The 144,179-nt window shown below is 40.7% G+C and overlaps 1 protein-coding gene across 2 annotated transcripts; it reads right to left on the reverse strand.

Annotated features, from left to right (window-relative positions):
• Window positions 1-7,473: 7,473 nt before the first annotated feature.
• LOC308233430 (cytosolic beta-glucosidase) lies at window positions 7,474-117,055 on the reverse strand (the record flags this gene model as incomplete). 2 transcript variants are annotated; one of them, XM_080640367.1, is made up of 5 exons in its annotated part: window positions 116,938-117,055; window positions 83,552-83,779; window positions 72,917-73,713; window positions 72,061-72,184; window positions 7,474-8,168 (listed from the first exon to the last, which is right to left on the reverse strand). In XM_080640367.1, the coding sequence occupies exons 1-5, from the start codon at window positions 117,017-117,019 to the stop codon at window positions 7,966-7,968; spliced, it is 1,434 nt and encodes a 477-aa protein (XP_080496493.1). In that variant the 5' UTR covers window positions 117,020-117,055. The 2 variants fall into 2 exon arrangements, with proteins under 2 accessions (XP_080496493.1, XP_080496494.1); XM_080640368.1 differs by lacking the exons at window positions 72,061-72,184; window positions 72,917-73,713 and having other exon boundaries at window positions 7,966-8,168.
• Window positions 117,056-144,179: the final 27,124 nt, after the last annotated feature.

Consider the following 144,179-nt stretch of genomic DNA (forward strand, 5'->3'; position numbering starts at 1 on the left):
TTAGCCAAAATGGGGCTTTTGGCAGACATCAATCTTATAAGGTGTCACATAGCAATGGTATGCAGACCTTATATTCTGCTTTTTCTTGATGAGAACACACATAGGCTTTGGCACAGCATACAAAATTATCCAATCAGCACCCCATGTGCAAGAACAGAGTTACTGCACAGGCTAAAGTTGAGTAAAGAAGCCCCATATGCTGTGTAAAAGCGCTTCTATATCTTTAGGTCTCCAGATCCTAATGTGACAAGGATATTATTATCCACCAGCGTCATAAAGCCTTTTATAGAGATATTTTCCCCTTAGCCCTGTTATTTTAATTTGTGCACCAATTTTAGCACAGGCAATTTCCCTCGGCAAGGGCTTTGCACTAATAGAATTATACTGTCATAGCTCAAAATGTCCTTTGGTTCTTAGTCCACTGGGCTCAAAAGATAATTTTCTTATGGTGGAAAGCTCTCCACACCGCCCGGGAGCCCACCGTTATCTGCACTCAACACCCTGGTCCTCTGCATCCTTCAAGAGGCTACACAGCTGGGCCCAGCAGGAAAATGACAAGCATTAGAAGGCTCCAAGAGCTGATTTTCCTTTGGCTGGGCATCTCGGCTTCTGGACTCCTGTCAATGCCATCACAACACATGCCTTTCAATAAAAAGAGATCCTAACAGGATTAAATGTAATTTAGAGTCAATAAGGAGAAATTTGCCATTGGGCGGAATTACAATAGACAGTATGATCAGAAAATAGGCAATCTGGAAGGTTTTGGGGGATGCATTCTACTGTAAAAATGAAACGCAGAAAAGAGGAAAAATGTTCTTCTTAGCCAGCCCCCCTTTGACTAGTTCCATCTTGCAAGCAAATCAATATGTGGTCTATTAAAGTAATAAGAAACACACATTGTCATTTATGGGGAGTAAAAAAGAGGAATGGAGACTTATGGGAGAATGGAAAACTGTCCTTTCACTGTCTTCTTTGTTTATGTGAGTAGTAAATAAAATGTTTTCGGTTCTGCATGACATGGAACATGAACCCACAAAAGACCCATGGAGCCCACCACAGACTTATATGTGATGAAGGGCAGTTTCTAAGTCAGCATTGGGCAGGCAGCAGCATTGGGAAGGCAGTCAGTGGTCCAGAAGGCAGATGGAAGGAATAGGAAGCAATGTAGGCATGTAGCAAGAGTCAATTGCCTGAAATAATTCCCGTAAACTTAGAGTCTTTGTACTAATGTTAACAGAGAAAAGTAATAATAGCTAACTACCACTTAATGGACATTGTAGCTACTACTCAGTGGGCAGTGTTCTAAGTTATCTTGTATGTATCATCTCATTGAATTCTCATGACAGTGCTATAAAGTGGACAGTTTTATTTGAATACTCACTTTACAGTTAAGGGAAATAAAAATCAGAGAGATGTGCACGTTGCTTGAGGTTGCAGATTCCATAAATGCCAGCGCTACACTCAGGCCCTGGGTGACTGACACTGTTCATGGGCTTACTCTCCACATCTGCTCAGCTGGTGACTGAAAATGCGGCACTTTTATCCTGGGAACTATTCCATTTTGGTCAATGCGATTGCTGGGAAGAGTAATACCTTATTAGAAGATTGGCCTCGGTAAGTGCAGAAGCGAAGAAAATCATGTTTGATGTGGACAATAGTAATCACAGGAAAGAATTTCACTACTATTTTTTGAAATGACTAGCTGGGTCATGTGGAAAATCAGCTGTGGTTTTGGAATCACAGAGGACCTTATACTGAAATGTTGCAATATGGCTAAGTCATGTGTCAGGGCAGCCCAGTGAAAATAACCTGAGTAAGAAAAAAAAAACACGACAAAAAAGCCTTCATAGATACAGATAATAGTATGGTGATTACCAGAAGGAAGGCGGCTTGGAGAGATAGAAGAGGATAACGGGGGAGTAAATGGAGATGGAAGGAGACTTGTCTTGGGGTTGTGAACAGACAGTACAATATATGGCTGATGTATTATAGAATTATACACTGAAACCTGTATAATTTTATTAACCAATGTATCCCCAATAAATTCAATAAAAAGAAAAAAGAAAAGAACCAGGAGCCAGAAGCCCTGCTGAGGCCTTTTGTACTACAACCTCATCAGGAAAGAGTATGAAGTATTATTTTGGTGACTGGAAACAGGCTGTATGGGTTGCAATGGTGGCTCCACCACTTCCTAGCTCTATGGTTTAGACAAGATACCTTCTCCCTGCCTCAGTTTACTATTTTGTAAAACAGGGATAATAACTGTAGAATTATTATCTTGTAAAGGTTAAATGAGTGAATCTATGTCTTAAGTTTCTATTGTAAATAAGAATTTGACTACCTAATGTCCACTGAATCAATGACTTCATACACATTTAGAAGTTGCTTAGATATGCCAGATATCATGTTAGATACTGGAAATATTAAGATGAGTAAGACCTTGAATTGTTCACAATCTAGATGAGCAAACAAATAAAAAGCATGAGTTGTAACAGAGATATAATAAATTGGTGATTATAGGCTAGAGATAGCAATTAATTTTTAAGTAACATGTATTGCCATGACGTGTTTAAAGTATAACCTAGATGAAGTAATGTGTATACTTGCAATTTCTATCAGTTGTACCATTGTTCCCACATACAAAGCCATTGTTGACCTATCTACTTCCATTTCTCCAACAGAAAAGGAATCACAGGGACTGCTGAAGTTTGTCTTTGAAAATATCTACCTAATAAAAGAGTAACATGTTAATTGTCCATACCTTTGTGATGCCCACCAGCCAATCAGGAGTGAGTATGCAAATTAACCCAACAAAGACAGCAGGTTAATTTGCATACACAGGTGCCCAGTGGCCAGGGGTGGGGCGGAATGCTTGTGTCGTCACCATGGTGACGATGCAGGTGTTCCATACCACCCCAGACACTCCAGGCCTCTAGTCAGCATGGGAAGGCAGAAAGGCAGCTCCAGGCTGGAGTGGAAAAGCGGCCCCGGCCAGAGCGAAGGCAGTGCTGGCAGCCAGGGGAAGGAAGGCCCATTCTTGCATGAATCTTTGTGCATCGGGCCTCTAGTATTCTAATAAGAAAAGAAAACAGAAGGATAACTTGGGAGCAAATTATAAAATAAAAATAGTAAATTAGCTATAATACCACTACAGGAAATAACAGGATATTAATAGTGGTTATGTCTTTCCTATCTCTTGTCTCTGTATATGTATATTATAATATATGTATTGATCTAATACATTCTCTGAATAGAGTATTAACTCTTCCCATGTACATTTTTAAAACTTTGGGTAGGGGATAATTTTAGATTTACAAAAGAGTTGCAAATTAAAAATGAAGCATTTCATATACTCTTCACCCAACTTCCCCTAAAACATCTTACACAGCCATTGTATATTTATTTATCAAAGCAAAGAAGTTAACATTTATAAAGCACTATTAATTAAACTAAAGAGTATTTGTAGTTCCCACTCATGTCCTTTTTGTTGTTGATCCAGGATCTCACCCAATAGACCAGGTTGCATTTAGGTTCCTGTGTACTTCGGTGTGTGTGTGCTTCTGATACATTAATTACACATGAACTTTTCATTCATACAATTCCCACCTTAAATAGGGAATTATCACATCAACTATATGTATTCTGTTACAAGCAGCTTTCGATCTGGTTCCTACACGCTACTTCTTTGCCATCTTTCAACATGTTGCATTTAAACATTGCCATGCTGCTCAGAAATCTTCAACTTTGTGTGAAGATGGAACCAAAACATCTTTGAAGAACATCAGAGAATCTCCATATTCCAGTCCCACTCTCTTCTCTAAGGTGAAGTGGCCTGGGTACTGCCCCTCACCTCCAGCAGGTCTTTTGCTTTCCACCTCCATAATTTTACTTGTATTATTTATATTATCAGGGTATTCTTTGTATTATGTTTATAGTATATGGTTTTCGCTTGCCCATGAAGCCTTACCTGCTCACCCCTGCTAGCAGAGAGCTCTCCCTCCTCTAATTGTCTGGAAAATTCGCATGACAGTGCTTATCTCGTGTCTCTATCCTAGTTCCCCAACCGGACCTGAACTTCTTTGGAGAAGAGCTATCTTGTCTGCAGGATTGCATCTGTACAATGTATTGTGCAGTTTGGTTTAATAAATATGTACTGAAAATGTTCAGTTCCAAAGATGATGAAAATAATGGTGACTTCCCATTTCCAGTCCAATATGTGAGGAACTTGGAAGTCATTGCTCCCTTCCTAACACCAAAGAGCTAAACAAATTGAAAATTAACAATTCTTCTTAGATTAGTCAGAGAATTGAGGTCACAGGGAAGATGGCTGCCACAAAAATTAGAGAGACAGGAAATTAGAAAGACAATGAATTACAACTTAGCAAACACCTCAGCAAAAATGGAGGTGGTACCAGAGGAGGAAAAACCTGAGCTGTAATTGATGAATTGCTGGAGAATCCACGTGGACAATTTTGAGAATTACAACTAATGGCTCACACTCATCATGCCCTTGTCATGTTCCAGGAACTGTTCTAAGCATGTTACAATAATCAGCACACAAGAGCCTTACGAGGAGCCCGTTTTACAGTCAGGAAAACAGAGGCACAGGGAAGTTCAATAAATTGCTTAAATGGCATTTGACTATTAAAATGCCAGGACCAAGATTTAACTCCAGGTGAACTCCAGAGCCTATCGTCATAATGATTACACTATATTTGCCTTATACTGGCTACCAGTAACCACTCAGGCAAGGTCACATTACCCAGCCAGGGTCAGGTGACACTGTAGACACTAAGAAAACCTGAGACAATAGGCCCTGTCTACTCTCTACAAGCAATACTCATTAACTGTCACCATTGGGGATTGTTCCACCCAGTCACCCTAACCCAGAGCTTCTATACATCTTCCTGTCTTCCCTACTGCCACAATTAAGAAGGTTGATTCTCCTTCATGCTGTGTAATTCTAAAGGCCACCATAAAGTGTCTTTATGTTCAAATGTCTTTTTAATTTCATTCTTTAAGGCACATCATGCTTTGTGCTCAGTGCTATATCCCTCCCAGGACAACTGTAGCCTAAAATACTGTGATCGGTGGTGAATATGCGTTCTCTGGATAAAGTGTATTGCTAGTAATTAAACAGTATTAATTCTATCAGCTTTTATTTATTCTGCTCTCTCAGTAATGAAGCTCAGTGCTTTATTTTCTTACTGCTCAGCACTGAGCAATAGAATTGGTGTTTAAGGATTATCATGTAAATCTACTTTTTGGTCAGTCAGTGTTGGGGAATTTTTTCAATATATTACAAATGTACTCATTATTCCCTCGTTCATAAAAATAATTAAAAGCTACACACTGAACACAAATTCCCTGAGCACAAAAGCCTGACTGGCACTCCACTGCCAAATACCAAGGTTGCCAGCTTCTTAGTTTATGGGTTTCTTAATGAGAACTCATGCCTTCTCACTCAATAAAGAGCTTAGGTAGACATTTTTCCAGTGCTGTTTGTAGGAATTATAAAACTAAAGCCCTATACATCTAAATGAAAATGGGCTACTGTTATCTTCTGCATATATTTAGCAATTTAGAAATAACTTTCCCCCAAATAAAAACTATTACAAATTATTTAAAAGTGACCCCCAGGATGTTAATGACCCATGTTCATGTTCCCTTAGAAAAAAACAACAACAAACAAATAGAAAACAAGGAAGGAAGGTGAGAAAAGGAAATACAAGGAGCTCCAATCCATCACGGTGATACCCAAGTTTCTCCTTAGATAAAACAGACCTAAAACATGTGTTTTACAAGCCTCAGATGACCTTCAATACATCTAAGTGCAGTATCTATGGATTTTTAAGTATAATTAACAACTGTTTTTACATTTAAAGAATCCAAGTTCTGTTACCCTGACAGGCAAAAGCCAATCAATCTCATTTTCTAATGTTAATACAAGCAATTAAAAGTAACATTAATTAAAATACTATAAGGGCCCTTAGGTTTGAGGCTGGATTTTTTTTTTTTCCCTTCAGTTTAACCTTGTGGCAATTCTAATTTACGGGACTAATTAGGGAAGTTTGATCCACCTCTGGGTGAAACGCTGGCCTTGAACACCCAGCCCAGGGCTGCAGAAGGCCCTGCCCTGTGAGGAAGCCTGGGAACTACAGCTGTGGTGTTTATTTCACCTGGTGGACCCAATGTGACAGGTCCTGTATTTACAGCGTGGATATGACGTTATTGGTTTCGGTAACCAAAATACAGTCTTCATTTATATTGTTGTAAAACTTGTAAATGTGCCCTGTAGGATGAGTAATATTCAAAGCAATATCCTAATTAAAAGGAAAACTTGGTTGTCTTGCGAGATAATATAAGAAGGCACATAAATTGTAAATAAGATGCATGTTGAAAATGAACAAGACAGGCTAGATAGGAAAAGAATGAAATAAGATTTGGAAATGTGCTTTTTAAATGAACACAAATTGTAAGATAATGTCTCATGGAACAATAAAAATAACAAACCAGTGGCAAAGATATAATAGAATTTCCTATGGACACCATTTTAATCTTCATATAATTTTCCCCGGTGCACCCACGTTTATTGAACTACTACGACCATTTCTTTCTTACTCTGTCCAAAGCTACTGAGAGAGTGTTCTTTGCTGTAAATAATACCCCAGTTATGAACATGAAAACGATCCAGAAATTGACCACAGTTTTTTAAAAAATGACATAGTGTCTGCTGAGGCCAAAAGCCTTACGAGAACCAAGCAAGCAAGCAGACTGAGGATACTGAAAACTGTCTTACCCACCTCCTCCAGTAAAAGACATCTCCACACTTCTGCTTCTTTTTCCTCTGTTCAAAAAATGCACAGAAGACTTCCAAGACACTGCAATTCATGGTGTGCTGGAAAGAGCATAGCGCTGAAGCCAAAGAAGTGCTGGGTCCAGTAAACATGCACTTATTTGACTTCAGGACGATGCACATCAGTGTGGTCTCAGTTCTCATTCTGCAAAATGGGGTAGTAATACTTACCTCTTAGTTTTGAGCCTGATATCCAAATGAATGTTTGGTAATTACTACTTAAACAAGGATGTGAGAGTCCAAATTCCAGCTAGGTGAGGAGTCCGCTGGACTGGAAACATGGAGTCCTGAGGGAGCCCAAATCTATTACCAAAGAAGCTCAGTAAAGGGCCCAACTCCACTCAAGCCCATACGTATATGACATTTCAACTACCAATGTGGTGACTCATTCCCTCCTCCGCTTATACTCGAGGTCAATCAGCTCATGTATGTGTTCACAGATGTCATCAATTGGTGTCACCTTGGAGTAGGAATCCAGTTTCTGCTAAACATCAGCACTTAAATACTGTTTCTGGCATTCATAGTCTAATTTGTTTGATTGATTTATTATTTTTCAAAAGTTCATCAGGCAAGAGAAAGATGTACTTGTTTCTACATAGAAAAAATACATGCCAAATATATCAACACAACCATTTTATTAAATAGGTTATCAATTAATCCCTTTGGTGAGTAGAATGCATAACTATATTATGTGACTACCTTTTAATTTTGATTTTCTTACACTAGATTAAACAGTAGGAAAAATATAGACCTAATAGAAAACCATAGCTTATGTAACCAGAAAAAAATAGACTCATGAACAAGTATTTTTATAATAAATGGTCAGCTATTAGAGTTGCAAATCAATAATAAATATTGCATTATTTTTTTCTAGAAAAATGTTAAAGAATTTACATAGAAGTTTCTAAGTCTCTCTGATTTCTTAATATAAAAATTTCAGTATTTTTCTATTCTCTTTTTCTAAAAGCCCCATTGATCCAAATGCACAGAGAGGAAAGAGGACCTGTGGGTTACAAAGGCAATGTGAAATTGTCTGAGGGATCCCCAAAGCAGATTCCTTTGCAAATACAGAGGCCTCTTCTCCGGGTGATACCACCCAGACATCTTTTCTATAGATGTCCCTCTAAGCCATTGTTTCTAATGACCTTGGCATACTCCTTGGCTGACATGTAAGGGACTCTAGGTCTAGCTGGGTCTTCAAAATCAACGTGGAAGAAACCAAACCGTATGCTGTAACCCTGGTTCCATTCAAAGTTGTCCAGAAGAGACCATGCGCAATACAATTGAAGGTTGACTTTATCAAGCTGGATAGCTGAAATTCAAAAGAAAAGGAGGGAACTATTACTAGGAAACATTTCTAGGAAGGTTTGATGAGAATGCAGACAAAAATCACTGATGACCAGTGTGGGCATCTTCCTAGCGCAGGATGTCACAAAGGGAAGAGAACCAGCCTCTCAATCCCCTTTTCTGATTTACTGGTTTAATGGAGCAGGGACTTCATTGAAGAAGTGAAGTTACATCTACCCAATAAAAGAGTAACATGCTAATTGACCATACCTTCATGACATCCACCAGCCAAGCAGGAGTGAGTATGCAAATTAACCCAACAAAGATGGCGGGCTAATTTGCATACACAGGCACCGAGCAGCTGGGGACAGGGCAGAACACAGGTGTTCCGCACCACCCCAGCCACTCCAGGCCTCTGGGCAGCATGGAAAGGCAGAAAGGAGGCTCTAGGCCAGAGCAGAAAGGTGGCTCGGGCCAGAGTAAAGGCGCTGCTGGCAGCCAGGGGAAGGGAAGCCCATTCTTGCATGAATCTTCATGCATTGGGCCTCTAGTATTGTTATAATTAGTGGATTATTTATTCATTTAGACAGTTGTTCTATTTATTCACTAAAGGACTGGAGCACGAAAATTCGTGCACTCAAGGGGTCCTTCAGCCTGACCTCTGCCCTCTCGCAGTCCAGGACCCCTCAGGGGATATCCAACTGATGGCGTAGGCCCGCTCCATGGGGAATTGGGCCTAAGCTAGCAGTCAGACACCCCTCTGGCAACCCAGGAGCCCTTGAGGGATGTCCGACTAACGGCTTAGGCCTGCTCCCAGGGCCTGTTAGTCGGACATCCTTAGCGCTGCTGCAAAGGTGGGAGAGGCTCCCACCACTGCAACTGTGCTGGTCATCCATGAGCTGGCTTCTGGCTAAGCAGCACTCCCCCTGTGGATGTGCACTGATTACCAGGGGGCAGTACCTGCATTGAGCATCTTCCCCCTGGTGGTCAGTGCATGTCATAATGATGGGTCGTTTCTGATCGTTCTGCTGTTAGGGTCAATTTGCATATTACCCTTTTATTATATAGGACTAGAGGCCCGGTGCACAAAATTTATGCACAGGGAGGGGTCCCCTCAGCCCAACCTGTACCCTCTCCAATCTGGGACCCCTTGGGGGATGTCTGACTGCCTCTTTAGGCCTGATCCCAGCCTAAACCAGCAGTCGGGCATCCCTCTCACAATCCTTGACCACTGGCTCCTAATCACTCACCTGCCTGCCTGCCTGGTCACCCCTAACTGTTCCCCCCACTGGCCTGATTGCCCCCCACTGCCTCTGCGTGCTGACCTGATTGCCCCTAATTGCCCCCCCCCCCCCGCCGACCTGGTCACCCCTAACTGCCCCCTGCTGCTGGCCTGGTTGCCCCACGCAGCCTGCTGGTTCAGTCATTTGGTCATCCCTCACTAACCCCCCTGTTGGCCTGATCATAGGCAGCCATCTTGTGAGGGCGTGAGGGTTAATTTGCATATTACCTCTTTGTTATATAGGATTACTTTACTCAATACACATCTCGTCAATGACTACTACTTTTCAGACACAAGGAAACACACACACAACTGAGTTTCTTCCTGGTACCTAGAATTATATTCAGTAAAGGCCCTGCCCAGCATCTAAGTATAGCTTCCAGATAATCCAGAAAGCCCACAGGTAAATGAAAGAGGTCATAATAACATGAGCAAGGAAGCCAACACTTACCTTGTGATCAAATGGAGACATGTCTTATAATTCTGGAAATAGAACCTCCAAAAATGAAAGAGGCCAGCACACAACGCTGGCTGTGCCTGTTGCCTAGACTATGTAGGCACAAAAATGCTATGCCATCTCCTTTGCTCCACATCTAAACTCAGAGTGGTGCTTAAACCCTCTAAGAGCCAAAGCAATGAAACCCCCACCCCGCCAATATACATGTGCACAAACACAGCATTCTATGTAATTTCATTCGTGGATGCCCCAAAGCCCACCTATGGACTCCATAGGAAGATACCAACATGTAGAGAATTCTCTAAGCAGTTTTACACTGAGTCCATCACTTTAGTCACAGAACTTAGCTCATTTTTATTAGTATTTTTAGATTGATAAACTCGGAGGTGGTATAGATCTTTCCTTTGAGCATTTTTGTAAATGAAAATAATGAACCATATCTATAGGGTACACTCTTATCCAATTCTCAATGTAAAAACTAAACTTAAAAGGGAAGTTTACTTTCTAAGATAGACATATCCTACAATAAGTTGGGTGAAAATGGACTTTCATGTAACAAGTCAAATTTTCATTGTATTGGGGACTGCTTTCAACCAAAGAGACTCCTCCAGCTTCGGAAAAGCAAGACCCACCCTCCAATTTTTCCTTTGGTGTAAATCTGTATTTTCCAGGTCTCTTATAAGCACATACAACTACATCTGTGATGGTTTCCAAATCTACTCAGAATTTTATTGTTTTACTGTGGATATTCCATAGACAAAAAGCTGCTGACAGGTTCATCGATGCATAACCCCTGTACCTTTTTCGCATGGAGGCATGAGAAGTGCTTTACTTATGAATGGCCTCGGGGCAGACATGAAGCCAAGCTCGACTGGCTCTTATGAAGTATTGTTGGAAGAAGAAACATATAACATTCAGCACATCCAGCTTTGCAGGAATATGCATTGACTCGATATTCCCTCTCCTCCTCCTTGTCCATACTGCCATGTGAGTCTCCTCCCCTCTCTGTCACCACAACCTGCAAAATACCTCTTCTTAAAAATAATTAAAAAAAAAACAAAACAAAACAAAAACTAACAAGTTCTGGATGGTATATCCCTAAGAATTCAAACAACCAAAGGCAAATATCAGGACAGAAAACAACCACCTCTTTTCACTGCCTTGTAATCCCATCGGCGACATGTGAGGATCTGCATATTTCCTTTCTCTCCTTTGCAGAACTACTGCCCAGCAAGCACGCCTGCTGGCTACCAAGCCAGACAGTTTCTGAAAACATGCGCAGTCCCACTGATCAAATACAAAAGGACTGATTCATGTGCTAAACAGGGGCCTAAAAAATGGTGCCCTGCCTGCTTGGAAGGGAACAAAAAGGAAATCTGGACAATTTCATTGTTAACTGCCAGGAGTTCCGCAGCAGGTACTAAACGGGCTGAGTGACACTGGTGGATGGCTCTGCGTTTTCGCTGCAGGAACATTCAAGTAGAGAATTACTTAGTTAGGGCCGAGGAGCTGGCCTGCTGCGGATTCCTTTGCGCTGCACCACCACTGGGACAAATTACAAAAGCGTGCTGGAACCTGCGCGCCTCTCCTGGTCCAATCTCAAGAACAGAAAGAGACCGTCATCGCCTTTCTTGTCACTATGATTTATGAGGGTCCACATCTTAGCGGGGGAAAAAAACACTTATGTGGGTTCCCTTTTTTTCTTTTTCTTTTTTTTTTAAATGTATTTTATTGATTTTTTACAGAGAGGAAGGGAGAGGGATAGAGAGTTAGAAACATCGATGAGAGAGAAACATTGATCAGCTGCCTCCTGTACACCCCCTACTGGGGATGTGCCTGCAACCAAGGTACGTGCCCTTGACCGGAATCGAACCTGGGACCTTCCAGTCCACAGGCTGGCACTCTATCCACTGAGCCAAACCGGTTAGGGCTCCCTTTCTTTCTTTAACCAGAGTTTGAGGCAAAGTAAACAGGGACTTACAGGAACTGTGGGTGGGTGCAAAGCACACTGGGATGAAAGTGACACTCCCCATGGAGTCAGAGTTGGTTTGGGACTAATAGGCCAGTGGAAAGGTCTCATAGCAGGTTGACTATAAAGACACAAAGAGAAAAGTATCTAATCTTGCTCATATGTTATAGCCTGAGTCAGTATTGCATCTCACACACATACACACACACACGCACGCACACACACACACATCTATAATAAATAAAAGCGTAATATGCTAATTAGACCAGATGTCCTTCTGGAGGACCTTCCAGACTAGGGCTGCATCCCGGATGCATGCTGGAGGCCGGAGGGAAGCCTGGGTCCCAGGTGCCAGAGGGAAGCCAGTGCCGACAGCTGGGGGAAGGAAGGCCTACTCTTGCATAAATTTCATGCATCAGGCCTCTAGCATATATATAATACCCAGTGTCTGCCAAATTGAAAAGGTTGAGGGCAGAGTCCCTCACTAGACTGCCCAAACTTTTCACACCAAATGCAAGTTCAAAGGTTTCCCCAAACCACTCTCAGTTTCAATAATTTGCTACAAGGACCCACTGAAACTTAGTATTCTCACAGTTATGGTTTATTATAGAGAGGGATACAGGTTAACATCAACCAAAGAAAGAGGCACTCAGGGCAGTGTCTGAGGGGTTCCAAACATGAATGTCCCTTGTCTTCCGCCCTGGGAGAGAGGACCAGTTACCCTCCTGCTGTGGGCCTGTGACAATGCACACAGGGTGGCGCTAACCAGGGAAGCCCACCTGAGCTTCAGTCTCCAGACCGTTTATTTGGGATTCATTGCATTGTCATGCTTGGTTGACTGATGGCCAATGTAGATGAACTTGGTTCCCAGATTAAGGGGCACTGAGGGACTCAAAGTTCCCACCCTCCATCACATGATGGGTCTTTCTGGGGTGACCAGCTCCACCCTAACAAGGACTTTCTGTCAGGTAAGACATAGATTTCTTCCCAGAAGCTGAGGTCAAAGGCTAATTTGCTCTCTGGGCAAAACTGCATTCTTTACTACACACACACACACACACACACACACACACACACACACAACCTGATTTAGAAGCGCATTGTTTCATGGTACTGGGCAGAATCTTCTCAGCTTACTGGTTTATGAAGTGCTGTGATCATGTCTGTGTTTGTCACATTACAGGCTAAAAATTGGGCATTTGGTCTCAGGGATTTATATCCCCCCTGGTTACAAACAGATGTAGCCTTGTTTTTGAGATCGCCTGGGACTTACAGAAGATATCCATGAATGTGGCAGAACTATGAAGCTATCAAACAAACTGCTAAGCCACAGACCCAAGCTGCCGTGACAAGAACCAGTGGAGAGGTTCAGGACCATGTAAAAGGCAGCAGACCTCCCAGGAGAAAAATGAGCGAGATAAAACCCCGGAAGAAGCAAGAAGAAAAAATACAGCGTCTATGTTTCTGTTTCAGGCTGCATTATTTGAGCAAACTCTTCCAATGAAAACAAGTAAACATGGACTAGAAAAATTTAAAGACAAATCTTCAAAACAATGGAAAGCTGCCAGTTTAGTAGGGAATTACCAAGCCAAAGCAGAAAGTGGGCATTGAGGTTGGTAGACCTGGCAGCTATGTTTGCCTGATGGAATTTTCCAGTCTTAGGAAATCAGAACCTTTTCTATTTTCTAGGGCGAGCATAGGTGTCAAAGCACAGAGCCACACCATGTCAAAAATCTAGTATGCAACCCCACAACCAGAAAACTCAGATCCTCAAGGACTAAACTAGTAGGAGAAGGGTGAGCCAGAAGCAATCCAGTCATTGGAAAGACTCGAGTCAGCTGATGATTCAGAGACCATCAAGTTTGGATGTTGAATTGAGGTGATTCCAGACTGGTAGCACCCCAAGTGCCTGGAAGATATTTATTTAATTTTTTTTCTGAAGGGATATACCTAAATCCTAAACCTCCAATTGTTATAAATATTTTAAGAGTAATTATCACCCATTATCAAATATAACCAGACAGACATGGAAAAAATGATGGCATTAAAAAATTACCAGAATTAACAGACAACAGAAACAAACCCACAAAGATCTCAGTTATTAGTTTAAATCATAGAGACCAACTTGAAACATCACCAAGGTTCAGGAGCCATAAAAAAGTGATGTGTCGGCCCTGGCTGGTTTTGTTCAGTAGTTAGAGCATTGACCCCATGACCAATGGGTCATGGGTTCGATTCCTGGTCAAGGGTATGTACCTCAGTTGCCAGTTCCATCCCTGCCCCTGTTCCAGGGCGCATGCAGAAGGCAATCAATGGATGTGTCTCTCTTCCATCAATGTTTCTCTCTTTCTCTCTCTTTTTTCCTTCCTTCCTCCCTTCCTCCCTTCCTCCCTCTCTTCCACTCTCTCTATTAATCAATGGAAAAAATATCCTTGGGTGAAGATTAGCCAAAAAACAAAGTGATGTGGAAGATTTGGGATCTGCATGCTTGGGTTTGAATCCCAGTGGTTGCAGTTATACAGGTGAAAGAGACCTGTCATTTCTCATGCTGTAAGGATTGAGTGTGATAGCATGGACCCAGCACAATAACTTGCCCATGGTGGGCTTCTGCGACTTTCCTCTCTGGCAACCCCTTAGGAGAATGCAGAATCCAGAAGAAAAACATACTCTGATGTGTTCTCTCCCCCAACCCAAACATTTTGATAAAGTAGAAATTGGTTTTACATAAAAATATGGGACTGTGTAAAAGGGGAAAAGGAGTCACAAAGTCAACATTCAGTCTGAGAAATGTGACTTTAAGGGTGAAGGGACAGATATAAACAGACTATATACATCTGAAAGCAAGGGTCTTTATGTCAGTTGACAGATACCTTTTTTTCTCCAGAGTGACATATTCAAGTCATGGCCTGACTTCCCAGATGTGATCCTGAGGTGAGATCGTGAGACCTTCCCCAAAGCACTGAGTTTTAGGAGTTCAAGTTCTCAAACCTGTATGATGTTAGCTGAGCTGGTGCATTCTGGGGATTAGCTCTTGAGCAGCAAATCCTATCTCAGATGTGGACAAACTAATAGAGTGGGAGTGAGTCAAGATAACATATATATTATTGATTTTAGAGAGGAAGAGAGAGGGAAAGAGAGATAGAAACATCAACAATTAGATAGAATAATTGATTGGCTGGCCTCCTGCCCCTACTGGGGACTGGGCTACTGGCAACCTGGGCATGTGCCCTGATCAGGAATCAAACTGTGACTTCTTGGTCAATGCAAGATCTTACCCACACCGGCTGGGCAAGATCCTTAAGTAGTATGTAACTAAGTCAATGGCATAATAAATCCAAAAGACAGGATCAAAACAACTTCAGATTAAAAGTCAATGAAATAGAAAGGAAACATTTGAGACAAAGACAGAGTTAGGAGAGGTCTTGGGAGTAACTGCAAAGGGTCATGGAGTATCTTCCATTTGCATTAATTTATTGCTATATATGTGATGTGGAAGAATCAGGATGGAATAAAGACACAGAGTCAAAGCAAATGTCAAAACATCTCAAAGTGTAGACTCTGACCACTTGAACCGCTTGCAATTACCTGGGACATAGCTTAAAAAGTTCACTAGCCCAACCTTGTAAATGAGAATCTCTTGGGTTGTGTTATGGGCTAAATTCATATATTGAAGCACCAACCTTCAGTACCTCAGCATATGACCTTATTTGAACAGAAAGTCTTTAAAGAGGGGATTAAGCTAAAATGAGGGTGAGCCCCAATCCAATATGACTAGTGTCCTTATAACAGGAGAGAGAGATACCAGGTGTGATGTGCACAGAGGGAAGATAGTGAGGACACAACCAAAAGATGAGTATCCCAAAGGCAAAAGAGGAGATCTCAGAAGAAATCAAACTGCTAATACCTTGATCTTGGACTTCCAGCCTCCAGAACTGTAAGAAAATAAATTTATGTTGTTTAAGCACCTATTCTCTGGAACTTTGCTATGGCAGCCCTACCAAACTAATAGTATAGATTTTGACCTGAGAATTTCTGTTTATCCTTAATAAACTCCCTGAGTGATTTTTATACTTAATCAAGTTTGAGACTCTTAAATCTAGAATAAACTCTGATAGTCCACTACAATTTTTTGAACACCATTTGCAACCCCAGTGGCATAAATATTCAGGCTTATAAATGTGGAAGAATATCCCTTAGCTCCTCTCCCTCATAGCCAGAGGATCTCTGGGCAAAGAGACACACCACCTTTCAGAAATGGATGGTTCCTGAGAGCCTAAGGTGGAGATGCTGAATACTCAGAGTTGGGGGAGGGGAGTGTCAAAATGCCTTTCATCCCACTGCTTAGTCAAAGCCTAACCCTATCCCAGTAGATTATGAGAAATCCTCTCATCTCATCATATGTCATGGGTTGGTTGACTGATCACACAAAGATTTGTCCTCTTGAAGCCTGTGAATGTAACCTTATTTGGGAAAAGGGCCTTTACAAATGTAATTAAGGTGAGGATTTCAAGATGAGATTACCCTTGTTAATGGTGAGTCCTCAATCCAATGACAAGTGTCCTTATTAAAGAAGAGAAGGAAGGAACACAGGGAAAAAAGCAATGCAAAGGCAGAGGCAGAGACTGGAGTGATAAGTCTACTAGCCTAGAGACACCAAGGCAGCCCCCAGAAGCTAGGAGAGAGGCAAGGAACACAATCCCCCTGAATGTCCAGAAGGAAGTGATCCTACAGATGCTTGAATTTCAGACTTCTGGCTTCCAGAACTGTGAGAGAATATGTTTCATACACTTATGTTGTGCTAAACCACCACGTTGGTAGTCATTTGTTAAGGCAGCCCTAGGAAATAAATGCACCAGCAGTTGCCAACTAGACTTCGAGTCCCAAACCAGCCGCCTGATTTTGCTGATGGCTTATGAGAATCTCTCTCAAGGCCTGTCAAAGCTGGAGAAAGCCTTCCCAGGACAGAGTTTGAAGCAGGTTTCCTGGCAATTGCTCTGCATAGTAACTTTAAAATATGTTTCCCTGAGTTTGGTTATAATGCACAAGAGCACTACACTACAAATTGGAGGGCAGCTTTAACTGAATAACAGTTCCTGTAAGATAATTCTTTTTTGTTTGTTTGTTTGGAGGAAAAAATAATTTTCGCCCTTTCTTTGGAGAAAAATTAAGTAAAACAACCTCAGGAAGATCTAAACATAGAAAATGCAGAATAAGCTCCCCCCGCCCCCAACTCCAGGTGAATGCTAGTGGCTGGACAGCATCTGTGAAAATGCCAAAATCATCCCCACTGGCACATGGGAACTACAAATAGCAAAAACTATGACTTTCTGAAAAGAGTGTCTTTGAAAACCAAAGGCTAAAATTAAATATTTTATATGAAAATGCCAATTAACCAAAAACAAGCTGTACAGATTTCTTAATTATCTGTACTGCTCCTTTTACTTACATTAGACTTTGGGGGAAAGAAGCTGCAAATAGCAAGCAGTTGAAAGGGATCATATAAAACTATCTGAATTATAAAGCTGATCAGTGCCGTATCATAATTACTCCATCATTTTCACTTTTACAATTACTTCTGTTGCAGGAGAGAAGTTCTTATGGAAATCTAAGTTCTCAGCGAGTGAAGCTCCCTTCCACCAGGAAGGATTCCATCGTTTCCCTTTCTCTCTCCTCCCTCCCTTCACCCTCTCTCCATCTCTTCCTTCCTTCTTTCTTTCCTCTCTCCCTCCCTCCCTTTCTTTATTTTCCTCTGGGACTTACTTTCCCCTTCTATAAAATGCAGGTCTTAGTATCTTCTCTCTCGGATTGTGCTGGTATTAAATAAATTAATATGTATAAAGCTCACTATGAACTAGGTGAGCACTCCATATACACCACTTGTGTTACTGTTGTTGTTATTTCTCTCAAAGTCTGGAAGGGCAATGGATGAGACCTATTTTATCTCTTCCTCCCATCTGGCTTCCAACAGCTTTCAGAGGATGCAGAGTCAGCATAAAATGCTCAGTGCTGAGAACCAGAGAAATCAAGGCATCAAGGGAAAGTGTAGCATCTGGGGCAGGGTTTTGCTCTGTGGGAATGGGTCAGCTGTGGGTCATGAGAAATAAATCATTAAAGAAAAGGAATTGAGGGTGAAGCTGCTAGTGCTGCTGAAGCTCCTATGCCCCAGAGTGGTCAGAAGTGGGGACGACATCACTCAAGATGTCTAGGACCCTATGTAATAGCCACTCTATATTTATCAAATACATACATATTGGGAATATAATGGTAGGAAAACTACACAACCCCTGTTCTTAAGAACTTAATGACCAATGCATATCATAATCCAATTACCATCTGTGAGCCTTTAATGACATGTGCAAGGTATTATGAAAGGAAAAAGTGAGAACTGTGAGAAAGAACATATTCACTAATATTTATTGAGCATTCAGGTACCACTTGAAGGGTTTCATTGTATGCATGCATTCATTCATTTGATCTTGATAGTTACCCCATGAGTTAGACAGATTGGATCATTGTCCCCATGTTACAGAAAAGGGAATTGATTCATAGAGAGGTTGGATAACAACAGAGTCTGCAGGCCAAGTCATGCCACTACTGAGTCTTGACAACATGTTACAGTGGAAGATGCATCTTAGTCAGCAAGGATGGGAGGATGGGGTGAATGGAAGAGTTTCCTGGATAAACTAGAGCTGAGAGCTCAAAAATTAGCTGGAATTCTCTATTGCAATCAGCCAGAGTTCTTTCTTAGTTGTAACAGAAGCTGACCTTGGCTGATGAAGCATAGAAGGAAAGGGTCAAGCTGAAGAACGAAGCTCAAACACACCTTTCAGGAACCACGCTCAAAAGCACGCCACAGAACTGGTGGGTGGAAGAAACTGCTTTAACTGCCAATAACCCACTGATCACTAAGTCCTTCAGAGCAAGTTGTTGCCATCTGGAGAACTTCTGCACCAGAAACTGGACATTACAACCACTGTCATTCTCAAAAGCTGGATGCTCTGCTGCCATCCTCACCAGCACAAAGGGTTCTACCTTCCTCAAGCTGTTCACTTTCCAATAAAATTCTCACAAGGATAAGTCTGACTGGTAGAGACTAGCTCACATATCTGTATTCTTGCTCCAAAGAAACCTAGGGAATGTCATCCTTTGCTGGTGGGCAAACTTTTTGACTCGAGGGCCACAATGGGTTCTTAAACTGGACCGGAGGGCATGGATGGAGTGTTTGTGTGAACTAATATAAATTCAAAGTAAAGGAGTGGAGAGCAAGAGAACCGGATAGAACAGCCGGATCCGGCCCACAGGCCGTAGTTTGCCCATGGCTGGCCTAGACAAAACTCATAAATTTGGATATTCTTCAAATGTAGCAAGTATATTCAACAAGTGCTAGACAGACAAAAAATATGACAGATTTTTTTTTTTTACTAGATGAAGAAGGACAACAGGATTCCAAGAAAAAGAAAAGCATGAATGAAAGATCAGACATGGGAAAGTTCACAGCACATGTAAGGAACTTAAAGAACACAGTTCAGTGGATCATAAAGAATATAAGAAATGCTCTGGCTAGTGTGACTCAGTCGGTTGAGCATCATCCCATGCACCAAGAGGTTGCTGATTAGATTCCCAGCCAGAGCACATGCCCAGGTTGCTGGCTCAATCCCCAGTAGGCGGTGTGCAGGAGGCAGCCAATAGATGTTTCTTGCTCTTTGATGTTTCTCTCTCTCCCTCTCTCTTCCTCTCTCTCTCTCTAAAAATCAATAAAAACATCTTTAAAAAAACAATATTAGAAACTTTTGGAAACAGAGTAGAATGTTTACCAAGGTCTGGTGGTGGAGGGAATGGGGAGATGTTGCTCAAAGGGTGCAAACTTTCAGTTTGAAGATGAATAAGTTTGGGGGAACTATGGTGATTATAGTTAACAATTTTGTATTATAGACTTGAGAGTTGCTAAAAGACTAGATCTTAAATGTTTTCATAACAAGAAATAAAAGGTAATTATGCAAGGGATGGAGGGTGTTAGCTAACACTATAGTGGGAATCATTTCTCAATATGTAAGTATATCAAATCAACACATTGTACACCTTAAACTTATACAATGCCATCTGTCAATTATATCTCTAAAAAGCTGGAAGAGGAGAAAAAGGAATTATCAGGAGAAAGCCACAAAGCAAGGGCTGAGACTGTAGGTCCTTCTAAAAATTTTAAAGATTTTGATCTTTATCTTAACAGCAATGTCATTGAAGGAGTTTAAGCAAGAGAGTCACTTTGGCTAATTTGCATTTTTAGAAGATTACTGTGACCTCTGTGAAGAATAGATTTGAGTATAGCAAGAATGGAATCTGAGAGAACTTTTAGGAATGATTGTAATAAATCACAAGGGAGATGATGGGGGGTTCATCTGGGGTGGCATAAGTGAAGACAGAGAGAATCAAATGGATTCAACAGATAGATAAAATTAACAGGACTTTCACTGGAGATCAGTGGTGAATGGGATAAGGTAGCAAATTTAGCACAATTTAATGGATAATATTGTCAGCTTCTGAGGTAGAAAACTTGATCATAGAGAAGTTTTGGAAAAAAGGCAGGGAAGATAATAAGTCAAGCTTTGGTTGTGATGACTTTTAGGTACTATTTTTGACCTCCAAATGAAGAGCTTAATAGATAGTTGAATAAATAAATAAAGATTTCAAACTAGAGTCTGTGGTGGAAATGTGAAATTTGGAATTGTCATGTAGATATGGTAATTGAGACAATACTGTTGAATAGAATTTATAGAATAAGAAAACAAAACTTTTGTGCAAGAGGTATGGTATTCCATCATTAAAAGATAGGCTGAAAAGAGATATTGAGAAGGAGGGTCAGAAGTGTCCTATGTCCTTGACCTGATACAACCATAGGTGATACATCCTGTGGATGGAATTTGATCAAAGTCACACACTAAAAGAGGGAAATTTAGAAATGACTTCAAAGTTCACAATCCTTATATCAGAATAATATGGCAAGATTGCAAATCTAGAAAGATTGCAAATATAGGACTGAGGGTGACACCTAAGGGTCAAAGTCACTGTGAGAAGTACATAGCCAGTCCTATGGAGAGCATAAAGTGGGTGGAGGGAAGGCCAGCACCTATAACATCAATCCCCTAAGAGCAATATCTGGGTATTGTAGTGGAGGGAAAATTCTCAAGGCTTCTCCATGTCTTCTATAATCCCCTTATATATCCCCAGGAAAAATTCAGGATCAAAACCAGAAACCTTCTCCCAGTGAGAAATTTAGAGGACAGTAATCACACCACGTTTTTCTGGGGTGGCAGTTTTAAAGGGAATCAGATTATATTGAGCCATGTCCCTCCCCTCTCCTGAACACAGTACTAAGCTTGAATGGTGGTTCCTTGGTCCCAGAGATCCCTTAGGTACCATAATAGAACTCCAGAGGAAAACAACCTATCACATAACCTTATCCCCAGGCCTGAGGTACACACTTTGGAATAGCTATCATTTTTAGGCTGCAAAAAAATTGATCCACTTGTATCTAGAAATAGCCTATCTGTAATAATTATACTCACCAAAGTCTAGCCCTCAAAGAAAGTAGCTGGTGCCCCAGATAGAAATATCAGAGTCCTGTATTTCCATACACAGGTGAATCGGTTCTAGGTTCTATGGCTCTAGCAGTGGAGATATAGGCACCATGGGTGAATAAAAATTGACATACCTCCATTTAAGGGCAAAGAAACGTGTGTAGTTTTGCTCTAAAACTTAAGTAAAGCTTTAGAACTGTAATTTGTCAAACTGTATCCTAAATAAATGGACTAATATTAATACCTCCTTCTTCTTTCATTCCTCCTTATAGCCACAAAATGCTTTATTAAGTATCTACTATACACCAGTTATTGTTTTTAGGCAGAGTGATTCTCATATGGGGAGATAAATTCCAAGTAGACCTTGCCTCAAGGTCAAGTAGTCAAGTAGAAGAGCAAAGATGCCACATACTAATAGGTTCCCTGCTATGTGCATTCACTCAACACCTTTAACTTCCCTTCTGTAAGATGAATAAGACATGAAATTAACTGTTTGTTCAGTGTCTGGCTTGTACTCCATACTCTAAGCTCCATGGGGGCAAGAAGCACATGGATCTTATATTCAAGAAAGCCTAGCACAGTGGCCGATGAAGGACAGGTGTTTAATGTATATTGCTTAAATAAACAAGTGACTACAAATAGATACAGAATACTGAATCTACTGTTAGCAATATAAGAATAGGCACCTTGGATGAATAAAGAGAGAAAAAGTAGTTCTCAAGAAAGCAATTCTGTCAACTTGGCCAAGATTATTTTCTCGGCCAAGTTGACAAAATTCAATTCCCCAAATTCACCTTGCCCCAATAAAGTGAAAGGAATGTCTTCTTCCAATCTGTTCAACTCACTGCTCATTTTGTATGCTAGAATATCTTTCCGGGATCACTTGACTCCAAGATCATGTCCCTTGTCAGTTACTGATATTCCTATACATATACAATAAATGCTGAATAAATTATATTAAATGCTCCTTAAAAAGCCATTCTCAGAGGAGTCAATGACACCTTTTGTTAATGACAAAGGGAGAAGAAGCAAGCATTAGCATTATCCTCACCACAAAAGCACTTGTACTTGTATACAGCAGCCACTGTAATTGCATAGAGTTGAAAGATAGGAAAAAAAAGTGAGTAATGGAGAGGTGAGAAGAAAGAACAATGATATCTCTTTAAAATGCTACTGTGTACCTTTTCATATTGCTGGCACTAAGTTCAAGCCCAGGTGGGTACACTTCCCCCAGACTGCCTATCCTGGCCTACTGTACAAGTCTCACTAGTCTGCTTTTTAAGGACAAGGAAGGACACTGCTTGGTGATGTGGCCACAAGCTGTTCAGGGAAGAGACTTTGCTCAGCACATTTCAGCTACTGAGCAGGGCTGGGTTCGCTTCAGAGAGCCACAGAAAATAAATAATCATGCAAAAGCAGATTTGTTCTGATCGGGCTCTGACAGCTGCTCCGAGAGGTGGGTCCTTGCAAGCCCATCTTTCAACGGTGAACTGACCCAAAGATCCAGGCAAGCTCCAGACAGGACCATATGGCCTGGAATAAAAACATATTTCAAACTCTGTTTATTATGCATATCTTTCAAAGGTTCACTACTCTGTGATGAAACATTGCACCTGCAAGGCTTTAATAAGCTTCCCAAGCAGGGCAATTATAAAATTGCAGGCACCTAAAGAATTTGTCTTCCCTTACACTTAGCCATGCACTGCCCACCAATGACTGGTCTCATTCTTTTTAATTATATAGGTTTGCAGTCTTTTGTAATCTGGATCAATACTTATTCAGATAATAAAATTCCTTATAGACTTCAGAGTGAAGGCCATGAAATATCTGTCCTCTTAAACTTTGGGGACTCCAACATTATGGCACATAGAACCTTCCAGTCTTCCTGAAAAGAAAGCAGCCAATTCAATCATGCAGCCCTGCAAAGACAGGAGAGCATTTGACATGAACTTACACTGAGCTTTATCCATCAGCAATGGCAGCGGGAGGAAGGGACATGAATAGTTTCCCTTTACAAGTGAGCTCTGTGACTCCACATCTGGTCCAAATATCTGAGAGGCACAGTTTGTTCATTATTCACTCAACAAATATCCACTGAGCAGCTATTATGCATTAGACTCCAGACTAGTTATGGTGGTTCAGAGATGAAGAGCATGCAGTTTCTACCCTCAGGAGTTGAGTGTCTCACTGATAAGACAGACCCCAAAAGCACTTGTTTAGGAATACAAAAGGACCCCAGGGGGTGAGTTAGCTCTCCTGGAAAGTTCAAGGACAGTTTTCCAGAGGAACAGACATTTGAATCAAAACATGAAAGAAACGTAAGAGTTCACTAGCTAGTTAAGTAATAGAAGATATGAACCATACTAGGGTTAGAACTTTGTGCATGTGTCAGTTTTAAAGGCCTCTCCCAAGGCCACGAGCAGGGTGATTCAGCTTGAGGCTCTGAGTCCTATTTCTATCGCTACATCTAATGAGCTCATGCATGAACAAGACAGGTGTGTCTGAGATTGTTCACATGAGCCAATGATGGTTATAGAATGGGAGCTCTTGTTGGTCTATTGGCACTAGAATGTCTTCAGTGTTCTTCCCAAACTAAGAGTCTACATAAAATTCAGAACTCTTTTAATTCTCCACCCCAAAACAGTACACAGAGGTATATCTCAGGATTTGAGAAATTGATTTTATGAAAGATGGATTAGCTTACTCATTATACAGAGTGATGAAGTGGCTGGGTTTCACCTGCTAAGATCCCATCTTATTCCTCTTGAGCCCATGGTCCCACATCAAAAGAGCCTTTACCCAAACGATTGGTATCATGGTAGGATTATATCATATTCAACCTTCAAAGTTAAAAATACAGGACCAATAATGGTAGATGAATTAAAGGTTTTGACCATGAAATTATATGGTGGTCCTGGAGACATGTAAAAGAAGCAACTGTGGCTTCCTACAGGTACGATGACACCATCAATAATAAGAAAGAAGATGAGCTTCTTTGACTAGGAGTTTTTATTTGATAAGTTCATGGGGGCATCAAAAGAAGAAAGGGTTGAAGGGAGGGAGGAAGGAAGAAGAAAGGAAATAAAGAAGAGAGGAGGCAAAGAGGGAGATAGGAGGAAGGTAAGGATAGAAGATGGAAGAACGGAAGACAGGGAGAAACATCAATAGTATCTATAAACTGTGTTTATCTTTAGGCTCTCAACAATGGCTCACAAGTATGTTGCCACGGCATTATCTTTTAATTCTTTTCTGACTCAAGGAGAATAGCAGAGTTATTACCAAAAGATGGCACGTGCTACTGCCCAGGTACAAAGAAAAAGGAACAGCTTAAAAATTATGTTCCTCACAACAGCCCTTAAAGATCGATGGTGTTATGTCCATTATATGGACACAGAAAATGAAGTTCAGAGAAAGTAAAGGTGTCCAAAGTGATCAAGGAAACAGGTAACAGAGAAAGGATTGAAACAGAGCTGTCTGTCCCAAAGTCCATACTCTTCCCAAGACCCTATCATGCCCTTTTCCTGATTCACTTTTATGAGAGTTCACATCTCTGCTTAGGAGGTGAAGAACAGCCATTGTTTTCTCCACTGTATTTATTCTTTGAAAGACTGTTGATCACAGCTGTGTAGGTGGCCACAGCAGATGAGTGTCAGCAGAATCTGGACGAGTGCCGGACGCTGAGCATGTGACTGACAGCAGCATGCCCAACCAGTGCCTCTTTTCATTTGACCTCGCTGTCTCTCATTCATCATTTAATCTTTCCTCATTTGGGGAATTAAGAAGACAATACTATTTCAAAGAGGCATCAACAGAAAGGGAGATAGAGTAGAGAATGTATGTGGGAGTTGAAAACCTTATATTTTACTGTGAACTGCAGGCAGAGAAAAACATCAGACAAAGACAGATTTTTATTTTCTTTGGCTTATGCCAGAACTCTGTAAGTTTCTTTTTAATTCTATTTTTTCTTGATAAATGTTGGCTTGTTTGGATTTTAATAAATCCACTATTTTATGAGCTACTTCACTAAAGTTAAAAAAACTTACAGACCCCTCTCCCACTCAATCTTTTATTGACCACCTCTAAGAGCAACGTTCCTGACAAAGGAAATGGTGAATTTACTCCCATTTTGGAGCTAATAAGAGAGTAGTAATTCACATTCACTGAAAGTAGTAATTCACATTCACTGTTTTAAGAGTTTTATATGCATATTTCTTTTGCTCTTTCCAACAATCCTGTAAGTAAACCTCTTATTATTCCCATTTTACAAGATCAGAAAAATGAGCCATGGAGAGACTATGTCACATGCCTAAGGTTACACATTGGATAGTATACCTCAAACATGAACCCTCTGTAGGCCTCTTATAGAGTAGAATGGATTAGCAAGTTAGAGATGATACTTTAAGGATGACAATATTATCTTATTTTCTTTGAGAATGATATTTATTCTTTCATTCAGACAACATTTATTGTTTTTAAGATACTAGGAATACAGACACAAGGAGAATATGATTCTAATCCTTAAGGGTTCCTCTATCTATAAGGAAGTAAGACATATAAAAGAGTAGCTATGATACAATGTGATCAGGGTAAACACTAGGTGTCATAGGCCATAGAGGAAGACTCCACCTCAATGAATGCTTTAGGGAAAGATGTCAGAAAAGGCTTCTTTACAGTAGGGGATGCTAAAATAATCTTGAAGGGCAGCTAGGAGATAATAAGGAGTAAAATGCCAGAAAGCACATGAAAAAAAAAAAGACAAGGACATGTTCTGGGAACTACATTTAATTTGGTGTGACACAAGGCATCCATAAAGGTAAAAGGGCAAGCATGACCCTGGGGAAGTGCGTAAAATGTGTGTAAAAAGCCACGTCATGTGAGACCTTGCTTGTCATGCTAAGAAATTGGAATTTTATGCTGAAGGCAATGAGAAACCTCTAGGGAGGTTTAAGTAGGGGGATGGGAAGATTGAATTTGCACATTAGAACCATCATTCTGCCAGCAAACTTGGAGACTAGAGGCGAGGAGGCCAGTTAGGAGGCTGCTGAAGCCTGGTATTTAAGGAAATTCCAATGGGATAAGAGAGAGGGGCCAGGCACTAAAAATATTAAGAAGAATCCAACCTTACAGACCAGAAATTGGGAGGAAGAGTTTATGATGACCTCATTTTTATAACTATGTCAACTGGCTTAATAAAAAAGATAATTTTATAGAAGGATCAGGTTTGTGCAACTCATAGCAATAAGAACATGATGATGCTTTAAAGTTTACCAATGTAATGGAGAGATTTTGTTTTATTTCTTTAAACAACCCTATGAGGTAGGTGTTCTCTTCATCTCACATGAGAGATTTGACTAGAGAGATGCAGTGACTGGTTTACGCCCCCAAAAGTAGAAGAGGGAAGAACTAGAAGTTGAACCTTTTCTAAATCTCACTTTATTTCCACTACATGACCTGATACATATAATAATAGTAGCCAACTAATAATGATGAGAGTTAATATGTGTTGAATGTCCATGCCCTCTTTTAAGAATTTCATGTTTATCAACTCAATCCTCACAACTACAGTACACAGTAGGTATTATTATCTCCATTTTATAATGAAAGCAATAAGCTGTATCAGTTTGGACAAAAAATCAGCCTGAAGGCATTTCTCCCTTGGGGTGGGTTTGGTGCCATGGCAAACATCTTTGTATTTCTTACCAGAGACCACAATTCCTTCAGAGCCTGTGGGTTAGGGGAAAATGCAGACACAGGCCCTGACTGTTTTATTTTTATTAAATATATTTTTATTGATTTCAGAAATGAATGGATAAGGAAAGAGAGATAGAAACATCAATTATGAGAGAGAACCATTGATTAGCTGCCTTCTGCATGCCCAGGCATGTGCCCTGACCAAGAATTGAACCATAATCTCCTGGTTCATAGGTTGATGCTCAATCACTGAGACATGCCGGCCAGGTGGCCCTGACTGTTTTAATCCATATGTGAAAGATGGGGATAATTTTCCCCCACCTCACCCCCATTTCCTTCAGTGCACAGACGAGGATACCTAGGCCCTTCTTGCAGGGCTGCTGGTGTCGCCTTCTGAGAGGCAGTGCTAGGCTCCGCTGATCCAGGGGGAGTTTTCAATAAGGAAGCCTTTTCTAGCAGCATTCGTGTGCTGTGCTGTGCTGTGCTATCCAAGAGCAGGATCAACAACCCTGGGCATCACTGCTCAAGGCATCAGGCTATGGAGACAGCCTTCCGAAGGACATTACTCACCAAAAGCCCATTAGCCAATTACTCAGAGCCCATTCAGGAAATGAGCCTTTCCTGGGTACTAATGGAGCCCTGTGAAAGTAAACTTGCAGTGAGAAGCTGGCTTTCTGGCCAGACTCCTTTCTCTGCAACACTCAGAATCAGGCATGCTGGAAAAGGCAGGATGGGTAGTGGTACAGCCACCAGCTCTGAGCCTGGGCCGCTTGGATTCAGATCCCAGCTCTGGTATTTATCAGCCACGTGGCCTTCAGCAAGTTATTCTGTCCTTAGTTTCCTCATCGGTGAAAGGAGGATCATAGGACCTATTTCCTGAGGTTTGAGGGGTTGAAAATCAGGTAATACACCTGTGTCCAGCACATAGGAGCTATTTAATAATGTTAGCTGGTGTTATTTACTTCCCTAGCATATTTATGTAGAACAAACCACCTTAGTCCAAGGAATTTCACATAAAAATATATGAGGATAAAGATTTAATTTAATCAGGTTGGAGTTAATAAATGTACTCAGGGTATCTGTGATGTCTGCTATACCTTTCATGTGGCAATTACCATACGCTTTATTATTAGCTTGTATTACTATGTTGCTAAGTGACTTTTCATGTACCTAAGCATTAATTATCTCATCAATTTAATTGTATGCTTCTTGAAGACAGGTCCCATGTACCCTCATGCCCCCCAAGAGCATCCAAACACTCAACAGATATTTGTTTGTTGACTGATGTCCTTGAGTCAATTTCTGTCATTCCTGATGAAAACCCCTTGGTGAGTTAGCCCTGCTACCCATGAATACTTGTTCTTTCAGATTAAAAGATCTCAAACTTTTTAACCTCTATTCATGCTTCAGTGTCAAATTAAACATACATACAGTCAGATACACAGAACGTGATGGTAATAAAATAAACTAAGGCAATAACTTATGCTCCTGAGCCACAGGTAGTTTATTTTAATAATAAGGTTAAAGTAGATGAATACTAAAGCCTTCAGGGTCTTAACGCCCCTGGAGTTGGACACCAATTAGCTCAAAAAGTAGAATACACTGAAAAGTAATTTGAAGTTCTGCCTGAATTATTGTAATTGTCACTAAAGCTATTCAAATTTGATCAAATAGTTTTATTATCTACGAAGTTTTAAGTATATTCTAGTATGCATGAAAAAATAATTTTGGTGTTATTGAAACATCATTAACTCAGCAACAACTTTATAGGTTTGAGTACTTCATGATTATTTACAATTATAATTGTCAAGGTAAACATTGAAAATAATAACTTCATAATGTGGTAAAGCGACCTATTAACATTTATTCTATTTTAAAAGTATAAAAATATAAGTTGATTTGTTTAAAGAAAAAATTTTAAAAAGGTCACATATTTAAGTAAGCATAGGTAACAGTTGAATGGAAAAGTCAGAACTGTACTTTCAGGCCTGTCATTCACACAGAGTTAGGTAACTGGTTAAATTACTCTTTATTATCAATTTTCTATGGAAATAACTTTGTACTTTTAAAAAGAGAAGAAAATCCTCAAATAGCTTCCTTTCTTAAGTGTGATCACTTTCCCGATTCCACAAGCAGAAACAGATACAATGCAACCAGCTAATTGACAGCTGAGTAGGCTTAAAACTATGTCTGAACACTGGGCAATCAAATTATGCAGTAGCACAATAGCCAAAAATTAAACCAACACATAAATGCCATTTATGCAATATTATTAACACAAATAAAATGTACACCTACAGTACTGTGCATTAAAAATAACTTCTCCCACATCAAATAGTAGTATTTTGCTATGCCAATCAAATTAAACCACTGGAAATGTACAGAAAGAAAGCAATTCTATAATGAACCTTTGAAAATTATGGCATTTATCATGTTCAAAACAGGTTAATTACAGTTGTAAACAAACATCCTTCCAAGTTGTGGCTTTTGTTTTCTGTTCTTTTCTTTTCTGTGCAGAGAATGTACTCAACACAAACATTCTGCAATATAGCCATAAAACCCTTTTCTACCATTCTATGTGAATTAAAAGGAGAAAAACAACAACAAATCAAATATAGATACAGAAAAATAGATATAGGAATAGATATATATTCAGTAATTTCTCACTTAACATTGTCATAGCTTCTGCAACTTTAAGCAAAAAGACATATAACGAAACCAGTTTTACCATAAGCTAATTGATATAAACAAGAGTTAAGTCCCTATGGTTCCTCAACAACATAACAAAACAACATTATTCAAAGACCTGCTATGTGTGTATGTGCATGTGTGTGTGCGCGCGCGCACGCACGCACACTTGCATAAGTTTACATCTCCACAAATAATTCTACTGGACCCAGACAAATTTAACTGTATTGATTTTAATCAAAGGTAAACTAAATCCTATGCCTAGAATGAGAGTCTAAAAATTCTGGTGTGAAGTGTTTATAGAAAAGGTTTATACACTTTTCCAAGCCTGAATCATGAAGAAATAGAAAATCTGAATAGACCAATTACTAATAAGGAGATGAAATCAGTCATTAAAAACCTTCCAAAAAAAACCTCCCAAAATCCTGGGACAAGAAAGCTTAACTGGTGATGTCTACCAAACATTCAAAGAAGATTTAATACCTACTCTTCTGAAATGCTTCCAAAAAATTGAAGAGAGGGAAATGCTCCCAAACTCATTTATAAAGGCAGCATTACCCTGATACCAAAATCATACAAGGACACCACAAAAATAGAAAATTACAGGCCAATATTCCTGATAAAAGTAGATGCAAAAAATTTCAACATAATCTTAGCAAACCAAATCAACAATACATTAAAAGGATCATACACCATGATTAAGTGGATTTTATTCCAGGGATGCAATGATGGTTCAACATCTGCAAATCAATCATATTAACAAAATGAAAAATAAAAGTATATGATCATCTCAATAGATGCAGAAAATTATTTGAAAAAAATCAATATCCATTTATGACTTAAAATAAAACTCTCAACAAAGTAGGTATAGAGGGATTGTATCTCAACATAATGTAGGTCACATATGCTAAGCCCACATCTAACATTATACTGAATGGTGAAAACTTGAAAGCTTATCCTCTAAGATAAGGAACAGAAAAGGAAGTCTAATTACCACTTTTATTCAACACAATATTGGAAGTCCTAGCCAGAGCAATCGAGCAAGAAAGAAATAAAATTCACTCAAATTGGAAAGAGTTAAAACTGTCACTACTTGTGGACATGATTTTATACATAGTTAGCCCTCTATATCTGCAGGTTTTGCATTCATAGATTCTACCAAATGCAGATCAAAAATATTCCCCCACCAAAAAAATCCCAGTGGTTTCTGAAAAGCAAAACTTGAATTTGCCATGCACCAAGCACTACACTGAATTCATGTGAGTAAAGTGATATGTAGGCATACACTCCAGTATCCAACATGCAAATATAAGTAAATGCAAATACTATGTCATTTTATATAAGGGGCTTGAGCATCTTCAGAATTTGTTATCCATGGAGTGTCCTAAACCAATCCCCCATAGACACTAATGTAGGACTGTATAGAAAAGCCTGAAGACTCCACCAAAAGAACTATTAAAATTAATAAAGAAATCCAGTTAAGTTTCAGGGTACAATATCAATATATAAAAATTGGTTGTATTTCTATACATTAACAATGAACTATCAGAAAGAGAAATTAAGAAAAAAATCCCATTTACAATTGCATCAAAAATAATAAAATACCTAGGAATAAATTTAACCAAGGAGGTAGAAGTCCTTTACACTAAAATTGCAAGACATTGTTGAAGGAAATAGAAGAAACAAATAAATGAAAAGATATCCCATACTTATTAACTGGAAGAATTAATGTTGTTAAAATGGCCCTATTATTTAAATCAATCTATAGCAATGCAATTCCTATCAATACCCCAGCAGTATTTTTCAGAGAAATAGAATAAACAATCCTAAAATTTGAATGAAACCACAAAGGACCATAAATAGCAAAACCAATCTTGAGAAAGAACAAAGCTTGAACCCTTATTCTTCTTGGTTTAAAACTATACTTCAAAGTTATAGTAATTAAAGCAGTATGTTATTGGCATAAAAATAGACACATAGATCAATGAAACAGAAACAAAATCATGCATATATGGTTTATTAGTATATGACAAAGAAGGCAAGAATATATAATGGGGAAGAAAAGTTTCTTTAATAAATGGTGTTGGGGTAACTGGACAGACACAGGCAAAAGAATGTAGCTAGACTATTATCTTACACCATACACACAAAAAAATTAATTCAAATGGATTTATTACTTGAATGTAAAACCTGAAGCAATATAGTCCTAGAAGAAAACACTGATCTCCTTGACATCAGTGATCTCTTTGACATCAGTCTTGGTGATGATTTCTTTTGGATCTGACTCCAAAAGCAAAAGCAACAATAGCAAAACTAAACAAATGGGACTGTATCAAACTAGAAAGTTTCTTCACAGCAAAGAAAACCATCAGCAACCTAGTGAATAAGAGAAAATATTTTCAAATCATATATATGATGAAAATATATGATTTTCAAATATATAAGAACTGTTACAACCGAATAGAAAACAAACAAACACAAACAACCCTGATTTAAAAATGGGCAGAGGATCTGAATAGATATTTTTCCAAAGACAAACAGAGGACCAATGGGCACATGAACTCAACATCACTAATCATCAGGGAAATGCTAATCAAAACTCACACCTAATGATATTGGATGAGATGTCACTTCAAATCTATGAGAATGGCAATACCAAAAAGACAAAAAATAAGTGTTGTTGAGGATGTGGAGAAAAGAAAACCCTCATGCACTGTTGACAGAAATGTAAGTTGGTGTATCCACTATAGAAAATAGTGTGGAGATTCCTCCAAAAATTAAAAACAGAACTACCATATGACCTAGCAATTAAACTTCTTGGTATTTATTCAAGGAAAATAAAAATGTTAATTCAAAAAGATATATGCACCCCTATCTTCATTGCAGCATTATTTACAGCAGTCAAGATATAAAAACAACCTATTCAGCCATGAAAAAGAAAAATCTTGCCAGTTATGAGAACATCTATGGATCTTAAGGGCATTATGCTAAGTGAAATAAATTGGACAAATAAAGACAAATCCTGTGTGATTTGATGTATATGTGGAATTTAAAAGACAAATCAAACAAACTAACTAAACAAAACTCATAGATATCAGAAAAGAGAATGGTGGTTGCCAGAGGAGAGAGGAGTTGGGGAGTGGGCAAAATGAATAAAGGGGGTCAAAATGAGTAAAGTGGATCTCAGTTATAAAATAAATATGTCTTGGGGGTATAATGTAAAAAGAAAATAAAAAAATAAAAAATAAAGGACTCCTATCCCTTAGTTCCTTGACAACTTCAGAGACTTACCATAAGGTCACCTTGGTAAATCTACTTAACTGGAGAGAGAGAAGCCCTTATTTATTTATTTGTTTGTTTATTTTAATTTATTTATTGTCTAAAGTTTTACATATGTCTTTTTATCCCCAGTTGACCCTCCTTCCTTTCCCCCCAGCCATTCCCACCCCAGGCAAGACAGTCAGAAAAAGGTAAATATCACATGATATCACTCACATGTGGGATATAATGATCAACATAATTTGATGAACAAGAATAGATCCAGAGACAAATGAAAGGAGCCCTTTTTAATGGCTTTCTGAGCCCAGAACTGCACATTGCTCTACAGATGAAAACTGACAGCATCAGTGAGAGCCCTTGTCTGAGAAATAACTCCATCATCCACACTACCTGAATCATATCCCTAATTTAGTGGCCTCAGCAGCCACCATTAGCTCTCATTTGGAAGACACAGTCAAGGCCAGTCTTTCAAAGTATGTAGCACAATAGCCTCATCTGCAAGTTATGAACAGATGAACAATACAGATGAGGCAACAAAGACCAATGTCTGCTCTAAAGTGCATATAAAGTGAAATGAAAGGGGGAAAAATGTGTATTCAGTTTAGGGCAAAAGGAGACTTTCCCAGTTACCCAGTCTGGTCTTGTAGCTGCCATCACATGAAAGTGTGGGTGGAAATGTGGAATGTAAAACTTTCCCCACCAGCAAAGAAGAAATGAATGTACAATGCCAAATGGGGCTTCTCAGCATTTGTGCAGGTATCTGGTTATTCTTCACAAAAACAGAAATAGTCAGAGCTGTTGACTATTGAAGAGAGGAGTTGGCCTTTCAGTTGGGAAATTGAAATTTGCATTCTGTTAAAACCAGTCAACTGGAACTTCAAAGTAAGTTTCTTTGTTTTGTCTCAAATTTACCATAGACATTGTAATTAATTCATCAGTCATTCACATATTAAGCCAAAAAATATTTACTGAGAGTTACCAAGTATCAGGCACTGCCCTGGAAGCAGGGTTATTGCTATGAACCAAACAGAGAAAGTCCCTGGGAAGGGGTGGAAATAAACAAGTACAGACATGCATATGTCACATCAGATAGTGATAGATGATATAAAGAATAAGAAATTGGGGTATGAGTTGAGATTGTCAGAAGATGCTATTTTATATAGGAGTGTCAAGGAAGGTCTCACTGGTAAAGTGACATTTGAGACAAGATTTACAAAAGAAAGGGAGAAAATCTTCAAACTATACAATAAGATTTTTCTAGGCAGAGGAAACAGCAAGTATAAAGGCTGGCAGATAAAAGGTTTTGACATGCCCAAGGAACAACAAGAAATCCAGGCTAGATTTGAAACAGAAGAAGAAGAGTGTTAGAGCATGAGTGAGGGGCACGTGGGGCCAGGTCAGGTGCAGGTCTTACAGGCCACAGCAAGAACTTGGATCTTATTCTGAGTGAGATGGAAACCCATTAGAGTGTTTTGAGTAAAGAAGTGACATTTTCTGACTTGGCTGATGTGAGAAGAATGCACTACTAGGAAGCAAATACAATTCAGAGAGCAGCCAGTCATCAGAGGCAGCCACCTTCCCAGAGAGCTGGCTTCATTCAAGTCCTCAGTTCATCACCCACCACGATGAACACTGTCAACAACTGCACCCAACCCAGTATCTATGAGTAGAACCAGGAGAGAGAGGGCACCTTATGACAGTTGGCAGAGGAGCAAGCATCCTTTCTCTACCATCCCCTTCTGTAATACTGAGGGAACTCCATGGCCTTCCCCAGGCTGCTAAGTCAGAGACTGGTGGTCATTTCTTATCTGGAGGGTTGAGCAGAGTGCTCAGTATTACAAAGATGTGGGGTAACGGGCAGGAGCCAGATGGCAGAGGTAAGACAGGCAGTGGTTTGGGGGCTGTCTGTCCTAATGAAGACTATCATAAAGACATTGGTACTTCCTATGGGTCGACCAGATGACACAAGATAGATGGATAAAAACACTTCCACAAGAGTCACTCAACGAATGAGAGGACCCTGCAGTAAGAGGCCATGGGTAAGTGACCTGCCCATGGTCTGCATTGAAACTGGCAGGAAGAGGTCAGGACTGAGCCACATATCTGGGGCCAGTAGGCTGTGTAGTGAAAATGTGAGGAAGGCTCTCCCAAGAGTACTCATAGAAGTAACCCTTCAGACACTTGCCACACAGAACAGTGTCAGCTGCTCAGTAAAAGAAAGCAGACTGATGCATTCTGAGAAAGCCTAAAAAGCCACTTACCCTAAAACCCATGCATTTATGTCATAACAATGTAATTCTAGCAATATCTCATTGAGGAATTTGCAAAGATGGGTTTGCATGAATACAATTTAAATTGTGAGAATACCCCAGTGAAAATGTTCTACATGAAAATCATCACAACAGACTAATTAAATAAAGCTTAAATATTCTCCTCTTACAGAATTAAATTCAAAACAATTCAACAGAGAAAGTTTTAATGTTTCTCTCATGAAGTCACATTCACTTGCTCTTGGAGGCTTTCCAGACTTTTTAAATTAGGCAAAAATATCACTTTTTAAAGTGATTGACTATTTTTAAAATCCTATCCTATCTAATAAAAGAGTAATATGCAAATTAACCATCACTCCACAACAAAGATGGTGGCGCCCATAGCAGCCGGGGCCGAGGCTGGTGGCGTTGCCCCGGCAACATGAGCCCAGAGTCCGCTACTCAGCCGCGGAGGGAGGGGAGGGGTCTCTGGCCAGAGGCCTGGGCGCAGGGCACTGGCATCATTGCAGGCCAGGCTGAGGGACCTCCCCCCCTGACCCCCTGTGCATGAATTTTGTGCACCAGGCCTCTAGTGTATTATGAACCTAAGAAATGTCCTAATCTGGAGGAAGGGCATTAGAAAAGTGTTAGGCTGGCTCTACCTTTTTAGCTGTGATTCTATGGACAAGGTACTTCCTTTTTTAGGGAGTACATCATCATGAAGGAGTTCCTACAAAGTGCTCCCAATGTGTGTATTTATACTCCTCTAGATGGGAAGGGCGGGAAGGGGAGGAGGGGGAGGAGTCCTCCTAATGCCTTCTACCTCCCATCCCATTTTGACTGCAAGGTACCTGGGAATCCACACATGAACTTATAGACATGTTAGTTTTGCTGCTCCTGCATCTACCTCCCACCAAACACTTGTAAGAACGCCTCAGTTTTTGTGGAGAAACTGGACTGCCCACACTCATTGTTCATGATTTAGATGGGATTGGTCCAATCCCCTGAATCCAATGTGGACACAAGATCTATTTCAGTTGACCAATATTTTCCAAAACTGAAGTCTCAGTAATTGGTCCAAAGATGAACTCCCGTCTCAAGCTATCTAATCAGCACTGAACCAAACTGGAGAACATTGTTCTTTTCCCTCTTACCAACCTCCAGGCTACAAGCCAGGTCTGCTAGAAACCACAAGGATTAAGCCTGGCAGTTGAAGAAAATCCACAGAAAACAGAGCCAAGAGATGGAGACGTAATAGATCTGTTTGAGCCTCTGAGTCCAATTACTTTAAAGAACTTGGACCTTTCAGTCACTTGAGCAAATAACAGCCCTTATTTTTGTTAATTTTTTTTTGGAACTGAAACCAGTTTCCGTTAAGTTTTTGTAGACTAAAAGAAATGTATTAGGTATACACGATCTATAAATTGAATAATTTATTCAGACTAATACAGAGACATACAAATAGTTTTCTAAGATACGTTGATTTGCCAAACGAAATACAAACCAGTGTAAAAGTTTTCTAAGACTTTTTATCAGTATTTTTCAACCAATAGATAGTAAAGGAACAATTAGAAAAATTTGGCAGTTCCTTCAAGTTCTAAAATCCTAAGATGATTAAGAGACTTTGCATTACATAAATGGAGGTATAAACCTCTGCCTACATTGGCACAGGGGATATTTGTCCTTAGAGATTAATCATCAAGCAGCTGTGTCCCTTTGCCTAATATTGTGAAACGTGATAACTTTGAGACAATGATGTTACACTGTGGGTTTTGCAGATTACAGATATAGAAAGAAGGCTATGAATTATGAATAAAACAAAAAAAACATTTAAAATCCAAAAGATGCCTTTTGTTTTGATCCTTTTTTTTATTTTTTTTATTTTTGGTGCCAGTGGAGATTTCACTCTGGATAATATAAATCACCAATGTGCTAATTAAGCTGTGTTTCTCACTTTAAGGTCTTTTCGCGCTTCACTCAAAGTGATAAAAATGGAGCATCATCATTTTCCTTAGATCTGAGATCCCAAAATGTCCACAAGCAATATACAGTTGTAGGGACACAATAGCCAGCAAAATATGAGGCTTTCAGTATCACCCACTGCAAAACTTAGAATATAAACTGTGAAATTTACAGAGGTATGACTAATGGGGTGATTTCTATTTTCCCAGCAACTGAATACCCAGTCCATGAACTGAGCGCATATAACACTTAGAAAACAGTCTTAGAGAAACTGACAGATATATAGGGCATTTTATCTTGCATTATGTGATTTGTAGAAGTAATCTCAATTGGAAGTACTTCAAAGGAAGGTGTTAAACAAGTGTAAAAATAACTAATCTACAAGTATTTATTAAGTGTTTGCTATGCGCCAGCCACGTCCAAAATGATTGAGGAGGAAATAAAAAAGTGAAATCCGAGGATCCCGCTGAGGATAACCTGATAACTATGTCCCCCTATTTCAGGTTCCTCACTCCAACCACAATGCATGTGGCTCCCTGGGTAATTGATTCAAAGCACATTCTGACTCATTTCACTCTCCAGCTCAAGTATCTTCAGTGGCTCCCTATTGCCTACTAAATACATTCTGGATCTCTCAGGTTAGTATAAACTAGTCCCTACCTAATCTAGCCTTGTCTCCCAGTATCCCCTTTTGAGTGACCTGGGTACAGGTTTGTATTTTGATCTGAAGAGGAATTGGTTCAAGAATGGCTATGATGATGATGTTGACAATGATGATGGAGAAGAGGAGACTGACATTCTGAATTCACTGGTTACCAAGTGTTAGTCATATTGCTAAATATTTGAAGTCCTGTGGGCATCATTTTGTGATATATACACATATCAAAAGTTACACAACGTTATGTCCGTTATAGCTCAACAGAGTTGGAGGGAGAAGAAAGTGGCATTTTCTTTGCTCCCCCCAAACAGCTAGAGACAGCCTAATTGAGTGATTAAGGTCATGGAATCAGAGTAAGACTATCTGGCTTCAAATTCTGGTCCCTCCACTTATGGAATTAATGGGCAAGGGCAAGGTAATTCAACTATCTACTCCTCAGTATACTCATCTATATATTAGGAGTAAATATAGCTAAAGCTAAGCTTTGATCCAGCAGCTCAGGTGATCTCAGCAAGCATCCAGGTTCTCTCCATCTATGTGTTCTGACTTCCATGATATCTGCTTCTATGTCGGCAGCCCTCAGAGCCCCCAAAGCTCCCCTGGTGAATATAACATACTGGTCAGAGTTTCAGACCTCCCTTTCTCACACCACATGAGAAAGACCAAGGGTCCCCTTTAGGAGCTCCAATGGAAAAGGGGGAAATCACCTGTGTATAAACACCAACAAATGTGTCTTTGCATTCCTTTATCTCTGTCCATGCTCCAATAAGAGTGTCTGAAGAATGAGTCTCTGATGGACTTACACTAATTAGGGCTTCTCTCTGAAGCTGAAGGTGAAGTCATTCTTGCCAAAAGTAAATGGCTGAAGTAGGGACGGAATGAATTGCTCAAAGGAAATGCGGGCCAATGTCAGAAGATGTGGTATATATCCATTAGAAAGGGTTATGGTAGAAAACTAATTTAGGCTGTTAATACCTTATCAGGATACCGGTATGTTCACTGATGGTCAGTGATGGCACCTGGCCTGGTACAAGGCAATGAGGAGAAGTGTGTGCGGAGGATATAAGTCTGGGTGGGAGTTGGGGGGAGGGGCACACATTTCATCTCCTCAGGCGAGAGGTTGATAGAGCAGGCAAAAGCAGAAAGTGGGACAACCTGAGAGGGCTGAGTGCCTTGGGTCACCCGTGAGGATCAGAAATTAGGAGGCAGAGTAAGAGGAGGAAGGCAGAAAGGTGCTGGAGAGAGAAACTGCCTACTTGACAATTTCTGTCTTGTATATGAAGCATGAGCTAGAGGACAAGCAGGATACAAAATGAGAAGAGATCGACTCTGCAGAAACAAGCATACATTATAGCAATTCTCAGATGGGATGATCCTCCCGAGGATTTCGTTATGTCCTAGCTAATTAGCCGAGTAGATGATTCATTTTACTCCTGAGATTCCAGTTTTCCCTGAGGGGTGGGGGGAAATAGTCAAGGTCTGCAAAAACAGAGTCCCAGATTACGGTGAGTGTTACTAAACACCAAACATCCACCCTTCGGGGCCTGAGCCCACCAAGGACAAAGCAAAGATAAATTATCCAGTTTGGGGGAGTAGCTACTCCCCTCACATTTCCCTTCCTGTCCCCTCCCCTAGCCTTTAGGCCTGGAGATATACCCCATGCCATGGGAATGCAGATCTTAGAGACAATTCTTTTTGTGACTGCCAAAATGTTCAGCAGGCAGAGTCATGCAGCATGATGTGGGTGGAACACAAAAGACACGCCCCGGGCTCAGCCAGTTAGAGGAGCATCGCTGTGTGACAGTGGATGCAAGCAGACAGCTGCAGACACGCTCTTGAGAAACACAGTTTCCCTCAGCACAGACCAGGGCTGACCAGGGCCACAGGAAAGGTGTGGTTATACCTAAAAACAGGATACAATAAGGAAAAAGAAAAATTTGGCTGTGAAAACATTTGCCAACATGTGTCCACCACACGCAGTGACTGGATGTCCTGAGCATCTAGTGCGTGTGTGTGTTTGTGTGTGTGTGTATGTATGTATGTGTGTGTGTGTGTATGTATGTGTGTGTATATATGTATATATGTGTGTGTGTGTGTGTGTGTGTGTGTGTGTGTGTGTGTGTGTGTGTATTTGTCCCAGGTAGGAATACCTTTGTAATTGAGGTGGGAACATCAAGCTGAAAGATGACTCTACTGTTAGTCCTTCCTGCACCAGCTAGCCAGTTTTTAAGTTTTTCTTCTGTTTCACTTATAGCTTTCTCCCAGGAAGAGGATGTGTCAGTCAACTAAATGACACAAATAGCTTATGTCCTCAACAGTTGTATTTCAAGTCATAAAGTAATAAATTGACATTTTGGTTTATATATCAGTGTCTTGCAAGTTAGTGCTATGAGTCTGTTCTATGAGAAGTGTGTATACTCTGGGAACGCTCACAACACTTTAGTTCTGTGGACACTATCACTGGCCTGATAATGTCTTCCACGGGGCCTTGCCCGACTGTCTGGGTGGACTTTCTAGGTATTGTTCCTTTTGCATGTGCCCTTCATACTACATACTGCATTCTACATAGTACCTAGTACATACTGTATACTCCAACAGCCACACAGCCTCATCAGCAAGGCCAACCTCAATGTGAAGGATTAGCCCCCACTCTCTAGGAGAGACTTTTGTATGCTGAAATGTTGTGGTCACTTTATTCAAAGTGGCCACCAGTCAAAACATCATACAGAATTTACAAGCTGTTCGTGAGCCTTCATTCCAAAAGTGATGACAAAGATTCTCAATTAGCCAAATGACTTGTTTATGGTCACATATTTTTGGCAAAAAACAGAGCCTGGGATTCCTGGTTTAATCTAAGGTTTATTTTCCACTGCAGCACAACAGTCCCCAAAGGCCATCAAAGTCATCACCCTCGCCACAAAAAGCTGTTTCCGCAACATCTTTTGCATTCACAGTTATTCTTAAGTGAATGACATTTGAAAATACAGCCAACCCCATTTGTTTGTCATCCCTCCAACAATTGTGCAGACATTTTTATTATATTTCAAAAGTGAAATGCTCTGACTAGTTTATAACCAAATTATAAATTCTCTTATGGGTCCTGAGATTTCATACAAAATTTCAATATTGATCAAGTGAAATCTTAATCTCAATGAGTTGTCGACTCAACGTGAGATTTTATTTTCACATGGCACAGCGTAAGTTACTGATAGAGTCACTGCTTCTTCTCCTGGAGAACTGGCATGTATCCTTTTGTTGGGTAAAGAAAAGGATACACTTTATAGTATTTTCCTTTTGTCCTGGCTAGTAGGTGACTCAGCAGTGAACAGGCACAGGAATTATGCTAACCTCGTATTTTTGGTTTATTCACACCCTTCACTCTGGCCACGCTGGGCTCCTGCCACATTTAAACAGAGCTGCCCCCACAGCCCCCCCCGACCCCCCCAAAAAATGTATGGATCATGAAGGTAGAGGGCCCGGTAAGAGGGTCTGTTACATGTGGGATGAGCTAAATAACTAAAATCCTAGCAAGATGAAAAGTCTAGTAATTAATACAAAGAGTATATCAGACTGGAAAGAGAAACTACAGGCAATTAAATAGGAGCGAAGCACACGTTGGTTAGAGAAAATGAAATCTGAAGAGAGGGGCAGCCAGGACAAGAACCTGCTGAATTCAGCACCAGCACTCTGCCATCTTCCTTGTGAGGGTATTGATTGGTTCCCCAGCCCAGATTAGATTCCCAAAGTCATCATCCCTTAGTTTTGCACTTTCGTTGCTAATCTGCCTAATTGTATATGTTAATTTTGTTTCCATAAGAAAAAAAATGTTTGAGATGTTCTAAATTAAATTACAGCTGGCAGGAGGAAGAAAGAAAGAGAGTAGTTAGCCTCTTAATAGCTTGGGGCAGCTGAGGAAGGACCACTCACATTCCTGATGTATGCTGGAGCTGTGAATGCAGGCTTCTACCAGCCCTCCCTGCTTACACATGAACTTCCAGGACTGTTGCCAGTAACCAAGCAAAGTAGTAAATATTTCTTCCTTACTCCTATCGTAGAACTGCCTCCACTCCACCTGATCCCACCCCCTTATCTGTAACCAATGTAGAGTCTTTCAAAACAACCTTTCTTTCTCCATTTGATGTATAAAAAAAAAGCATGTCAATCTCAGGAGAGCAGACCTGTGGCCTTTTCCATCTAGCGGTGTTGCTGATGGTTTATATTTCATTCCCCAGGAGCTGGTCCTTTATGGCCCAATAGACCCTTTGTTTTCAAAAGGCTTTCAACCATGGAAGTTGTTTTTTTGTTTAATGGTTTTAATCCCCCTCTACTACTATATGAAAGCAAGTAGACAGAGTATAAAATTCTCATTTAAAAATATACGATGTTTGTAAGAGCTAATGTGTAATGCACAAACTATATGTGGCTGGGCTAACAAACACCTGTCTTTAAAAGTATGACTCTGACCCTCACTCTAGGCAGTTATGTGCCTGGAGTATTGAGAAATAGCAGGAAGGCAAGTGTGGCTGGAGCAGAATGATGCAGAGGGAATAATTGGAGGTGAGGCCCAAGGGTTTGAATAAGAGGGTGACCATGTAGGACCATGTCAATCAATTGAAGGTTTTCACTATTACTCTGTGTGAGATGGAAAGCCACTGAAGAGCTCTAAACAGAGTATTTGTATGATTTGTCTTATATTTTAAGAAGATAAATGGCTGCTGTAAGATGGAGAAATGAGAAGCCAGTTAAGATCCTATCCCATTACTCCAAGAAAAGATGATGGTAGCTTGAACCTATGTGATTGAAGATTAACTTACTGAGAAAGGACAAAAGAGAGAGATGAAAATGACTTCATGAAAATGACTCAAGTCACTGGAAGCTTGGAGTTGCCATTGAGCGAGATGATGGCCCACGTGGGACGCATATAGAGATGAATGGGACATGGTGGCTCTGAGAACCCACCCTCTAGGAGAGGTGATGAACAAGGAAAAAGAGTCAATAAAAGCAAGTTCCATTCCTTAGACACTGACTTTGTACTGGGCACTGAACTCAGAATTCTGCAAATATGACACAATGCAGTCCTCATAATAACTTCATGTGGTCGATACAATCAGCTCTATTTTACAGATGAAGAAAACGGAAGCTCAGCAGGGTGACATGACTTGCCCAAGATTGAAGAGCTGAAAGACAGAGAATAGGTTTGAACCCATCACTTTCCAACCTCAAGCTTATGCTCTTAACTACAGTCCTTTAGTCTAACTCTGGCTCAACTTAATCTGAGGAAATAAGGGAGGCAGGATAGAGGAAGCCGGCCCATGAGTGTGGGAGCAGTTTACCTATGACAGCATGATTGCCTAATGGCTCTTAATCCATAAAACCAGAAGGATGGACTCAATGATTTCCCTGGTTCCCCTCAGCTCTAAAAGCCTATAATTTTAAAACATGGTGATGCTTCTTTTCACTGAAGTGAAAGTCATTTTTATTCCTTAAGACTGAATAGCATATAACGCAACTCTCTTATTTACACAAAGCTATTCCAAGCCCAGCTGAATGGAGCCTCAAACCTTGCAGCTTGCCCATTTTAAAATAGAAAGAGTGTGAAGAGTAAAGGAAGCACTGAACGGAGAAGGGTGAGTGAGGAAAAGGAAGAGGCACATCCAGGAAATAAAAATGAGGTTTGAAAAAAACTGTCATTTTCCAGAAAACTGAAGAATTTTTACATCTGTTATACTGAGGCATCTTGATTGCTGACTAAAAAAGTTCAGTGACAACTGAAAAGGTATCTTCCATGTGAACAGAAACTTTAATTTTCATCATCTTTGTTGTTCCAGAACCCAGGTTGTAATATCACACCTTCGATTTATGACAATAGCAAAATCATATGAAAATAATTTCACCCAGAGAGGATCCTACACAGCCAGAAAAAGATAAAGCAATATATTTATGTTTGCCTTGGATTTGGAATATGTCAGTGAGATTGAAGTAAAATTTGGCCTAGATTTAAGGAATCATAAAAACAAGTTAGGATTTCATTAGGAAGTAACAAGCAGCATAATTTTCTTCATCATCATCACTACATTTATAATGGGTGCCCATGACATACGCATGAATCTCTGCAGCAGTTGGCAGCCATGGGGATTTGCTGACATTGAAGGTGAATAAAGTTACAGTGAAATGATTCCAAAGTGTTTTATTACTGTGAACAGAAAAGGAAAATCTCTAACCTGGTGTTTAAACTGTGCCCTATGGAATGAGTGTATCATAGTCCTCTCTCTCTACCCCTCTCCCTCTCGCTCTCTCCTTCTGTCTCTCCACCCTCTATCCATGTTCATATCATCATACCTTCATATGATGTCATTTATATAGCAACACCTTAAAATCTCATTTCAAGGTTTAAAGAATGTGTAAAATTACCCTGGCCAGTGTTACTCAATGGTCAGAGTGTCAGCCCGCTCATGGAAGGGTCTCAGTTCGATTCCCAACCAAGGGCATGCACCTGGGTTGCACGTTCACTCCCTGTCCCTTGTCAGGGCACATGTGGGAGGCAACCAGTTGATGTGTCTCTCTCACCTCTCTCTCTCTCACTCTCTCTCTCTTTCTTCCTCCCCCACTCTCTCCCTCCCTCTTCCACTCTCTCTAAAAAGCAATGGAAAAAATATCCTCAGGTGAAGATAACAAAAAAAAAAAGTGTAAAACTGCAGCTAAGATTATAACGAATGGATTCAATGTTTAAAAATATAAATAAAATTGATGACTTCACCCCGTCTATTAAAATCATCATTATCCCAATATATTTTATACTTTCTGGGGATTGCTGGGGGAAATTACATTTAGTTATTATTTTCTTAAAACACATGCTAAATGGAAAAACAATAGAATGTTCAGAGAACATGACAGACACCCCAGATAAGAAATTAAAAAACAAATAAATAAAACATCCAGTATTCCCTAAAATTAAAATAAATGTGAAGACATATATGCAAATGTATATGTAATATTAAATTAGCAAACTTTATGTTATGTGTATATTTGTGTTCTAAAGATAATACTCAGTATTGGTGAAGATGCGGCAAAATAGGTAAAAATATTTCCTGAAAAGTATTAAGGAAGAAAAAGATTTCCAGACGTCAATTTGAAAATATATATCAAGATGTTTTTAAACATGCATAATTTTTGACTCAGTATTTTTTCATCTAAAACTATATCATAAGGAGATCAACAGAAGCTGGGTCAAACATATTTTCCAATGATTTATCATGATTTATAAAAGCTGTCAATGTGAACAAACAGACAGTAGGCAAATCTGTATTAAGTCTGGAGGTCATAGAGGATTGGCTCCATTTGCCAAAAACACACACACACACACTATATATATATATATATATATATATATATATATATATATATATATGGTTTCTTGTTAGTCTGCTGGAGATAGAGGGCAGGGGACACCAGATTGAAGGAAGAACAGAGGGTGGATCAGTGTGGACAGAAAGTAGAGATCACACCTGTGGAAGGTGGATGCCACCAGCAGGAAGATCACAGCCTGGGTTCCTCCCAGATGAAGAGAAAAACAATTAGACCCTGAGAAGGTACTGCCTGTCATAAGAAGAGAACTCCTGAAAATTCAAGTAAATGTTTCACATAAAGAGAGACTTATTGCAAGGGAAGTATGCATGGTAGAAAATTCATTTTCCCCCTTTTTATTGAATTCACTGGGATGACCCTGGTTAACAAAGGTATGCAGGTTTCAGGTGCACAATTCTAAAACACAGCATCTGTATTCTGTATTGTGTGTTCACCACCGCAAGTCAGGTCTCATTCATCACCATTTACCCCTTTCAACCTCCCCCCACCCAGCAATCACCATATTTTGGTTCATGTCCATGAGTTTTTCCTCTTTCTTTTCCTTTTTGCTCAATCTCTTCACCCCACTCCAGTCCCTTTGCCTGAAAAATATGAACATTTGTTGTATTTATTAAACTAAAGTACACAGTCTTGAGATCACATGGAAAGTACACATGGAGAAAATAAATTGCTGAATCGAAAACCACTCTGGTGGTAGAGATCAGATCATCAGGTATAGCTGAAACTCAAATTAGTAAAACAGAACGACTGGAAATCTGCCCAAACCCCTCAGAAAGGCAAAAAAAAACTTAACCATAAGAAAAATAAATAAAAGACACAAAGAACAGATTCAGAGAAGCCAATACTCTAGATGTAAAAATTAGAATTTCAGTTAGAGGCCATGCTAGAGATGAAGCAGAACTAATTATTAAATATATAACAGCACAAAGTTTTCCTGAGCTTAAGAAAAACTAAAATTATTGTTGCAAATGGCTAGTGGCTGTCTGTGTTCATGAAAAGACAGGAATCATCTGTTAGGTATCTCAAGAATAAATAGATATTCTCCTAGGCTCCATGTAGCTGCTTGATCCCCTACAAAGAAACACAATCTATCTACAAACTTTGCTTCCACACACTGACATTCAGAAGAAAATGGATCAAACCCTTAATTCAACAAAGAAGAACAGGATGAGGATGGAGATGAGGAGAATTGTAGACACACACTGATTACTATTTATGTGCAAGGGCAATAGAAACACATTTTGGAAATGCTCTGAAAACATCACACCTGTATAAAACTCTTCCTGAAGCATTTTTTTTCCAAAAAGATTCCACAATTTCATGACTGTTCAACATCAATGAGGACACTGACCTTATGTGTCTCTTAGAAACTAGGTCTTTTTCAATTCTCAGATCCAGACTGTCTACGTTCTATGCAAATGATGCCCCACAAATAATAACATGGAAAGTTTTAGATTGCTCTTTAATATTAGAAGATCAAAGCCCTTACACCAGTGATTCTCAGGTTTATCTGTACCTTAGAATCTTCTGGGGAATGTGTGAAATCCCTAAAGCCAGGACACACCCCAGACATTTAAATTAGAATCTGTTTCTGCATTATTTACAATGGCCAAGATATGAAAACAACCTAAATGTCTGTCTATGGGTGAATGGATACAGAAGATGTGAGATGATAGATGATAGATAGACAGAGAGAAAGGTGATAGATAATGATAAATAGACACAATGGAGTATTACCCAGCCATGAGAAAGCAGGAAATCCTGCCATTTGCAACAACATTGAGAAACCTTGAGGGAATCGTGCTAAATGAAATAAGTCAGTTAGAGAAAAACAAATATTGTAAGAATTCACTTATATGTGAATCTTTTTAAAAAGCCAAACACAGAAACAGAATAGAATGGTGGTTGTCAGGGACTGGGGGGTGGGGGAAATAGGGAGATGTTGGTCAAAAGGCACAAATTTCCACTTATAAGAATAATAAATTCTGGGAATTGAACATGCAACATGGTCTCTATAGTTAACAATACTGTATTATATACCTGAAAGTTGTTAAGAGAGTAGATCCAATATAAAGGAAAAAAAAGATAATTATGTGTTAACTAACCTTATTATAGTAATCATTTCACAATATATACATGTATTTAAAGATCATCTTATATACCTTAAAATTGCACCATGTTATATGACAATTACCCTATCTAATAAAAGAGTAATATGCAGATTGACCATCACTCCAACACACAAGATGGCTGCCCCCATGTGGTCAAAGATCCTGCCCCCATGTGGACACAAGATGGCCACCACAAGATGGCCAGCAAGGAAGGGCAGTTGGGAGGGACCAGGCCTGCAAGGGAGGGCAGTTAGGGGTGACCAAGCCGGCAGAGGAGGGAAGTTGGGGCCGACCAGGCCTACAGGGGAGGGCTGTTAGGGGTGACAAGGCCTGCAGGGGAGGGCAGTTGGGGGGATCAGGCCTGCAGGGGAGGGCAGTTAGGGGTGACCAGGCCTGCAGGGCAGGGCAGTTAGGGGCAAACAGGCTGGCAGGGGAGCAGTTAGGCATCAATCAGGCTGGCAGGGAGTGATTAAAGGGTGATCATGCTGGCAGGCAGAAGCGGTTAGGGGCAATCAGGAAGGCAGGCAGGCTAGCAGTTGGGAGCCAGCAGCCCTGGATTGTGAGAGGGATGTCCGACTGCCCGTTTAGGCCCAATGCCACCGGGATCGGTCTTAAACGGGCAGTCGGACATCCCTCGAGGGGTCCCAGATTGGAGAGGGTGCAGGCTGGGCTGAGGGACACCCCCCCCCCCCCCCCGCTGCACGAATTTCATGCACCAGGCCTCTAGTCTCTCAATAAAGCTGGAAGAAATTATAATCACTGGGGGTAGAGCCCAGTATTTCTACAATCTCACCAGGTTATTCCAATGTATATAGTCAAGATCAGAAGCTCCCAATCTTTGCTCTATCTAGAGTAAAACATTGAGTACGAAAAAGGAGCAATGTAGGGGTAATGTTTTCTTTCCCACTCAGAGTGTGCAAACTTCCATTTATGTTTTAATTTCCCAGAGGTATTGCTTTTTCAGCTAAGATCCTTTTAAAGTACTTGCATGCCATCCTAAGGGGACACTTTAGGCCTTACTGGCAGGTCACCCTTCAGGATTCCAAAGCAATGGCTTGGGAAAGTTGTCTCCCTCACACACCACCTTTGTACTATATTCCTTACTCTGAACAGATGAATCAGAACTGCATTTGGACAACATAATTTTAAACTGGATTAATTTCAGGATCAATAAATGAAAAGTAGACACACACAAAAAGACTTCAGCCAGTAGAGGAAATAACTTGGTCCCCAGACTATATGATCAAGAAATATTTTTAAAAACTGCTCAAGTATGTTATATTTTTACTCATATAATAATGAAAGCAAACATTAACTGTCTGGGGCTATACTCTACTCAGGGTCAAAGTGGCTCCCAATGTTATATTATGCAGCCTAAGAAAGCACATTAAGTCCTCAGGTCACTGTGGTAGAATGTACATCAGTGACTGTGAGAAATATTACATATATTGCATTAGCTGGTTTGGCTCAGTGGAGAGAGCATCGGCCTGTGGACCCAAGGGTCCTAGGTTCGATTCTGGTCAAGAGCGCATGCCTGGGTTGCGGGCTCACGTCCAACGTGCAGGAGGCAGCCAATCAATGATTCCTTCTCATCATTGATGTTTATATCTCTCTCTTACTCTCCCTTCCTCTCTGAAATAAATAAGGATATATTAAAAAATAAGAAATAGTACATATATTAATGAGATTCTACCACACCTGTTTCAGAAGTGTGTGAAAGAAAGGCCATATCCCTGCAACAGCCAAGGTCATGTCTTCAACATACATCAAAGGATTAAGACCAAAATGTTAGGTTCATGATGTGATATCACAATCTAACCCCCAAAACTGTTCCACAAAAGATATTTATTTATGTCTTCTACTACACTGAAAGAGGTTTCCACACCATTTTGTGATTGATTGGAAGAGATATGATTTTAAAGAATTGTGTGCTTAGTTATCTATACTAATAAAAAAGTAATATGCTAATTAGACCAGGAGACCTTCTGGAGACTTTCTGGACGTCCTTCCAGACAAAGCCTGATGCTTGGCCAGCCTGCAAACTGCCCCCACACAGCCCTCAGCCCCTCACCCAGGATGGCCACGCCCCCCAGCAGGGACCCTCACCCCATTGGAGGCGTGTCCAGCCTGCAAATGGCCATCAGCCCCTCGCCCATGCTGGGCATACCCCCCCGTGGGGACCCTCACCCCGATGGGGGCATAGCCAGCCTGAAAATGGACCTCAACTTCTCACCCAGGCCGGCCACACGCCCCAGCAGGGAGACTCACCCCAATGGGGGCAGGCCAGCCTGCAACTGCCCCAGCCCCTCACCCAGGCCAGCCCTGGCCCCCAAGGGGACCCCTACCCTGATCCAGGACACCCTTCAGGGCAGACCAGCCAGCCCCCACCTGTGCACCAGGCCTCTATCTATACTAATAAAAGAGTAATATGTAATTAGACCAGGAGACCTTCCAGAGACCTTCTGGACAAAGCCATGGTGGTGGGGCCAAGGCAAAGGCAGTTAGGGGAGATCAGGCCAGCTTGGCAGGGGGGGGCAGTTGGAGTTGATCAGGCCGGCAGACAGAGTGGTTAGGGGCAATCAGAAAGGAAGGCAGGTGAGCAGTTAGGAGCCAGTGGTCCCGGATTGCGAGAGGGATGTCAACTGCGGGCAGTTGGACATCCCCCAATGGGTCCCAGATTGGAGAGGGTGCAGGCCAGGCTGAGGGACACCCCACCCTGTGCACAAATTTTGTACACCAGGCCACTAGTCCTATATAATAAAAGACTAATATGCAAATAAACCGAACAGCGGAACAACTGAACAAGCAGTCCCTATGGAGTGGACTGACCACCAGGGGATATATGCAGAACATGGCAGGCATCAGCCGTGGTGTGATGGTGGAGCAGGTGAGGGTGGTGCCAGTAGCTGCCATCGGGGCCAGACTCTGGTGGTTACTGCAAATTCCTTGCTCCCACTGCCTTGCACTTGCTGCTGGCACCAGCCCTGCTTGCACCCACTGCCAGCACCTGGCACTGGCCCTGATCATTCAGTGCCGTCCGCTGGTGCAAGTGGCAGCTGCCAGCCCCAATCCTCCTCTGGTCTTCTCCACCTCCCCCTGCTCCTGAGGGGCGATTGGGTCCAGTAGCCACCTCTCGCCCCCGCTGCTGGCGATGGCCCTGCTTGCACCCACTCATGGTGCCGGAGCTGCCACTCAAACCCACTGCCAGCAGCAGCTGCCAACCCTGATCGTCCCTGAGGTCTTCTCCACCTCCCCCTGATCCTGAGGGATGATCAGGACAGCAGCTACAGCTCGCACCCACTGTTGGCGCCAGCCCCAAGTGCTCTGCGTCTTCAGCAGGTGTGAGCGGGGACAGCTCTGTCAGCGTGTGGGAGCGGCGGTGGGAGCGGGCTGCCAGCAGACAGGGGACCAGGGGCCACAGCTGAAGGGGCCGGGCAGGGGTGCAGTGGATGGGCCAAGACCCACCCCTGTGCCTCCTGCAGCCTCGTGGCCCACAGTTCCTTTCAAGGTGCAAGAATTTGTGCACTGGGCCCCTAGAATTCCATAAAATCTCTACTTTATAATTCATGTTTTTGTCATCAATGAGAATCACAGAGGTCTAATTCTAATAAAAAAATAATTATCTCAACAGAGTTTGATGAAATAAAACCAACAACACACATCACCCTGAGCTCAGCATTCACATTAATTTTCAAGACCAGGAGAGAAGAGAACCAAAGAAAAGATACTAACTTGCTATATGCTATAACCCTCCATTGTCACAAAAGCAAAGCCACTAGATCCTAATTATTCCAAAATCTAAAAATAAATGATGATTATATGACATAAGAGAGGAGCTAATTATCACTATAATGGCAACCATATTACAATATATAAATGTACCAAATCAGCATGTTATATACCTTAAATTTATAAAATGTTATATGACAAATATACTTCAATTTTTTTTCCAGAATAAAAAATGCTAAAAAGCAAAGTCAGAGCTTAAATAGGGAGACAAAAGTAGGGCTTGGCTATGAAGTGGTATTCTATGCTATGTTCTTCCTGCTGGGCATGAGGTTAAATATTACCAGTAGGTTGGCAGTGTTTTGAGACCTCCTAACTTCAGACAGCTTTAATGTAGAATTGGTAAGAATTACATCAAAGCCTTGACTAAAACTCCCTGAGATCCACAGAATTTAGGTCTAGAAGTTGATCGTGTGCAGATAGCAGCTGTGCTGTATATCTCTGTATCCTCGCCTCAGAAGCAAGATCACGGTGGGTACTCAATGAATATTAGGAGTTTGCCTATGCTTGCGAGTGACCCTCCCACATGGCGCAGGCATTCTCTCCACAGTGTCTCTGACAGATGGGTATCCGGCATCTGCTTCCACGCCATCTATTGACAGGTACCTAATGATCTCCTGAGGACATTCATCCCCTGACTCAGGCCCACTGATTGTTAGAAAGCTGTCTTCTGTTGAACTGAAACTTGCTTTCATGTAATGAGCCCCCACTGGCCCTAGTTCCGCCCTCTCCAACAACACAAAATGAGTCTTTTTAGCCTCCTACCTGACAGTTCTTTAACAATTTTAACCAAAAAAACAATGAATAGGGCTCTCCCTATTTGAGCTCATTCCAGGCATTCTTTTCTGAGTACAAATTAAATTGTTAATATTATCGTTAATACCCAGTAGTTCCATGAATGGGAGATCTTATTCCAGATACAAACTGAGAGTTATGTGTTGTGTCTCATAATAGGGAGATTTGCCATGGTGCAAGCAAGGCAGGTTTTAAAGTGGCTATACATACATGTTTTCCTCCATGGGGCACATTCCACAATGGCTACCAGGCTTCTAGTCTTGACCCCTTCCAAGTTGCATTTCTAAACCAGGAATCTGATCATGTCACTTCCTTATCTAATATTCTTCAATGATTCCCATGATTTCCTTTCAATCAACAACAACAACAAAATTTTAGTAAGCTCATATTATGTGCAGGAGCATTCTATGTCCCAAAATGGGCAGGGAGGCATGGTCCCTTCTTTTGTCAAGCATATAGTCTATGCAGATGTGTCAGGAAATGAGTAAACAACTATGGTCAAAAATCTAGGTTAATATCTAAGGGTTAACAACTAAAAATACAGGGAAACAACTAAGTTAAAAATACAGGTTGCCCAGCCAGAACAGCTCAGTGGTTGAGTGTCAACCTACAAACCAGGAGGTCATGGTTCAATTCCTGGTTCCGGCACATGCCTGGGTTGTGGGCTCAATCCCCAGTGTGAGACGTGTGGGAGGCAGCTGATCCATGATTCTCTCATCATTGATGTTTCTATCTCTCTCTCCCTCTTCCATCCTCTCTAAAATAAATAAAAATATATATGTTTTTAAAAATACAGATTAAGAAAAAACAGGTAAACACTGATCAGAAATGGAGGCCATATATTAGTCAGATCCTCAGCGAGAGCATCTATGAGGAGGTGAAACTTAAGCTAAGACCTATTTGCTGAAAATGAACCAACCATCACAGAGTAGCAGCAAGCATGTTTTTGCTCTCTCCTAACGAGCTTTATGTCATCTGCAGACTGGAAAGCCATTCCTTCAACTCTTCACCCAAATCATTGATTAAAATGTTGCATGTGACAGGGTCAAGAAAAAATAAACTTTAGGCACCTAGAGAGTTCCCTGGCAAACTGTCTTGTACAACATCTAATTACAAGGGCTTTGCAAAGCAAACATTATGCTTTCAAGATTTCCAAAGCAGGGCTGATTTCTCCCTTATTAAACTGTAAGCAATAGAGGGTGCACTGCCCTGCCTGTCTCTGGGTTGTTTTCATCTCCAGGCAAAGCCACCTAGTGAGGACCAAAGGAACTTTAGATGAACGCATTTCTATGTATTGATACTTGTAGCACCAGCTACAGTGGGAGGCTCACAGCTTGGTTCCTCAGCTCACTACAATTCAAGCTTCCTTTCCCAGAGCAAGGGCACAATTTGCTCTTCCTTAGTAACACGCTGTTGACTTAGCACATGAAGCCCAGCAGAAATCTGCACTGTATGTGTATGTATATACAAGGGGCTTGAGGGCAATATTCTGGAAAGGGGGAAATGGATGGGTAAACCCTCTTCCATCTCCACTTGGCCTTGCCACTGGTCCTCTGTGATCTGGAGAAAACAAACGCCTTATACATCTTTCTTGTGTTCTCCATTGACAACATGTCTCTAAAGAAGGTACAGTTTTCCCCAGACGCATGTAAATACTAAGCACACCTATTTTATTTAGATTACAGTTGCTAACCTATTAAAGCCCACTAATTCACCCAACTCTCTAACATCCCCTGCACCAAGGACTGCGGTTTAGGGTTACACAGGTTTACCTTACACATGGAGGACGTGCTTGACATAAGGTCACTGTAGATTTCTTTAGTCAATGTGACCAATTTCCAAAAATTATGAAGTGTTGGAGGAATGGGAGCCTCATTCTAAATGGTACAAAGGCAACGTGGGGCTAGCTGTAGGGCAGCTTCAGGAACTCTCATGTATGAAATGCCTTTCAACCATAGGAGCTGCTCGAGGTTATTCAATGCAGCACTGTTTGTAAACGGGGAGAAATTGCCATCATTCAGACCCCCAATGTCCACAGCAGGAGAATGGAAAAATAAGTGGAGTCTGTTCATATATCAAAATTTCAGAGATCCATTAAAAAGAGTGACTTAAAGCTAAAAGTATGTTGAAAACAGTGCAACATCACTTATATAAATAGTAAAATACACAATAAATATACAAATTGGTAATGGGCACATGCATTTGTATCAAGATTTTTATCTAGTGGTAGGTAGATACTCACCAACTTCAGGGTCATGGTTATCCTAGGCGAGGGAAGGACATTTGGGAAGGGTACAATGTAGTTTCTCCTGTATCAATAGTATTTTATTTCTTTTGTAAATGTAAAATTTATGTGGCAAAATATTAACATTTATTAGATCTGAATCACAATTATATGGATCTCTATATTTTCTATGTGTTACAATAACTTTCTTAAGTAAAAGAGAAAGGAAGTTAAACTTCATTTCCCCAAAGGAGCTACTATGTTTCTTCCTTTCTGATAATGAGATCCCCATTATTCAGTGCCTTCCCAAATTATTTTTGGAGCAACAGAGTTTTCCTTTCAAATGAACATTTTTTATAGATTCCTAATATATATAACCACTAAACGCTGAGGTGCCCTGGAGCCCTGCTTTCTCACCTTCTCTCTATGCAACCTAACAGTGTCCCCAAAGATATCTCCATGGAACCCAAGGCGTCACAGAGCACAATTAGAAAACTACTAATGTAACTAATGGTGATTCCCTTTTGACCTGGAAGCCAGGAAGCTATGAGCCAGTTTTATAAGTTTATGCCAACATCTATGGTCAAGTTATTTGCATTCTCCTTTTTCCTCCTGTTTGTGGCTTACTACCCAATATTTCTTTTTATCAAGGACCTGAATATACTAAAATGGCCCATCTTCAATAATTGGCAAAAATTAATAACTCTCAACAAGTTTAAACTGGAAATTCTTAACTGTCCTCCTTACCATTTTTCTGAATAACAGATTTAACAGTGCTTGTGTTTCCCCAAAAAAGATTTTTTAAAACAGAAGCATAAAAGAAAGATATTTTTAAAATAAACACATTTTCCTTAAGTAAAAGGAAAGCAATAAATGACTTAGAGTGAATGCAATCCTATATAATAAAGAGGTAATATGCAAATTGACCATCATGCCCTCACAAGATGGCTGCCTATGACCAGGCTGGCAGGGGGGTTAGTGAGGGACGACCAAACAACTGAACAAGCAGGCTGCATGGGGCGACCAGGCCGGCAGGGGGATTAGTGAGGGATGACCAAACGACTGAACAGCAGGCTCTGTAGGGTGACCAGGCTGGCAGCGGGGTTAGGAAGGGATTACCAAATGGCTGAACAAGTAGGCTACGTGGGGTGATCAGGCCGGCAGGGGCGTTAGTGAGGGACGACCAAACAACTGAACAGCAGTCTGCATGGGGCGACCAGGCCAGTGGGGGTGGCCGTGAGGGGCAACCAGGTCAGCAGAGGGGAGAAGTCGGGGGTGAGCAGGCTGGTGGTGGGGGGGGGGGGGGCAGTAAGAGGCAACCAGGCTGGCAGGGGGGCAGTTTGGGGTGACCAGGCCAGTGAGGGGGGTGCAGTTGGGGGCAACCTGGCCAGCAGGGGGCGCAGTTGGGGGCAATTAGGCTGGCAGGGGGAGCAGTTGGGATGACCAGGCTGGCAGGGGGCAGTAAGGGGTTACCAGGCCAATGGGGCAATGGGGGGAGGCAGTTAGGAGCAACCAGGCTGTCAGGGGGGGCAGTAAGGGGCGACCAGGCTGGTAGGGGGGGGCATTTTGGGTTGATCAGGCAGGCAGGTGAGCGATTAGGAGCCAGAAGTCCAGGATTGTGAGAGGGATATCTGACTGCCAGTTTAGGCCCGATCCCGGGGATCCAGCCTAAACCAGCAGTCAGACATCTCCCAAGGGGTCCTGGATTGGAGAGGGTGTGAAGTCTGGGCTGAGGGGATCCCCCCCCCAATGCATGAATTTCGTGCACTGGGCTTCTAGTTACATATAAAAAGAGAATCCAGCCTTAGGAATGTCAAAAGTTAAAAAATAACTTTCTCTTATTGTGGGGTTCATTTCACAATATGTACAAATACCAAATCATTATGTTGTACACCTAAAATGAATATAATATTATATGTCAATTAAACCTCAATAAAAACTTTTAAAAATAAAGTATAAAAGCCCTGGCTGGTTGGTTGGGCATTGTCCCATGCACGGAAATGTTGACTTGATTCCGAGTCAGGAAACACGCCAGGATTGTGGGCTTGATCCCCAGTAGGGGACGTGCAGGAGGTAGCTGATTGATGTTTCACTTTCACATCAATGTTACTCTCTCTCCCTTCCTCTGTCTCTAAAAATCAATTAAACATATTAAAATAAATAAATCAGTAAAAAAAATAAGAAACATCATATAAAATTCTTTCAACTACTGACAAACACAAATATTCAGTATGACACTTCTGTGACTAATAACATATTGGTACAGAAAACCAGTAAAGATATTTTAATGTTAAGTTTGTGAATGTTCTTAAGTTTTAATATTTTATATTAACATAAATATATCCATTGTGCTAGGTGATCTGATGCTATATTTATGAAAATGTCATATTTGTTTAAAAAGCCTATTAAATATTGCAATTGGCCATTCTAATCTATGTTTGCAGTAGTTAAATAGGTGTATCTCTACATGAGAAAATATATCTCTACATGAGAAAAATCACTTTGGGGTGAAATTACAGACAATAGCAGTAACAGGCAATTTACTTTATTGACTGGAGGATAGCCACCTAGTGAATGAAGTCTTAGGTACATCACAGGGTTAGAGTAGAGTGCTAATTGTTGCTTCCTGGCTGTACACCCAGGTTCCCTATCCTCACCTAGCACCCGTGCCCCAGACATCACCAGGAAAGACCTCTACATTGAGCAGAACACCCTAGCCAATCCTGCCTTCATACCAGGGTCAAGTGTTGCTGGGTTTGGAGAGTAAAAGTAACTCTTTACCAGCTGTTTTCCCCTTGGCCTTGCTCTCCCTTTAAAGGAAAAACAATCAGCCTCCTTCTACCACCACCATTGCACTCACTCCCCTGGGGATGTCAGCTGGCACGTGAAAGACATCATGGAAGAGAAGACTATTGGGTTGGAATGAAAGGATTTAGGGCAAAGTAGGGATTTAAGGGAAGGCAGAATGAGACCAGACAAAGAAGGACTGATGAATTTTATGTCCTATGGTAATCAATTAAACCACTGAAGTCAATCTGCTCACCCAAAAACATACCTACTAACTGAAGTCACAAAGGGACAATAGTGCTGATAAATTTTTAAAGAGACATTATTTTTAACATAGATCAGTTGTTAAGCCATATCTTAAAGCAGCCTAGGACATTATTGGGGGAGGGAGAGAAGGAGAAAAACTGTGGTAAATGAAAAGAAGAATCACAAAAGTGCTAAGTAAAATACATAAACTTTCATCAAGAAGGTTACATAGCCTAAAACGCCCAGTGAACATAAGTCTAAAACTAGACTGGACAAAGATAAAGGTTGATAAAACCTCTAGACAGATTGATTATTAATGTCAGTTGAGATGACCATCTCTAGAAATCCATAGGAACAGAACAAACAACCTTATGAGCTAGAAGAAGTACTTACTCATTCAAGCAAAATCAGATTGGATGACCAGCATTATGACCTAGGGATCAAGAATATGCAAAGAGGACCTTGTATAGACTCAGACTATTGCCTAAGAATATTTAAAGATTAATTCTAGCCTGGCCAGCATGGCTCAATGGTTGAGCATTGACCTATGAACCAGGAGGTCACAGTTTGGTTCCTGGCCAGGGCACATGCCTGGGCTGTGGGCTCAATCCCCAGTGGGGAGCATGCAGGAGGCAGCCAATCAACGATTCTCTCTCATCATTGATGTTTCTATCTTTCTTTCCCTCTCCCTTCCTCTCTGAAACCAGTAAAAATATATATTTTTTAGAAAAGATTAATTCTAGAATTTCCAACCAGCAATAGGTTAACACATCAGCTCTGAGAATGGACATAGTACCAGTGGGAAGTGAACCTATCCAGCGAATTCCCAGTTTATCCGCAGGGCAGAATTTGGGGTTCAACAATATACAATAAACTCTTTATTAGTCAGATAGTCAGGAAGTGAAGTGCTCCAGCTAATCAAATATTTTTTGTTAATTGTTACCACATGCAGAAGGATTACAAATTTTGGAAGAATGAGAATAAATTAAAATACACTTTACACTGAAACTAAACTGATTATAATGTAATCTTCCTCTAATTATTCAGAATGCATTTCAGGGTCATCAAGAGAAGCATAAATTATCAGTGCTTGATGACTGTGCAGGAAGTCACAATTTTTCGAAAATCCTGGTTAATAGATGCTGGGTAACAAAGAATTCACTGCAGTACTCATCATTTGGGGGATTTATGTGCCAGGCATTTTGCTAGGATATGAAGTATATCATTAATCCTTACCAAAAACCAAATATTACAGATGGTGAACTGATATTCACAGAGTTAGAATAAGTTGTCCGAGATTCCACAACGTGGAAAGGGTGTCAGAGCCAGCCTTGGAATGCAGAACTGTCCTAAAAGAATACTCTCCTTCACTATCTCAAACCAGCAAGTCCTTGTTGTGTAAAAGTATCCATGACATCTGCTGGCTTTCTGAACAAAACTGATGCCCACTCAATGTGTCACGTTGTTTGTTTTTCCAGGAGTGCTGAAGGATTTTTTTGAGCCATTCTTCAGGTTATACCATGTATTCATTAGCAATGTATTCAAAGCAAACTTTGGCCATAAAATATTTTTGAATTTTTGTAAAGAGAAGGAGTTCCTACCATTTGCAACAACATGGATGGAGATGGAGAGTATTATGTTAAGTGAAATAAGCCAGGCAGAGAAAGATAAATATCACATGATCTCACTCATTTGTGAATTTTTATTTAAATGAAAGGCTAACAGCTCATTCAAAGGATGAACAACAGAGCCTGAACATCGTGGGAAGAAAAAGGTTTTAAGAGACTAAGCCAATAGAGCCTTAGCCACATAACCAAATGACCTACCCAAAAATGTATAGACTTAACATACACTCATTTACTCATATTTTATGTGATGATCAATTTTTTGTGTCTTTCCACTTATTTAAAACTATAAAACATATTTGATTTGACTATTACTTAGGGAAAAAAAAAACCCTGTTCATTTAAAATTATTGAAGACTGGTTTTGAATCCTTTAAAGAAATAAATTCCACTTAATTCGGAGAGAAAAACATTATTTTATCAACTGAGGTGAGCCATTTCCCCCTCCCATGATCTATTTGTTAGTCTGAACTCCTCAATGGTTGTGTGTGTGTGGATGCGTGCGCACGCACAGGCGCCCATACTTGTGTAGATTTTTTTTCTTTATTGAGAAACTTATGACTTTGCTACATCAAATAAAACCAATTTCTGAGAGGGGGTGAAAATTAAAACCCAAAATAGAAAAAAAAAAAAGTTAACATTTTCTGGGACACAGCAGAACCAGATAATGTATATATTTTTTAAATCATCTTTGTTGTTGAAGATATTACAGTTTTCTCCCATTCACCCCCTCCATCCCATTCCCACCACCTCCCCAGGCCTTTCTTTTAATTAAAAAATTCTAGGTGCTTCATACATGCTCATGATGCCTAGAGACAAGCTGCCCAGAGGTGGGCGCTGTTGCTGCTGCTGCCCCTTAGACAAGGAAAACCCCAACTCCTTCATGTTTCCATCTGAAACATGCATGGCTTCCTGTTCACCTTCACTCACTAGTACCAATTAAAATTCTTCAAGGTTTAAATGAATGCCTTTTCTTCCTCCACCTATAATGGTTTCACTTATCTCTAAAGCAGCCAGTGATTCCTATAATGGGATTTCACAAACACGAGGGGAAAGTGGTTGAACTTTAGAATGGCACAAAATAATCTCAGGCCACGATACTGGTTCATTAGCTAATCTCATTCACACACAGGACACTGCTGTTGCTGAGGTGACCCTGTTCAAAGAGATGGGTCTCCCGCCCCCTCCTCTGCTTGTCGCACTTCCAGATAAGCGTTAAGAATTACTTTCTATTCCAAAAGAAACTATTTCCATCTCTAGTACGAGGCTAATATTTTTATTGTATTGAAGAAAATGCTACCTATACAGTAACTTGGGGTAAAAGGAGTCCTGATTGGAGTAAGCCCGGGGCTCAAAATGCAGAATAGAAAAACAGACTGCCCATGTATGAAGTCTCTACACAGAATTATGGTAAGTAGGTAATTATGAAAGTGCTACAACTTGATCCTTCCTTCTAATTCAGGATCTCGCTCAGAGACAAAAGTTTCATGCTCAAGTTAAATTTAAGGAAAGTTAAAATTACCGTACTGCCTAACTGAATTAAATTATGCATTTATGGCAAAGCTTGAAAATCATACTTAACTGTCTTAAAACTTGATAAATTGGGTGGTGCTTGCTTTGTTCGTGTTCTGAAAGGAGATTTCACTGCTCAAATGCTTTGGACTGAATTGTCCATTCAATTTCCTCTCTGAGATGTTTTGCTCTCTACAGGAACTTTGTTAAACTTGAATCTGAGATGGCCCTTCTGACTCTGAACTCTAAGGAATAACTTTTTCAGGGGGAAAAAAGTGGACCCATTTTCAATATGAGTGAAGAGCAAAGGTAGAATCCAGATTGGGGGTCAAAAAATGTCACCTGGTACCTGAATCAATATCAAGAGAAATAGTTCATTGAAGATTAAGGTCTAATTTTATGTTCAGATAAGAAGGGTGTTTCATTTAAAATGAAGAAGTTAGATGGGAAGAATGAAGAAAGTAAAAATAGGACTGTTAATTATAATCTCTTATACTTAATTTTATAGTCTAAGAAATTATGAAGAGTTCTAATAAAATGTGATTCTTTCTGAAGTATTTTTTTGATTTCAGAGAGGAAGGGAGATGGGGAGAGGGAGATAGAAACATCAATGATGAGAGAGAATCATTGATTGGTTGCCTCCTGCATGTCCTACATTGGGGATGGAGCCCACAACCCAGGCATGTGCCCTGACTGGGAATGGAACCATGACCTCCTAGTTCATAAGTTGATGCTCAACCACTGAGCCACATCATCTGGGAAAAAGTATGATTCTTGATATACATGCCTAGAAAAGATACTTAGAAGGCCACATAATCCTTAAACTGGAAAAATTTCCCTAAGATAGCTAGTTCAAGCCTTTTATTTTTCAAATAAATAAACTGAGGCACAGAGAAGTAAACTGTTTTTATATAAGTTTAAAAACTTTAGCGTATACTTTAACTATTGTAACAGCAAACCAAATTTTAACATCGAAAGGCTAGAAGTAGCACCCAGGCATAATCTCAATGCATGGAAATTGTTCTCATAATTGTAAAAGCAATCTACCATTTCTTTAAAAATTAAAAAAAGCAAAATGGTGGTATAAACATAATATTTCAATGAAATTCCCAGGAGTAATCCTGTTTTCCTGTTAATCTAGAGTAAATCTCCTAGTCACTCCTTGAACATTTACTGAACAATTACTGAATGCTAAGTATATAGCTCAAAACTCCAAAATTTTATTCTAATCAGAATTTTGTCTTTAAAATAGTGAATAAAACATTTATAGACACTGTTCTACCTATGAGTGCCTATACCATTTAATGCCTTCCATTTCCTTCTAAAATGATTTTTCCCTTCCATTCAAGGATTATAATTGGTATTACCATCAATAATCAAAATACTTCTCAAGTTCTAGATATTTAATTCTCTTATTCAATAAGTACTTAATTGTGACAAGGCTACAGCTGTGCAAGAGGCCCATGAATCGGTTTTGACACCAGTTAATGTTTTTATTCAAAATGTTGCTGATTATCTTCTACACAGTGTCACTGTCATTATTGGAAAAATAATATAGGGTGTAATTAACCAGTAATTAATCCAATAATGAGTCTAGAAAAGCTCGAAGAAACAATATTTATATCCCTGTAGAGTATAAGTTGAAGCAATAATCAGGTAAGATAAGAAGACCATAGAGAGGAAGGCTATAGAACTGGTGAAATTCATACTGTTTAGGGTTTGATTATCAACACTACAAACCCAGAAACATATTTTAGTGTACCCCAAACTAATCCTCACGGATGAATTTGCAAGATGATGATTTATAAAACATAATGTCAGTATAATCCTATACAATAAAAGCCTAGGTGGTGTCACACCCTCGTGCGGCATCATCACAAGATGGCCACCACAAGATAGCCACCATAAGATGGCCCCCACAAGATGGCTGGCAGGGGTGGGCAATTGTGGGTGATCAGGCCAGCAGGGGAGAGCAGTTGGGGGTGATTGGGCCAGCAGGGGAGGGCAGTTAGGGGTGACCAGGCCAGCAGGGGAGGACAGTTAGGGGCGACCAGGCCAGCAGGAGAGGGCAGTTAGGCGTCGATCAGGCTGGCAGGCAGAAGCAGTTAGGGGCAATCAGGCAGGCAGGCAGGCGAGCAGTTGGGAGCCAGCAGTCCTGGATTGTGAGAGGGATATCCCAGATTGGAGAGAGTTCAGGCTGGGCTGAGGGACACACACACACACACACACACACACACTGTGCACAAATTTCGTGCACCGGGCCTCTAGTAATTTATAACAGGGAATATACCTTTCCAAGTTTCGGAAAACTCAAGTTAAGTTTTCTGAGTAGAGAGACTAACACCTGCCCATCCATACCTCCCTATTCTTTCTATGATCCAACAGCTGTCCAATGGAATCCTTCTTAATACAGTTATCCAGACAACCTCTGTTAATCACACTAAGATAAATTCTATTAGCCTTGTTCAAACCAGTGCTTTCTTGTATTCTCAAGATAACTAGGGGGCCAAGTAATAAGCAGGTTATTTTGGAAATGAGAAATTAAGAGCTAATGTAGGCAGATGCTTGAGGACCACTTCACCTGGGCCTTGGGAAAACCTGATAAGTTCACCTTCTCTCAATTCCAACAGCCCCCTTATCATCTAAATATTCCAGCTCTCTCCTGGAACAGGTTTAAAAACATCATTATCTGTTCAAAGTCTTCTTTTCATTTTCTTTAAATATATACACAGAAGTGGAATTGTTGGATCACATACTAGTCTTACTTTTAATTTTTTTTGAGGAAACTTGATACTTTTTTTCCATAGTGGCTGTACCAGTTTACATTCCTACCAACAGTGCACAAAGGTACCCTTTCTCCACATCCTTGCCAACACTTAACTTTTGTATTCTTGATGATAACCAAGACATATATGCACTCCTATGTTTTACGTAGTATCATTCACAATAACCGATATATGGAAACAATCTAAGTGTCCATCAACAAATGAATGAATAAAGAAGTTGTGAGATATACATATACACACAATGAAATATTATTCTGCTTTGAGGAAAAGGGAAGCCTTGTCATTTGAGACAACATGATGGTCATTTAGGTCATTATGCTAAGAGAAATAAGTCAGAGAACAACAAACACTATGATATCACTTTTACATGGAGTCTGAAAAAAAAAAAGCCGAACTCCTAGAAACAGAGTACAATGGTGGTAACTGGAGGCATAGGTGGGACCTAGGGGGGATTAGAGATATGTCATCTAAGCATACAAACCGAGAACTAATAAATCAATAGGCACTGAAGAGCTAATGCACACCATGGTGATTACAGTCAACAAGACTGTATTCTAAATCTCAAAGTTGCTAAGAGACTAGATCTTAATTGTTCCCACTATAGACAAGACATGATAATTATGTAATGTGATAAACAGAGGTGCTTGCTAACAGTAGGGTAATGATTATATAACAATATATAAATAAACATGCAAACCTTAAACTTATAAAATGTTACATGTAAATTATATTTAATTTAAAAAACCATTATCCAATTCTTCCTTTTTCCCTTTTTGACAAGATTCCATTGAGTCTATTCATATTGGAAAAGTAGCTTTCCTTCAGATGAACAATACTTCCATTATCTTACAGTCCTCTTTTAAGTTATAAAAATAAAATGGAGCTCTGTTTTCCACTCTATCACACAAACACTCCTGAAAGGTAGTCATTAAAAATGGAGGGTACATTTTGAATGATCTGAAAATTTTTAAAAAGTTTATAGTCACTGTGCAATTCACTGGACTTGGGGTGATGGAGGACCTTAATAATGATCCCCTCAAAGAAGCCCAAAGGAATGTCCATCTGCAGGGGCACAGCTTACGTATTAGAATGCAATGGAAAGAGAAGCTAAAGAATGGTTTCCAATCAGAAAGCACCAGGCAGATTCTCTGACATGTGCAAGAGCTGCTTCTTACATGGGTAACTCAATGAAGCCTGTTCCCAGGAAACCAGGGCACCAGGCTCTAGGTCTCTAAGAGGGTGTGCCTGCTAAATGGTCTGTCCCTGATCATATTAATATGCGTCCCACCTGGATGAGCCTGGTGAAGCAGCTCAACAACAATGCACCTGTGTGTGTGTGTGTGTGTGTGTGTGTGTGTGTTTCTGAGCTTATCCAAGTGCTGCACCAATCACCTGATTATAGTACACATCCTCTAAGACCCCTAAATTGATCATTCTGTCATAGCAGTTGAGAAATGTGCAGAAGCAAAACACATAGAATCTAAGAATTGTAGATGTTGAAAGAATAATCAGCACCAATTCCTTTCCTTTGCAACACTGAGGTCCAGATCATGTATTTTGGCCAGAGAGAAAAAAACTTAAAGGTATATAGTAAATATATCAAATATGAAAATAACATGTAATATTGGAAGGTGTTCAGAGCATACAAACACATAAATTCTCTCATTGTATTTTCACAACTGACTTTAGGTTAGGCAGAAGAGCAATTAGCATGAGTCCCATTCAACAGGTGATGAAGTTGACTTTCAGACAGCAGCCATGATAACTTATCCAAAGGCTCACCACTAGAACATGGACTTAGTCCCTGGCTTCACTCTCCAAGCCCTGCAGACTTCCTGCTTCACCATGCTTCATTTGGGCAATGGAAGGCAAAGGTAAATATGCCACTGAATGGAAGTACAGAAGAAGAAATCAGGAAGGTCGTCTGGCATATCTGCTCCAGGTGAGCTCTCTAATCTCTGGCTCTCTGAGTTCCTGTGTGGTGTGTGTAGGTTTGTGACAAACAAATATATTGGAAAGTGTTTTCTTCATGACCTCAAATCCCACAATTTGTAAACTAGCATGCACTAACAATTCTTGTGCACAGCCTTCGAATCTCATTCTTCCTTCTCTATTCTGATATTGACTCCTCTTTGCTAGAGGCCACCCAGTCCAGCCAGGGGCAACAGTACAAAGTGACTCCAACATCCCCCTCCACGTACCCTAAGCTGTAAGCATCCATGAGTTATGAGATGAACAGTTTCACAGAGGCTAAGTTGACAAAGATGTACTTTGAGAAGCAATAAAACAATAAGCATAAAATGGGCATCAATATTCAGATACTTGGGTCTCTATTCTGAGCTTGCAATGGATTTTTAATTGGTTGGTTTTTCTAAAAGGTCAATGCATTAACCTTTGAGATCTTCCCTTAATTCTCAGAATTCTTACATGCACATTTAGAAAAACACGGGTGTTTAACACATTTTGTCCAGTTAAATGGGCCTCTGTGATCTGAAATTGACATAGGCAGGTGGCTGCCAGGTCTGCACTACGTTGGGAAATGGATGGATTTCTCTGTTACCCCTCTCCATGGGAAGGAGAAGCGGAAAAGGGAGGAGAACGCTGACAGACAACAGCAGGGCGAGTCTGTGCTCAGCATCTTGTCCTGGTGGTATACCCAAGATGCAAGATTTATAACCTTCTTGTTGCCATGCATCAGCTTCAACACTTCCAGTGAAGTCTTCAATAACTTTGATGACATCTTGCTGAGGGGTTTTGTCATTAAAAGCCGAAAGCTGGTCATTAACAAACCTTCTCTGCAGTCATCTACCGCTGTGCTAAGTCAGGCGCGGACCCGACTGGAAAGTTGGGCTTGCTCACAAACTTTCCAGAAGGCTGCTTTTTTTCCCCCTATGTGGGCTATATTTCCTTAGGGAAAGAAAATACAGTTCCCAATCATTTAATCATTTATTTCTCATTATCCGTTGATTAACTTTTCTCGGATAGACACAACCAAATTCAACAAGCATGTGTAGAGCACCTACCATCTGACAGAAATGATGCTCAGGACTGAACATGTAATTATGAAAAAGACACAGCTCCAACTCCAAGAGGGTTTATAGGGCACCTCCCAAAACATAAATAAAAACAACAACAAAACCTTAATCTTGCTAATGTGCCAGACTCTGTGTTTAGGCTTTATAAGCATTATCTTATTCCTTTTTTTGCCACTCTTTAAAAGGTAAATGGCCTTCTTATACCCATTTTAAAGATTAGATGGCTGAAGTGTTGTCTGGTAAAGAATTTTGCCAAATTTATTGAGCTTGTAAGAGGCAAAACAGGTTCTAAACCCACGTCTTGTCTGACTTGAAGAACCAAGTTCATGTACTCCAAACAACAGGATTGGGCCAGGCAGAAGGCAGAGACTGTGGCATTCCAAGGCGAGGAAAGATCATGAACCAAGAGAAAAGCAGGCACTTGCTGGGTAGGTGTGAGGCACAGGCTGAACATGGGTTTGAATCCCCTTGGGGAGAATTTGGTCTTGCCAGAGTATTCCCCATTGGGAATAACCTTAACCCACTTCTTGCCTCACCATAACACGCAGATTAGTGAGGTACCCATTTGCATGTGTGTACATATGAACTTACACCTGCTGCTTGCTCTAGCCTAGCAAAGACTGGTGTACATTAAGGACAGAATGACGATTCCTATGATGTGAGAAAACTTAAACTCTCTAAGATCACTGCTTCCTGAACTTCCACAGAAATTCACATGTCAGAGCCATCCAGCTACCCAGTTGCCTGACAGTTGTTTCTGCTGTCAATGATGTGATTTTTGCCTAATCTGGCAACCTCTCTGATGGAAATAATGAAGGAAGGGAGGTGTTTGCTGCTTTCTCCTCCACAGGATTCAACCGTCAATGTTACAACACTCATTCAGAGCTTCCCCAGGAAGAATGACAGAGAAACATGTCGACAGGAGGGAATATTCTGCTATAACTTTTAGAGACTTGGTGGTGGGGAGAGTAAAAAAAAAAGTCTTAGAATGACATTTTTAAAATAACGAGGTGATAAATATATTCTTAAGAGTACACATTTTGTAAAAATAATTATTACCACTGGTAGAGGGCCTACAATGTGTCAGGCAATTGCTAGGGGGAGGTTCCACAATAGCTCATTAAGTGAAGCCTTTACAACTACCACACCAGGGAAAGTGTGATCCCATTTTTATAGATGAACTAAGTAAGAGTTTGGGAGGGTGAACAATTTGCTTAATGCCTCTCATTGAATATTTAACAGAGCTGGAATGCAAGCCTAGTTGTGTGTTATTTCAAGTTTTTGGTGTCTTCACTGTGTTGCTTTACTCTTATCTATATCTACACTAATTAAAACACAGCCTATTTAAAGGCATTTAAATAATGTAACAATTAAAAAGACATTAGCTGACTTCCTTTCCTCCCCTCCGTGAAATGACATTTTACTCTTTTCTTTTCCCAAAAGGAGACAGAAGCATTATCTTACTTTTTACTCCCCAATTAACTGCTGGGGATTTTACCTGAAGAGATCAGTAAGACCTCTAAGCGGATGCCACTGATCCAACTATAGTGTCGTTATGTGCCTGTCCATATGCGTGATGTTGAAGAGAAGGATTTGTTCATGGAAATCACAAAGCCATCATCCATCTGACTCCCTGGGTTCTGGTGGGTTCTCACCTGCAGCAATTCCCATGAATGTCTTCATTGGCCTGTTATTATTTTGAATTGCTGATGGTGTGCTTTTTACTAAGAAAGTACTCAGCAATCAAGATCATCAGTGCTACCGCTGAGGAATCTCTGGAATTCGATTAGTAGGCACAGCTCTACTCCTGTGATAGCAGGCAGGATAGGGGATGTCTGAGCTCTGTCCAAGGTCACAGGACCTGACAGCTCATGTAGAGGCAGCATGAAGCACTCTCAAAGAATACACGTCAGCAAAGGTGCCAAAGGTGAGCAAAAGGTTCTGTGTGTTGGGACAACAAGCTCTCTGAGTCAGAAAGCAGACCTTATCAAACACCTAAATAGTAGCAGTACTACTAATAATAATGCACACATCCTACCTTGTTCCAGAAAATATTATCTAGTAACTTTGTGATCTTGAGCAAATGGCTTCCACCAGGGGTGGGCAAACTTTTTGACTCGAGGGCCACAATGGGTTCTTAAACTGGACCGGAGGGCCGGAACAAAAGCATGGATGGAGTGTTTGTGTGAACTAATATAAATTCAAAGTAAAGGAGCGGAGGGGATAGCAAGAGAACCCTCCACTCTTTCGGCTCCGCGGGACGGATAGAACAGCCAAATGGGCCGGATCCGGCCCACGGGCCGTAGTTTGCCCACGGCTGGCTTAGCCTCTTTGAAACTCAGTTTTCTCATCTGCAAAGTAGGAGCAGTGACCTCACATAACTTGTGAAAAGCAAATGAGATGGAGTCAATTAAGACTCGTTTTGTTCCAAGTGATAGAAACCCAATCAGAATCAGGTGAAGCAGAAAGAGCACTTAATTAAAAGTAAAAGTAATCTATCTCAAGAACATGTACGCAGCTGGGTTGAGGAAACACTGGAACTAGAAGCCCTAGTGCCATCTGGAATTTCTCTTCATTTCCTGTGGCCACTTCCCCTGAGGCACCTGCAGCCCTTCTCATTGCTCATAGCTGAAAAGGCAGGACATGGCCACCAATGGCCTCCAATGTTACATCCCCCACCAACTCAAGCTAAGAAACAAGCAAACTGATTGGTCCAAGGGAAGAAATGGGATTGGCCCAGCTCATGCCATGTGCCTACATCTAGACCAATCAATTATCTGTTGGCAAGGAGCAGTATTTTATTACTTACACTAGTGACCCGGTGCATGAAATTCGTGCATGGGGGGGGTGTCCTTCAGCCTGGCCTGCACCCTCTACAATCTGGGACCCCTCAGGGGATGTCTGAAACCAGCAGTTGGACATTGCTCTCACAATCTGGGACTGCTGGCTCCTAACCACTCACCTGCCTGCCTGCCTGATTGCCCCTAACCACTCTACCTGCTGGCCTGCTTGCCCCCAACTTCCCCCCCACTCCAGCCTGCTTGCCCCAACTGCCCCCCAACCAGCCTGCTCGCCCCCAACTGGACCCCTGCCGGCCTGATCACCCCCAACGCCCCCCCCCCACTGGCCTGATCACCCACAACTGCCATCCCATCCTGGCCTGATCACCAACAACTGCCCTCCCCTCTTGGCCCCTAACCACCTCTACCTCGGCCCCGCCACCATGGCTTTGTCCAAAAGAACGTCTGGAAGGTCTCCTGGAAGGTCTCCCGGCCTAATTAGCATATTACCTTTTTATTAGTATAGATAGAGGCCTGGTGCACAGGTGGGGGCCAGCTGGTTTGCCCTGAAGGATGTCCCAGATCAGGGTGGGGGTTCCCTTGGGGGGCGGAGCAGCCTGGGAGAGGGGCCTGTGGTGGTTTGCAGGCTGGCCATGCCCCCATTGGGGTGAGGGTCCCCACTGGGGATGGTGCCAGCCTGGGTGAGGGGCTGAGGCAGTTTGCAGGGCAGCCACACCCCAATGGGGTGAGGGTCCCCATGGGGGGGCATGACCAGCCTGGATGAGGGGTTGAGGGCCATTTTCAGGCTGGCCACACCCCCTTCAGGGTGGGGGTCCCCACTGGGGTACCTGGCCAGCCTGGGTGAGGGGCTGATGGCTGTTTGCAGGCTGGCCACACCCCCCATGGGGACTCTCACCCCATGGGGGGCATGGCCAGCCTGGGTGAGGGGCTGAGGGCCATTTGCAGGCCCCTCCCTCGTAGGCTGGCCTGGGCGACCCAAGCCTCCCACACGCTCCAGTTGGCTCTGTGTCCGCTGCCATCTTTCCCTGCTAATTTGCATATTCCCTCCTGATTGGCTGTGGGCATCATGGAGTGATGGTCAATTACCATATTTCTCTCTTATCAGTATAGATGGCTATCCCTATGGGTAAGCCTGAGGATGAGGAAGGTGGGTATTTCATAGAAGAAATAGAATTAGTTACAAGAAAAGAGAGTTTCATGACAGATGAAATAATTGGTATCCACTGCAACAATATATGAAAAATAGCTATTACTACACCCAGTCCAGAATATATATATATATATATATATATATATATATATATATATATATACATATCTATGAGTTTATTGTCAATATGTAGAATTCTGCACTTTAGGAAAGTGATATTTTTAAAAAGCCACATGAATATAGCATTATCTGTTAATTATGATGAATGTAGATCATCTAATGTTAAAAATCAGAGGAGAACATAGATGCTCTAAACAATCAATGTTTTAAGTGCACAGTACTTTGTCCATCAATTTAAACAAAATATAAAATCAGCAAGTTGAAAGCAGGGGTTTGTTCCCTAACCCTATTCCATTCTCCTGTCCTTCAGAAACCCAACCCACATTTTCCACCCTGGCTTTAAATTTTCAATTATTTTTGGTCTTCAGTTTTTTTAATTTCGGGGGTCCATCACTGAGATTTTATCATTAAAGATCTCAGGGACTATGTAAAGTACCCAAAACTATTTTAAAGACCAATTGAAAGACCTTAGATGGTTATCACTAAACATGTAAGCTGGAGATGAAAACCGCCAATTCCTGTTTTTCCCTCTTTCCTAAAAACACACAGAACAATTTTGGACAAGTCATTTGTGGCCCCTGCATCACCCATAAATCTGCCTGGTAGTACCTAGCCTACCTGTCTCTCAGGATGAAGCTGGGAACATCAATGGGTTAAGTAAAAATGGGCCCATTTACAGGGAAAAGTGGGAAGAAGAAAAAAAAAATGAGAGATTCCCCTTTCTGATCAGAATGTGAATTCCCACCTAGAGAAATAATGTTTTCGGTGTAAGACAAATAGATTAGATTGCTTGGGCTAAATTGTAGGAATCCAATTGCACTCTGCCAATAAAGTCCAGGCCTGAGTGAGGGATCAAGTCAACATATTTTAGGTTTTAGAAAGAAAACAGTTTGTTACTTTCCAGAATTCCTTCTGGCTTCTTCCAGTATATTACTAATTAATTTTTGAAAGAATCATTTCAGGAATTTTCAAATAGAATGATGAGAGAGAAGTAATACCTAACATGCTTAAAAAAAGATATTGAAAGTCTCATCTTGCATTGGATTTTGTTGCTATGATACGATTCCTCTATAGGGCGAGAAATTAAATTTATAAAGCAATAGTGTTCCAAATGGTAGCTAAAAGGGGGTGGGGTCACAGTTTTAGAAATGTGTGTTATCAGTTAAAGATTACTACTTCACATTTGCTTTCAAATATGAAAAGAATTCCATGAGGGAAAGAAGTTACCAGAATAATAATATTGTCTAGAAACAAATTTCACAAAATCTATAAGGCAAAAAAAAAGTTCCTAACTGGGCTACTTGGTTACAGCTTAAATGAAACTTGTTGGTTGAAGTCTCATGCCACTTTAAAATGTATTATACAAATGCTTAATTTTTTTCCTTTAAAAATTCTATCAGTTCATTTCTTGGTAGGTAGGATATTAAAATATGCAAATAAGCATGCTCTAGTTGGTCAATGCTAATCTTTTTATAATAACTAATGTTCTTTTCCAACTGCCACCACTCCTCCTATTCATGTCACCTTCACCCAGGAGTCACAAAATGCTGAAGACAGTCGCTTTTTACTTGATTAAATTTTAGGAGGTTGAAGCTAGGCCAAAATCCTCACCCTACTCTTTCCTAAATACTTTCTCTCCTCTCTCTTAATTACATGGCTTTCCACTGATTTACATGAATTTCAGCTTTCAACATCATTGGTCTTTGCTGAATGCAAATAGGCACATAAGTTTGCACAATTGATCTTTCATCATTTCAAATGGTACCTTTGAACAGTTCCTGAAATGTCTGTCTGAAATACTCCCAGCGTTGAGTGTCATCAAGAGATGTGGGGTCACCCTGGGGAAACCCATTCTCGGTGATGTAAATTACAGGGTTATTATACGTATCCTGGAACAAGAGAGCAGAAGTTTTATTCCAAACAGATGTAGAAAAAAATGGCTCATAAAGTCAGGTGCATTATCCTCTATCTTCTCCAAGCTCCAGCCCCAAACTAGTTTTCAGCAAATTGCACTGACCCTATTAACTTAATTTTCCACGCACTGATCTTTTATGACTAACAATGGGAAAGCAAAACTGTGCAAATGTGCATGAAGACAGTCAAATGACTCCTGTTATAATGGGAAGACAGAAATATCTTTCTGCCATCAGCATCTGCTGACTGTCACTGCTCCTTAACCCTTTGGTCCCACCAACAGCTACACTCTCTATCCCCCCTACATGGGGAAGGGGCCCCGAAAACTGATAACTTGACATTTTAATTTCAGCTACCTGGATGCCATCCAGCAAAACAGAGACCCAGAAAGGATCCAGTTATTTCAACCCTTAGAATGCCTTTTAATAATTATAGCCAGGACACCAGCCTGAAAACAATAGCCAAGCTATTCCTATGGCCACGGATGACTTAGCAGAGAGTCCTAACTTTGACAATGATTTTGAAGCTTTTTATCAGCTAGTTACCCCTCACCAGTTTATTTCCTAATCTTCTCTTTCCAGGCCAACAAGTATATATGCTATTGCCTACAATCATTCTTTTTCAGGTTCATATACACATATACATAGGCCTGACTTCCCATCTTCACTTATTTGGGTGTTCATGGACACAAACAAATATGCATTTACCTTAATGTATTTCAGTAGTTTTCGTATTCCCCATGGCACCACATAGACCCAATCCAAATTTATCCAAGCTGGGTCTGGAAAAATGTCCACCTCCACATCCTGGAGAACACCCCGTTCTCCTTTATGGTTCTCCCGGTGCTTGACTAGGCGACTTGAGTAATATTGCACAGCAAAAAAATCAGCTGTGCCTTTGATCATCCTCTTCTCTTCTTCTGTAAATTCTGGAAGCCTTGATGATGGGTAGCCTTGCCTTTTACTCATGGAGGCGATCTGGGACTTGACAACGTCTGGATAATCACCATCAATAAAAATGGGTTTAGCAAAGAAATCCAAGTGGAAAGCCAAGACTCTTTTAGCAGCTTCCTGGTCAGACACTGAGTTGGGATCTGCTGGTTCCACCCAGCCACAGAACAATGCTAGGGACACCATACCCTTCTGCTTTTTTCGGAATAAGGAATCATAGCTGTGCCAGGCTCTGGCATGGGCCTTAATCAAATTATGAGCTGCCTGATAGCCTCCGGTTCCCAGGTGAGGTACACCAGGAGGAAATGCACCCAAATCATATGCCAGCAGGGCAAACAAATTAGGCTCATTTATGGTGATCCACTGCTTGACTCGATCCCCAAACATCTTGAAGCAAAACCGGGCATATTCATCAAAAGATTCAATGATTGTGTTTGACAACCAACCTCCCTGGTCTTCTAATGTCTGCGGCAAATCAAAGTGGTAGAGAGTCACTATGGGCGTAATCCGATTTGCTAACAAATCATCAATCATCTTGTTGTAATAGTCAATTCCTAGGAAAAAAAGAAGATATATAAGAAGAAAAGTTATTTTTAGTATGTTGGCAATAACTTTTAAAAGAGAGATGATCGGGAATAATTTCCTAAATAATTTTTGTTCAAAATAAGGTTTATTAGTTCCTACATATAATCAATTAAAGGCTGAGAGGAATCTGGAAGAATTCCAAGGAAGACTGGCCTGGCCGATAAGGGAGTGGGAGAGTGATGGGGTGACATGATTGTGGAAGATGTGTGTTCTGAATGGGAGACATTTGGTCAAGTTGCTATCACATAACTTTGTATTATTGCTACAGACTTAAGTTGTTTATTTTTTATATGCAAGATTTGCCTTTTAACTGCACTAGAATACAAACCCCTTGTTAGCAAAAAATTTGTCTATTTTACCTCTGGATTCCCCAAATCCTGGCATAATACTGGAAATTTGGTAGATATACTCAATAAATATTTGAGTGAATGAGTAAATCTCAATAGTAATCAATATAAAGTAAAAGAATTGAACCAGATTACTGACTTAGTGCTTCTCCAGAACCATTAATCTCAAAAGTCTAAGAAGAAAAGCGCACTGTGCATGAACAAGGGCACAGCACCTGTCCCAGAATGTGGGGTACAGGGCAGTTAGGACCTTAAGGAATACTAGGTTGGGATGTCTGCTCTAAAATTCTGGCATAGTTTTTGGGAATACACACCACCCCTGGCTCTGGCTCTCTGCTGACTCTCCAGTGTGGTATGTGATGAAAGTAAGCTTGCAGGATTGTGGCAGAGCTCAGAGATGTTATTAAGTCAGAGATGCTCAGAAACCAATGCCAAGATGATGTCAGGTCCAAACTGATGATGACTCTTAATTTGAAAAGACTATATGAGGAGATGCTGATGATAGTACTTCGTGTGATTTTAGTATAAGAGTATGGCAGTAGCCTACACTGAGAAGAGATAAGCTATCCTTGCTTTGGTAAGTTGTTTCCTGGACAATAATTATAATTTCATATTTAGAATTGTGTTACATTAAAAGTTTGTCTAGAAATAGGGTCCCTTTCCCTTTGCTTTAACACAGTATCCTCCAATTTTTTTTTTTTAAAAAAAGGTAATAAGATAGACATTTTTATGTGTTTCCTTCAGTCAATCATTAATTTATGCATTTCTTAAATGCACATTTATAGACAAGCTACTCTACACTGGACTTAAACACAGATGTAAGATGAAACACTGTCCTTGTCCTCAGGGAGCTTACAATTTAGTAGGGACTCTAGATAAATTCATAAACAATTACAATACAGTATTACCAGTTAAAGATGAAGTACAGAATGCTATTTAAGCCGGTGACAAAAAATACCCATCGCAAACTGAGAGCATTTGAAAATTTATTCTAAAAGCAATGTAGTGTAACAGTTTCAAAAGGGAACCATGATGCAGGCTACCTAAATTCTATGTCAATTCCTACACTATCTCAGTGACCTTGGCAAGTGACTTAATCTTTATGAACTATCTTTCCCTTTCTGTAAAATGTGAACAATAATAGAAACCCAGTTCAATAATTGCTATATGAGTTTAAAGAGTTGAAAACGTGAACATGCTTAGCACTGTTGTTGGCATAAGATAAAGGCTTAGTATAGGTTAGCTATCATTCTAATTATTACTATTATTATTATTATCATTATCATTAGTGACATCTAAACTGATATGCAAAGGATAAATGGAAGTTAACCAGAAGGCAAAAAGAAAAGAGTGATCCAGGAAGAGAAAAGGGAAAAGCAAATGTCAAAAGAACAAAGGAGGTATGGAAATAACACACACACACACATACACACACACACACAAATGAACAACAACAACAAACCCAAATGTGAATAGAGCTTGCTATAGCGAGGGAGTCAGCCATCAGCACTTGCATTTGGCAGAGCCTCAAAGGCTGTCAGGGAAGAGGGCAAGTTTTACAGTGATAAAGGGGGGACCTTTATGTACATGCAGATTAGAGGTTGTTGGCACAGGGCAGAAGTGGGGCATCTTAAACACTTGGTTTGGGGAATATATTTGGCTATCTCTGCTTGATTCTGAGTTGGAAACAGGAGTCAGGGGAGACTAAAAACAGAGAGGCTGGCAGTTGTTGGCCAAGTTCTGACTTTTCTGGGGTGACTGCTGCAGAGTCTCCAGTTTGCCTTCCCGGGCTTCGTAGTGGACCTGAGTTTCATCTTCATATATGGCCTGGCCATTGTCGTTTGCATATTTATTCTCTTAGAAGCATATGAGGAGAGCATATAGCTCAGCAGAGGAGGTATCAGAATGGTGAGAGGTAAGCAGAAGCCAAATTATGCGAGGTCATGTGCTGTCTGCCTGTTTATAAAAGTGGATATTTTAAACAACGGCTCACTTATTTTGAAAACTGGAACATAATGTGAATCATGTATAACAACTTCATACTTAGAAGACCCACTTGAATGCCATTACTCACTTGGTAGTCAGAATAAGCCCCCCACCCCACCCCAAGCTGTCCATGGAACATGTGAATGGGTTACTTTACTGGCACATAGCAAAAGGGACTTGGCAGATGTGATTAAGGTTAAGAATCTTGAGATGGAATGATTTCTCTAGCTTGTTCAGGTAGGCCCAATCTAACCACAGGAGTCCTGAGAAGTGGGAGTGGATGGCAGAAGAGTGGGTCAGAAAGATGTAACAGAAAAGCTGATAGCATGAGATGGGCTCCACCCATTATTGCTGACTTTGAAGATGGAGAAAGGGAGCCACGAATCAAGAAATGTAGGTGGACCCTGGAAGCTGAAAATGGTGCTCAGCTGACAACCATCAAGGAAATGCAGACTTCAGCCCTACAGCCACAGGAAACTGAATTCTGTCAACTTGGAAAAGCCAAGAACAAGACTGGATCCTTCAGAAAAAAACAAACAAACAAACAAACAACAACAACAAAAAACAACAACAAACATAGTCCTGTATGCAGCTTGGCCAGACCTGTCAGAATTCTGATTGACAGAATTCTAAGGTAATACATGTGTGTTGTACGCAGCTAAGTTTGTGGTAGTTTGTTACAGCATCAATAAAACTAACACACTCACCAAATTTTATAAAATTTTTATTTTCTCTCTCAATGAAAGCGCATTCCATCATCCTATCTCTTGACCTCTGTAAACCCACACATCCTCATTTGTAAAATGGGATCTTCGAAGATGGTATAATGGAATCATCTTGGAACTGGTTGTGTTAAGGTTCACAGAGCCAATTCCTTCCATTGCCTTTGCATATAAAGATATCAACTTTTATTTATTGCATTCATACTTAAGTCCAAGAGGTGGGTATTTTTATCCTTAATGAACATAATGGAAAACAGATTCTGAGAGAGTGAGAACTGGACTTAAAGTGTCCATGTTGTCATATGGCACAGACAACATTTAAACCCATTTGTCTCACTGCAAAGACGTTCCCACAGCAACATTCCATTTCTCCATTTACTGATGTTTCAGAACCAGAAATGTAGGGATTCTGTTTTTCTAGCCTTACCGATCACCTACTTTGGTGATTTGACTCAGATATTGTTTATCCTTTTTTTGGAGGAATAGATGATTTATCTCCTGTAAGCATCATTAGATATGGCACAGTCATTAATGATAGCAATCAATGTAATTAAAACAACATGATAATTCTCAGTTGAATTAAAGTTTTAAAATTTACTTAAATTTTCTTTCTCACACATCAGCATGTCTGAGTAACAAAGGATTTCATAATTAATCCTTAACATCCTAGAATGGAGCATTTTATTTCTGGTCTGTTATGTTTATTTGGTGTTACAATGAAACTTTCCCATGATGCAGTGGAGGGAGGCTTTTAAGATTAGAGCTCCAGAGTCAGACAATTCAGTCAAAGGGTCATGGACAAAGCATCTGGCCTCTTGACACCCAAGTTTCTTCATCTGTAAAGAGGAATAGTAAGAGTGCCACCTCGTGCGTGTAGTGAGTATCAAAATAGGAAAAACCATCCAAGTGTTCTGGAGTTTTACCAGACTGATACAATTCTCTGCATAAATGCATATTATAAATGATCATCTGTTACCAATCTAAGGATCTTGAAACCTTAGCTGTCACTTGGACCCTGCTCTGCATCTGGATATTAGAAAAGGATTGATTATTTTAATTATTGACACTTTCATGGTCTTCTTATATTGTTACTACCATCTTCTCTGTCTTAATTAAGACCATTTATTTTTATTTGACCATTGGAAATATGAAGCATATTTGAGTTAAAGAGCTTTTGGATATAAGAAAAATGCAACCCACTCAGATGAAATCAAATATAAAGGTGGCAGTAGGGGCTGGTGACTGGTTGGTATTGGGATGCAGTGAGCATTCTTTGAAATGATCAAGAGATATCATATACCAAATAATAGAAAATGATTGCAAATGGAACTCAAAGCTGGGAACTGAAAAAATCTTTGTGTCAGGAAATTCTGGTCTCTCTCATCCCAGCTTTTCTGGATACACTGACTATGTGGCTGGCTTTCTCATGGAGCCAGTTTTCTTTATGCACCCAATTTGCCATGTTTCAAAATGGCCATCTCATCTGCCAAGGCCCACCACCAACCAACTCAGCCTCTCAGCTCCTCAATTCCAAACATCCCTGAGAAAAAAGAAACCAATCAGTCAAGATGACCTTCAATGAGGTTACACAGATCCATTGTCATAAAGAACTCTTTCCCTCATCCAGTCAGCTGTGGCCTGGAGTGGAGCAGGATTATGTAGAACAAAGAAATTGGGAATATTCCCTGAGGAAAATGTGTGGCTGAAATTTGCAAAAAAATGATGTCTCAGTATAAAACATAATTGAACTAGAATCCTCCTAGGCAAACTATCAATATATTAGTGCAGAATTAATTTTGATAGAGTGGCTACAACGTGTCAAACATATGATAATTCTCTAAGTTCACTCCTCTCCAGACTCACACAACCAATTTCTAATACTGCCATAGGTTCCCTTGGCACATTGCCTGTATTAGTCACCAATTGCTGTTATAACAAATCACCATAAACCCAGTAGTAGCCTAAAACAACACAAATGTATTATCTTACAGTCCTGGTATCAGATATCCAAAATGGTTCTCCCTGAGCTAAAATCAAGATGTCATCAGGGATGCATCTGTTCTAGAGGCTTTCGAGGACAATTCATTTCCTTGCCTATCCAGGCATCTAGAGGCTGCCTTCATTCCTTGGCTCATGGCCCCTTCCTCCATCTTCAAAGCCAGGACAGTAACATCTTCTCTCCTTTCTGAGCTCTGCTTCAGTCCTTGTATCTTCTCTCTTCCTGATCTTCTTGCCTCCCTCTTGTAAGGATGTATGTGATTACATTGGAAGCACCCAGGCAATCCAGGATGATTTCCCCAGCAAGAGACCCTTACCTTAATCATGTCTGTAAAGTCCCTTATACCAGGTAAAAGAATATATTCACAGTTTCTAAGAATTAGGAGGTAGACAAATTTGGGGAGTGGGGCTGCCACATTGCTCAACATAGAGTAAGAAATCAATAAAATTTCTGGTGTTAATTTATTTAGTTAACATTCCTGCTAAGTGTGCTCATATTTTAAATCTTAAAGTGAACAAGAAATTCTACATAAGCATTCCTTTTTCTTTTATTTCTAATACTTGAGTCCCTTACTAATCACCCGAAACTCATACTTGTGGCAGATATGAAAATGCACTTGAACAGTTGAGAAATACAAAAATATGCGATTTCAGTTACCAGCTCAATCTCTTCTTATTAAACCTTGAATACTTGACATTTGAAAGAGAAAGACTGTGTAACAATTCCATTTTGTAAAATATTCTTCCAATTTAGCAACACAGGATTTTATAAGCTTCCAAATGTCTTCTAATCAAGCTTTAAAATAGGGAGTCAAACACACACACACACACACACACACACACACACACACACACACAAAGGGGGGTTCTTGGAAAGAACAGTGACAAGGGATTTCCAATTCTTTTCATGCTCCTTGAGAAAATATTTAAACAGAAAAAAACAAATTATGGCCTTTCTGAGTTAAAATGGTTCCAATTGCTTCAACAGATCACCGCACAAGAGTGAGCAGCTGCTTATTGAAATTCTGCCTCCTAGAAGGACCTCCAGTGCCCTCTTGTTCATGGAGAAGTCTGTGATATTAATCAGCTATGGTTTTACAAAAGCTGGACAAACACAAGAAGCTCAGTGCTGGGAATACGTGATGCTCACATGAGATTTGCATGAGTGACTTCCCCTTCTTGTTCAGGTGGAAGACAACTTCCCCTTGTTGTTCAGGTGGCCCTAGAGACTCCAGTCCCACCACCACCACCCTCCAGCTTTTCTGCCTGCTGCCCCTGGACTACTGGTTTACATTGTTTTCCATTAACTTCTGTCCACCTGAAGTTGGTATCAAGTAGCTTGATATATTGCCATTAGTACATGTTCACCATCATTTATTTGAAAATCTTGGGGGCCAATGTGTTCAAAATTATTGGATTGTAGAAAGGAAATCCCATATATTAAGTTTAACACCCCTTGTGGTGTCTGAGTCAGTATCCCTTAATATTTCTGCAGTAAAATATATAAATATCCTCATCAAGCAGAAGAAAACTGAGATGATAAATATCTTTCATATCCATTTAGGTCAGTTTTTACTGCCAAATTAGTTTTAGAACTAAACTCACTAAAAAGGATTCATTATTCAGAGACTTGGATTTTAGAATTTCAGATAAGGAATTATGGACTTATAGTATAAGCTGATGGGTTATGTTTTCGTTCTGTTTTTAAGTTTTCTGGTTTTTGGTTTTTTTTACCAACCAAATGGAAGCTCAGTGAAAACTCCAAACTCCTAGAATCATGGATTAGAATAGTGGACAGTGTTGTCGTGATGGAGTGTGTTCTACTTCATTTTACCAATAAGGCAACTGTAGCACAAACAATAGTGGTCATTCGGTGAGGTTGTAAATGCGTTGAGAAAAGATACTAGGTTTTTGGCATCAGATAGGGTTGAATCAGCCCTAAAGAAACCTGTCATTTTAGCTGATTTATGCTCAGACTTACACCCAGATTGCCAGAATCCCCTTACTCATAGACTATTAGGAGCATTCAATCAACAAAAGTGGGTATAAAATAGGCACAGTGAGTTGCTCATAGTACATCTCACTAAAAGCAACCTTTCCTGCCCTGAGAGTGATTTTTATGATTGCTATTGACCTAATTTGATTAAAGTCAGTAAATGATTACTGAATTCCTCCCAGCAAGGCACTGGACCAGGTCACAGGGATGAACAAGACAGAGTTATCTCCCATTATACCATAAACAATTTGAGGGATTGTCATATCTTTGTTATGAGTACCAAGTACAACTGACACACAGACAATTAATACATGATTGTTGAATTGAATTCAACTCAGGAGTTCACAGTCTAACAGGGGATATGATAACACTAAGAGAGAAAGAAGAATGTGAGAAATACCCAAAGAGTTTTACAAAGTGCTATGAAAACAGAAAACAGAATTTCTTCTATCTAGGAATAGGGAAAGATTTTTAAAAAGAGGAAACATTTGTGTTAGGCCTTAACAGAAGGGTAGACATTCAGGGGGTATAATTGGGAGTTAAGGAAAGACCATTTCAGGCAAAAGGAAGAACTTAAGAAAATTCTGACAAAGGTGGAAAATTATGTAGTATATTGAACAAGCTGTGGGGTGCATGCTCAGGGAATGCAGGGGTCATACACATGGGGGAATTGCAGCTTGTCATGAGTCAGGGATGAGTTAAGACTAAGCCAAATAAAACCCAGACTGATATGTGAAGGAGTGTAGACTGTACATTGAGGCTTGGGGTGACTAAAAATATGTTTAGGTTGCTTTGTTTTTAGCAGGGATGAAGTAAACCAAATGACTTGGGCCAAGCTTTAGGAAAACTGTTGTGGTAGCATTTTGTATAAAACATTAAAAAACAAAGAAAGAGAGTGAAGGTAGATAGACTTGTCAAGGGTATATAAAAAAGTCCTTCATGAGAATGACAAACAACTAAACTAGGGCAGGGGCAGAGAAGATGGCTAGGAGGGGAGAAGTCAAAGAGACATAAGTAGCATGGGTTACATTTGAGAACCAACCAGATGTAGAAAGCAAAGAGAAGATTCAAAGATAGCTCTTAGTTTTTAGACTTGGGGGGTATGGTGGTGCCAGAGAACAGAGAAGATATAGGGGATGGATTAAGAAGGTAGAAAAGTATGAGTTCATTTTAAAACTGAAGAACAAATTAACTTTTGTTCAAAATAAAATTAAAACTTGCTAGTGATGTCAAGAAAGAAGACATTCAACCAACAGCAGTTAGTCATAGGGCTAATGTCTTTAGAATCAAGCAATGAACCTGCTAATCTTATGTTTTTCCCATTGAGTAGAGGCTACTCTAAGGCTGTAGGTGACATGTGAGTCCATGTCACAAGGTAGAGATCCCACCTGACATAAAATGAGCATTGCAAGTGCACAAAGCTATCTAGAAATTGTTATCAGATGTTGTTCTTACTATGTACAGAATCAGATCACTTGCTCACACAGAACCCCTTACTATCAGTGAAGGCTCTAGGCTGGAAGTGTGCTGAGGCAAGCAGGTCCTTCCCTCAGGTGCCTGCAATTGCCCATCTTAAATGACTCCTTAAATTTTGCAACTTCCACACCTCCCTTGCCTCACTTCCTTCCAACACTAGGAATAGTGTAAAATCTTTTCTAAGACAAAGTAGCAATAAAGGTTCTTTATTAAGAGGCCATTATGTTGTGTGCAGAGGTCACAAACTTTCATGTAAAGAACCAGATAGTAAATATTTTAGGCCCATAGCCTAAATGCTTCAGCCCCAGCTGCTCGATTCTGCCACTGTGGTGGGAAAACAGCCATAGACAACATGTAATGGTTGGGCATGACTGTGTTGCGACACAACTTTATTGACAAGAATAGGCAGCAGGCCAAATTTGGCCCTCAGGTCATCATTTGCCAGCCCTGTGTGTGGAAGGAGGTAAGCAGACCTTAGATTTAATTTCCAGACCCACCATTTGCAAAATATCTGGATTTGGATGTGTACCTCTGTAAAATGTAATAATTTTACCTTTCAGAAAAATGTATGATAAATGCCTCATAAATAACAGTCTTTCAAATAGGGCATCATCCTTTGAATTACAAGGCATAATACAAATAATAGCTAACACTTATTGAATGATTCTATGATATACCAGCAAGTGTAAGGACTATTTTATTGAACCTTTCAACAACTCTTTGAAGTAGGAACAACTGTAGTATCCCTTTCTACTTGTAGGGAAACAGGCACCAAGAGATGCCCAAGAGATGCTTATATAGATAGGAAGTGACGTAACCCTGGTACGTAGACTTCAGATGCCTTGGTGCTAACCTCTGTGCTAGTTCTTTAGCTCCATGAATTCAGCTCCTATAAAATGCTCAGAATCACCTAGAGTTTTCTAGGGCTTTTCCTAACTCATCCCCGTGCAACACAACTGAAAACAATGTATACACAACTCCTGAAAATTCACCTTCAGGTTAACACTCCAATAAGACCTTATGTAGTTAAAACACTTATTCCAACCCTCTTCCTGTCCATCTATTCCTTACTCCCTCCCAACAAAGATCTGCAGTTAAGGGAATCCAGAATATTATTGAGAAAGCTAATGCAAGCCCATTTCAAAAAATGTATCCCATAATCACTCCCAAAACTTGCAATTTCCAAGCTACACGGCAGAATAGCATACTGGATTAATTATGCCAGGCTGCAGCAATAACCTTGAATTAAAGCTGCAACCTTCTATTTTTAAGAAACACTTGCCTTTCTGGTTGATGAAACCTGTCGTCCCATCAGGTAACAGACGTGACCAGGAAAGAGAGAAGCGGTAATGAGTCAATCCAAGCTGTTTGATACATTTCAAATCTTCCTCCCACAGAGTGTAGCTGCCACAAGCTACATCGCCAGTCTGGTTCTTGAAAACTCTCTCTCCTCCCTGATGGGTGAATGTGTCCCAGACACTAGGGCCTTTTCCATCTGCATCCCAGCCTCCTGAGAAAAAGAAAATGAAACATTTACACTCTTGACATCCACGGGCATATGTGGAATGTAAATATTTGTCGCCAAAAGAACATACCTCATTAACTCAATGTACCATATTTATAACTTTAAAATATGCTTTTACAATAATGTGCATGAGCCGGTTATGTGTTCTGCTGTCCTTGATCCCTGAAGCTGACTGGTAGCAAATGAAAAATTATTGCATAGTGCTGCCACATAGCAGGATTTCATGGTTCATTATCTGAAGATCTCCTGGCTGGTCAAATCAGGCAGGCGCTCGCTCAAAATGTCTGAGTTGAAAACATCTCCTTATGAACATTTCCCTTGGCCATGACTGACACGCTCTGTCCTTGATGTCCATGACCAAGTCCTGAGATCTTATCTTTGGTCCTCTATACTTGAAGCCTATTCTCCTGTTATTTAACAATGGAGCTTGTGATGACCCAGCCAGTGATTTGTAGGTAAGGTGCTGGTTCCCACCATTGCTGGGATAACCTGGTACCATACATTCATTCATTCATACAACGTTCTGTGTCAGGCACTATGCTGAGCACAGGGGACAGGGGGGTGTACTCTGATGTGCTTCCTGCCCTTGGGAATTTAGCTATCGGCATGTGGGAAACAGCCAACTCAGGTAACCAGGGAGTGGCCTTTATCCAGATGTGGGCTCAAGTCAGAAGTCTCTTATAGAAATGACTTAAGATTGAAGCATAAAAGAAATGCTGGATTATCAAGCCAGGGACAGGTAGAAGTTAGAGAAAAGGAGAGTTAGGATGTGACTAAACTCAGAGGTAAGAGAATGTTGCACACTAGAGGAACAGAAAGTAAAAATTAGGTTAGATTCATTAGGCTCATATAGAAATTTTTTAAAGAGGTAGTTAGAATACATTTTATGGTATAAAGAATTAATTATTTTTTTAAAAAAAACCATGACTCCCTAATTCCCCTTCACAGTGGACAACCTGCAGACAAACTCATATATTTTCACAGAGAATTTATATGAGGCAGAGAATCTGTAATATATTGAGGCAGTATAGTCTATAACAGCAAAATCCTGGAAACAACTTACACCCTATCAACAGCAGAACAGATAATTAATTTAAGGTGTATCAATAGAGAGGAAACACTAACCAACACTGAAAATGGATGAATCAGAGAATAGATAATAACCTCCTGCTATGGTCTGAGTGTTTTCATCCCACCCAAAATTTGTGTGTTGAAATCCCAGCGCCTGGTGTGATCAATTAAGAGGTAAGTCTTTGGGAGGTCATTAGGTCGTGAGAGTAGAACCCTCAGAGATAGCATTAGTGCTTTTACAAAAGAGGCCACAGATCTCCCTCTGCCATCTGAGGATACAAGTCTGTCTGTGAGAGAAGGCCCTCACCCAGCCATGCTGGCAATCTGACCTTGAATTCCCAACATGCAGAACTGTGACAAATAAACGGTTGTTGTTTATTAGCCACCTAGTCTATGCTATTTTGTTATAGAAGATCAGATGAACTAAGCTACCGTGAAAATTATAATGTTCAAGAACAACAAAAGGACAAGAAAATCAAGATTCAAAAGAATGACCAGCCAGTGTGGCTCAGTGGTTGAGCATAGACCTATGAACCAGGAGGTCATGGTTCCATTCCCCTTCAGGGCACATACCCAGGTTGCAGGCTCAATCCCCAGTAGGGGGCATTCAGGAGGCAGCCAATCCATGATTCTCATTATAGATGTTTCTATATCTCTACCTGTCTTCCTTCCTCTCTCTCTAAAGTCAACAAAGATAAATATATATATTTTTTTTTAATTCAAAAGAATGTATACAGGGGTGAATAAGTGGAGTATAGATGTGTTCAGAGCAAAGAAACTATTCTGTATAATACTGTAATGATGAATACATATCGTGGTCAAAACCATAAATGTGAACTTTAGTTAATAATTTATCAATATTCCTTCATCAGTTGCAACAAATGTCCCACATTAATGCAAGAGGTTAATGGTGGAGTAACTTGGACAATGGGTTATATGGTAACTCTCTAGACCATCTGCTCTATTTTTCTACAAACCCAAAATTGCTCTAAGATAACATTTCACTCTGTCATTTCAAAGAGTATAAATATATAATATGTTTATCATGTTTTATATATTTAAAAATATATGACAATCCATGTATTTTTAACATATACATATGAGACGAACATATAGCAACATGCCTGGGGATTCTAAAATTAGGCTAGTGGTGACATTTGATTTCCAAATCCCACACTCTTAACTATTATGCCAGATGGGAAAAAATAAATAAAAAAGAGAACAAGAGAATCAGAAGAAAACACACACACACACACACACACATATATAAATGGTAAGAAAAATAAAAGCATAAAATAAGTTGGTAGGACAAGCTATAAATGATCACTAATGAGAATGCAAGTCAATTGTCTAAACTCCCCAGATAAAAAAGAAATATGGTCATACTAGATTTTTTTTAAAATTTTATTTCAGTGACATGCTGTTTACAAATTCGCCTATATTTCTATAAAATATATATAAATTGGGAATAAAACATGAATAAAAGATATCCCTGCCCACCAAAAAACAGCTATGGACTGCAAGGAATAAAGCATTAATGAAGATAATGCAGTCCCTACATAATGACAACACTGTTATAATGTGCATGCATCTAGAATCTAGTTTCAAAATATCTGAAGCAAAACTGACAAAAAACAACAACAAAAAACCCTGACAAAACTGAAAAGCAACATTTGACAAACCCACCTCATCATGGGATATTTTTTTTTAATATATGAGTTTTACCAAACATTAAAAAGCAAAAGGAAAATGTTATTCTTGCACAAATCATTCCAGAAAATAAAAAGGAAGAGTTCCTCAACTCATTTTCTGTGGGTAGAAAAACCTTGATACCAAAACCTCTCTCAGTAACTGAGAGAGAATAAGTATGGTATATATTAACAAGCTTGATCTAATTGATATAAATGACAATGCACAATAATGAACACCACTACTAAAGAATACACTCTATTCTTCTCAAGCAGACAAACCCATTATGAAAGTCAAGCACAAATTGATCCATAAATAAAGACTCCATAAATTTCAAAGTTTGGAGAAATGACTATGACAATCTCTAATATACTGTGTGAGAGTTTAATGTCTAAAGAACATTAGAAATCCCAAAAGTTCAGATATCTGGAAAAGTACATCTGAACAACTTAAAGAAGGCATTATAACGGTCACCAGAAAACACTAAAAACTAAGTAGCAAAAAATAAATATTAAAATATTGTAGGATGTAGTTTAAAATATTTAGAGAGAAAACTTTAACGCACATATTAGACCAGAAGCAAGCCTCAGAGTTAGTAAGCCAAGTATCTCACTTTAAAGTTATAAAAAACAAAGAAGAGGAGATAATGGAGGAGGAGGAAGAAGAGGAGGAGGAGGAGGAGGAGGAGAAAACAGAAGGTGACATAAGTAGGAAATACATAAGATAAGATCAGAAATAATAAAATAGAAAACAAACCAAGATAGAGAGGATTATCAAAAGCAAATGGTAGTTTTTAAAAAAGTCTAACAAGATATAATAAACCCTGAAAAATAAAATTTTAAAATGAGAAAGAAAATGTTGCAGTATTAGTAATGCAAAGGAAAACATAGCTATAGAAACTACAGCGATTATACTGATGAAAGAGTGTATTGTTTCTAAAACTTTTAAAAACAAGTATGAAAAATTATATGGAAATGATAAATTCTAGAAATTAAAACTTCAAAATTGGCTCAACTAAAAGTAAAACACTTGAAAGATCTTTTTAAACTATTTAAAAATTAATCAGTAGTTTATATGTTCCACAAACAAAATGCCATGCCAATTGGTTCTACAACTGAGTTCTAGTAAACAGAACTCTTGCCAAATAGTCCAGAAAATAAAAAATATATATATCTCAACTCATTTTATGTGGTTAGAATGTCCTTGATTCTAAAATCAAAAAATGGCCCTACCAAAAAAAAAAAGTTATAAGCCAATCTCACTCATAAATACAAAAGTAAGTAGATAAATGGAAGACTTTTTAAATAAAAAAATCAAAATTGAACTGCAAGAGATAAAACTACAATACCTGAGAGGAAAAATGCACTGGATGGAATTAATGGTAGATTAAATATCACAGAAGAAAAGATTAGTACACTTGAAAACATAGCAATAGAAACCCTTGAAAATGAAACACTATAAAAAAGACTCAATACAATAGAGGATGAGTGACCCTTGGGACACTTTCAATCAGCTTAATATTCATGTAATCAGAATCTACAAAGGAAAAGAAAGGAAGGACACAGAAAAAAAATTGGAAGATAAAAACTATAAACCCATAAACTCCAAAATCAATGAGCCCCAAGCACAAAACAAATGAAGAGAAATGTGCCAAAGCACACCATAATCAGACTGCTCAAAACTGGTCATGAAGAGAAAAATCTCAAAAATAACCAGAGGAAAAGGACATAATGTCTAGAGGAACAAAAATTAAAATACAGTAGATTTGTTGTCAAAAAATAATGCAAGCATGGAAACAGTGGAGTAACATAATGAAAGGGGAAAATCTGTCCAATTAGTTTAACCCTGGTAAAAATATGTTTCAAAAGAAAAGGCTAAATACTTTTCCAGACATACAAAAGCTCAAAGCACTCCTCACCTGCAAACCTTCTCATAATACATTTTAAAAAGTCCTCAGGCAGAGAAAATCAGATGGGAACATGGATCTACACAAAGAAGAGCACCAGAAATTATAACTACAGGAGTAAATATGTAAGATATTTATTATTTAAATCTCCATAATAGATAATTTATTGTTTAAATAAAACTAATAATAATGTTGTATAGCATTGATAATAGATGTAATTATAAAATGCACAGCAGCAGTAGTACAAGGCCAAGAGAGGAGAAGTAGAAGTATGCTGTTATGAGTCTTTAATTATATCACAGGCTAGTAACATAGTGTTAAAATAATGTCATGGATTACACATAAACTAGTATAATATCACTTGAACTTTGACCAATAATTTCATTAAATGTAAATGAGTCTATGCAACCCAATTCAAAGAGATCATCAGATTGAATAAAAAAACTAATCTCAGCCATATACTGCATACAAGAAACTCACTTCAAAAATAAAGACAAAAGGTTAAAAGCGACAGTTTGAAAAACATGTACCACGCTAACACTAATCAAAGAAAACTGGAGTAGTTCTGTTGATACAAGTGTAGATTTCAGAGCAAGAATATTATCTCTATACTAGAGGCACAGTGCACGAATTCATGCATGGGCGGGGTCCCTTGGGGTGGCCTGCGGGGATCGAGTCCCAGACTTCCTCCAACCCCCTTGGAACGGGTGCCAGATGCATGGCTCACAGCTGACGAGAGCACCGCTGCAGTGGCACGAGCCTCTCCCAATTGGGACTGACTGGGCATGAGCCCATGGCAGGTGCAGTGGAGCCAGGATGAACGGGAGCAGCAGGCAGGAGCGGCAGGTGGGGTTGGACTGCCAGTTTCGGTCGATGCCCACAGGCCACCCCGAGGAACCCCACCGTGCACGAATTCATGCACCTGGCCTCTAGTCAGTTATAAGATATTAAAGGGGTCAATTTATCAAAAGGATTACATTTTTAAAAATCATTTACCAAATTCATGCTAAGTAAAATAAGGCAGAGAAAGACAAGTATCACATGATCTCATTCATATGTGGGATCAAATGAACATAATAAAATGTTGGATAAAATAGATCCAGAGACATAGAAGCATGATACAAATTGTGGAATCTCAGAGGGAAGTGGGGTGGGAAGAAATCAACTAAAGTACTTATATGCATATATGCATAACCCATGGACACAGACAATAAGGTGGTGAAGGCCTGGGGTGGGTGGGGAGGCTAGAAGGGGTCAATGGGGAAAAAAGGGCACATACTTTCAACAACAAAGATTTTTTTAAAAAAATATTTATTGAATTTTGAGAATAAGAGGGAGGAAAGGACAGAGAGTGAAATGGAGCGGTGGGGAGAAGGGGGAGAGAGAGAGGGAGAAAGAGATCAATTTGTTGTTCTAATTATTTATGTAATCATTGGTTGATTTTTGTATGTGCTCTGACCAGAGATGGCACCTGAAACGTTGGTGTATTGGGATGACACTCTAACCAACTGAGCTACCCGGCCAGGACAAGAGGATTACAGTTTTAAATGTTTATACACCTAATAACAGAGATTCAAAATACAGGAAGCAACAAATGAAAGAAACTACAAAATAATATACAAATCCACAATTATATTTGGATATTTTGATTTTAAAGACCAACAACACTATAGAAAAATGGCCCAAAGATGTGAATAGTTCCTTCACAGAAGGAGAAACACATGGCTAGCAAACATTTTTAAAAATGTAAGGCATCGTTAAAAAACTTGGAAATGCAAATGGAAACCACTATGAGATACCATTCTACACCCACACAGTTGGCATACATTTAAAAGTTGGGCAATATGAAGCATTAGAGAGATTATTGCATAGCAGGAATGTTTATACACTGTAGGAAAGGAGAACATTATGGAAATAGCTAGCAAAGTTGAAAGAACACATATATCAAAACCTAGTGAGTCATGTACCACCATATACTCTACAATGTAGACCAGGAGATTATATATATATATATATATATATCCATGAAGCAACAACAACAAAATCCAAGCTGAAAACTGCCAATTTCCTTTGTCAGGACAATGAATCAGTGGAAGTATAAATAAACTAAAGCATAGTCATATACTGAAAGACTACACAGGAGCAAGAATGAATGAATAACATCTACACAGATCAACATGGATAAATCTCCCAAATATCATATCGAGAGGGTAAAGCAAGTTGCAAAAAAAAATACACATAATATATTTCCACTTATACCATGTTCAAAACATGTAAAATTAAATAATAAATTTTAGCTGTGCATTCTCATGTGCTAAAATCATAACAAAATGCAAGGAATTGATAAATGCAAAATTCATACATTTGGGAAGAGGATTAAGAAGAAAATATTAGAGAATGGTTCTAGAAATATGGTGACTAAATGAATATTAGTTTTATTTTTATACTATACACATAAAATATAACTTATTATATCTATCTTTATAATATATTTCATTGTTTATAATAAACACAATTTTTGAGTCTTAGCTCTCTGTCAGTTCTACACCAACAACTTACATCAACCACCTCCTTCTTTCCCTTAGAATAACCCTTAGAAGATGTACTATTATTATTACTAATAAGAACAAAAGGAAACTAAGACTCATAAAGATTAACTTTCCCAAGGTCAGATATCACATAGCTAATTACTTGATTATCAAAATGTGATACACCAGTCCTACCCTGATTGACACCAAAACATTAAACTCTATGAAGTCTGTTGTTGACAACTTAGGTGAGTCTCAGACTAAATGAAATCTTTCTTTGTGAATTAATGTTTTAGTGCACATTTATACATTTTACAAATAATAATTGCACATCCACTTTCCTTTGAGTGCCTCACAATCTAGTTAATATTAGACAAATAAATCTTACGCCACATTAGGATGAGTTCTATGAAGATAGTACAAAAATACTATGGATGAATCAAGAAGCAAGCATTCAAGAGTTACTTCTGTCAGCCAAACTTACCCAAGAGGAAACATTTTAAGATAAGTGTTGAAAGAAGAGCAAGAGTTGTCACAGTGAATCCAATAAGGGCAAAAGCAAACCTGTCACTCAGTGGCAATGTTGGAGGTAAGTGGCAGAAAGAAGGCACTAGGGGCACAAAGACCAGTTGGCAGATTATTTCAATATTTTTGGCAAGAAATGATAAGGTCCTATATTTTATTTTTTAGTAATTTTGGAAGAAAATAAAAATGTCTCTGAATTCTATGACATAGAAAGCATTCCCACAAAAATGTAAAATATTGGTATTAGTTACAAACCTAACTATGGAAGACTTCCAAGGCTGCAAAGCATGGTGGGAAGAGCACAGGCCACAGGGCTGAGCAGCGGTGAGTTCAGTCCTGTCTCTGCCTCTTACCGAACTCCTCTGTATGTAAACACCAACTTCATGGGGTTCTGGAAAACACCATCTGAGCCAAAGCAAAAGTGCCTAGCGGGGTGCATGGCAGATGGTATGCGTGCAATAAGTGTTTGTTTTCTCCTCTTCTCAACTCAATGCAACGATACTCATTACACTTACACAACAAGGGACCAGTTTCTCTGTTCTTCTCTCTGTAGCCTGCTACTGATATGAGTACACATGTAGGAAATACTCTCACTAAAAATATATGCAATCTTGCCTGTGGTGATGAATCAAGTATCTGGGCTTGTCTGACTTGGTCCATGGGGCCCCAGGCTTCCTGATTTAGCAGCCATCATTACAAAGAGGGTCTTGTCCCTTTCACTTTTACCACAATAATGTCCTTTGAGAGGATGCAGGCCTAAATAGGCCTCAGTCCTCTGCACAAAGTAAATCATGTCTAGTAATAAATAAATGTGTACGTGGGTAAGTATGTGTGTGTGTAGACTTCTTCTTCAAAGCCCAAAACGGACTTCCACATCACCTATTTTTTTAAATATATTTTTATTCATTTCAGAAAGGAATGGAGAGGGATATAGGATAGAAATATCAATGATGAGAGAGAATCATTGATCAGCTGCCTCCTGCACACTCCACATTGGGGATCTAGCCTGCAACCCAGGCATGTGCCCTGACCAGGAATCGAACCGTGACCTTCTGGTTCATAGGTTAGTGCTCAACCACTGAGCCACACTGGCCGGGCCCACTCTACCTCTCCAGTAGCATTTCTGAGTCCCCACCGCAATCCGGCCCTCCTTGGTGCACCTACTACACAACTAACACACAGTGTTAGAGTCATCTTTAAAATATCATGGCACTCTGTAAGGCAGGGTCCAATCTGCACTCACTTATCTGTGTCTTTCCAGTAACAAGACAGGATATGGAAATAGTAGGTGCTGACTAAAATCCTCATGTCTTGTGCTTGACATAAAGTAGAAATAATAATGTTTGCTGCCTCGCTGCCTCAAAGAAATATGAGGAAGTTATCTTCATGCCTGTAAGTTATTGCAGTCTTCATTTAAAAGATGAAATGTGGCTAAAAATTCAAGTAATTGCCATTTGTAAGGTATGACAAAAGTATTTATTTTTATCACTAAGTGTATTCGACATGACTATTCTTTGTGAAACCTTGAGGTTGTGGCGAGCAGATACTCTGATCTAGAAGCAGTCCTCAGCTTAAAGTTAGTTCAAAAGATAAAAGGGCCCCAAACTGACAAGAAAAACCACCACACTCCATGGAAGCACATTTTACTATTGTGTCACATGAGGATAGTGGGTTCCAGAAGGAATGTCTTCAAGGGAAAAACAAACAAACACACACCAACTATGAAGTATCTTATGTGTTTGAACACGTCAAGCGGTAATTTACATTTCTGGCAGACAGTGTGGGGATGAATTAGGGAAAGAATCATAGAAGGGAGGCCAACCACAATAGACAAGTATTAACTCTCAGGCAAGATAAAGTCCATGCAAGACTAAAAGGACATAAGGTAGCTCAGCTCTGCACAATATTTACACAAAACAATGGCATAAAAACTGAATGACGGTTTTAAACAAAACTTGTTAAATATCCAAACTAGAAAAGTAGAGAATAGAAAGTTGGCTTTGTGAGGATGATGCTATAAGCAGGCTTAAAAAAAAAATCTTATCTTACATATAGGAAGTCAGTATGTTATATTTTCAACTAAAACATCAAATCATAGCTGTACATACATGCTATTTAGAAACATAGAAGTACTGGAAAAAGATGGTAAAGAGACTCAAAAGTGTTGGCTTTGGGGAAAATAAATAGTAAGTACAGTGGAGTGACATAAAAAATAACCTGTCTTTGTTGTTAAGTATTCTAATTCTCACAGCACTTGAGTTTTTAAACTATGTCCATGTTACTAAAATAAAATTTAAAATTAAGTTAGGAAAATAAAGATAACCACAAGAGAAGGAAAATTGTAGACCTCAGTTCCAAACTAGTAAGTTCTGGTTCAAGGTCAGGAGTGGTATGATGCCCAAAGGAGGATGTGGAAATGGGCAAGTATGCTTCAGTTATCCCAGGACTGGACACTACGGATATTTAGTGGCAGGGCCAGCAATGAGGTCCTGCCAAGGGCTGAGCAGCCACACACAACCAGGAAGTGGCCCTACCCAACAGCACCTCCTCTGTGGAACACTGTGCTAGATGGGAAAAGAGTAAAGAGCTATATAATGTGGATGGGGGGGGGGGGTAAAAGGGTGAGGGAACAAAATGAAACTATTGCACTAAAAATAAAAAAAAATAATGATGTGGCAGATTAGAACATGGGTATTCATAAAAATCATAAATCTTGGAGTAAACAGAAAATTAAAGCAGAATGGTTTTTAAGGAAGAACATGTTATTAAAGTCCTCTCAAGGAAAGGTATGCACCTGAAAACAAACATCTTTAATGCAGCAAATGCTTTAAAATGAATGATTCCTTGACAAATGGAAGCTGAGGTCAGTGGCTGGAGAGGGAAAGTGACCAGCTGAAGAGGACAACCTTATGTGTATCTGGGATAGTAGGATGCTCTCAGCCAAGGAGAGGTCTCTGAAGAAGCCATAAGCATGTCCATGAGAAAGAGAATCAGCTCTAAATATCTGCCAAAATCAGACATTGTGAAACTATCTTAAGAACTTTTTATGACCTCACCTTCAACCAGCTTCAACCAGGTCAGAAGTCATGGTAAACACTCGGAACTATGAGCAGCAGGGGGGAAAGAAAGAAGGTGACTCACATCCTGACCTCCAACAGAGCTATGAAAGAAACTTAACCCTACATCAGACTTGGAGTTGCAGTATTTCATAGATTAATTATTCTGAAGACCAAAAATGAGACTGTGTTTTGCAACCAGAAGAGGCCATTATGTATCAGCCAGGGTCCCAGCAGGAAACAGATGGCACTCATGCTGGGTAACTGAAGAGATTTCACAAAAGGACTGTTTACAATGGTGTAAGTAGGGCCTGGGGATAGTGACCAGGGATGGTGCAGGACCGTGGGGCTTGCAGTAGTGAGAAGCCATTAGCACCCACGATGGGGCTAGAAGCAGAATCTTTCTAAAACCTACAGCCAGTATTGGCTTTCTGAGAGCTGTCTGGCAGGAGAGGGTCACCGCCAACCCACTGCAATCCAGCAGAGAAGGAACCAGAAGAACAAACATGTTGGTTTAGCTCTCCTCCCACCTAACTCTATTATCTCCTGCTAATGCTTCCCATTGATCAAGTCCAAACCCAAGCCAAAGGACAATGCTACCCAAATAGGCTGGCCGCCCACGGCCCAGAGCAGGGAGAGGTGGAAAGTGGATCCTGATGGGCAAAACAACAGAAAATACCTAGTTCACAAGAAGACTTAAGGCCACCCGAGAAACATCCCCCCTGTGTTTTCTCCTCAAGGAAGAGGAAGGGCTTACCCCACTAAAGAATGGGTAAACAAAAACAAAAACAGTACAGTGTTCTACTTGTACGTTGTACTGACATAATACATTACAGAACGTGACTATAATTTAAATGTGGGTGTAGTGATGCAGAGAGGTGATTAATTCTTTTAGGAATGGAGAGTGAGAGGAAATATTTCAACCTGGGTTCTAGGACTCAACCTCCTGGACTCCAATCCCTTACTTGTATCTTTTGTTTTCTGAGGATCATAATGTCTTTAACTACAAAGATTTCTCAAGGTCCCTCTGCATGGACCTCAGCCCCATTTAACATCTGTGGCTTTTTGTCTTAACTGCCTCTGCCTCTGCTATTCTGCTGCAATTACTCTTTCATCTTTTGATTAAGTCTTTTTGCATGCAGCCATTGACGCTTGGGACCACTCCCTCTAGTGAAAGGCACTTGCCTTTTTCTTTGGCGGAGAACCTCTCCTCTCCTTTTCATCCACCAGAGCATTGCATGAATCTAAGCTAGCTTCAGCTTCTGATTGCCTCTATGCCGATCCGAGCCCCACTTAAAAGTATGGAACAATATACTTGGGAAAAGCATAATTCTATCTAATAAAGAGGGAATATGCTAATTGACCATCACACCCTCACAAAGATGGCAGAGCCCACAGCCAATAAGGAGGGAATATGCTAATTTACTGCCATGCCCTCAAAGGTGGCGGCGCCCAGTCCCCTCAGCCCCGCCAGCTGCCCAGGGCCAGCCCAAGGCACAGGCAAGCCTCAGATGGAGGCTGCCCAGCTGCCCAGGGCCACTTGAGGCTCAAGAACCAGAGCCATCCAAGGCTTGCACTGCCGGCAGTGGCAGCAGCAGAGGTGTGATGGGGGCGTCACCTTCCCATGATCATTGGGTCGCCTCCTGCCCCTGAGGGCTCCTGGACTTTGAGAGGGGGCAGGCCAGGCTGAGGGAAGCCCCCCCTTCCCATGCATGAATTTTCATGCACTAGGCCTCTAGTGATAGTAATAATAGCTATCATTGATTAAGACCTTATAAGCACTTTACATGTGCAGGGAAGGAAAACGTTTTCCTTGACCCTTCTAGGGTTTCTGGCTAGGTCTACAAATTAAACCAACAGAGACAGAGTGACAGGTAAAAAGCATACAGATGCATTTAATATAAGAAAATAAAGACCTAAAGAAATACTAGTAGTTAGACACCTGGCTAGTGTGGCTCAGTGGTTGAGCATTGATCCAGGAACCAAGGTCACTGGTTAGATTCCTAGTCAGGGCACATGTCCGGTTTGCAGGCTCAATCCCCAGTAGGTGGCATGCAAGAGACAGCCAATCAATGATTATCTCTCATCACTGATGTGTCTATCTCTTCATCTCTCTCTCCCTTCCTCTCTTTCTAAAAATCAATTTAAAATATTTAAAAAGTAAAGGAAAGGAATAGTTAAACCTGGGTACTTTATGCCAGGTGTGATGAAGAACCGACAGTCATGGAGTCATATTGTAGGTGAAGGAGTGTGAAGTAAGTGTAGTAAATTGGGGGGAAACTTAGTAAAGCCTGTTTATTCAGTTTCTTCTCAGGGTCCTTGTATTTTCAGAGATAAAGATGCTCCTTTTGTTCAGAGTTAGAGAAGGTACCTCTCACACAAGTGTTTTATGACCTGTTTCAAGGGAGAAGGATGGGGTGAAGGTCACGGTGACATTCCTGTTACTGCTGTTTTCTCAAACTACTTCAGCTTTCAAGGTGCCATATTTTGGGGTAGCATGCCCTGACCCCATCACGTCTTATTCCTATTGATATCAACCCCATTTAGATATAAAGGAAGCTGAGGTTTCCTTGAGTTCAAGGATTTGGAAAAGTTCATAGAGCTGGTAACTGATGAAACTAACATTTAAGCTGTTGTCACTGAACTAAGATGGTGCTCTTGACTACATCCTGTGGCCTTTTCCACATATTAACTTATCTGAGTGCCTTACTATACTTTTGGCTTCAAAAATTCACTCAACCTCTCTGTGCCTCAGTTTCTTCAATGGCAAAATGAAAATAGGACAATACCTGGGTTGTCCTATTTGAAGAATTGTTGAGAAAATTTATTGGATGCACTGCTGGCATTGATGCATTTAAAAAATTGACTCGCTAGGAGGCAGTGTATAATGTTGTTGATATACAGTTTTGGGCTATCCTCTCTCCCCTAAGAAAAGATCCCAGTGGACTGGTCCTTTTAGGAATGGACTTTGTCTCCCTGGCCTCCTTGAAGACTCCAGTCCTAGTTCCCTTTCCTGGCCCAGCTGACTGCACTGGCTCTGAGCCAGAGACCACCCAGACCTGCTGGGTGTGCCCAGGGAAAGCCACCCACACAGCTCTGGGGTCCTCTGTTGCCTACATTCAGTAGTCACTCTGGCCTCAGCCCCTTGAAGAGGGCACTCTTCCTGTTCCAGAGCTTTGGGGCAGGAGGTAAGGGCTCCTGGACAAAGTGCACTGTCAAAGCTGTCCCTTAGGGGAAAGTACTTTTCTCAGAGGCCTTTTTTCTGTTTCCCTTGAAATAATAACAAAGTTTTCTAATTACATAACTATGAGACAAGAAATCAAACAGCAGTGCTTAAAATGCAAAAGATGCCCTGCTTTCAAACTGCTGTTGCCCAGAAGAAACACCCTCTGCAACTCTTACATCCATTAACTCTTTCCTCCCTCTGCTGCAGGAAAATTACAGAGAGCCCCTGGCAATGCATCTGTTCCTTCCTAGTGACCTCACGTGGACATAGAATACTCCAAGAAACCGTGACTCCTGGGAATTTACCTGGTCTGATTCCAGAAGCAAAGGAACCCAAGAATTTTAGAAACACTAATTTGATTTTCGTATCAACTCCAAATCACAGATTTTTATTGTACAACACAACTAAACCAAAAAGTGGGTTCCCTAAATCTATTCTATGAATTAGGCCAGGTAAATCAGTTCTGCCCATCAGTTAAATTCAAATGCCTTATTTTAATGAATTCTGTTTTGATATGTTTCCTAGGATTCCTATCTAAACCTGGCATTTGTGAAAATGGGCTCATGACATCCTTTCTTGACACATGAAAAGCACAGGCTTCACACTCAGCTGGATCTTTCTTTCATTTGACCAGCCACAGTCAGGGATCACACATCAGATACCATGGCTGGGCTCTGGGGTTTGAATCCTCATCCCCATTTCCCAAGAGAAGTAAAAAGATCTGGAGATGGACAGACCAGGAGAGCTTGACCTGCAGAGAGGCGGGTCATATCCAGATATTCACACTTAGAGAATCCTGAGCCCGCCAACAAATGAGGCAAGAATTCCTGGCAATCTGCCTAATCAGGAATGTGGGGTTTTATTTTTTTCTGCAATTAAAAAAAATTTATAGAATTCCCACATACTAATTCACCCTGGACAACTTCACTCCTTTAAGTCTGTGTCCTTATCTATAAAAGTGGAGTAATTATTTAGAAAGTGTGTAAAATCTCTGGCATGGTGGCCAATAATAGTTGTTTAAAAAGGCAGCTATTGTTATTGGTATTAATCTTTGCATTCCCATGATAGCAAGCTTTTTCTATATGTAATTTTTTAAATATTTTCAATTATCTCATGAGATTTGTTAAGGTATATTTAGATTTATGCACTATACCCAAATGCATTTAATGACAGGCTATGTCATAAGGCAACAGTACCACAGTCTTTGTCTTTTAGAAAACTGCACTCAGAATCAATGTGTCACATAAATTAAAAGCCCGGCTTGAGGTATAATTGAGTCAGGGTCCATGACTGGAGGACAGCAGAGCCATCCATCTCCAGAGACAGGTCTACACTGGGAACCTAGGGATCTTGCATACCTGTATGGAATCTACATTTTGTTATCCTTGAAATGGTTAATCAGAAGAGGTAGGGGAATCTGAAATGTCACAGCAAGCTTCTCTTGGCCCACTGTCACGTTTCATGAATTCTCAAGCTGAACCCATTTGGATTAAGCAGTGACCCAATCCAAACAAATCGCTTCTGTGCCTCTTATCTTCTATCACTATTTACGTGCCAACACATCTGCATTGTATGGTGCAGGGAGGTCCATTAAGTTCCTGGGCATTGTTTATGGCTAATGTTTTTTATTATTTCTTTGAGGCTCAGATTTCTCACAATAAAGTGATAGGAAACTAATGTGCAGTGAGTAAAATAATTTTTTTAAAAGGGGGAGGGGAGGTGGGAAGGAGTATAAGAGGCCTAACCAGCATGGCTCAATGGTTGAGGGTTGACCTACGAACCAGGAGGTTGACATATGAACCAGGAGGTCATGGTTTGATTCCTGGTCAGGGCACATGGTCAGGGCACATGCCCAGGTTTCCAGCTGATCCCCAGCAGGGGGCATGCAGGAGGCAGCTGATTGATGTTGATGTTTCTCTTTCATCAATGTTTTTATATCTCTCTCCCTCTCCCTTCCTCTCTGAAATCAATAAAAACTTACTTTTTAAAAAAAAAAACATAAGATGCATGATGTCAGTCTGGGAATCCTCAGAGCAACCCCATGGATGAGAGACGATTTCTTGCAGCCTTTAGGTAAAGACCCAATTTACATTTCTTTGCAGACACCAAACTAAGAAAACATTAATTGCTGTCAATGCCTCTAGCTTTAAAAATATTTCTAAGATTGAAATAGTTACCTGGAGGCAGACATTTTATTTCAATGTCATAGGTCAGGCACATTGGCTAACACCCCAGCTAATATTGATGGACCGTCCAAATTTAAAATAATGTTTATAGAATTGATTTATTCATTCATATATAGAACACCCACCCTGAAGTATCTGGGACACTGAACAAGGTTTACATAAATCTGACTGTTTTTTTTTCCTCTGGGCCATTTGGCTCAGTCTGGTAGACCATAAATATTCAATAATACTTTACAATGACAAAGCATCTTTTATGCAAACATCTCTAAGCACATTATTCACCAATATTGCAATCCCCTTTTTAACCTACTGGTAAAGTCACAGAAATTAATTGACTTTCTTCAAGGTCCCATCACAAATTGTTTGTTCTGTAGATTAGAGTTCAGGTGTCCTGATCTTAGCTATAACTAAAGGGAAAAATAGACAAACGCATTTGTTAGGTGCTGAAGCTGATGACCTACACTAAATATTCCTAAATTGAATCTATTAGGCAAAACATCCTCCTTAAAGATGTTAAATGTTGGGATGCATCCAATTGAATTTTATAACTTTTGTTCCAATTTGCCCAAAGGCCAGTGACAATTTTCAGAGCCCCAAGAATGACCTATTTTAATTGAATCCTGTTACGAACACTTAAACTTTTACTCTTTAATCAAATCAAGTTTCTAACTAGAAATTAAAGTAGGATCAAAAGAATAAAACTTTTCCGGGAAGTAATGGCATAGCTGCACCCACATGTTTAAGTAAAGTGAAAAGCTGGGGATTACTGTGAGATCCAGGCAAGTCTCAAACAGTTTGGGTTAACCAAGAACAAAGAATATATTTTGAAATCTTTATTTTACCTCTTCTGCCAAATGTTAAAGTAATGCAGATTAAATATAACAAAATTAATAAAATGCCAAAATAATGAGAAGATTTTTGTAAATCACTCACAACTGTGAGACACTTAAGAACCCACTTGCAAATGCCCAACCTCAAAGGGCATAACCGGCTGCAGGCCCCAACTCCTGAGCCCTGAAATCCATCACTTGTACTGGGGTTTGCATTACGTCCACACTTCCCCACGCTGATCCCAGCCAATGTCGAATGTGACAAAGCCACTATGACACCCTGGTCCCTGCAAGCTGTGAGACTCTTGACCGGTGACTGTGGGTCACCACAGTCTAAATGTTTCTCTCAAGCTTCCCTTCTTCTCCTCTATCCTTCGCTCATCATGTCTATTCCAGCCTCTTCTGATTCCCCCTCAAGGTTCTTTCATGGGTTTTTCCCCTAATAAACTTGCCTGTTCAATGCCATCCTGGCATCTGCTTCTTGGAGACACCTGATGGCCATGACAGTGATGATGATGATGGTGGTGGTAGTCATAATGTGGTGAGGATAATGACAATAAGGACTAACATGTATTGAGTTCTTAAAAAAAAAATTATAGGTCCTCTGCTAAGAGATTGCCAAAATGACTTTATGTACTACTCCCAATAACCTCCAAAAGGTAGATGTTATTCACCTGAGGGAAGTAAGTTATAAAGCGGTTTAAGTATCAACACCAAGACCAATTGCTTGTGAAAGTCAAATTAGAAGTCTTGTTTTTTCCTAATCTAGTAGTTAGTAGGTGGCAGTAACTACTAGATTATATTACCACTCTGTATTAATATTTTGCAGCATAATCTTCCAGTCCTTGTTCTGAATAATTATTACATAATTATAATTAAACTTAAATTAATAAGTGTCATAAGTTAAGGCTTTTTATGTAAAAAAATATCAATTTTAGTTGTTTTTTGATTCGTCTATAATTTATCTTTTTCACTTTGTTTGTATCCATGGGGTCCAATCATTCAAATACTGTTAACTTAATTCAAATATTTTCAGTATTTGTATCCAGTATATGAAGAACCACTACATCAACTCTTGTGAAATTGGGGAAATTTTTCCAAGCCCTTAAAACAAAGGTCAAACAAGCCAATGCCAAGTAACTTAGACAATGGGGACCATTAAAACGTCCGAAATACCAATACCCGGTCTCCCATTCTAGAATTTATTGACACTATTAAATAGACCACTTAATAACAACCTGATGGGCTTTTATTTCCTAAAAGAAACAATTGGTACAATGAGATGCACTTCTTAAAGATTTATATCCCATAAGCATTTTTCTAAGAAAGAACACCAGCTTGGAACTTGCTGCAGCTTGCTAATTCAAGAGCCGAACCCTCTGAGCAGCAAACGCCATTTAGAATAATTTGAGATTCCTTTGATGCATAAATGAATTGACTTTCCTCAAGGTCCCCCAGGATTCACTGGGTCAGCCTTCAGTCTTGGCAGATTTCTGCTGATGTCTCAAAACAACTCCCTGAATACAGAGTTTTCTGTACTTTTCATGTTAAAGACTGACTGATAGCTAGCTACCAATCATATCTACTGTATGCCAACTGGCAGTATAGAGGAGTCTTCCATCAACAAACCCCCTGAAACAGCCTTCTTAAATAAATATGCATATGCATTCTAATAAGCAGAACATGCTGACTTTGCAAATATAATTTCAAGACAAGTTATGAAGACATCCATCACCACCCAAGCAAGTTGCCCCTCTGTAATCCCTCCTACATGGAAAGGAAAGCTACTCTGTCCTTCACTCTGATTCTCCAGCTTACCCCATCTTTAAAATTCCACTTCCATGGGAATTTGGATGGGGTCTGAGCAATAATTGGGGTGCAATATATGTGACAACTGCCTCCACTTTGTAGAAGTTGGAGAGACTCACTTTCTTTATCCAACACAGCACAAACCTTTAGCTCTGACTTTTAGATGGACAAGAAACAGAGTCCCTAAATGTTTTCTTAGCCTCTAAAATTAAGCACCCCTGCCACTCCTTCCATGAATGTTACTACTCCGAATTAACTCGTCCCTTGGAATCACGTATTTTCTGCCCCACTTGTTTTGGCTATGGGTTCCATGTCGCCCTTTGTTACTTTGTTTCTTATGATCCTTTTCACATCACATTCCCCATCTGTTACTACTGATCATGTCAATCCATCTCTCTGGCCTCCATAAAATAATGAATGTACATAGATGCTGATGTTGTAAAACCATCTTCCCTGGAGAGGAGTCAAGAATTGTCATGTGGGGAAGAAGCAATAAAGAGGGAAATGCTGGGCACAAGTCCTCCCTTCCTCGCCCCAACCAGAGAGGCTCCATCTGAGTCTGTTTTATTACACATCTGAGTTATATTTTCCTTGAAAACCTAGATCTTCTGCATTAAAAATATGTTGTCAAATCCCTGGACAGAAAGGTTTCTAAAGACCTTTCTAGTCATTCTAATATTCTGAAAGAATGTTGATTTCACGTGGGTTCCTTCTGAGTCTTTTCGATTCTTTTCACAATTTAATCCAGAATTTGCAACTTTTTCTCCTCTTTTATTACCTGTAGGGTCCTAGTTCAAGCAGTCTCTTCCATTATGACTTCTACTATCAGCTATAAATGGTTTACTACAGCAAATTCAACCAGAAATGGAGATAGGATTTTCTAGTTACCTCCAAGGCATTCCCCCTTAAATACTCTAAGGGAATAACAAACCCAAATTGAACCTAGTCATACCAACTCCAAACCTGCTCCATCTCCAGGGTATTTGATTTCTATTCATAGCCCCGTCAGCCAGCCAGTTACCTAAGTTACAATCACAAGAGTCAACTTAGTCTTCCTCCTAGTTCCTTCATTCCCTATATTGTTTTCATGATCACATCCTTCTGGTTCTGCCTCAGTGATATCTCTTAAGGCTTTTTCTCCCTTCTGTCCCCTCCAATCAAATGCAGGTCTTCATCATCAGATGCATCATCTGCAATTGCCTAACAACTGTTCCCTAGCCTCCATGTCTCTGTCCTTCAGTGAATTCTCCACACTGCAGTAAACCCTAATACACAGATCTGATCATATTATTCTCTTTGCTTAAGAATATTTTATGGCTACCAAGAACCTATTCCACATGATCCTAATACCATGGACCTATTCTATCTTTCCAGCTTCAAATCCTGTCAGTCACCCTATCATCAGAAAACATTGCCTCTGGCAGGTTTTCTCAAAGCATGAGAAATCTACAGCACAATCACACCAAGCAGCTCTTGTAAAAAAAAAAAAAGTAAATTCCTGAGCCCCATCTGTAAACACTGCTATATATAGCATGGTATGATGCCCCCCAAATCTATATTTGAACAAGAACTCCAGATGATTCTAATACTTTTTAAAGTATTAGAATTCTAAATCATTTACCTACCATTCTGCTAATACAGCAGGAATATTCATACTTTTGTGCCTTGGCTCAAAATGTTTCCTCCGCTTATATGCCCTTCCTTATGTCTTTCCCTGAAAACAAAACATAGCAAACTTCTCAAAAGCCCAACTTTGATGCCTATACAATAACCCCCTATTCTTGTATCCCTACCCTCCCACCTATTCTCCAATAGCATTTTGTCTACTGTTAGAATTGTTACATCATATCATAGTCTCCCTCACTAGAATATTGGATTAAAATGATCATGTTACTTGCTTTTTTACACCATCAGGATCTATTATCTATAGTAAATAAATATCTAACAAGGATGACCTACATAGTAGTAATTCAAATAAACATTCATTTAATTGAATTTAATTATTAATTCATGCCAGAGAACCAAGGCCTCCCAATACAACATCGATACAGACCATATCCTGTTCTTTACATAAACACAGTAGGCAAGGCCAAAGCCCCTTTGTAACATTTCACCCTGTGAAGGAGTCTCCGTCTCCCTTACTCTGTTACAGAGGGGCCGATGGGCATCCCTACCTGTGCCTGGATAATAGTGTACAATATATGATGATATAGACCATCACAAGAAAATGTTACCCTTTCAAATATCCCAAAGTATGCATCTGTATGATGGACTACAATGACTCCAAAGTAAGATTATTGTTTTTAAAGTAAATAATGCACCTTTTCGCCTAAGTCTCAAAGCCTGTATTTAAATGATTGTTCATGGGTATTGGGGGATGGGGGGACTTTAAGCTTTAGCTTGGTAATTCCCAATGTAAAAATGGGTAATGTTTCAAAACCTTATTTATGAATCAACTGCCCAGAAACTCACCATTGCCTCTTACAATATGTTCTAAATTCCCAAGCCAACACCCCAAAATCTATTTATTTCATTACACACTGAAGGGTACTCAGTGACACCTATTCCTATTTATAAAATTGTTCTTTAGAGAAAAGTCCTCTAAATTCCCAGTCAAGTGACATGTAAATACATTTCTCCCTGTACTAAGGGGTGCATGGGGAAAGATGAGAGGATGAAAATGAGAAAAGAATGAGCTTGGATATTCCCAGGAATCAGGATCCTGTTAATCATATGCAAACATTCAAAAAATGCTCTTCTATCCATGATGATTGCTCATTAGGGGCAAGGACTTATAGCCCCCACTATCGAGAGAGAGATTTTCAGAATTTGAAGTGACTCCCACTCTTTTCCTGCTACCTAGTTGAAGCATAAACATGGTTATAAGAAGGTTTGACATTGAATGTGAAACTGGCCAACCTCTAATCTATATTTAAAATTTTCCCCTACCTCTATTAAGTACACATTGTAATTGGTATACATTTTAAATTGGTTGTAAATGGTTGCATCATAGAAAATGTATTCCTACTTTGAATCAACAACCAAATAAATTTACAGTTTCAAAATATAAATTAGGCCATTTTAGATTAAAAAAAAAAAAAAGAAGTCAACCAAGTTGGAGTTTTTTCCTATTATTAAAATGTAAAGGATTTTTAAAATCTCATTTATTTTGTCAATTGGTTCTGCTTAACATTCTTCAGCCCAGTCCACTCTCAATTATCCATGCTAAGGAAGGGGGATCAGTGGCCTGGATAATCTAAAACAGCAGACAATTTTAAAAGCCCTTGTGTTTGGCCCAGGCATACTTTACAATCAAACCCTGATTATTCATACTAATGAAAGGAAGAGCAAGCACCTTGAGAAAGGTCCAAAGCCCGCCTAGATCTGCTCAGTTGGTTCAGGGCACCTCAAGCAGAGGCCCATGTAGCACAGCAGAAGGAAACAGCAGAGCCCCAGCTGCTGCCATGGTGACCACTCATGACTCCAAAATACCAACTCTCAGCTACGATATCCATATCAGCACCTCTCATGATATTAGTCATCTTTAGGAGCCTGGAGTTACACCCAAATGCCCCCAAGTAAAAAGCCATAGTATCCATGTTTTTCCACATATCTATATATATGAAAGGTCAATATGCTAAGTGTCCCTCTGACCATCCAACCAGTCGCTATGATGCACACTGATCACCGTGGGGAAGATGCTCAACACAGGAGCTACCTTGATGCACACTGGCCATTTACAAAGAAATGGCACCAGGGACCTGGCACCGACAAAGCAATACTTGGCTTCCCCCAAGTGGGACATAGGCCCCGCCACCACCGCGGAGTGACACCCCACCAAATCGCAGCCAATGCTGCCAAGACCCCATGGCACAAAATGCAGACCACAGCCCAGCCCAGCCCAGAAACAATCTCTGTGGACACTGGGTAATGATGTCACGTAGCAAAGCCCGGCTTCTTCTCCCTAGCAACTAGCTTCCTTGCAGTTTCTTCAGCCCAGGAACATGACTTGCTTTATAGCCAGGTGGAAACATTTTACATTTTAACCAAAGGTCTGTGAAGCATTTTCCCATGCATCATCTCATTTGATCCTTACAGAAGTCCTGGAGTAGGTAGATAGGAGACTCAGTGGAATCCTATTTTCTTTTCATTAGCCGGAAAACAGAGATTTAGAAAGCTTAGAAACTTGACCCAACTGAAAAGAAGTAAGAATGGTGGACCTTGAAAATGACTTCAGGTTTTCTCACTGTGCAGAATATAGTCAAACACTGTTGCAGTTAAATATTTTACCCTTTGTTCTCCCTGTGTGATCTATAATAATAATCTGCTTTGTGTTGATATTTTCTGCTGTGTTGCTGACAATTACCTGAAAGAGAAGTTGGGGTACTTCACTGGGCTGGAAAAAGTTTAGCTAAATCAGAAAGCAGGTCTAATTAAGCAAGTATATCTATATATATAAAGCTCTCACTGGCGCCAATCGCACATGTGTGTTTTGACCTGTCATTGTTGATTGTGAATTTTTGGTTGACACTTCTATTATAGAGAAAGGGTGAATAGTGATATTAAAATATTTCTTCAAATTAATTTCCTTTCAAAGTGCACAAATTCATGCACCGGGCCACTAGTTTAATATAAGAAGAGATTTTTCACATGTACTAAATGCTGCTTTGGGGGTTCCCTTTACCACACCTCATCACCATCACCTAGTGCCTTCACCAAGCTTACAGGAACACACCAGCCCCCAGTACCTCTACCATGCTCACAGGAACACACTCAGGAGAGTAGCATAAAGAATAAATATGAAAGAGACAGTATGTTGGATTAGGAGGAGACGTAGTCTGGGAGTTACGTGGCCTGGATCTCTGTTCCCTGCTGGTCTCTGCTCATGCCAGTTGCCAGGTATGCAATCAGAAGGAACAATGTGTGCGACAGCAACTGAAGGTCATGGCACATTTAAAGAATCACATGCATATCACTTTGGTCAAAGAATAAGGTAAAAATGAAGAAGAAGCAAGAGATACATTTGGGATGAAGTCAGAGGTAAAATACAGAGGTGTTGTTTTTTTAAAGTATATACTTTTTATTGACTTCAGAGAGGAAATGAGAGGGAGAGAGAGATAGAAACATCAATGATGAGAAAGAATCATTGATTGGTTGCCTCCTGCATGCCTTGCACCAGGGATCAAGCCAGCAATGGGGCAGAGATGTTTTTTATTAATGCCATGCAAGAAGATCAAAAAGTATTCTGTAGAAGACACTACATTTTTTAAATAATTGTTAGCATGTATAATTGAACCCACATAGTTTTCCCAGCACTGTTCTAGGCAGTTGATGTTCACAAACAAATTTAATATTTACGACAACCCTGAGATAGGCACTGTTACTTCGCCATTTTACAAATGAGGAAACTGAGGCATACAAAGCTCAGATATCTCCCAAGATCACACAACTCTTTGGTAAGTGGAGGAGTCAGGGTTCAAACCTAGTCTGTTTGATTTCAAGGCTCATGGTATTTCTCAAAAACTAGAAAGATGTGGTCAGAATTTTTCAAGACCATGCTAGCAGCAATACACCGGAAAGATTGGAGCAGAGTGGAAGGGAGGGAAGCAGACTTTAAGAAGACAAGGAATGGTGAGTTTCACAACTAACGGAAAGGTAATAGCAATGGTGAGGAGGGATGCAATCAAGAGTTTTAGAGAACACAGAATAAAAATTAATTGGTTAAACAAAGGAGAGAATAAGAGGAAAAGTCTAACAAGAGTCTATATTTCTGGTTTGGGCATTGTGTGACACTGTAATAATTTTTAAAGAATCACTCAGCCTTGTGCATCAGTGAACTTACCTGGAAAGCAATCCCTACCAGATGGGCAGGCCCAGGAAGGAACAGCACAAGTAATGCCTTTTGTTTTCCAGGATGATGTCGCCACATATTCATCCAAATGGACAAATGTCCTAGCTTAACTGATGACATTAGTGGTGACAAAAAAAAGTCATGTACAAATATGTAGGACAATATATAGAACCTTCAATCCATACAAATCATTGGGAAGTAGCAGATTTGTTCTTGTTTTACAAGGTTAAATATATTGACTGACATGTGCAACTATAGACAGATAGGTAAGGGAGAAAGGACACCAGAAGAGTAGAAAAGATGCAGACATGTTATAGATTATCAAGATATTTATAAGTATCTTAAAGAAACTAAAACCATTTACAGAATGTTCCTATTAGGATGAATATATATATATATATATATATATATATATATATATATATATATACACACACACACACACACACACACACACATATGCCTAAGTGACCGGAATGCTGGAACGACCAGAACAACTGGAACAACTGGTCACTATGACATGTGCTGACCACCAGGGGGAAGACACTCAATGCAGGAGCTGCCCCCTGGTGGTCAGTGTGCTCCCACAGCCAACCTCCCGCAGCCAGCCAACCTCCCCTCATCCCTCCCCCTGTCCAGCAGGCCCCAGCTGGCAGCTGGCGGCCAACGGGAAGACAGGGCCGGCCAGAGGGAGGGGCCATGGAAAGGAAGGCTCTGGCCGGCAGCCAGAAGGCCCTGATTGGCCCTGATCACTGGCCAGGCCTAGGGACCCCATCCATGCATGATTTTTGTGCACTGGGCCTCTAGCAAATAAATAAAATCGTATTGTGCCTAAAAGTCTGTGAATGTATGAAGATTGGAAGTATATACTCAAAATTTGAAAGTTCCTCTCTAGTTAATTTTTAAATTTTATATCTTCCTTGTTTATATGTTTTTAATGTTCCACAATTATCTTACTTTTATAATGCAATCATTTTGTTTTTCTCTAAACATATGTGATTAATTACCATTCTGTCCTCACAACTTTGCTGATACAAAAGAACAAACAGCAGGGAGACTCTTATTGATAAATAACTGACATAAAATTATAGTGATTGCAGTAGATACCTTTCAGCACTGCTTTTGAAGACAACAGAAAAACTGGAAAATCTGAAACATGGAGAAGTTGTGTGATGAGAATAAGGGAGGTAAGACATGATGGAAAGTGAAGATGGCCTAGAGGAGCTGACCTCAGAAGCAGATGCCTAGACATGCCTTCTTTCTTGGTCACATAGCCCTCCTTCACTGTGGCTTTCCTCTCATTAAATATCTCACTTTCTTTTGTTCGGTTGTCGGAAATTCCATGTTACCTATCTCCTAAAAGCATAGGGCTAGAAAATTCAGATCTCACATCCACAGGTTGGATGTGTTAAAGATGACGAGGAGGGTGATAATGGTAAGAGGAGAAGGGCAAATTCATCTGTTAACTTTCAATAATATTTCATGGTCTATGGAGCACTTTCATATATTAATGTATATTAATAAAGACTTCCAGTTTAAGATGAGGAGTGGAGTATACATATTTAATTCTTCTCCCTCTCACATCCCCAATAGAAACAACAGTAATTTTTTTTTAAAAAAAGAACCCACAACAGTGCTGAAAACAAAAAGTAAAGTTCTAATAGACTATCACATTTACTAAGTAATTTCTAGATAATTAAAAAAATAGGACTGAATTGTCTGAGAAACTAAAACAAAGAACTACAACATAAACTCACACACTGGCAATGGCTGATAAGGAGTCGCCCAGGGCCGTGGTCGGTTGTGGTGGTCCTCAGACCACTGGTGGTCCCTGAGGTCCGAAAGGTTGCTGCCCTAGGGAATCTGTGGGTGGAACAATGCAGAGAGCAGAGCAGGCCTCAGAGCAACCATTACAGTAATTAACACAAAGGTTATCTGTCCTATCCTGCTGGCCGGACTGGTTCCTCTCCTCGTGAACCAGGGGGGTGGCAAACGTGCAGCTCCAGGGTCTTAGAAGGCCTGCGAAATCATTTGGTCTGGCCCTGCCAAGTAATTAGGGGTGAGTTAACTAAATGTTTGACCAAAATAGCAGGCTAATTTTTAAGTTGATAATTTGTTTGGCCTGTGAATGATGTTATAAATACCCAAATGGCCGTTGGCAGAAAAAAAGGTTCCCCACCTCTGCTATAAACAGAGCAGCCAGTGTTGCCTTTACCCCATGTTCAAATCCCAAGGAATGGTTAATACAAGTGGGAGGTATGACTGGCAAAGATTCCTGAAAAGGGTAGAAGCATACCGAGCTGGCTAAGGAAAGTCAAACTCTAGAGCTAAATGTGAACTTGAAGGGCAGTGGAGAGAAAAAACATAGAGCAAAAAGCATACAAATCTTTCCTTAAAGTCCTCGCCATATGGCAGTTATTGGGGTCTAAATCTTGGTGTCCTCCCCTCACACACATTGTCCTTTATGAGAACACTGCCTATCAGTAGAGTCCAACCCACTTACATAGAATCCCGCTTTTTCTAGAACAAGCATGTCAAACTTGCGGCCCACAACGAATATTTTTTGCGGCCCAGACAATATAATGGTATGTAAGAAACGTTTTAATAAAAATTTTGTAACTTAATTTTTACAATATCCTGTTATACATAATTATTAATAACGAACTACAACGTTCGCTAATGACTGATTACTATAATCATGTTGCATTCATTTCCCTTATGCACCTTATGTGCAGGTGCACCATTTCTCTCCACTAATACTAGCAGTAAATATTTTAGCGGCCAATTACCATGTCATTACTCTTGTACTGACTTGTTTGGTGTGCGCAACAGGAAATAATTCACTTTCAGAGAATAAGAAAAATAGGTTTATGTGCATTACGCTTATTAATTTGTGCAGTTATTCAGTGTCTAGTAAGTTAATGTTCAAAAAATATTTTTATTAAAATGTTCTATTATTTTATGTTAACGATTACTCATTTATTTCAGCCCTTTGTATTCATGTCTCTATCAAAATAAACTTATGTTTCTATGAAAATTGAAGCTTTTGTTTTTTTATGGCCCACATAAACTTAAACCTTGTTTATTTGGCCCATGTTAGCCTTTGAGTTTGACATGCTTGTTCTAGAGGGATCTCTGTTTCAGTTAAATATAATTACCTAACTTCAAGGGAAGCTTAACTCTCATGAATAGCAATCTACCTATTCTTTCATTCATGAGCATGGACAGGCACTCAAGGATGGCCATACATTCGCCAAAAACAAATAACATGAAAGGTAAGGACAAAAATAAACAAATAACCCAAAGGTCTCAAAGTAATGTCAGAAAAAAAAGGAATTATAAAAAGACAGAGAACTTAATTTTTTAAACTAGCCTTCTTAAGAATATTTGAAGGGTGACTACATCCAGAAAACAAAACATGGCTTCCTAAAAATGAAGCAATCAAAGAGTAAGAATGAGTTCACATGGTAAAACCTAAAATTATGATGATCACCATTCAATATTCAATAGAGGGGTTGAAAAAAAGTCCAAATTAGTAACCTAGAAGGAAAAGCTGAGGGAATAAAATTTCAAAAAAGACACCAAAATGTAAGAAAAAGTTCTCCAATATTCATGCAATGACATTTTGAGAGAGAAAAAAAATGAGATCAGCATTAGGAATTTTGCAGGTAAGAAATCTGAGGCTTGGAGAAGGTAAATCATTTAACTCTCCAGTAGTCCACAAACAGAGTTAGAATATCCCAGAGGTATTTCTCTCAAAAGCCCCAGGCTGAAATTCAAACAGCATATAGAAGTGTGGCCCCAATGGTTGTTTATAGCTGAAACCCACACTGATTAGTTAATATGGGCGCCAGCCTGGTCCATAACAGTTATTGACAGTTGGCATCCATTCTCATTAATCAATGCAGGTGTCAATCTAGTCTACACCTATTGTCTGTGGTTGACATCTGATTGGTAATCATATCAGTTGATTTTGCGGAACAATTGAATATCATCCCTGCATAAGCCCATTCTCTTTCAATGATGCCTATATAATTTCACAGTACAATAAAAAGGGGGGGCGATATTTGAGATTTTTATAGATCTTAAATTTGAAACTGGAGGAAAGAAATGAGAGTGGTTTCTGTCACATCGACTTTTAAGCTATGAGAAATTTTAGGGAAAAGTGTTCATCCCTCTTCTTTCTTTTACCCTGTGCACCATGCTTGCTTTCCCTCCTTCTTTTGTAGGTGGCCCAGACAAAGAATAGGTGAGTCATGTTCTATACGGCTACCTAGGATAGCCAAAAGATCAGATCCCAAACTGGGATGTTTAATCCAAGGGGCTTAGCAGAATATAGGAAACAAGATATACAGTCCAGACTGGTTGAATGGAGAAAGCAAACAGGAAGTGGTCTAAAGAAGTATGGGACCAGCCCTAGTTGGTTTGGTTCAGTGGACACAGCGTCAGCCTGCGGACTGAAGGGTCCTGTGTTCGATTCCGGTCAAGGGCACATGCCCAGGTTGTGAGCTTGATCCCCAGTTGTGGTAGTGGGGGGAGGGTAGGCAGCCGATCAATGATTCTCTCTCATCATTGATGTTTCTCTTCCTCTCCTTTCCTCTCTGAAGTCAATAAAAATAAAAAATAAATTAAATAAGTATAAGATCTGTGCTAACAGCTACTGGAGGTAGATTAAGTATGCCTCTAGCTTGGGTTTTTGCGGAACAATTGAGTTTTTAAAAGGTACCAGAGAAGAAACAGCCTTGATAGAAGCACCACAAACTGGACCTAAAGTCAACTAATTCAGCTGCCCTGTTTCTTCTCCCATATTTTTAGTGCAAAATTAACCCCAAATTTCTCAACTATAGAATTTCACCTTCAACACACCAAGGCAGATAGGTGGCCAAAGTTTGGGGCCAGCTCCAATTTCTGCCAACATAAGAGCAAAGACAAAGTTAAATCAAAACCCAAACATTATCTTGGTATCCAGTGCAGTATCGAGATGAATAATGACATTCATAAAACTGAGGCATTTGCCTCCTCAGGAACCACAAACTCAGATCCCACCAGGAGGCGTTAAAGGAGTAGTTTAGACTTTGTTTAGGGTTTGTGGGAGTGTGCAAAGTACATTCACCCTTAAGGAGCCCTCCCTGAAACCACTGGGAGTTAAAAGCCAGCGAAGGCTGTAGCGTTGGGTCTTAAATGTCATTTTCACACTCCTCCACAGCTTACCCGGAGAACGCAAATAAAATGCCACTGAGTTACCTGCTGTCTGTGCCTCCTATTCCCTCCAGGCAGGAACAGAAGCAAGTCATCTTCCCAAAGGGTTAACAATCCTGGAAATGTTTCTGTGCTTTGAAATATTACATGAGACTCACTGCTGTAAAACGATGATTATCTGCATTTTATCCCCTGCCTCTTCATCTAACAAATACATTTTTACAGGTTTTACAACGTTCTTTACAACCCACCTAAAACACATCATTTTCCTCCTGCTTATACCACTTGTTTAATATTTATTAGGTTTAGGTTGTGCTTTCCTCCAAAAGGTGCAAGGCACCACACAGACAACTCTCATATAATAAACATGACATTAAACTCATCTTTAAAACCCTAAACGGGGAGGTCATGAGTGGCGGCGGAAAAGATACGAACAAGGTCAGGAAGAAGGAAGAGCCAGGGGCCTGGGAAAATATGCAACCAAGGAGACAGTATGTTAGGAGATCCAGTGATCAGAAGCTACTGTCCTGCCCTTCAGTCAGCCCCGCCTGCAGTGACCCTGACAGCGCCTTCTCTCCCAAACAACAGAGCCCCCGATAGCTCCATTTCTGTGCAGGCGTGCGGTAGATGCATACAGGTGAGTGAGGAAGTGGTGGAGTCCGAGAATTACCACTCAGGGCTCTCGAGAGGGTATCTGAAAACAAAGAAAGCTACACAGACAATTGTGTTTTGAACATCAGTGGAAAGAGATATATGGTAATGTCTTATAACACATTGTTATAACAAATCACGGAAACCTTAGTTTTCTTTTCTTAACAAACACACTTCATGTCCAGTCCTCCATTCTGCTGAGTGTCTGGGATCTCCAACAGCTCTGCAGACTTTCACAGGCCAAGGAGGCCCTGAAGTTCAGATTCTCAAAAATCAAAAGTGACAGGGTGACCTCAGCTTCTAAACCCCAGGCCACATGGATTTAACGAAGCCACGGATTGACGGCCTGCACATGTGGTTTGGGCAATGGGGACAGGGTATTTAAATAGCAACTCTCCCAGCAGCTGCTGGTAGAATGAGCAAGGAGGGAGCATATTCTAATGTGCTATCCAAAGTAGAAATGAGCATCTTCACTAAATAGAGCAGAAAAGTCACTTACCTGTCTCTACAGAGTAGGAGGGAATCCAGCCAGGAAAAATAACAACAACAATAATACTATTTTTACTTATAGTAATAGTACCAGTATAACTAGTAGTGTTATTGCTGTTATTTTCTGGGTACTATGTACCAGGCACGCTTGTGGTCCATTTACATATGCCCACCGGTTTAATTATAGAACAAACCTACAAGGTGGGCATGACCATGTCCCTCATTCTACAAATAAGGAAACTGAGACAAGCTATGTTATTTGTCCAGAGTCACTCAGCTGGTAAGTGCTTGCACTGGGATTCAGACCCAGCACAAGAGGGAAGGTAAGAGGTGGGAAACAAGCACACATACAGAATTCACTGTGCGAGTTAACGAAGAGAGCAGTCACATTGGATCAAGTTCCCCGCCTTGAATGCTGTTGATAGTGAGTAAACAGCACAAGAGCAGTGTGAGGCCACAAATAAAGACCTTAAAATCAGGCTGTAGCCAGCACAAAAGAGCAGGGGACAAATGGCCTACAGAAGACGAAATAGGTGCAGTGACACTGAGATACTGAGACCCTGTGAGGAGAGGACTTCAGAGTGGACAAGCAAGGTCATTATCCCTGAGGCCTGAGCAAGCAGGACCTAGAAACTGGTACCCCAAACCCAACATCTTGTCCTGTATAACTGACTGGGTGTTTCTGCCAATTTAATATAGAATCATCCTACAGTGAGTCATTCTCAGTAATCCCTTTGTGATCCCACTAAATATAAATGCCATGCACTGAGCACTTATTCAGCCCCAAGCAGCTAATATACATCATCTTACTTAACCTCACAGCGACATTATAGTTATCTCCAGCTTACAGATGAGGAGGCACAGAGAAGTTACATTGTAACTTCAAAGTAACACTGAGCTGGTAAATTGTAGAGATAGTGGAATCTCCTCAAAAAATTAAGAATAAGGTTACCATATGAGCCACCAACCTCTCTTCTAAGTATCTACCAGAAGAAAAAGGAACATATTTATTCACAAAGACATATGCACCCCCATGTTCATTGCAGCATTGTTCACGGGGGCCAACACATGTAAACTGGAGTGACCCTGGATAGATGATTGCATAAAGAAGACATGGTACATATATACTAGAATATATATACATAGAATACTACTCAGCCATAAGAAAAGACCAAAAAAAATACAGCTATTTGTGACAATATGGATGGACCTTGAGACTATCATGTTAAGCGAAATAAGTCAGACAGAAAAAGTTAAGAAACCATATGATTTCACTCATATGTGGCACATAAAACTGAAAACAACAAATGAACAAACAAACAAATAAAACCTCATAGACACAGACAACAGTGTGCTGGTTCCCAGAGGGAAGAGGGATGAGAGGGTAGTAAAGGGTGAAGGGGGTCAGAAAGATGGTGATAGAAGAAGATTCCACTTTGGGTGGTATGCACACAATGCAATATACAGATGATATATCATAAAAGTGTACACTTGAAACCTATATAATTTTATTAACCAATGTCACCCCAATAAATTTAATTAAAAAATATGTAGAGATAGACCCCCAAGTCTAAGGGGTCTGGCTCCAGACGCCATTGTCACAGTCGCCATGCTTGCTGCTGCTAGAACCTGATTCCATTCACTTAATTCAGCTCTCCTTCTACTCCTCTCTCTGACCCACCCTCTGGTCTGTATGACCTCTCTCCTGACAAGGAAACTAACCAAGGTTGTCTTGCTTTCATTCCTGGAGGGCCAGCCTTTTTAGTTACCTAATATTTTTCCAGTCAATTCGAAACAATGTTATTTTAGGGGTGTTGGGACAAATGTGTTCAAGAAACCAATGACCAATGCCAAAAGCAGCTGGTCCAATATAAACTGATGTGTGAGGTAAGGTTGGACAGACTACAGCTTGGTGCTCAGATCTCCCACGGTCCCCTTGTGGCTTAGGAAAGGACCACGGAATGTGAGCCTCTTTTGCATGTGAGGGGACACAGTTCCATTTATATAGTTATAGACTCTGCAATCCATTTTCCTTCTTTTTCTCACTCTATCCTCTTCCCTAGACACACAGAACTCACCAGGAGTAACCCATCCCAGCCCTAGCCAAGGGAAAGGAGCATCTCCTACCTTCCACTTGATAAGCCGCGGTGGCTGCCCCCCATCCAAACCCTGCAGGGAAAGCCATGGTTCCAGGGAGACAGCTGGCCATCTGGACACTCAGCCCACAGGAGCACTGTGCCCTATTGTCAGAGCAGCCCAGCAACTGTGCAAACAGTAAGTAAACTCTCACCCCTGACAAGGGTCACAGGGTGCCACCGTGTATGCAAATGAGCAAGTGGACAGATTAAAGATTAAAGTTCCTTGATAAAATGCCACACACTTTGTACTAGGTGAGCATTTGGACTTTTCTCTCCAGGCACTCCCTGATTCTTAATGAACTTGGATCAACTTGGGTGCTGACCTAGTCCCTGCTTTGGCAGGTCACCCATTCATCTGATCTTTTGCCTTTTCATGAAATACATGGACATTGTTTTTTAAAGCCACATAATCCTGCTAAAATTTTCCCTTAAGCAATTCCTCCCAATTCCTAATTTCCACTTCTTAGAGGTAACTATTTTTAACTGTTTCTTCCAGTACAGTAGCACGTGCCCCCCACCTCCTTATTTGAAGGGGATATGTCCCACGATCCCCAGTAGATATTTAAAACCATAGATAATACGAAACCATACCTATAATAATAAAAGTGTAATATGCTAATTAGACCGAACAGCCGAACAACCTTCCAGACCTCATTCTGGATGTCCTTCCTGATGAAGCCATGGCAGCGGGGGCCAAGACAGAGGCAGTTGGGGTGATCAGGCAGGCAGGTGAGCTGTTAGGGGCAATCAAGCAGGCAGGCAGAGGGGTTAGGGGTGATGAGGCAGTCAGGCAAGTGGTTAGGGGTGATTAGGCAGGCAGGCAGAGGCAGTTAGGGGTGATCAGGCAGGCAGGCGAGTGGTTAGGGGTGATCAGGCAGGCAGGCAGAGTGGTTAGGGGCAATCAGGCCAGCAGGTGAGCAGTTAGGGGCATCAGGCAGGTAAGTTGTTGGGGTGATCAGGCAGGCAGGCAGAGGAGGTTAGAAGTGATCAGGCAGGCAGGAGAGCAGTTAGGGGCGATCAGGCAGGCGAGTGGTTAGGGGCGATCAGGCAGGCAGGCAGAGGGGTTAGGGGCAATCAGGCAGGCACACAGGTGAGCAGTTAGGAGCCAGTGGTTCCGGATTGTGAGAGGGTGCAGGCTGGGCTGAGGGACCTCTTCCCATGCACAAATTTTGTGCACCAGGTCTCCATCTATAATAATAAAAGCATAATATGCTAATCACTCCAGATGTCCTTCCAGATGACTTTCCGGATGAAGCCAGGGCTGGAAGGGAAGCCCAGGTCCCGGGTGCCAGAAGGAAGTCAGTGCTGGCAGCCGGGAGAAGGAAGGCCTACTCTTGCACAAATTTCGTGCATCAGCCTCTAGTCTAATTTCTAAATTAGGCCCAGTAAGAGATTAACAAAAACTAATAATAAATAGAACAATTTTCACAATATCTCTATAATAAAGAGCCAGGGTGTAACGACCAATCACGACCAGAGGCTGACCATCCGGAAGTCAGCGCAGCTGACTACTGCAGCTGCAGGCCCCATGACCCAGCAGTGACTGCTGAGGGGGCTGCGAATCAGGCCCAGAAAGAGACCTGAAGAGAGAAGCAAGGGCTGATCTGTAGTGTCTGAGGCAGCTTTTGACCAGCACTTGCCTCTCTCTTTCCCTCCAAGCCTGGCCAGCAGCCCCCTGGATTTCTTTCCAGGCCACCACCAGGGATGCTGATCAGCCCCGCCTTTCTGATCAGGCCCCGTTGATAGGCCCAGAGATGCTGACTGACATAGAAACCAGCCAATCAGAACACCAATCCGGAAGTCAGTCCTGCAGTCAGCGCTGGGTTGCCATGGGGACCCAGCACTGACTACTGAGGCTGCAGGCCCAGTGACCCAGCAGTGACTGCTGAGGGGGCTGTGAATCAGGCTCCGAAAGAGACCTTAAGAGAGAAGCAGGGGCTGATCTGTAGTGTCTGTGGCAGCTTTTGACCAGCACTTGCCTCTCTCTTTCCCTCTGAGCCTGGCCAGCAGCCCTGCCTCCATTTCTCTTGGAGCCTCCACTAGGGCTGCTGATCAGCCCTGCCTTTCTGAGCAGGCCCTGTTTATAGGCCCAGAGATGCTGACTGGCATAGAAACTGACCAATTAGAACCAAATTGACCAGCAGAGGAGGGCAGTTGGGGGCGAGATCAGGCCGGCAGGGGAGGGTAGTTGGGGGCAACCAGGCTAGCAGGGGAGGGCATTTGGGGATGAGATCAGGCTGGCAGGGGAGGGCAGTTGGGGGCAACCAGGCCAGCAGGAGAGGGCAGTTAGGTGTGATCAGGCAGGCAGAGGCAATTAGGGGTGATCAGGCAGGTAGGCAGGTGAGCAGTTAGGAGCCAGCAGTCCCAAATTGCGAGAGGGATGTCTGACTGCCGGTTTAGGCCTGATCCCAATCGGGCCTAAACCAGCAGTGGTACATCTCCCATAGGGTCCCCGATTGGAGAGGGTGCAGGCTGGGCTGAGGGAACCACCTGCTCCGTGCACAAATTTCATGCACTGAGCCACTAGTACTGTAATAAAAGTTATGTGCATGTGGTCACTCTGTCTCAACATATCTTCTTGGGCTGTGCTCACCCTTCTTCTTGTGATGAGATGAAGGGAGGTGAATGACACAGGCGCTGTGACATAGCATTAAGCTACTCTTGCCTCTAGGGCCACTTTTAAGTACTATAAGGTTTCCTTGAACACAGCACTTTGATGCCATGACAGTCAATCTCATCACCTACTAACACGGCACATGGGGAGTGTCTACAGTGTGGAGCTGCAGGACAAAGGGATGGCTCAAGTCTTGGGCAGGACAGAGCCTGACATAAGATTTCTTCATGCTACTCAGAAAGGTTTGCAACTTAAAACTTAGGAATTGTTTATTTCTGGAATGTTTCACTTAGTATTTTCAGACGACAGTTGACCATAGGTAACTGAAACCTCAGAAAGTGAAACTGTGGATAAAAAGAGAAGACTGGATTTAGTTCCATGTGGTTTAAATAATAGACTGATACTGGTGGTTCTGGATTTGTTTTTAGATTTTAGGGACTGATTATTGACTTGTGGATACAGTACAAAATCCTAGTTCTCTTTCTCTCTCTCTCAATCTTTCTCTCCCTCCCTCCTCCCCCACCATCCACTAAACAGAATAAGATTACCTGTTCTGTTTAAGTAAGTATTTGACATTTACATTACTATAACTACATACAGTTCAAAATTGAGCCATGTGGTATACCATGCTTATATGCAACTTTTTATTTCCTCTGGGGTTAATCAGCTGTCTGGGTTTTATATTTATTTTTTTCTAGCCCTATAACTAATTCATCCCCAAACACCCTGACAGAACCATAAATCTCCTCGTTGTTCAAACACCTCTGTTTTCCTGCTCCATTGTGCACTGTTTGTTTTTAGGCGGCCGCTGAGCTAAGTTATATCATCTGCTACCTGCTCCCCTGTCTCCTGGGCTTTCTCCCTGTTTCTTCTTCCTTTTTTAGGGAAGCAAATCCATGAATCACTTCCCGACAAAAGGGGCTTGGAAGGTACACCTTTTGAAACCTTGTAATTCTAGACTTGTCTTTATTCTAACATCACACTTGCTATGTGGTTTGTGCACTACGGGATTTTCTGATGGAAAGAATTTTCACTCAGAATTTTGAACGCATGGGTTTGTGGCTTTCTAGCTTTTGTAGGTGACCTGTTTTGTGGTCCAGCCCGCCCTCCCTGCTCCCCAGGTTTCTATTTCTGCAACCTCACAGTCTCGTGCCTCAATTCGGGACATCTCATCCAGGCGCCCAGCATGGTCCACAGGCATGTGGGATGTTGACAACACGGGAAAGTGGGTGAAGGGGACACGGGGTCTCCCTGGACTGTCTTTGAAACCTTTCTGTATCTCTAAAATAGATCCACAGGAAAAGGTCATTCATTTTTAATTGCCCATGGAGAGAGGAGTTAGGCGAAATCAAAGTGAAAAAAGTCACTTTTTTAGTTCCTCAAAGACAGCACTAAATCAGGAACACAGATTGGAACACAGATTGGAATCCCACCCTATCAGGTTATCCTAACCCCAAGAAGAAGCATTAATATAGAAGGAAATGAAGGAAGACATTTAAATGTACATGTTTGGTGATCTTAATATCAAAAATACAGGGCATTAAACAACTATTAACTGAGTCCCTACAGTCCTTCAGTTCTGAAGCAATCATTGTAACTCCAATGAAAAAAAATATATATTAAATTATTTTCACTATAGACCACTAGATGGCAGTATTGCAACTTTTTTTAGGTTTGCAAGTTAATGTATGGAGTGTTACCAAAATTTAGTTATCCCACCAATGGCCACTTACCCCAGAAACCCCTAGCTAACTACAACTGCTCTTCGACTGATTTTCTCCAGAAAGAATACGCTACCTTCTTAGCATTCCACATTCTCTGAAGTAATTTGACCACAAATGGTCGAATTTAATTTTCCTCAGCTCTGATGGGATTCTCTAGCATAGGATTCTCAAGTGTTTGGAGTAAGGACATCTTTACATTCTTAAAAATAATTGAGGCCCTTAAGGAGCTTTTAAAATTGTGGGTTATATTTATCAACAGTTACTCTATTCAAAATTAAAACTGAGATTTAAAAACAATACTTACTGATGACTTCTTTTAAATAGCATTAAACGCATGTGAACATAGTATATAACATGTTTTAGGAAAAATAATCATATACTCAAAAACAGAAAATACTTACTGAGAGAGAGTTTTAGAGTTTGCAAATCTCTTTTATGCCCGACTTCGCAGTAGGTAGTTGGATGTTCTTATCTGCTCTGCTTCCATGCGCTGCCTCTGGAAAATTCCGCTGCAAACGCAGAACAAGAGCTGAGAGTGAAAGAAGCACATCGTGTCTCAGTGTCATCACGAAAAGAGTTTTGATCTCGTGGGTGCCCAGAAAGGTCTCAAGAACCTCCGGGGAACCTTAGCTGTCCCAGCACTCTCCAGAATCTTCCTTTGCTACCCACACCTCTCTGCATCTTCTCACCTCTCAGAGATCTGATTCCACCCACATTCCCTGCATGAAAGTCCTAATGGCTGTAAGACATATGTATTTGCAGAATTCACACACTATCTTGGGTTTAAAAGCATTATTTTATTTCTTTATTTTGTTTATATGAAAGGAATTCTGATATCATGGTCCTATCTAGCAAGACTAGCTGGTAATTTAACTTGTCATTCTCTCAGTCCCCTTCATTCCATGTTAGGGCCATACATTAAAGTAAAAGCCCTCCAAAAAAAGGCGGACTTACATTAAATGAAGACTACACATAAGAAACAATGCCTAGTGTCCCCATTCTCTCCCCTCACAGCTTTGGTCCATAGTGATGAAGGCTGAGACGCCCACTCTCCAACTTCCAGGCCAGCCATGGTCCTTCCAAGTCCACTCACGGACTCTCTGCTTTGGAGGCACAGGGTGTAAATCTGAGGCCTTAGATTCAACCCCCTCCTCCGAACTACTCAGTAATCTCTGTGAGATCCTGCCACCTTCCCAGGGTACTGCCTTGGAACAGCACAACAAACACTAGCATTCAAGACAGGTACCAACTCCTGTCCACCATCCAAGCTGGAGGGGAACACGAGTCAGTTGCATTAAGGTTTTGGCTACAGATGTGCTCTCTCTAGAAGTCCTAGGAGTGGTGAAGGACTATAAATACAGTGTCCTCTGGAGTAAAAAATATACACAGTATTTTTTTTCTTTGTTAGCTGCAAAATAAGCTGTTATTCAGGAAGGATTCAGCCCCATTAGTCATGACTTTGAACCTCCCAATTTGAAATGTGGAGATTCAGAAATCCTGGCACTCAAATGTTCCGTAGAACCCCTGTCAGGAGGAAAGTCTGGGTCTAAATGGGCGTTTTCCCATCTTCAGCAAAGACAGCAAAGAGCCAAGCCCTACTTCCTATTCCCTCTGGGTATACAGTCAGACCACATTTGTCAACTCTCCCTCCCCCCCCACCCCCTTAGATGTGGCCATGTGACTGAGTCCTGGCCAGGAGAGTGTGGGCAGAAATGAGGCCCACCACTTCCAGGCGAGGTCACTGAGATCTGCCCACACAGCCACTTGTGTCATCCACATGTCATTGGTCCCCTCTCATCTACTGACTGGACACAGAGGCGCAACTAGAAAACTTGAGGCCCTCGGAACTCCTTGGATGGAAGGAGCTGTTTCCTATATGCCCCAAGTGGAGCAGGGCCCAGTACCAACCCCAGAGGCAACCCCCTTCAGACTATGGGTTGAATGTTTACTTTGCTAAACCACTGAACTTAGGGAGGTACTGAAAAAAGACACTCTCTGAATAATGACTACATTTTGAAAAAAGGCCATGGAAAAAAATTTTGTAACTTCAAAGAACTTCTCTCCAGCAAGGGGAGACTCTTTGGTGGTATCAACCACGGGGGGGGGGGGGGGGGGGGAGGGCGGGGGGAGAGAAAGTTAAAGGGAAGTGAAGGGGGCCAGGTGGGAAGAGGCACACCAAAGGGCAAATCCACCTGAGGTTGGTTTCACAATGGATTATTCATCTGTCCTTCCTTCATTTGTCAACCAGATCTAGTCAAATCTTGACCGCAGATGCATACTCTAAGAAGTGCTTTGCGAACAGGCCCCCTCGCTCCTGAGAGTCATCGGGCTGTTTTAATATTTCAATAATTCTAATTGCAATTATAAATTCACTTCCTATCAGCTCTCCCAGGCTATCTAAAGCACCCATATTATTGCTTTTGACTGAATTATACAAACCCATTGTGCTAATACCAGCTTCCCATGCATGAAAATGCAGAAATGAATTAGTTATGACAATGCTCTCGCGTTCATCGTAGCAGAGTCTGTCAAAACATGAAGTCCAGAAAGTATACTAGTGATAAGAGAAATCTTTCATTGTGCGAATTCTGACAACCACTGTGTGAGTGTGTGTGTGTGTGTGTGTGTGTGTGTGTAGGTGTGTGTGTACCCTGCAGGGAGGGACATGTATTCATGGGAGCCACCCAGGATTCAGGCAACTCTCAGGGCTCTCTTGCTAACAGAATCTAAATTCCTTTGGGTACCTGCCTTGTTCCTATGCAGCTTAGATGCTCCTGGGGAAGCCCACGCTCCACCCACCCAGTAATCCACCAGCTGCAGGGACTAATTCAGGACCATCTGCACCTCTCATCTCACTATTGACAGGGATTGGATCAGAGGTGGGCTGCAGACCCCACTGAACAATGCTATGAGAAAATGCACCTCGGGTTCCTGAAGAAGCAGCTTTCGCCCTCTTCCATAGAACTATCTAGAAAGATTTACCCTCCTACCACCCAAGAATGTGGATGTTTGGGGCAGTCATTTCCTAGACATAAAGAGAACTAGCTATGGGCTATGGAGGGAACTGAACCTTTAAGAACCAATAAATTTCCTGTATGGTTTAGGCCTATTTGGGTTGATTTTCCTATACTTTGCAACCAAAAGATTCATATATGGCATCATATATATGTGGGATATGGGTATCTGTATCTTTATCTATATCTGTATTTATGTATACATATACACACATATACATAAATGTATATATATGGAAGATACATTATGTTATGTTTATTTATACATGTGGCTTGATATAGATGTACATTTATATAAATGACTATAGAAATAGACATATAAAAGTAGATGTATGTTATTGTGTGTCATATACATGATTCCCATGCATGTCCACATATCCTAAACCCCCTCTACATACAGGTACTTTACTGGATACTTTCCTAGCTAACTTAAATGTTGCCCCGTATCACCAGCCCAGGAATGAAGATATATGTGAGATCATTAATGGCTGGCTAGAGTGAAATTCAATTACATTATTTGCATTAACTTATTGAAGGCCATCCACCCTGTAAGATATATCATGAAAGCAATATACAACAATATCCATGCATCACTCTATATTTCAAAAAGCCACACTGCCACTCAATTAAGGATTTACTATTGAGTCATTTTCAAAACAAACTCCCAAATGTTCTGCCCTTCAATGTGTTGACAGGCTGCTACTAACGGTGGCATAGCAGGAATCACAAAAACCACTCAATGCCGCTCAGAGCTCTAAGAATAAAAGGCAGGCAGTAGAGGTAGAGCCCACAGAACGCCTCTCTGGAGCCTCCCAGCCAATGCCCAGGGTGTGGCATCAGATTCCAGCAGTAACACGCTTCGGGACGTTATTCGTACGCCGCTGCCATGATTCTGTGGACCTCATTCAGCCGCTCAGGGCATCCGCCACCAATACAACCCAAACGCCCCTGCATTTCTGGGGAGTATTTGGAGAAGTGGTGAACTGAGCTGGAATTAGGGTGCAGCAAGTGAGGTACACAGGCTACAAAATTAAAGCAGGCACTCTGTCTCAGCCCTGGCCCCTGGTGGTAGTGACCAGAAAGAGCACACTCAAGTTCAAAGGCCTGGCTAGTTTTACCTGTAAACTGTCTGTGCCAACGCACAGGTGTGCCACATGCCTCGGGACTAAACTGTAGCTAATCCACTAAATCCCCCGAGTGTTTGCACCTTGGAGAGTATCTTTGTTAATCTCACTTCAGAGATGGGGCTTGGAACTTCAAACGCCTTTTCCTCCCGCGGTGAATAAAGCAAGGCCTTGGAGGCCCACAATCAGAAAAGCAAGTAAAAAGGAGTGGAATGGAGCCAAATCAAATATAAACCCAGAGTGAAAAATAACAATTTCAGGAATCACAAAATGACTTTAGATGAACTGTAAAGGAACAGCCAGCAGGGTTTTCTGTACAGCCCATGACAATCTAGGGGAAGCCACCCTGATCTTTCTCTCTTGGATCCTCAATCAAAGGCCACTACACACCCTGGACACCGCTCTGAGCCCCTCCCTGTCTTCCACCTACTTCCTGCCATTTAGGAAATGACTGCCCTAAAGCCTTGACATCTCTTCCCTAAGTCAGGTTGCCTTCATCCCTGTGGCCTCTTCTCTGTGCAAAGGCAAGAGAAATCATCTCAAGCCTGGAACATTCTAAATAAATGTGCAACTTCAGGTGCTTTTTCTCCATCCAATAGATTCTACTACAGCCTGACCCATCTTTCTAAAACACATTGTTCAGAGATTGCCCCCTGCCCTCAAATTCAAACATCTTTTTTTTGAAATTATTGATTTTTAGAAAGGAAGGGAGAGGGAAAGAGAGATAGAAACATCAGTGATGAGAGTCACTGACTGGCTGCATCCGGCACACACCACACTGGAGATCGAGCCTGCAACCCAGGCATATGCTCTGACCAGGAATCAAACCGTGACCTCCTGGTCTATAGGTCAATGCTCATCACTGAGCCACACTAGCTAGGCATCAAGTTCAAACATCTTGATCTATGCAAAGCCTGCTTGGCCTGGATCCTGCCTCCTTCTGTCCATATTCACACAGTGTTCCCTCTCATAAGCTCTTCTAACTTTTTTCAGCTTTTCAAACCTACCATGCTCCATGCTCTTCCTCAACACTGATTCTTTTTATTATTATTATTATTATTATTATATTATTATTATTAATTTCTTTATTGATTAAGGTATCACATATTTGTCCTCATCCCCCCATTCCCATCCCAAACCCCTCCCCACACATGCCCCCACCCCCCTGTTGTCCGTGACCACTGGTTAGGCTTATATGCATGCATACAAGTCCTTTGGTTGATCTCTTCCCCTTACCCCCACCCTCCCCCACCTTCCCTCTGAGGTTTGACAGTCTCATCGATGCTTCCCTGTCTCCGGGTCTGTTTTTGTTCATCAGTTTATGTTGTTCATTATTTCCCCTAGATGAGTGAGATCATGTGATACTAGAAATACAGTTATAAGAACCGAAAATGAGACAAGCAATAATGGTTATTCTGAGAGGCAAATGAATCAGTCTATAGTGAGTTTCTTTCTGGGCCAACAGTTCTTTTGAGTCCCAATTTCAATGTCAAACAGTTCCTTATGTGTACATGTCAGCAATGATATTTCAGTTCTGGATGGTGGACAAATGGTGGTAATGCAGGTTTGACCCTCTCTGGTTTGGTCCTGGGCAACCTGCTGTGATGCACAGCTGCTGACTGCTAGTATGGCAAGACGTCGTCAGTGTCTTCCATCTCTGGACTGTTTTTCTTCTGTCTTCATGGCTGGAGCAGTCCTGTCAATTCCTCTCTGTTGCAGGAATCCACATGGTCTTGGAGTTGTTTTCTGAAAATATACAAACATATTCTTGACCAAAAGTTAATAAAGGAATCTTTTCTATAAATTTGACTTGGGATCCCTTTTCATTTTTTGCCCAAACGATTTTCCTTTGGCTTGTTTTGACACCATGTGTTTTTTTCATGGGTGTCTTGCTGTTAGCATTACAAATGAAAGTTAATTTTCTAAAGTAAAAATTTTCTAGATGTAATTTACTTACAGGATATTTTTCCTTACATGATATTCTTCTACTATCCCCCCTTTTTTTATTTAAATATTAGGAGGCTTTTGGAAATTTTATAATGTAGTCTTGATAGCTTTTAAATTTTAATTTTTTGCACTAAAATATGACTGCTTTAGGTTCATTACATGTTACGCAATTTTACCATGAGATGAACTACCAATAAAAATTTTAGTTAACACTTTAGGAACAGCTTTTTGTCCAGTACCATTAATTTTTCTAGGATATTCGCTTATTTCACTTAGCCAATTTAAATTAGTCTGAGAACTTGACTGCTATTTTACTGTCAAATTTAATACTCTAACAACAATCTTATTTTACCCTGTAAATATTAGTGGAAAGGATTATTTGCCTTCTTGAGTAGGCCCTGAGCATTCCTAGTGCTAGGTTGGATTTAGATATCAAAAACCCACTTCCCCACACCATGGGTACAAGACTACTCAAATAAGTCTTGTTGCAGTGAGAGGGCAGCTGCTGTCGGCCAAGTCTCTGTCTGTTACCTGGGTCCCGATTTGAGCTGGGCATGGGAAGCGAAGCAGCCATGGGGGCCGAAGACCTCCCTCAGAAGGGGTGAGGGTTCAGGCCCCTGCAAAGTTGGGGGGGTGAGGATCTGTGCCCCACCTCTGTTGACCCCCAAGTTCTCTCCTGATGGCCACTCTGCGACTGTGCCTGTCTTAGGTTGTTCCTTCCCTGAGGAATCTTACCCATCTCTGGCTAACCAGCCATCCTCTGGGGCCAAGCAGGGTGATGTGAGGTTCAGTTCTGTCTCCTTGGTAGCCTATGCCTCCGTGGCCTCCACGCCCAGCACCTGCCTTGGGATCCCCTCGCTTGCTGGCAGGGCCCTGGCACTAATCACATATCTTGGGGAACCCAGGTTTCTTCTCCAGGGAGGGCCCAGCTCATCCCACTGGGTGAGAGACAGATCCATGGTACCAGCCACCACAAGACTTCAACCTCAGCATGAACAGAAAGCACAGGCAACAGCTGTGGGCAATTGGGTTGTGAGAAGAGGGTCCCTCTTGGCCGGCAAGAGGGGCCAATATAGAATGCTCAGGTGCCTTCCCAGGGGGCCCTCTACACAGTGGAAGGGATTAAATCCTTTCATGCCCTTTTTAAATTGCTGCCAGACATTCAAAGAATTAGTTTGTAAGTTTGTTTGGGATAATTGTACATTATGCTGTTGTAATTCTAAAATATCAAGAGATATGTTACCTTTGTCTCCAAGCACCAAAAAGCTAATCAATGGACGCAGACAACAGGGGGGTGGGGCATGAGTAGGGGGTGAGGGGGTAATGGGGGAATAAGGACACATATGTAAAAAAAATAATAATAAAAATAATTAAAAAATAATAATAATAAATAGAAAAGAAATTGTGAGGTAACCAGAACCCCAAGAACGCCTGAGAACGTCTTTGTTGTCATTCTAGCAGTCATCAGCTGTACAGTAATATTACCAGGGGAAAATGGGGAAGTATTTTGGACTTATGTTCCTGAACTTCGTGGGTAAGAGCCCTTACGTGGGCTGATCCCCCGCCTAATGTAGTCAACAATAATACCAATCACCTTGGTCATCCAGGAGGACCATGGGTGGGGCAAGGAAGTATAATTACACAGGGGTCACCACTCAGCTTCCCTTTTGTATGACACAAAATCAAACCACTGCTCCTTTGTGTATAAAATTAAAGTGAGGTTTCTGGCTTGCGTGGACACCAAAGGAAGGGACTATCACTACTTGCTCCTGGGAGAGGTACAGAAAATGTAACGAAGACCTTGTCTATACAAAAAGAAATTGACAGCCAGTTTGAAATGGAATTGCCATGGCCTAGAGCAGTGGTCGGCAAACTGCGGCTCACGAGCCACATGCGGCTCTTTGGCCCCTTGAGTGTGGCTCTTCCACAAAATACCATGGCCTGGGCAAGTCTATTTTGAAGAAGTGGCGTTAGAAGAAGTTTAAGTTTAAAAAATTTGGTTCTCAAAAGAAATTTCAATCGTTGTACTGTTGATATTTGGCTCTGTTGACTAAGGAGTTTGCAGACCACCGGCCTAGAACAAAGAATATCCTTACATGATATTATTCTACAATGTCATTATAATTTTTCCCAGATTTGTATTACCCCCATTACCTATAATAGTACCTCGCACCCTTGGGAATCAACACTGATTCTTGACAAACGATCCTCCCTCTGCCTAGAACTTGCTCTGCCTTTTCTGGACTGTCTTCCTTATCTTCCACTGGCCAGCTTATGGTGACTTTTTAAGGGACACAACACATTCCCCAAGATGAGTTAAGTCTCCTTTTTGCATGCTCTCACTGTGCCTTGTGTGGCTCTGATCATCACACTTGTGGCATTTTATTTAAAAACTAGAGGCCTGGTGCACGAAATGCTTGCAAGAGTAGGCCTTCCTTCCCCCAGCTGCTGACACTGGCTTCCCTCTGGCACCCGGGACATGGGCTTCCCTCACAGCCCCTGCTTCATCCAGAAGGTTGTCCGGAAGGACGTCCAGTCAGACGGCTGGTCTAATTAGCATATTATGCTTTTATTATTATAGATGTGTTTAGTTGTCTGACTTCCCCATCAACTGTTGGCTTTTTGTAGAATAGAGATAGCCTTAACTGGCAAGCTGAAAATGAAAGTCTGATTTGGTATATTTTCCCCCCCACATTAATCAATTCATTTATTAAATGAATAAGGAGCAATTGCTATGAGCCAGGCACCATGCTAAACCCTAGGAAGGAAGTGGTCAAACAACCTAAGTCAATCTCTCATCCATCAGGGTTGGAATCATCTTCCAATCTTCTACTTACAGTTCCCCAACTTTGTTTTAATATCATCCTGTTTTATCCCAAGTTACCAAGGGAGAAAGTGAAGAGTACGTAGAGTTACCTATAGTTTTCCTAATGTATTACTGACACTCCTTCCCCCAATACCTTACAGATTCAGAGTAGAGAATGGGGAAGTATAGGAAGGAGGAAAGAGTGTACAAAAATGAAGGTATGCTTTGCTCTGTTGTACCCAAGAGATCGATGGAGAGGGGAACCCTCTGTAACCACTGGCTGACATGGATTTAGGATTTAAGCTCAGGGAGCTGAAAATAAGGATGCTCAAATCCAAAAAGTTGCCTGTGAAGCTACTCAGTCTTAAAGTAGTTGACATAAAGACCCATCTGCCCAATTTGGTGTGCTGATGGTAGGAGGTGTCTCACAACCCCTGTACCAAGCCAAGAAGCTCATCCTCTCTGTCTCCCAGAAGGCAACACTATCAGGTACTCACAATCCTTCTATTTGGGAACCCCTGCACTGAATACATTAGCACAGCACAAACCCTAAACTTACATTTCTATTCATACCATTTAGAGCTATAGTATACTCTGCCCATTTTAGTGATTATAGAAGACTAGTAGCCCTGTGCACGAATCCGTGTGCCAGTAGCTCGCCAGTAGCCCGCTGCCACCCTCCAGTAGCTCTCCATCTGCTGCCCCGCCCTCCTGTAGCTCCCTCCACCCCCCACCCCCCTCATTGCTTGCTGCCCTGCCCCCTCCTATAGCTCTCCACTGCTGCTTGTAGCTCGCTGCCCCACCCTCCTGCTAATCCGTGATCCAATCTTTATGAAGTCGGTGGTTACGCTTCATGGTGTAATGACCATTTGCATATTACATCTTTATTATATAGGATAACTACATTCAAATTTCATGTGTGAGTTTTATGTGGTTGCATTATGACTAATTACTTTTTGATTGGAATCTTTATATATAATAATTAAATTGCATAAAGAATGAGTGATATATTAATATGATTCATGAAGTCCAGGTGAGGCCATTAAAATACCCCAAGACAGTTAAAATCCATGGGAAGGGGTTTGTGCCAAATGAGAATTTTCCCCGAAAATCTCTTTTTTTAACATTCAATCCATGCACTTAGAATTTCATTGAAGAGACCAACATTATACACACACACAAAAACAAAACAAAACAAAACAAAACAAAAAAACAAAAATCTAATCATAACGGTGATAAAAACAGAAGTTCTAGCTTCTGATAATGTCAGAGTAGTTTGAATCAGAATTAACCTTTTGCCAATTTCTATTGCAAACTCTAAGCATAACACCAAAGACAACTTCTGAAGATGATGCAAAGTGGGTAGAGACTGGGGAAGAATCAAATCACGAGAGAAGGGAAGTGCACTAGAGTGCCATCCATTTCTAAAGGTGTGTACCCTGGAGACACTCCTCATAGAACTCAGCAGGATACCTCTGGAGGGAGAGAGGAAAAGGAGTTTGAGGGAGGAGAGAGGGCTGGAAACTGAGGGGGAGCCCTACAAAAGAGGTAGCTAAAATGTAGTAAAATTACCATGTTTTCACCATATATATTTTCTTTCTGGTTACCTTTTACTTAAAACACATAACATTGGATTATTAACTTGACTTCCAGCGTCTCTCTCCCTGCAGAGAATGGGAGATGGGACTAACAGTTCCAAAGTTACCATCAAGTCTTGGTCTTTCTGGTGACCAGCCCCATCCAGGACCCACCAAAAGGCACCTCATTGGAACCAAATAAGCTCCTGTCACACAAGAAAGTATGAGAGTCTTAGGAACTCTGTGTCAGGAATTGGGAATATATACTCACATCAGTAGAACCTTTTAAAAAATAAAATGGAATCTTTGGGGTCATCATTCCCATATTCCAGGAAATACTTGCTACACTTGCTACAATTGAATTTTAGTCCAACAATACAGTTTGACAAGTTTTTTATGTGGTTTTATCATGGGGTTGGCCTTACATTCTTTAGAGCAGCAATCCAAAAATATAAAAATGAGAGAAGAAATGGGGGATATTAAGGATGAGGTCTGGTCCCTTCTATGTCAGAATCGCTAGGACAAATACCAGCGTATATCACCACATCCATTACTGGAACACATTCCCCATCTTGTAGCTTTTGTCTTACTTCTGTCTCTGTTATTTAGAAGACTGGAGACTTCAACTAAAAATAAAAACTTTGTTTTATAGCATAATGGTTAATACACTGGGCAAATATTTAGTTTGGGTTGGGTTTTTTCCTCAAACTAATTGACCTCTTAATCAATAATTGTTGTTTTAATTGGACTGCTAATAATTAAATGTCAAACATTGTTAAATTGCCCCAAATTGCCTTTATTTCCCTACAATGTTAATTTATTCCATGTTGAGTCTGGTCTGTTGAGCTATGTCTATCCTAATTTTTTTTCTCATTTTCTCGTGTGGTGTACTTTTCTCTTCCTCCCATATATAAAGATCTGAGCTTCCAAAAACTTTAGTGACTGGAATTTTATGGCAATAGAAAGCAGGATATTTACCAAAGGTCCTTTTTCCTTCATGGCAATCATCCATATGCATCCCCACTAAGAATAATAATAAAAAAAACTTTACCCACTTAAAAGAAGTGTGATTCTTCATTTTACCTATTTTTTGATACCTTGAGCATAACTGTCAATTTTGCAGACTATGGAAGCAAACATTTTTACTTGCAATAATTTCCACAAGTGTGCTATGTATGGTTCATAGTTAAAAATGCATCATCTCCTCCAAGTGTAAATATTTTCTTGGGATGAGAAATCCTCCAAAACCACAGGTTCCTGGCCTTTGTGGTTGGGATAAACAAGCTCTGCTTGTAGAGCTTTCAGTCTCAAGATGTGACCGTCATGGTGTTATTTTAAAGGTTATACTTAGCATTTTTTTCAAAAGTGTTTGCAAGATTTATTCACATGTGGTTCAATGTTTCCACATCTCTGAAGTCACCTGCTAGGATCAGCCCCACTTTACATATGGGAAATCATTTATGGGAAGTGAACAATATCGTCTTTGTATCTAACTACAAGCTGGCTCGGCCTCACCTTCACAATTAACTGAGTTTCCAAAATTCTTTTCCTGGCACGCACTGTGATTCTTTTCTTCTCTCAGACACAGAGAACAGAATTGCCTTATCCCCAAGTCCTTGCTCCAGCTTTTAAATGTCAGCAATGCTTTTGCTCATCTGAAATGTTCACCAAGCCCCTGAGGACACGTGTACAGTGTCCAGAATCTAGACCTACTGCAAAGGCAACTTAACTTCTCCAAGTCTCTTTCCATAGGCGCATGTATGTGTTTCCTACAGTCCATGTCACTAGGGCTTTTTATTAATATACTAGAGGCCCAGTGCATGAAATTCGTGCATGGAGGGATGTGTGTCCCTCAGCCCAGCCTGCACCCTCTCCAATCTGGGACCCCTCGAAGGATGTCCGACTGCCCTATCAGTATCGGGCCTAAACAGGCAGTCGGACATCCCTCTCACAAACCAGGACTGCTGGCTCCCAACTGCTCACCTGCCTGCCTTCCTGATTGCCCTAACCGCTTCTGCCTGCCAGCCTGATCACTCCTAACCACTCCCCTGCCAGCCTGATTGATGCCTAACTGCTCACCTGCCAGCCTTTTTGCCCCTAAATGCCCTCCCCTGAAGGCCTGGTCATCCCTAACTGCCCTTCCCTGCAGGCCTTGTCCCACCCAACTGCTCTCCCCTGCAGGCCTGGGTCCCCTCCAACTGCCCTCCTCTGCTGGCCTGGTCACCCCTAACTGCCCTCTCCAGCAGACTTGATCACCCCCAACTGCCCTCCCTTGCAGGCCTGGTCCCTCCCAACTACCCTCCCCTGCTGGCCATCTTGTGGTGGCCATCTTGTGTCCACATGGGGGCAGGATGTTTGACGACATGGGGGCAGCCATCTTGTGTGTTTGAGTGATGGACAATCTGCATATTACTCTTTTATTAGATAGCATAGAGGCCTGGTGCACGGGTGGGGGCCAGCTGGTTTGCCCTGAAGGGTGTCCCGGATCAGGGTGGGGGTTCCCTTGAGGTGTAGGGTGGCCTGGGCGAGGGGCCTGTGGTGGTTTGCAGGCCAGCCACACCCCCCGGCGACCGAAGCAGAGGCCCTGGTATCTGGGATTTATTTATCTTCTATAATTGAAACTTTGTAGCCTTGAGTGGAGTCCACAGCCGGCCAGGGTGTACGGGAAGCTTGGCTTCCTCCATTGCTGGAGAAACCCAAGACTCCTGTTCACTCTATGGCTGCAGCCATCTTGGTTGGGTTAATTTGCATACTCGTTCCTGATTGGCTGGTGGGCATGACTTGTGGGTATAGCAGAGGTATGGTCAATTTGCATATTACTCTTTTATTAGGTAGGACTAGAGACCCGATGCACAAAGATTCATGCAAAAATGGGCCTTCCTTCCCCTGGCTGCTGGTATTACCTTTGCTCTGGCCAGAGCCGCCTTTCCACCTTACCATGCTGCCCAGAGGCCCGGAGCGGCTGGGGCAGGGTGGGATGCTTGTGTCATAGCCATGGCCGCTTGGCGCCTGTGTATGCAAATTAACCCGCATTCTTTGTTGGGTTAATTTGCATACTCACTCCTGATTGGCTGGTGGGTGTCGTGAAGGTACTGTCAATTTGCATCTTACTCTTTTATTAGTGTAGACTAGAGGCCCGGTGCATGAAATTCGTGCACTGGGGGGGGAATCCCTCAGCCCAGCCTGTGCCCTCTCACAGTCTGGGACCCCTCACTCCTTACCGCCAGCCTGCTTGCTGCTCCCTACCACTCGGCTCGTTGCTCCTTAGTGCTGCCATGGAGGCTCTTGGCAACACTGCTGCCCTCACCAGCTGTGAGCCCGGCTTCTTGCTGAGCATCGCTCCCCCTGTGGGAGTGCACTGACCACCATGGAGCAGCCCCTGCATTGAGCATCTGCCCCCAGGTGGTCAGTTCATAGCAACCAGTCATTCCACCATTTGGTTGATTTGCATATTAGGGTTTTATTACATAGGATTTCTTTAAAGTTTTGTTTGCAAAATGTGCCCATGTCTTGGTGTGGAGATTCTGATATTGATTTTCATCTTCATTGGTATTTTTACAGATGTTTGATAATAGTATATGTTATATGTCAGAATGATGAAAGCATTTTTCTTAAAATGAGACCACATGAGGAACAGATAAATTCTACTGAGCATCAACCAGCCCTGATTCTAACCACTAAGATTCTCCAAAGCAGGTTGTGCATGAATTCCACTCTACAACGTTCAAAGAGAGCAAACATAGAGCCACACAGCCCCACTGTTCTCACTTGAGCATTTGCAACAACTGTTTTAAATGGCAGCATGGATACATTGAGCAATAATACCACAACTGGCTGCCAATCATTTGGGGCTAAATAAAGCGAACATTCCAGACGCTGTTGACCTTCTATACAGCTTGGTTTTTCTTTGTCCACTTCAGCACATCTTTTTTAGGAAGCAGAAATGCTTGGAATACAGCTGTTCTCTGTGCCATATGGTAGAGCAGTTAAGGACCTACAGCCCCTTTCCAGACCTTTCCTCTCTTTCTACAGTGGTCAAGTGGAAGCAAGACCTTCATTCAAACATTATAAAACATAAAACTAAAAAGGCCCTGTTCATGGAGTTTGGAGAGGAATATTTAGTGAGAGTCATAGAGTCTTGTGAGCTAAAAATGAGATAAAGGTCACCGAGTAAGGTGCAATCATTTATAAAAAGGAAAGGGGCCAAAGAAGTGCCTGGAAAAGCAGTGTTACAAGTCAACAGAGCCAGAACTATAGTCCAAGTGTCTCCATTCCAAGGCCTGTCTTCCTCTCCAGCATTTTTATTCCATTTGAAGATACAGTCTATCATTATTCTAGAAGGTTGGACACATTTCTACCCTAGTGCCCATGCAAGAGCATTTCCCAAATTTTCTTTGATTTTTTTTAGCTTGCTAGGACATCAGAGAATTATATATTCCTTTTTACAGGCACTTATTTTTTACTTGGTAGTTCTACTTTTCAACAGCCCTGTAGCTAACAATACCCAAAAGGACCGTGAATATTCCACTCCTGGCCAAAGTTTCTTTGCTCCATGTCTTTAAAAAAAAAATCACCTCCTCTACTCTTTCCCTTTCTCTGCCTTGTATAAAAGTAAAAATGGCAAAGGGAGTTGATACTAGTATATGCTTGGCACTGGTTTTCACATCACTAGAAGAGAGGAAACTGAGGATATTGTGGCACATAGACTAGAAAACAGTGAACCAGGTTTCCAAACCAAGAGAAATATTTAAAGGTATCAGCCTATTTTTGGACACATTATCTCTGGCCAGGATCAGCATAGCCAGAATTCTGTCATGCCCTTTTTGTTGGATTGACACTATAATTTTTAAAAATGCTTTTGTTTATATTTTTTCATGATTGCCATGACTCTATAAAAAGAAACAAAGAACCTACTTGGGTGAGTTTATGTAAATGAGAATACTATTTGCCTCTGACAAAGAGGAAAAACATCATGTTTTCCAGGGTCAGATCAGATCAGCTCTAGCCCTGCAATTTTCCACTTCAGCTTGGAACTCATATTCCAAAACACAGCCTGATTCTAGACAACCATACTACAAGACCAGGCTTGGGTGAGAAAGTATGGTGGGTTCCCCAGGCCAAGAATTGACTGAAGGGATTTAGAACAGGCCTCCCTAAGATGGGACCCTTGGGCTTGGGGATTATTCTGACCTGTAGGCAATGGAGAAACTTCTGCTCCACCCTTAACTACCTGGAAGAATCTAAATTGGGGACCTTGGCCACAATAAAAGTTATTACCAGAAATAACTTTTTCATGACCTATCTATATGGCAAGGCAAACATCTAATTATTGAAAATCTGCTTTTTACTGTCTTGTATATAACCTTCCTCCCCTCTGAAGCCCCAGGTGCCTTACCTCATCCTTAGCTCACAATGTGATATATATACCTCATTTTAATTTCCTGTCTCTGACCCTCTCATGTGGAGTGGGGTTCCCATACATAAATATGTACTTAAATGTATTTATTTTCTCTTCTTTATCTGTATCATATAGATTTAATAACTAGACCAGCCGAAAAAACTGTGAAAAGTAAGATGTCTCTCTCCCAGACTTGAACATTTACCTCTCTTCTCCTTTCTCTCTTCATAAATACCTAATGCAAAGGCAAATGGATCATAGGTGAACTACAGATGTTTTGGGAAATGGGGAACGGTTGGAATAGCACACATGTTATCCTTTCAATGACTGCTGGGAACATGCATGGGAATTGGGTTCACATTGCTGACAACTTTAACCACTTTGGTTTGTCTTAAAGCTTTTCCCATTCTTCATAGTGGAACTGGGTATTTATGAGGGAGACTGAAGGGAATCAACAAGTGTAGACCAAGGATCATCCCATCTGCTTTGCCATGCAGACTGAGTTCATAATCATCCTGAAGACCAGGAAATCTTACTCCCTTTTTAAAGATTTAGAAATGGAGGGCTAGCAAGTTGAGCAACTTTGCTTAATTCAAAACGAGAGAAGAAAGGTTTGGAGATTTATTGGACAATAAAACCTAGTGGCTTTGCCCCAAATCATGACACCCAAGTTTGAAGAGCATGTGAAGACATTAACTATTCACTCTTAGGCAAGAGGATGGAGGCCACCCCCATGCTGCCTGTATGTGAATCTGAGATCCTAAAATGGCACCGTTTTCCATTTGGACAAAAATCCCATACTCCTTTAAACACATGGTAGCTGGGAAAGAGCAGGCTTAGTCCCTGGAGTAGGATTGTATATTCATGTTGATACATGAAAAAAAAAGCCATGTGGAGTGTGAGGACCCTGCCTGATTCACACAGGAGTCACTGGAGACACAAAGCCCCAGAAGGCCCTCCTCCCTTTTTATTGGGAACCTGCTGTGCACAGATCACCTCTATTTGGGGCTCTGACTTCTGATTTTGTGGATGACAAACATTTTTGTTAAAACACTTTATCTCCAGGGGCTGTTTCCTTTGTATAACTGAGGCTTGCCCTACCTTCTCAAAAGTAGACTTTAAACCCCTTATACTGGCCCTGACTCAAGTATTTTGTCATGTACAGAGAACCTGAACTTGCACTCTGGTAGTTCTCCTGAAGGGGATTAGAGGGGAAGTGATAAGGTTTGGTTAATACCTGCCTCCCCTCCCCCCAAAAAGCTGCTGTTTTCCAAGCTCTGCCACATTTTTTTCAAATCCATTTCCATGAATCATCTTGGTCATTCTCTTTCTCATCTTGATGCCTCCCTTATCTTCTTTTAAATCATAAATTAGATAGACAGCCACTCAAATGTATTTCATCGGCAAAATTTATTTTTCTGTTGGTGGACAAGCCCAGACTCTAAAATCTCGTGACCTGTTCCTGATGTAAATAAGTGACTCCCGGAAAACCTCTCCACAAGCTGGATCTGATGCCCACGGCAAGTACCACAGCAGTGGGTGGATGTACTCTACTGATACAATAATGTAAAGAGAACAATCAAAGAAAGGAAGAATACCAGGTGTTCTTACTTAGGATGAGAAAGTTTCTTAGAAATTACTTCTGCTTGCCTTATTTTATGAAGGAGGAACTTAAGACACTTGTTGACAGCCACTCAGACCAATGGGAGTCGGTCCTGTAACTCATTGCCTTCTATGTGCTCTCACTGTTCATACTCTAGGTCGGCTAGCGTTGCCCATAAAAGGATCAGAATGCCATGGGGAAACCTATACATGTGAAGTCTTCCTTGCAAATAAATCACTGTATAGGTTTATACTGTGATCACTATTACAAAGCATCGCTACGGGTATGCAGTCAAGCCAGAAATATTTTTTCATCTTAAAAATGCTTCTTATTTTGCATTTATATTAATAAACCCCTCCAAATTTTGTTGCTCTTGGAAAAATAGTAAGATGCGGTGGTGACAAGGTTATACCCTTGTGCCCTGTTCTAAGCCTTCAAATCCAGGCTCCATCATGGAATAGCTGCAAGTACCTCGCACCAACTGTGCCTCAATTTCCTTACCAGTGAAATGCAACTGGTACCTGTTTTAGGTGGGTGTTCTGATTATGTTACCTCATTCGTTCACAGGGAACATTTACAATGGTGCCAAATATATAATGATCATTAATATTAACTATCATATTCATGCGGACGAGACATCTCAGACTTTTATCCATTTCGTTGTGGGAAGAAAAACAAGATAGATGGTATAAAGAGGAAAACAAAGAAATATAAAATTCCAATGCCTACCATGAGGATACTTGGAAAATTGTGATCCTGGAGTCAGAAGACTTGAGGGCACCCTGTCAGACAGAACAGGGTGGGTTTGGGAATATCTCCTAAAAATCTCTGTTTCTGATGGTTCTCATCTGCCTGCCTCCAAGCTTGTTTCAGGACCAAGTGAATCCTCCGCTGGAACCTGTTACAACCTGAGAAACATGATACACAAGTCAGTTTGGTTATCTGTCTTAGTGTTGATTTTGACCAAGATTATTGTGACAATAATTCTTATTAAAGTCTGTTAAATTCTATGTCTACTTCCAGCTTCTTAAAGCACAGTTTGAATCCTGTCTTTCCATTGGTGGCTTCCACAAGTAAAATCAAATTTGTTCACAGATTGGATATTCATGTATTCCTTTTCTAATGCTATTTCTGCCACGGGGAATGTTTTTCTGTCTCCATCCCATCTGTCCAATTATCAGTCATCCTTCAAGGTCCAAGTGCCACTCCTAGGAGACCTTACTGAGTTTCTTAGATTCAGCCTCATTTTCTTCCTTCTCTGATCTCTGCTGGTGCTTTGGTTGTAGAGCCATGGGAAATCACAGCTCATCCGGCATGCCACTGCATGCCGACAGCCATGGCAAATGATGTGTTCTTCCCCAAGTCAACACTGCCGCTCCCTCCTGGGAATCTTTGTACACACAGGCTCTACAATCTGAGAAGCCCTTCATCCTCGCATTCACTTAGTGGACTTCTAATCCTGCAAATCTTAGTCCAAGTGCTATCTTGTCACCAGGATTCCCCCAGGCAGAGTTAAGTAAACCCTTCCCACCATCTCATAGCACCTAACAGACTCTGAGCACTTCAAGGGCACTGGGAGGTCTAGTTTTTGAAAATGTTAATTTTAATTAAGTCAGTTAAACTTTCAAGTCCAGTTTCCTCCACCAAAAATTAATAAAGTGATTGAGAGAGAGAAGAGAGAGAGAGAGAGAGAGAGAGAGAGAGAGAGAGAGAGGGCATTTATGTTGGGGAGAAACTACTACAATAGTTTACAAAGTCTTGAGAATTTGTCCCACTATTTGCAGCATTGTGGATAAAGTAAATTAGAGGATAAATAAGTCAAATATGTTCAAATAACTCTATTTTAGTGCCTACTATACTATATCACAATTCTTTGATTGATGTTCCCTCTCTATCATGAGCCCCTGGCAGCAGCTATCATGGAGTATAAGAGTCTTAGAACCTGAAAAACACCTTGATTTGAATGCCAAACCTGTTACTTAAGAGCTGTGGGTCATTGAGCAAACTCCTTCCTCATCCCGATTCCTTGTAGTGTGCAGGGAACATTAGCCACCTGGGAGGGTTGTTGGGAAGATACCAGTGAGTATAAATAAGAGGCTCAGAAGAAAATACAAGATATAGTATCAACATATGATAGTTATTTATTTGTAAAACCAGTGGCTAAATATAAAACATAGCTGATGCTAAATAAATATGTCTTGAATAAAGGAATGGCCCTAGCAGGTTTGGCTCAGTGGATAGAGCATCGACCTGCAGACTGAAGGTTCCCAGGCTCGATTTCGGTCAAGGGCACATGCCCAGGTTGCAGGCTTGATCCCCAGTAGGAGGTGGCATGCAGGAGGCAGCTGATCAATAATTCTCTCTCATCATTGATGTTTCTAACTCTCTCTCCCTCTCCCTTCTGCTCTGAAATCAATAAAAATATATTTTAAAAATAAAGAAATGGGAGTAGACTATAAAATACTGTACTGATATTAATAATTGTTATGACTATCAATGTGATAAGATTATTTCAGCCTTAAGATCCAGTTCCCAGCTTTGTTGGGCAGGAAATTTGATTTCATCATCTACTCCAATCCCAGTGAATTGAGCTCCAGAATTAAAGAGATTCAATCCTATATAATAAAAGGCTAATATGCAAATTGTTCCCTTGAAAGGAGTTCAACCGACTGGAAGTTCAACCGCTCACTATAATGTGCGCTGACCTCCAGGGGGTCGCACGGAATGAAGGAAGGCTCCGGCCGGCAGCCAGCAACCAGGGGAAGGAAGGCCCTGGCTGGCAGCAAGAAGACCCCGATCAGCCCTGATCACTGGCCAGGCCTACGGACCCTACCTGTGCACGGATTTTATGCACTGGGCCTCTAGTCTATTATAAAATGTACTAGAAAGTATACCTGGACCAGTAGTTAACATTTATTTGAATGCAATGAAATAATTTATTTCATTATCTATCAGAAGGCTCCCTATGGGTCAAAACAGAAAATGATGCATCTTATTTTCTTCTGGATATTTTTTTTTTTCACTTAGCACCTTCTTGATCCCTACAATCCAAGATATTAGTTGAGGGCCTAAATTTTGGCATTTGTAAAACAAGAGCTTTGAACTAACTATTCCTTTTTAAAAATTGTTATGAATTTATTGGGGTGACACTGGTTAATAAAATTATATAGGTTTCAGGTATACGATTCTATAATACATCATCTGCATATTGTTTTGTGTACTCATCATTCCAAGTCGAGTCTCTTTCCATCACCATTTATTCCTCTTTATTCTCTTCTACCTCCCTCCAATCCCTTTCTCTCTGATAATCACCATACTGTTGTCTGGCTATGAGTTTTCTTTTTTCTTGACTTAACCCATTCACCTTTTTCACCCAGCCCCTCAATCCCACTCCTCTCTGACAGCTATCAGTCTGTTCTCTGTATCTGTGAGTTTGTTTCTATTTTGTTTGCTAGTTTATTTTGTTCATTAGATTCCACATAAATCATATGGTACTTGTCTTTCTCTGACTGGCTTATTTAACTTAGCATCATGTTCTCCAGGTCTCTCCATGTTGTTGTAAAGGGTAAGATTTCCTAGTTTTTTTATGGCTGAGTAGTATTCCATTTTGTGGCCCAGCCAGTGTGGCTCAGTGGTTGTGTGTTAACCTATGAACCAAGAAGTCACAGTTTAATTCCAAGTCAGGGCACATGCCTACATGCCTGGGTTGTGGGCTCAATCCCCAGTGTGGGGCATGCAGGAGGCAGGCAATCAATGATTCTTTCTCATGATTGATGTTGCTCTCTCTCTCTCTTCCTTTCTGAAATCAATAATTTAAAAAACGTTTAAATCTACCACTGTTCTTTAATTCCTTCTAGGAAGCCAAGGTCCTCAGCACCTGCTGGGGTCCATGTAGGTAGAGATGACAAAGTATGAGGCATGTTCCCTTCCTTCAAAGAACACCTAATATCCAGTTCTAATATTTTTAAATAAAATAAAAACTATAAAGGGGCCACCTATTAGAAGCAGAGCCCATTGATTCTCAGTTTAAGGTTAACAACATGACCTATTCTTATTCCATTTTCTCCTGATTCCAGTATTGTAAGCATTGCAATATGGTCTCTTTTCAACACCAAGTTTTACAGAAGAGACCTTTTCAAAGGGCCATCTCCTGCCTGCTTATTGCTTGTCTCACGCATGTTCCCTTCAGCCTAACAGAGGGGGCCACCTTTCTGACATGTTTCACTTTTTGCAGATTCTAATGTCTTTCCCAGCATCCACCTTACCACGAATACTTGTCTATTCACCTCAAATATAGCAGCTATAAAAGGTGACCATGAACTTTGGTATTAACAATAGGTACATGAAACACCATATTATTATTTTTTATTCTCACTGGAAGAGCCTTAAGACATTTCATTTAGTTTTAAATTTTTGACCTGCAAGCGTTGCTTATTTTGTAAGATTTATGCTAGTATGCCTTCCTTAATTTTTTTAAATAACTGATTCTTTGCAGCCATTTTATAAGTATTATTTTTTCACTTGTATAATGTTTTGCTAATTATTAGATGAGTTGTATCTTTTTCCTAGTTCCCTAACAATAGCCATTATTTTGAAGTGCTTAATATGTATCAGACCCTGGTCTAAGTCAGTGAGTCCAAACAACAACTATATAAAAAAGGTATTATTATTTTAGTCCCATCTTACATCTGAGAAATAGGCTTATTAAAGGTATATAATTTTCCCAAAATCCTACAGCCAGGAAGCAAAAGAACAAGATTGAAACAGTTTTCTGACTCCAAATGCTAAATCTTCAATTACTATGTCTTAGCATCTCCCAGTCCCTAGGGAGCATTTCTTTAGAACAGAAACAGTATATGGCTCTGATCTTTATATCTCTCCCTAATACCTAGCACAGAGCCTCTTTCCTAGTAGCTTCTTAATAAATATTTGTGAAGAAGAAGGAGGAGGAGGGTGAGGAGGAGGGAGAGAGAGGGAGGGATGGGGGAAAGAAGGAATAAGTCCCAAGACTGGTGTAGCAACTACACTAAGGTTGCTTCTTTCTCAAAGGCATCCCTATGCTTCCCTCAAAGCCTTGGGCTCCAGCCAACCATGCCCACTCAGAGTGAGGGGGGTGAGGATGGGAGGTGGGCGGGCAATGCATTTCTAATTTTCTGCATGGATACCTTAGTTACTATTAAGATATTGTCAAAGGGAAGTAATTTCAAAGAGGAGAAGCTAGCCTGATTAAGAAGATCGATTGAAATTAACTTTTGAGAGAATATTAAAAGCTCAAAGGAAAAAGAAAAGATGAAGATTAGGAGGCATTAAAAGGAGCCTTCAGATATTGGAGTGGCAGGAGACAGCTGCTCTTTGGCATAGCAGAGTCTTTATAGAAACAACGCCTTCTATGATAGCAATCCCAGCACCAGGGTGCATGGTCAG

This window comes from Plecotus auritus (genome assembly GCF_963455305.1).
Source record: "Plecotus auritus genome assembly, chromosome: 1".
NCBI classification, from domain to species: Eukaryota; Metazoa; Chordata; class Mammalia; order Chiroptera; family Vespertilionidae; genus Plecotus; species Plecotus auritus.